This window comes from Sphaeramia orbicularis, chromosome 3 (assembly GCF_902148855.1).
Source record: "Sphaeramia orbicularis chromosome 3, fSphaOr1.1, whole genome shotgun sequence".
NCBI lineage: Eukaryota > Metazoa > Chordata > Actinopteri > Kurtiformes > Apogonidae > Sphaeramia > Sphaeramia orbicularis.
Window position 1 is genome coordinate 28,826,308 of NC_043959.1, and position 113,198 is coordinate 28,939,505.

The 113,198-nt window shown below is 38.2% G+C and overlaps 2 protein-coding genes and 1 long non-coding RNA gene across 3 annotated transcripts in view; 1 reads left to right on the forward strand and 2 right to left on the reverse strand.

Moving 5' to 3' along the window:
* Positions 1-442, forward strand: part of ano9b (anoctamin 9b) — a 34,878-nt gene extending 34,436 nt beyond the window's left edge. The window contains exon 24 of the mRNA XM_030163643.1: positions 1-442. This exon is cut by the window's left edge and continues 678 nt beyond it. The gene's annotated coding sequence lies outside the window, so the exon portion shown is untranslated.
* Positions 443-40,113: 39,671 nt separating this feature from the next.
* On the reverse strand, positions 40,114-42,648 carry LOC115410051 (uncharacterized). The gene is made up of 3 exons (XR_003934045.1): positions 42,589-42,648; positions 40,398-40,472; positions 40,114-40,186 (listed from the first exon to the last, which is right to left on the reverse strand). It is a non-coding gene; the product is annotated as an uncharacterized LOC115410051 (long non-coding RNA).
* Positions 42,649-44,840: 2,192 nt separating this feature from the next.
* pkp3b (plakophilin 3b) lies at positions 44,841-109,833 on the reverse strand. The gene is made up of 13 exons (XM_030163629.1): positions 109,508-109,833; positions 83,952-84,040; positions 79,879-80,489; positions 78,262-78,385; positions 77,937-78,141; positions 77,676-77,835; positions 74,864-74,972; positions 72,894-73,058; positions 65,888-66,070; positions 64,083-64,236; positions 61,993-62,188; positions 61,640-61,727; positions 44,841-46,090 (listed from the first exon to the last, which is right to left on the reverse strand). The coding sequence occupies exons 1-13, from the start codon at positions 109,710-109,712 to the stop codon at positions 46,049-46,051; spliced, it is 2,331 nt and encodes a 776-aa protein (XP_030019489.1). The 5' UTR covers positions 109,713-109,833; the 3' UTR covers positions 44,841-46,048.
* Positions 109,834-113,198: the final 3,365 nt, after the last annotated feature.

Consider the following 113,198-nt stretch of genomic DNA (forward strand, 5'->3'; position numbering starts at 1 on the left):
TCCTCAGATCCAGCTAATCTAGATGATTTAACCCTCTTTATTATCCTTAAATATCTTCACGTTTTCATTTAAGGTGTACTGTTAACATTGAAAACTTTAAGATTCTAAATGTGTTCTAAATCTGTTTTTTTTATTTATAGGCCTACAAGTAATGTACTAGACAGTGTTCATGGTGCTAAACACACCTAAAAATGTGACCTAGAAATGTATTATCTTAGCGCAGGTGTGAATGAGGCAACAGGGTACTTTACCTAGAGTTTAATATGAAATGCTGTAATATCCAGGCTACAACAGAGCAATGCTTTTATTACCTTCTGCCCTTGCCGCAGGGTAGTCATCAGTTCATCATCCATATGTGCAAAAACTTTGGTGTGGACTGGAGGCCGTGGGTTTTCAAGTGTGGGCACTTTATGTTTTCAAATTAAAACTCAAATAAATATAAAAGACTTGAATATTTTGATTGCATTTAAGTCCCCCCACACACACACACACATACAGGTATATGTGGTTTAGTCAGACAATTTCTCCAAACAGGCCCGGTGGTGGTTTAGGTGGACTACCCTTTCCCAGGGTCCTAGAGCTATAGGAGTTGCATTGAAACACTTTAAAAATTCTGAAAAAAATTTAGGTCACTTTAGCTTTCAGATACACCCTACAGAACTCGATACACACCACCCTAACTTTATTGTGGTTTAGGCAGACATTTCTCTTTTTGACAAATATGTGGTTTACACGGACTATAAAAAACCCTATCAGGACTTTAAAGGGACAATGATGTCACTTGTCAATCACCCCTCATTAACATAAACACACAATGACCTGACAAACATTATCAGGACTTTAAAGGGACAATGATGTCATTTTTAAATCACCCTTTATTAACATATAAAAACACACTGACCTGACGGCACCATGCATTAAAGGCACAGGACATTTATATTTATTTATGTACTATACAGATCTAAAACATCAGTAAAATGCAGTGGTGACACTGACCAACAGCCTAATACAGCAAAAAAAAAAGGAATTAAAAAGGCCCTTGTGTTTAACTCAAACATTTTATTACCTCCAGTATTTAAGGATGACTTTACATTTCTGCTGCTTCACAGCAAAACCAAGCAGCATTCTGCTATACAAACATAAGACTTCGTAACATGACAAAACAAAATAACTTAAAATGGCTCCATACAGTTGGTTTGGACTAATCTATCTCCAAGTGTTAAGAATAACACAAAAGGCTGACAGCGAATTTAAAGCTTTTTTTTCTCTGACTGCCTCTTTGCAGCTATAGGGGTTGGACAAAATAATGGAAACACCTTCACCTCAAGATGATAATGCCCCAATCCATACAGCTAGAATTGTTAAAGAATGGCATGAGGAACATTCTAATGAAGTTGAGCATCTCGTATGGCCGGCACAGTCCCCAGACCTCAACATTACTGAGCATTTATGGTCAGTTTTAGAGATTCAAGTAAGACGTCGATTTCCACCGCCATCGTCTCTAAAAGAGTTGGAGGGTATTCTAACTGAAGAATGGCTTAAAATTCCTTTGGAAACAATTCACAAGTTGTATGAATCAATACCTCAGAGAATTGAGGCTGTAATTGCCGCAAAAGGCGAACCTACACCATATTAAATTATATTTTGTTGATTTTTTAAGGTGTTTCCATTATTTTGTCCAACCCTTGTATTCCTCAGTTTCTAACAAAGTCCCTAATATTTTGCACTGTTCTTTGTGCTAGCACAGGGCCTTCTACCAGCTTGCATTGACTACATTCATTTTTGGTGGCCAGTTTTCCTTTTTGAATGTGATCTCTGAAATGTCGCAATACTGCGGCAACCTCAGCCTTCAACCACACTTTCTTTGGCACTCTTCTATGCTGGTCTTCACAAGCATCTTGTCCTAGAAGATATGCAAAATAGAAAAATAAATAACACACAAACCAAAAAAAATTGTGTTAGTTTGAGTCAATAAAGTTAAGTTAAACTATTGCTAAGGCTGACAAGAAATTGTCTCCTTGAGGAAACAATAATTCAGTTAAGGTTTCCAACTGATTGCTCACTTGATGTGATTCCAACAACTAGACAGGCTTTTTTTTTTTTTTTGCATTACATCAAAAATCTCCAATAACACAGTAGTAGTAGTGCTAAATTACTGATATGCATCACATTAATTATCATTGCTTATTCATAGACAAGGAAATTTAAGCTTGAGAGTTTTGTGCATCACTGCTCTTATCTGTCCTGGGTTCACCAACACTGGTCTGAACCTGGGACACTGATAAGTAACTGCAACACCCAGGCTTGAAAGTTACAACACCAGCAAGATAAACAAGATGAACTCAGAATGCCTGATTCGTATAAAAAGAAAAAAAGTTAGTGTATAGTGATGTGTGTCAAACCTGTGGTCGTGATCTATCTGTAGTAGTGAACCAAACTGAAGCAAAGTGAAGACAACGCACAAATACCAAAAACTGAAATTCCTTGAATGACACTTCAGCTTGTCTCCAAAAGAGAACAAACCCCCATAATAGCCAATGCTAAAATGCCCCACTTTACAACAGAAATAAAAATGTTCACAGCCTGGAAAAAAAAAATTTGTTTTGATCTCTATAGCTAATTTCCCTGCCCATGACAACGATACAGCGTTTAATTTTCACAAAAAATTTCACAATTCACTTTTTGCTTTATAGTCAACTTGGCTTACCTTCAGAGGGAGGAGCAGTCTCAGTTACTGTAGATGACACTGACAACACAGACCCTGCTGAACAGATAATTTGACAAGAGTATTTTTTTTGCACGGAAAATAACACATTTTATTGACAGAAACAAATATAATGTGAGGTAGCTTACCAAAATCTTCCATGTCATGAACTTGCTCTTTGATTGTAGCGTCAGTATCCATAGGCTCCACAGTTCCACATTTTGTTGCTGTGACTGCCGTGCTGCAGTCATCAGATTCGCTTGCACTGGCTTCAGCGTCAGTGAACACCATCTCATCTGGCAAGAGGCGTAAGTGAAACTCATATGAATAGATGGACATAAAAACAACTGAAAATGTGCAAAATAAATGAATTAACACAGCCACAGTAAAGTAAAAACTTTAAACTAGCCTGCTCTGAGATGCAGCAGTGATGTTTATATCAGGGGTGTAACGATACACATATTTGTATTGAACTGTTTGGTACATAGCTGTCAGTTTGGTACACATTACAAACCAAATGTTACATTAAACAAATCTTATAATATATGGAAAACAAAATATATAGCTCAAAGTGTATTTAAAATGAAGTTCTCACTGCACTCAACCTGCCAAACCACAACCAAAACACTATACCATGTTACTCCAGTAAGACACACTGGGATGCAGCTTTGCTAAGCTACTGCCAGCTAGCCGCAAGATAGTTAGTAACACTATTACCAGGCCAGAACAAGATCCTCTGATAACCTACAGATCTGGTGTTTGGTGCTACATCAGTGTCAGTTTGGTTGTAAATTATGAGGTCGATGGTGAGAGAGTGGTGGATAAAAACATTCCGAACTGAAGAACGAACCACTGCAAGGCTACAGACTTTCCTTAGTGGCTAACCTAGTATGAGCTGCTGCATGGTGAACGACTCATGTCAGGAGTCGGACCTAGAGCACACACGCATCCTGAACCAGGAAATGAAACCCACTTTGGGTGACAGCTTCTCGTTCAGCAGCTGACAGCAGTGAACATTATCCCAAAGCAGCAGTGTGTAGTAAATGCCAGCGCACCAATTTGGCCAGAACGACAGAGAGGTACGTTAGTGATGGCTGTTCAGCTTGTGTTTATATGATTGTAGCATTAAACACAGATGTTAATTCATGTATTTATCAGACTAAAAGAGCTCAGAGAGCTCAGGGGACATGACAAATTCACTGCTGACACACGGTGGGCAATAGAAACGACAAAAAGAAAAAAGGAGGCCAAATTACATTTTTTAAATGTAAATAATAAAGTCAAGGACATTTCTGTTTGGCTGTACCGAAAACATACCAAACGGTGACACCACTGAATCATACTGAACCAGCCCGTGAACTGTGTGTACCGTTATACCCTAGATCAGGGCTCTCAAACTCATTTACTTTCAGGTGCCACGTTCAGCCCAATTTCATCTCAAGTGGGTCAGACCAATAAAGTAACTGCATAATAACTTATAAATAATGACACCTCAAAATTTTTCATCTTTGTTTTAGTGCAAAAAAAACCCAATTCAATTGTGAAAATACTTTTATAAACTATCCAAACAAAAAAGAAGTAAAGAACCTGAAAAAACTGAAATTTCTTGAGAAAAATAAGTGTAATTTTAACAATATTCTGCCTCAACTTATCATTTACACATGTGCATTGTGGATCGGATCTACAAAGACACTGTTGTTCATCCATCAGTCTTAATGATGACCTTGACTTCAGTTTTGTGGGTCCTGGAGTGGCTTGTCAGCCCTGTTTTTGCCCTGAAGTATCTGCCACAAAGACCTGTCGACTTTGAGATGAGGGAAACTGAAGTGTAAAAATGCTAACTAATTTCCAGGTTTTAGGATTTATTTCTGTGGCACGATCCTTCACAGACATGTTACACTCTCTGGTTTGATCTTTGTGGAGTAGGACTGATACTGCAGCACGATCACTTTGCCCTAAAAATGAAACAATATCAATTTATAAAACAATATAAAAGCAGTTGCTCTCTCTCTCTCTCACCACCCAGTGCAAATATGAATCACCTCAAAATAATACTCATAACAGAGACTTCAAAAGGACAGAAATGTTTAAATTGCCTTAACCACATGTAATAGGCTAAACGCACTAAAGCGCAAAAGCAACAAATTTACCCCTGTAACTTGCTGACAAAACCATTGCGTTACAGTAGACTTGTCCAGTTAATTTGACATGTTTATCATGGAAGTAGTGGCTAAACGTAATCGGGAGGAGTCAAATCACCTGCTCCTTTGAGTTAGCACAAGACTGCCTGGGATTAAGAGCCTCTTTTATGGGTGAAAACATGACACCACTGTGTTTGAATTTCATGGGTATATAGTCTTTATTGTAGAGCTCAGGCTGTTGATGTGGGAATATGCATAAACAGCTATAGATTACAGATTTTTTGTCTTACCTCAATCATGCAGATAATTTGGAGATAAGTGTTTGATTATTAACTGTAATGTGATTATTGAATTTAAGAGCACTTAAGGCATTACACTACAGCATAACAGACAAATGTAATGTGATTACTTTAGTAAGTTTGTTTTTTAACCCCAACACTGTTTATCATTAGAGCATAACACATGCTATACATCCACTTACTGTCCTTTTACACACTGTATGAATTCACTAAATATCTCACCTTTGCATACATAGCCAAGCCACTTGTAGGAAGATATAAGTCCCAAACACTCAACACCTCCACGGAGGACACTGTTGCAGATACCAAGCGATAGTTTTGACACTGCCCGACAAACATTGCAAAACCTTGAATGTAACACTTACATGTACCACAGATTTACAAGTTAATATCTACCAGTGAAGAAAAAAAAATTCAAGTTAAATGTGACATTTAATTTACCTTTGTGTTGACAGCTGGATCCATTTGACCTGGACAGGAGAGCTGATTGCAGTGATCAGTGGCCGCCTGAAAAAAAGAAAGAATGAGAGCAAATGGGTGCTCTTTGTGCATGAGTTGGTATTGTTACAAAATTTTAAACCATGAAAAAAGAACAAAAATTGAGTGGCAAATCAGCAGTCTGAAAAACAAGAATTGACATTAAAAATATTATGCTGTGTTTATGCATGCTTAATGATTACTGTATTGCACTGTACACTTTGAAGAGCATGTTTTGAGAATAGCTTAACACACCATTGTCAATATAAATCAGGGATTAAAGCAAAAATTTTTCATCTGACTGAAAATTTTCTTCTGGTCAAAATCATTGGCCACTATTAAAAATGATGCAATACAATACTACTATAGCGTACAAGTTTATATAGTCAAATTTGGCAATACTGTAAAACCCACTGAATGGGAGAGTGTACAGGTGTGGAAGATTAGTAACATGGATAGAAAAAATGTCATGAGTGGTATTGGTGGGGGGTCTGGGGGTCCTCCCCCAGAAAATTTTTAGAGCTTCAGGTCAATTTTGGTGCTCTCTGGTTAATTTTAAAGGGTATGAAAACCTTTGAAGCAAGTGAAAATAATAACTAGAAGAAAACCTTACTACAAAAAATGAGTGAAAAACTTTTTATTTAACAATTTAGGAACTCCTAAAACATAACTCCAACAGCACATGAATTTTGGGGAAAATGTCTGTGTAAATGTAACCCTAACCAACTCATGCAGAATTTTCTTGTGGCAAACTCCGCACATGCACGCACCAGGCTGCTTCATTTTTTTTGCACCATGATCCAATTGGAGTTCCATCGTCTCCCTTCTCATCAAGCCACGCCCACCTCCATCTATTTTTCACGCATCTCTCAATAGTTACCACTTCAGCACCTTCCTCTACAAACGTGTCCATGATGTCGTATATGCTGGCCAAAATAATCTGTATGTCGTCAAACCTGCGTCCACAACCCCCTCCCGCCAATATCATGTTCTCTTCTGATTGGAAGAAATTACGTCAACTGAAACAGAAATTATATTCCGTTACAGATACTCTGAGGGTATTTAAAATACAGTGGCTTTGCAAATACCAAGGGTTACTCATTCATTTAATTTTATCTTCGTACTGTACCACACAGATAGAAATAAGATGCTAAACGGGTCAAAATAAAGCACTTATGCAGTCGGGCGCGTAACCGCTTAAGGCCGCGGCGTGCACAGCCGCACGCACAGGAAGGGCACATACACACAAACACAAACACTAGTCATATACCGGCAAGAGGAGATAAGCTATGAACCCAAACATGAAGGTCCATGCAGATCAGTTCTGTCTTCTTCCCTTTTCGCTGTGGTTCTTTCATAATGAAAGCTACTTGTTAGCACTAAACTAAAGTTAGCGTCTGGAGGCTGAACTTCAGTAAAGCTGAACTTGTCCATGTGTTTCTGAAGCACAGAATGAGCAGCGTTTCCTTCCAAAGAGAAATAGTCATCAATCTCTCCTCCCGACATAAAAATAAAGAAGTCATCTTATTATCATCACTGTTAAACCTATCAGCCCCCTGTGCGTGGCGTGCCTGTGTTAAACACCTGCAGACCCAGGACAGGATTGCGGTGCCAACTGGACTCCGCGAAACACGTGGGGAAGTTACTTCAATATGACTTTATTCCCCCCCTCAATTTTTCCATTTGATGGAAATCCGTCGTGGTGACGGAGAACTTTAATCCCTGTCTTAGACAGAAACCATCGATGGTATTCAACTGTGTATTCACTCATTTTTCCTAGAAGGGAAATTGGAGACAGTGGTCCCCTGAAGGTCAGCCTGAAAAGCTGTTGGTGAAATTGACCCATGGGTGTGACCAAGTGTCAAAGAGGGGATGGTTAAAGCACTAAAACCACACTGGTGCTCTGTAGGGTATGTGCATGTGAACCTGTGACAGACATAGCCTCAGCCCCTTTGACATTCGGTTTTCCACATCTCCTCGTTTGAGATTCTGCTCTGAATCTCCAAACCCTTTCCTACTTCTCATTTCAAACATGATATGCTCTCTTGTTGTGCTGCTTTCTCTCCCATCCTCAAACAGATTTGTCAACAGGTAGCAGTGGATCTGTCCATTCCAGCCTCAGGTCCACTTCACAGCCTTGAACCAGGTGACTTCATGCTGGTCACAGACTTCAGAAGGCCCAACAAGCCACCAGGGTTCACGTCAGTCACTGCAAAAAGGTCATCTCTGCATCAGCCGCCTAAAAGGTGCATGACCCAAGTCAACACCCAACGAGGTAGACCAGGACGAGAAGTGGCCGACATCAGTGGTAAAGCCAAAACCACCAACGAACAGATGGTGAATTCAAACGCTCTGTTCCACCTATGAAGCTGATGACATTCCTACGTGGGAGCGACCCCCTGAACGAGATCAAGAACGTAAACTTTTCTCTCACTTTCTGCTTTCACACATACAGCTAAAACAACCCTGAGTGCAAGCCTAGCGCTGCTCATGGGTCACATGGTTGACATCACACAACCACTGCACAGTCCATGTTTAGGCCTGTGTCTGACGAGGTCAAACAGAGGTGAGAACACAAACCTCTGGTTCATGGAAACCCTCCAGTGTCAACTAAAGCCAACCCTAGTAAGACATAGGGGTGGTTCACAAACGGACTGTATTCATGAACTCTGACGGACAGTTCAGAGACATCACTCCTTCTACGTCCTCGCCTGAAGAAAGGGCCTGGACTCAGCTGATGGTCATCACACACCAACCAACCATCTCAAGCAGCGTCCCTGACTGTACTGATCATTTTCTTGTCTCTCCTTGTTGTTGTTGTTGTAAAAGTTATCCTTGTATTCTGTAAGGTTCAATGCAAATATTAAGTGTTAATTATGATATAGACCTAGACCACGGCACCCGTTCAGGGGGCTTGGATTTAGTGACCTCAGAGCATCCTGTGGTGCCTTGTTCTCCTGTCTATTTTCATAGTCGTTCCATCTTTATTGTGCCCTTACTCCTACTTCTGAAAATGCCACTACAGTAGTGAAAACACATAGGAAGCCACAGTCAAAGAATTGGGTCAATCTTCCTCAACACAGGTCATCTGTCACTAACTCCTGTTGTAAAAAGGGTTTCCTCTACTAAAGTTCGTCTTCTCAGATTTATTTAACAAAATACAAAAAATAGAGAATAAAATACATATGAACTTAAGCACACAGTCCAAACACAGCCAGAAAAACTGTGAGCTCCTCTGGGCTCTAATGTCACATACCCCCTAGGCTCGCAGCACCCCCCAGCTCACCTGAGGATCTTAAAGCTACAAGGTCTTATATTTATCCTTAGCAACTTGTCTATACATTGACATGAAGTAACTAAAATGCCATGAGCATGCAAATTATAAAGCAAATATTATATTACAATCATTTAACACCTTTTTAAATGCAATTAAATGATGAACTTTCTAATCACTAATTAATAACAGAACTGAACTGAAAAATGAAAATCTATGAAAATCTTTATATTACAGCACTGTAACTCTTAAACCTTTGCTCTGAACACACCATAAGATCTAAGAAGGAAATAAAAAACAAACATATTACTTTAACATTCTATCCCGTTGAGACTTAAAATATTCCAATAACATTTGATCACGAAGGAATACATTTTACTGTTGAGGCTGAAGTCTGAAAATGAATTAACTTTACTATTCAAATAAAGTTATGAAATGAGCCTTTTTAACCGTTTTTAACAGTGACAATCTCCAGTAGAGTGCTATAATATGAGGCCTACAACATAACTCCCACAAAAATGTGCAAATTGTACATAAACTACAGGTTTGAAAGTTTTCGCTCACATTCAAATTTACTGCAGTTATTGCAAAAGAAATCTTACAGCTTAAACACAAATTTTCTCTATCTTACTTGCACCTCAGTTGGTCTGACAATGTGGCTAACCTACACATACAGGCCTACTTAAGACAAACTCTGCAGACTTCTAAAAGTAAATTCTAATGTGACTCAGTGTTGCACACAAATAACATAAACACTGACAATCCTTGTGCTTTTTCAACTAGGTGCAATGGGTAAAAGCAGAACTGGCTCTGACTTATATTTATTGCAGTGATTAAATACATTTTCTTTCGTTTAATAGGAACACTTATTGCACAACAATTTTAATTCTTACAGTTTGTTGAACAAAATATTCAATTCATTTTTCAAAATTCAAAACATATTGCAGCAGCAATGACATTTTTTTCCCCCTTTCCTCATACAGCCCCAGACAACCAGTGACCAGAACCATCTACTGATCTAACCTGTTTAACACCTGCTGATCCACTAATCCTATCAATAATAAAATACAGTTCTTCATCTTTACATGGTCATCAGATATCAGACCATATTTGGATGTTCGGATACTCCGTAGTTACTGTGGAAACATTTTCATCTTCTACACCATTAAGTTACCAGTAAAACCCATTGAGTTGGATCAATGACAGTAGATGGGAACACTGGGTTTATGTTCAGTTATTTATATCTTTTTCTTCTGTTTTCTGTTTAGATACAATAACCTTTGAATCTACTGTGAATATTCATGAAGATTTATATTAAAAATAGGGAATTAAATATAGGAAAATACATGATTTATGGTGAAACTGCAAAATATAGAGGATAATATGACAGTTAAAGCTGCTACATCACTTGAGGAAGGTTAAATGGAGAGAAACATTTATTTGGGAGCTTGGGCAATAATACTACTGGGTCTTTATGGGTTAAACAAAAGTGCATTTTGTGATTAACAATTACAGAGTCTGACAAAGTTTAAACACACAACTAAATACTCAAGAGTTACATAACTTTCCTTTATACAAAAATGTATAACGTCACTATAGACCTGTCGATAGACATATTAATTTTGATTATTTATGTTATTTGTTAGTTAGTCCTTTCAGCCCTAATTATTTTTCTTGATATACAGAACTTCAAGCCACTCCTTTGAACTAGATCAGACTACACTTGTCAAGATCTGTTTGTTTTTTACTGGCAGTCACAAAGGTTTAGTTGAAAAACCATCCTGAGTCTGAAATGCCACCTAATGATTTTCTTTTAACTCTTACAGAATGGACTTTGAACAATAATATATTCTTTTTTATGGATAAGGTTTTCAGACAGACAAAAGGATGTGCAATGGGTGCTTGCTATTCCCCATCTTATGCAGGACTCTACCTTGGTAAATGGGAAGAAGATTTTGTGTTTAATCAGGAAAAGAACAGCTTTTTAAAGCACATTGTCTGGTGGGGACGTTACATTGATGATGTACGCTTGTTTTGGTCAGAGGCAGAACTTAAAGCTTTCCATGGCTTCCTTAATAACATTAACCCAAACATTAAGTTGTCATTGGACTACAGTAAAGATAGCATTCATTTTCTGGACCTCACTATTTTTGAAGACAATTTAGTGATGTTACACACATCCATTTTCAGAAAACCCACAGACAGAAACATTGTTCTACATGCCAATAGCTTTCATCCCAAATGGCTTAAAGAAAACATCCCTTATGGCCAGTTTCAGAGGGTGCGACCAAGATGCAGATTTGGTGAGTAAATCAGGGGAGATGTTTGCACGGTTTCAGGCAAGGGGCTACAAGAATGCCACATTACAAGAAGCTTACATAAGAGCTAAACATCTGGACAGACACACCTTACTAGAAAGGAATCCCCCTAAACAAACACAAAACAGAACAGTATTTGTCACTATGTCTAGTACAGAAGTGGACCAAGTCAAAAGAATTATTAATAAAAACTGGGACATCATTCAGAGCGACAAACAACTCAGACGAATTTTTCCACAGCCTCCACTCATCACCTTTAGGAGATGTCCTACACTGCAGGACAAACTGGTCCACAGCCATCTCCAACCTAGCACTCACTCCATCATGGCTGGGTCAGAAACCTAAAGGGAGCTACAAATGCGGCCACTGGAATCACTGTACAAATGTCATACAGACCAAAACTTTCATGGACTCTGCATCACATAAACAATACACAATCAATCATTTTACTAACTGTAAAACAACATTCATCATTTGCAGACTGGAATGTCCGACCTGTAAAGTGTTCTACATCGGCCGGACAAAAAGGCGTTTACAGGACAGACTGTCAGAACACAAATATGCAATAAGAACTGGAAACACAAACTACCCGATGGCAAAACACTACCTGGAACTCCACAACAGCAACCCATCTACACTACAAGCTATTGGCATCGACCACATTCCATCCTCCTTAAGAAAGGGGGACAGGCAAAAGACATTAAACCAACGGGAAGCTTTCTGGATTTTTAAACTCCAAGCCACTGTACCCCCTGGACTGAATGAAGAGTTGGATTTTTCTGTTTTCTTATAATGTATTATCTGTTTCTTGTTTTAAAGACTTTACACTGGTTTCATCTTAATATGTAAATTTTGCACTGTTTTTTATCCATGTATACTTGTAAATATTTCTATTTGACCTGCAGTGACACCATCTGCTGGCCTTTTCCATGTGGACACCCTCTGCAGGCCATTCCCTTCATGCCCAGCTGGCAGGTTCCTATTGGTTAGACCCTACTATATAGGAACCTACATTTTTTCAGGCTCCTGTTTGACTTCCTGATGAAGGCTTGAAGCTGAAACGCGTTGAAGTTTTTTAGGTCTAGATATGACCATGCCATGATAATAAAGGCATTTGAATGTTGAAAGAGAGTGCCTTGGATTCTTCTTCCAGTGTGATAAATACTTTTTGAATCCCTTTTTCCAAAGAGCACCTCGAACAAACTCTTTTTGGTCCGAGAAGCATTCCTTCCCAAACATTTTCTGAATTAACATTCATTTATGCTGGATTTTTGGGTAAAATTATACCTTAATTGACGACATTGATCTTATACTTAATCAGAGTTCAATTAGTAGGATAACACCTATGGAACAGTTTTAAAGATACCTCTCTCACTTTATTGGAAATAAAAAACGTCCTTGGGTAATAACCATACCTTTTCCCATTCCACATCAGAATATGAATTACTCCAAAAAAAGATGGAAGGTGGCTTACAAATTGTATCCCTTTGAATCCCTTCTCTAATGCATTTATTATTAGTTTTTTTACTCAAGAATGGATCTAAATGTCCTGTGTATAATTCTGATTGTGCAATTTGAGGGGGTAATGGCAAAATTACTTATATCCATATATATTCATATATATTTTCACATATTTCATATATCATATAGGCTTCTAACTCTATTTCAGATATATTCATGTCACTGTGTATTATAGAGCAGTTTGGACCTCTTTTGTGTTGTGTCCACAGTAGAAGGCCAAACCAACATTTCTCACAGGGGTCTTATCTCTAAGTTCCTGACACTAACCAAAACACTTTCCACACATCATAATTTTCTCATGGGAGACAGAAGACTACAGGGTGATTTGTATTTTTGGGTGCAGACCGTCTCAGTCTTTGTCTGAGGGGTATCTCTTTCTATGGAGCTCCAAATAAAGGGATTTCTTTGACACTGAATGTTTGATCTTATCCTTCATTATTATAGATGAATTAGTGGAGTAATATTTTTTCCATAACAAGGGCTAATGGTTGTTGAAGGACTAATAGTAGAAGATAGCAAAGTTTTTAAACCTGAAGGGATAGCATCAAGCAACCCTGGTTCTACAGAGCCACTATCCTGCATGCTTTAGATGTTTCCCTGTTCCAGCACACCTGACGGTCGTTATCAGGCTTCTGCAGAGTTTGATGATAGGCTTATCATTTGAATCAGCTGTGTTGGAAGAGGGACATATCTAAAACATGCAGGATAGTGGCTCTCTTGGACCAGGTTTGCTGACCCCTGGTCTACATCACGGCACAGCGACCTAACCTCCGGAAAAACGGAGAATTAACCCACCAGCTCAACAGTAGGGACGAGACCTCACTGTGGCCTGTGGCTTACTTCCGGTGCCTGTGGTTCACTATTTCTGGCAGGGCCAGACTGAGACTCATTTTCAGCCCTGGAGTTTCATACCTCAGACCGGCCCACTTTAGATCACAACCAATTATTATTAAAATCATGTCATTCTAACCTTACATGTTAGGTCTACACACTGTTCTGCAAAGCCTGAGACAAACAGAGCAGTAGAGACACTGATTTTTTTCACAGTAAGTCAGCCACTTGCGGTTTGTTCCAACTTTGCTATTAAAAAACTTTTGGTACAGTGATATTAGGGGTTTGACGAGGATGATACGAAAAAAATGTATGTGTATCCTGTGACTGAGGGTGAGCAAAGTAATCAAAACTAACAGACTCATCTTCATCTGTCTCCTTTGTACCTAGTGGTTCAGGGTTGTGCTGCTGAGCTGCTCCTCTGTCATCAGTAGACTCTGCTCTCCCTTTCACACTTCCTCCAGTTTCTCTAGACTCTCCTGCACCTGTATCACAATAAAAAATTATATCGTCAGACATTTGGACTTACTTAACCAATTCAGATATTTACATTGGCAAAACATGCAGGCTTATTTAATATTTCTTTATGCTGTTGCCTATCAGTTGTGGGCTTTGTGTATTTACTGTCTCACTTTTAATGATAAAAAATAAAATTGGTCAGGATTATGGTTTGGGTATAGACAGTGGTTTTACTGGAACTAATGCTTGTTCACACAGTCTATTCTAACAGCTCACCTTTTCCTTCCATCCTGACAGGAACAATCCCCTCATCACTACTGGCTCCTGGCTCTGCTTCTGACACTAAAGCACAGTTTAAAAATGCTCAGAATTCTCAGCACAAATCTTCTATTGTGCAAAGCCTTGGTGTCAGTTTCATTCATGTAGTGCTGAATCCTGGAGCATCTCAGAGCACCTTTCATACTGAACAGGCCTACACCATACTCTTCATTGGAGCCTATTTATTCTAATAATCTTCCCTCTCTGAGCAGTCCTACCTGCCCACTCTGGACTTGTGGGCTCATGGCTGGTGTCTGCTGCTGGATCTGCTTTCTGATTCTGAGGAGCTACAAGACAAAGTTTCCCAGTTCTGTGGCGTCACATCATACTATTATTTAAAATGCATAACGTTATGTTCTACGCCACAATGCCACACAATTCACTGACTCAATAATTAACTAACTTGAAAGGTGGTTTACCCGGTTCATCGTCCTCATTAGTTGTTTCCAACCAGGAGGTCGTTTTTGTGAAAAAGTTGTCGATTTTGTCACATTTGGCTGCATTTGCTTCCAGAGCTTTCCTCTTTTTAATTCTTGTCTTCTCCACACCACCCTTGTTCTTTCTATTATCCATGTTTCAAACAGCAAACACAGCTGACCATCCACAGCCTACAGAGCACAAATGGTATATGCTCCACAGCTACAGTATAGAGCTACCAACCATATGCAAGGACAGATTACACTAGGTCACGGTACGTCTGCAAAAAAGAGGAAGAAAAAAACAACAGCAGTTTGCTAGTAGAGGGGGTGGCAGCCCAGGAACACCAGCAGCAGCTTACGTGATCAACCCAGTACTATGACTAACCCCCGCCCCCCAGAGTATGGAGTATGGTGCTGATCCATCCTGCTTATGTTATGCCAGTGCATACGTGAAGAATGTCACACGTCACTTTTTAAATCAACAGTTTACTAATAATAAGCATTTTTGTAAAGAAATAATTCTATATTGTTCTTTCCTCTTCAGTCTGATGATGAACTATCCAATAAATAATTGTGATCCTAGTTTTTGCACAGGGATCATTAGTGTAAACGGTGACATGGCTGCAGAGCATCAGTATGATGGGATCCACAACAACAATGTCACATCCGTCCACTGGCACATTTAGCGTTTTTGTGTCAGCTGGTATTGTTTTACATCCACAATACTAACATTTATGAAGAAGAGCACAATTAGCAATAGTAAGTCTATAAGTTTATTCCTAATAAAGTACTGGTACTGACCAGAGCGTCATGGGTAATGTCACGTCCGTCCACCAGCAAAAGTTTTCACATACACCTGCTATTAAAGTCCAATATTTATGAAAATATAGGTTGCACTGTCAAAGAATATCAGTAGTCTGTGCACAAATGGATTAGCATTATTTCAACACAGTTCTATGCATTTCTTACAACTTTCTTTTGACAAAAATGCAGTAGGGACGAGATCTCACTGTGGCACCACTGCCAGAGGTGCCGGTGCCTGTGGTTCACTGTTTCTGGTGCCACTGGTTTATTTCCAGTGGCTGTGGTACCGCTGCCACTGTTCTATTGGTAAAGAGCAGTTTACAATGGCAGGCGCATCATATGACTTTACAGACGTTCAAGCCAGGCATGAAGTAAATCTGTTTGTTGGTTATAGAATGGGAGTCAGGCTAATAATGCAGATGTAAGTTTGTTCGTGAATATAGACCAGATTTTGTTGAAACGAGTACTTTTGAGATTGAGTGACGCGGACATTTTTTCAACTGAAATTTCGTTAAATTAAGATTTTTTTATTTTTTTTTTAAGATGAGACTTTATTCCCTCAAAATTATGACTCTAATTCTCAATATTTCACTTTATTCTTGTAAAATTATGACTTTTTGTGTTCGGCTTTATTCTCATGAAAATACAGGTTTCATCTTGATATTTTACGACTTTATTCTCGTAGTGACAAGTGTTTTTATTTTCTTATGCGGCCCTAATATGCCGTTGTGTTTAACAGGTTCTTCCAGTGTGGAATATTTAGCTGATTTCTGGTTTTCCAGTGGAGAACAATTATTTTCTTTGCGACAGTCAGGGCTTTGAATAATCGACCGGCTCTATTTGTAAAGTGTCATGAGATAACTTTTGTTATGATTTGATGCTATATAAATAAAATTTGATTGGATTTGACCAGTATCAATTATTTCAAATTTATTGTGTTCCTTCTGTCTTCTTCTTCCTGTCATGCACTCAGCCATTGCTCATACCTTGTTCTTTTCATGACAAACTGCTCCTTTTTCCCCCTCAAACATTTTCCATTGCATATCTATGACATTGGATTGTATTCAAATTATACAGGCCCCAGTTTTCCCAAAAGGTTTTATTATTCATATTTTCGTTAAAGGGTTGCCAAAAAATAGTGGGAAGAATATGACAATTACCGTGCAAACACAACAACGAAGTCAGTGTTTACAATATGTGAATCTGTTTGCACAGGTACACTTTCTGCTGGTAGTGAGTTGGAACTCCTCTATGTAGCACTGACATGGTTCAGAACACCGCTCCGAACAAGGTGCTTCCTTAGCTCACAGTCCAATGCAATTGATAGGAACCCTTGGCACCACACCATGGCACCTGGTACCGAGCTGAGCTGTGGTACCGAGCCATGGTCCCATGGCGCCATGGCACCTGGCACCGAGCCCTGGTATCGCGGTGCCACGGCACCTGTCACCGAGCCGTGGCACCGCGGCACCTAGCGGCGGTACCGAGCCGCGGTACCGGAAGTGAGCCACCGGCGGTGTCGGTGCCTCAATATGCACTCGCTGTCTGTCCAAAAATGGCCACTCCTTTGACCCCCTAAGGCCATTTGAGCCGTAATGTAAATGTACAGAAGGATGTTTACCCAGAACCATCATGTTAGCTCTGCACCGCTTCCAACTACGTCTGCCCCACTAAACTAAGCTCAGTTGTCAACAGCCCTCTTGAAAGCACACACTTTAGGCTGAAGTCGACACAAAACATACGCTGTGTGTACATTTCAATAAATATGACCACATATAAAACACTACTGGCCAACAGTCGTGTAGCTAACGTAAGTGGTAGCTTAAGCTAAGCTTAGCATTGACACTGACAGGTTCATGTAGCTCGGTGCTAATAGCACAGAACAGCTTGGCTCTGTGAAAACAGTGCATAAAGTCATTCTGAATAACGTTGTATAAAATTAAATTCATCCTTACCTTGTACAGAGTGGTCCAAAGCAGCATTATTCTGAGTCCCAGCGAAAAACTGTCCGAGTGCAGCTGAGCTTTTCCTCCTGAAGCAGGAGTGTTTCAGAAGTCAACCTGACCGACATGTTAGGAGGAAGAACACAATTAAACTGTTGTATATGTTATGAATTAAACTGTGCTGTATATGCCAAGTACATATTTGAAAAGTGAAGCACCCTCCCTTTGCCCTTTTTTCAGTGTGTTTCCATTTGTTTCTGTTTCCTTCCTTCTGGAGGTTCAACTGACGGGAAAACCCGTCCGTTAACAGAAGACCAAATCACTCTATTCTTAAACTAATTCACTGGAACTGAATACTAAGTCCTGTTCCTAACAGAAGTTCAAAAACTCACAGTTGGAGTGAAAAAAGCAGAGTTGGGTCAGGCCGTCTTCAGCAGCTGTTCCATGGGTACACACAGTAAACACACAGACTGTTCTCCACAAGAGCCCACAAGCTTCTACACCCTTTTCCGTCCTTCTAGAAGGTTCGGCCCGTTTTTCCACCGGCAGAAATTATCTGCTGGTTTCTATCCCCTCCAGAAGCTCTTGTTTTCTTATTAAATGCTCTGTGGTCAGGCACATCTGTGTTGTTGACCTACTTCCACACACACTGGCTCATTTGGGCTCTTCTTATCCCTTCTTCTGTTTCTTCTTAGTTCGGTAGTTCTCAGCTGTGCGGACACCTGCCCAGACTGTCTCTGCCAACGGTTACATAAGCAGGGCCCGCTCCAGGAAGAAAACAAACAGAGGATCCCTCTACAAAACATGTACAAATGACTGAATATGGGAATCCCTGTGGCGGTGCATCCAGGAAGGCTAAAACTAGAGCTGCAATATTAATCAAACTTAAACTTACAAGAAATACTGCTTTGATATTCACCCTAAAAAGTACTGACAACTTGGCATTTATGTCAGTCACAACATGTCAAATAACAAAATGTTAAGTTCTACAAGCTGTAGATGTGTCCTGATATTTTTATGTCTATTTAAAAAAAAAAGGAAAAAGATAGAAAAGAATTATTTAATATAATTATAAATTTAATATATAATTATAAATGTAATATAATATAATTATAAATTTAATATAATATAATTACAAATTTAATATAATTATAAATAATATAATTTATTTGGTTTAAAATACCTCCCATGCATTCATCCATTCACCCCTATTAAGGCGTCTGTACAGCATAAAAAAAAAGAAAAAAGCATTCTCTCTATTCTATTCTAGAATGTGGATGACGTAAATTTGACGTCAGCCAAGCCACACCCAAAAGGGCAACACGCCAGCGCAGCGACCCTCACCCATGCTCACCCACTCACGCACGCACGCACAACCCCTACTTGGAGTCGACACGCCTCCAGGGGCGGGTGAGTTCTGTCTTCCTACCAACCAAGCCTCAACAGAACCCATTGGCCCCGCCCCCTTCGGCGTATGCTCCTGGGGACGTACTGGCACGCACCCACCACCGCCTCACTAGCAGCGCCAGCCAGCCCGGCCCGCACAGCACTGGACCAGGGATGATTACGTTCTTCCAGACGTGGGCGGAGCCTACCACCCTACCAGCCCCCTCGGTAAGTCCGTTGGCCCCACGCCCTTCCGCTCGCACCCTGAGCACCATGCCAACCAGGTGACCAGCGCTGCCCACTCCACAGCTCTGCCAGTACATCTGACCATAGGGGTTCCCACCTGGACTCGTACTCACAACATTCGCTTCGCGAGACATGAGCTTAGACCACTGAACCAACGTGCTGCCCCACCCATTGGAAGCTCGACACTGTATTTAACCCTTATACAAATTACGTCACGCCTCACCCCTCCCACCCCCAAAATGCGTTCTAAAAGAACGTTCTTATAAAAAAAAAAAAAAAAAAAAAAAAAAAAAAAAAAAAACTATTGACAGCCTGCCTTGGAAATGAGTAAACACCTCAAATCAAGTTAAATAAAGATAATAATAAATAAAAATAAATAAAATAAATAAAGATTGAAGTAGCCAATCGCGGAAGAGCCTTTCTAGCCAATCAGAGGCAAGGGTACGTGCAAATTCATGTCTTTGCAAACGGGAGGAAATACCGGATTTAGACCAAAGAAACTTTCTCATTTTCATCAACACTTACTTTTATGTTGGTCCTCCATAACTTTTCCCCTCACAAATCTTATACAGGGTGTCCCATAAGTCTCCATACATAGGAAAAATAAACGTTTCTTGACATAAACCACTTTGATTTCTACAATATGCTCTATATGACTGAAATTTTGTCGGGAACACATTTCAATGCGTGTCCTCCACTGCTGAAGAACTAGAAAGAAGAAATAGAAAGAAATACATGTTAGAACCATGGAATGGATTATGTCTCCTATGTATGGAGTCTTATGGGACACCCTGTATATGGAATAACCGGAATATATGTTTCAAACGTAAGTCGTTGTTTTTAAAGAATTGGGTTGATTACTGAACACTGCTTGTCTGTCAGTTATTTAACAGGGAAGGACACTTATTTACTTACAGTGAATTTTGGTTGGAATATAAAACTCCAGTACTCCCGAGAGAATATGCAGTTGTGTTTGATTCTATCCCTTCAGGTTTCAAACCTTTGCTATCTTCTACTATTAGTCCTTCAACAACCATTAGCCCTCAAACTGCACAATCAGAATTATACACAGGAAATTTACATCCATTCTTGAGTAAAAAAAAAAAAAAACAACTAATAATCAATGCATTAGAGAAGTGATTCAACGGGATACAATTTGTAAGCCAGCTTCCATCTTTTTTTTGGAGTAATTTATATTCTGATGTGGATTGGGAAAAGGTATGGTTATTCCCAAGGAAGTGTTTCATTTCCAGTAAAGTGACAGAGGCGTCTTTAAAACTGTTCCATAGATGTTATCCAACTAATTCAGCTCTGATTAAGTAGAAGATCAGTGTCGACCCTTTTTGCTCATTTTGTCATAATTCAGATGAAACATTAACTCATTTGTTTTGGGAATGTGCCTTTTCTTCAACTTTTTGGTGTGATATCAATCTTTTTTTTTTTTTTAATAGAAAGCTGGATATTTCTTTTAACTTCAAAATTGAAGATATTTTATTTGGTTTCTTTATTACTGATTTGCCTGTTCGGAAATCATTTATTCTTAATCTCATTTCCTTAGTAGCTAAATTTCATATACATACAAGCAAGTCTGCCAATCACAAACCCAGCTCTGTCTTTAAATCTTATTTGAAATCCTATCTAGACACACTTAACTTTTGCACTAACCCTAAAGCTGTGAAGACTAAAGCCTTATGTGAAGAGTTTAAGTTGTAATTTATTTTTATTTAATTTTTTTTCTGTTTTTGTTTATTCCTTTACTTTTATTTTATTTAATTTACTTACCTATTTATGTAATTGTATTTAATTTCTTCCTGCCTCACCTCGAGCAGTTTTTTTTCTTCATGCTATGTTTTGGCCTATGTGTATATGGTATTTTGTAAGTAAAGTATGAAAAAAAGGAGAAAAATGAAAAAAAAAAAAAAAAAAAAGGAAATAAAAATTTAAAAATTAAAAAAAATATATACAAAAGTGTCTTTCATTTTGAGGTCAACAATCAACTTATAACCCTACACCAAACCTAATGCCACTGGAATAAACCTACCTTTTACATGACTGTAACCGAATATTTCATATTAGTTTGGGCTTTGATCCAAGTTTGAAACCGGTGCGGTGCTTCTGTTTGGCTACAATAATGGTTTACGAGGGCCTTAAGCTCTCATTGCTGGCTCAAACGAGGCACAACATCAACTCTACATTTTCAGTATAAAAAAAAAAAATAATGGAAAAACAAATTTACAACAGCCTTGAACTAAATAATTCAGGCTTTTATGTACATTACAATAAACAGCATTTGATTTAAGTCCAAATTAGAAATATTACTGCATCTTTTTAAAACAAACATCTGATTGGATTTGAATTCATGTTTTGACACTTAAATCTAATGGTATGATTGTTCATTTCCATATTTTGAAATTTAACATGAGACTGAACTCCAGCATAATAATTAGTTAACTATTTCAACAAAAACTTCCAAAGGCAATAATTAAATCAGTGGTATCTGGTGGCAAATATTTGATCCACAAGCACCAGGCTCATTGATTCCAAAGTAATTAACTATACAATAAATATACAATAGATGTAAACAATGTGAAAAACCAAAAAAATAGGACATACCTCTGCAGAAAGTCATTTAATTCAATCAAAATCTTGCAATGAGAAAAAAAAAAAAAAAAAGTAGTATCCAATTTGTACATGTCTGCTCCAGAAACTACTGGGTTCATCCATGGCTGACGCTCTACGCTTCATCCAGGTTTCATGAATATATGTGCAGTGGATATTCAGAGAAATAAATTAACAAGCAAATGGAGGAGAGAAAATAACATCTTCAGACGACTTAAAAATATGGCAGACAAAAACAGATTTAACATGAACAAAACATTACGATGAGCAACTCTGTGGTGCAGTGGTTAGCACTGGTGCCTCACAGACAGAAGGTCCTGGGTTGGATTCCAACACCGTCGATGGGGGGTGGGACCTTTCTGTGTGGAGTTTACCTGTTCTCCCCGCGTCTGCGTGGGTTCTCTCCAGGCACTCCGGCTTCCTCCCACCATCCAAAGACATGCACCGATAGGTTAACTGGTTAATCTAAATTGCCCACAGGTGTGAATGTGACAGTGATTGTTTGTCTCTATATGTTCAGCCCTGAGATGAACTGGAGACTTGTCCAGGGTGTACCCTGCCTTCGCCCCCATGTAGCTGGGATAGGCTCCAGTGACCCTAGTGAGGATAAAGCAGGTTCAGAAAATGAATGAATGAAAACATTATGATGGGCAATGAAGGCCACAATTTCATCTCATGTATATTCAGGAATGAATGTCATTTTAGCAAAACTGTGTAAAAGTTATTCTTAAAGCAGCGAGCTAATAATTAAAAACCATTTCACGATACAGTCTGAAACCACAGACGTCAACAGGGTAACTGCTGATCCAACTAAATAATCTGCTACAGTGCTGTGTAAAAAGTTGGATATTAAATTGTATCACCAAAAGATATGACACAATTAAAGAAAAGCAGTTTCTGTGAATTACAGGCTTGTTATTTTGACCAGAATAAAAGCCAGGGATTGTAGTTTTGTCCTCCGTGAAGCTGTGGCAGCAGCTCAGTCAATGTGAAACCGCAGAGAAGTTGTTCATCTGTTTGACTTTTCCTTCAGTTCATCAGCATGAGCTTCTCCTCGCAGACAGATGGGAAAGCACCACATTCCTCTTTATACACCTTCGAGGGACTTTTAAAAACTCACTTTTATAAACAAGCATTTCATTAAATCAGGACAGTGTAGTGTGTGTGTTCATATATTTGTGTATGGAGGTTTGTTTCCATCTATATCGTGTCTGTGTGTTGCTGTATTCAGTGTTGGTTATGGGTCTGTCTTAGGGGTTGTTTGTGACATATGTGGCCATGGTGTTCATTCAGTGCATGTTGCTTGTGCCAGAAAGTTTGTATCTGCATGTTGAAACTGTTTTCTTATTCTTGTCTTTCCTATTTGTTCTTATCTATGTCTCCTTTATGTGAAGCACTTTGTAACATGTTGTTTTAAAAAGTGCTATATAAATAAAGCTTTACTTACTTACTACAGTGTTGACCATTCAAAAAAAAAAAACCAGACACTATTGTGGTTGCATGTCATGTCAGTTTAGCCAGTCCAGATCATAGTCTTCATCGTCGTCACTGAACGGGGCAGGTGGAGAATGACCCTTCAAGCTTTGAACACAAACAAGAGAGAAAAAAGAAATCAAATATGAGTGATGTATGAGGAAAGAAAAACCAGTCAGTGTATCTTTTGGTAATTGGATTTTCTTTTCAGAAACAAAAGGAAAACTAGAGGGTAATTGATTTTCATTTTAAAATTGACAAATTAAAATTGAATTTCACTGTGTTTTTCTTTTTCAGTGTCAAAACAGATAAACCAAATTTTAAAAAACGGATTGATTTTCATTTTCTTTCTAATAACAAAAAAGAAAGTCCATAAGTGTCTAATGATATTAATTTTCCTAATTTCATTGTACATACAACGACAATAAAGGCTACTCTATTATACTCAGTTCTATTCTATTTGTTCATTTGGCTGTTTCTAATCTGTCTGTCCATTTCAAAACCAGCAAAACATCAGTTTCACATCAGTTGCTCTACTGTACTGTATCTTGGTTGCTTCCCAGACAAACTGGATTCAGACAATGTTTATCTCCTAAAGATTCTGTTGACATCAGCTAAGAGTCACAACAAAATGTTGGCTACAGAAAGAGCCACCCACAACAGGCTTTTTTATTTCTATCGCAGAAAACATTTGACTGATGGAACAGCTGACTTTTACCCTGCAGCTCCAGGAGGAGCCCTGAAAAAGGCACTGGAGAAAATGGACAGACTTTACAAACAGTGACAGTACTAGTTAATAAAAGCATTTGATGTTGTATGCATGTTTGATGTTATAATCGCCATACCTAGACCTCAATTTCATGTTCTTGTTTTCATTCATTCATTTTCTGAACCCGCTTTATCCTCACTAGGGTCACTGGAGCCTATCCCAGCTACATAGGGGCGAAGGAGGGGTACACCCTGGACAAGTCTCCAGTTCATCACAGGGCTGAACATATAGAGACAAACAATCACTCTCACATTCACACCTATGGGTAATTTAGATGAACCAATTAACCTATTAGTGCATGTGTTTGGATGGTGGGAGGAAGCCGGTGTACCCGGAGAGAACCCACACAGACACGGGGAGAACACGCAAACTCCACACAGAAAGGTCCCACCCCCCGTCGACTGGTTTTGGAATCGAACCCAGGACCTTCTTGCTGTGAGGCACGAGCGCTAACCGCTGCCCATGTTCTTGTTTTGTAAAACTAAAATGTTTATAAATAAAGTGTCAAAAAACAAACAAACAAAAAAAAACATTTTTGGGTTTGTGCTCACCGTTAACATAAACCCTGGATGGATCTTGGCAGCGGTCACTTGTTTCTGATGGCTCAGATACAGAAGCAGTTTGTGCTGAAAAAAAGAAGAGATGCATTATTCATATAAATCAAAAGTTAATGTCAAACAAGTGACGGTGTAGCAAAGCTCCCACCTCACCTCTTTTGTTGTGTGGCTTCCCAGTCCGGCTGCTCCCAGCTTCCCTTGGTTCACATACTGTTGGTTAATGCTGCACCAGACAACAATCTTTTAACTGGACTTCATTATGAGATGGTTTGGTGGATTGTGACTTGATTGAAGTTAGAAAAAAGTGACATCAAAGCTCCTGACTGAAATGTAAAGTGGAGTACTCACTACCTGAAGGCTTGAACTTCTGTGGCAAACAATAGAGGGTCTGCACGTGACGTCACCGCGGTTCCCCCACTGAGTGGCAGAAAGAGGGAGATGAGTGACGGTGTTGGCTTCAATCCTGTCTAAACTGAAGAACAATATTTAATAAAAAATGGGGAAAGAGCTGTTGTGTGATTGATTGTATGAACAGGTTTGAAAAGCAGTCGGAGCTATCGTTTTACAGACACCGAAAGACAAAGAAAAGAGAAGTAGATGGATCCACAAACCCAGGAAACCAAACCCAGATCTGTGGATCCTGTTTGGTGTCAGCTAACATTAATTTATTCTGTATTTTTGGGTAAAATTATACCTTAAATGATCTATTGTTTTGGCTAATGTTCCTTCTTAGTGCAGCTCTTGGTTTCATGATCAGATCTTTCATGTTTTTTTTTCTTCATTTTGTGATTCTGAACCTTGTGCTCCTACATGATTAGTAAACTAACTGAAACTGAGGCTAACCCAGTTTTTCAAATACGGGGGAAGTGGAGAATAAAGCTACAACGGAGTATTAGGACCAGACAAGAATAATGTCGCAATTTAAAAACAGGTGGTTTAAATCTTTTAATTTCCCAGAATCCAGTGGTCCCCTGCTGGTCCACAGCAGTAGTATCTGTGTTGGATAAAGTACTGGATCTGAACTAGACTCAGTAAACCTCCTCAGTCCCAGTAGATCATGCATATATTCACTGGGGTCAGTCCACGCTCGACTGGAAATGCACTTTGGATCAGCTGGTTCTGGGCCCTAGTTTTGGACCCTGGTTGTCAGTCATGATGAAACCATGTATATTTGCTTCATGTAAAAATAGCGCTGATCCCCTCCACCCTGGATGTCCGGATCCTCCATTTCTGTCCACATGTCAGTGTTCATGGACCACTTGTTCTTTGGTAGCGCATACAGATCCATGTCCAGTCCAACTGTCCTTCATTTAATTTCAGATTTCACATTTTCCCTTTTCTCTGGCTGTGTTTACTGCTATACTCCGTCATGTTGAGCAGGTTGGTTTAAGACACTCAGTCTGACTTAGAGGGGCGTGGCCCGGGGGAGAAGTGATGTATGTGCATCCCCTCTATACTGTAGGAGCTCCAGGTGGTGGCGCTGGTGTCGTTGCTACAAAGAACTATAATGATGTTCATGTATTGTTACTTCTTTGATGTTCGTTTTCTCTTTCTAGTAACAAAAAAGAAAGTTATTACCTGACAGAAATGGAAAAATGGACCAAAAATGCCTGTCTTTTTCATTTTCTGAGACCAAATGTTGTCATTTTCAAGGAAAGAGGGCTAATACCTAGGTCACAAAGATTCTTCAAAACGATGGGTTTGTACAAAATCTGGACATCGTAGACATGCCCCCTCCATGAATGTCTACAAACTCCAGATTTCATATGACCTGGAAAATTTGTACATTGTGTAGCTGTGTTTACTCTCATTTTTGTACAGTGGAATGACTTTTGCTATTTTCATTTTATTTGGGAAATGACCTGAATGGAATGATAAGTTACAGATATGGGTTAGAGGTTTAGCAAAGTTATTTATGACTCTTTTAACAATCATGTCAATATCATGACAGTCAGTGGATAGCTTACTTTTGCACTTTAGAACAGTGTTTATCACCTCCTGCTCATTTGTTGCACACAGAAAAACTGAATATGGATTCCTTTTAATGCTTTCATTACATTGGTCATCACCTTGGTTGGGAATATCTGCAGCCAACTCCAGGCACACATTTACGAAAAAACTACTAAAACGGTTGACTATGTTATTCATGTTGTGATTTACACTATTTTTATCAATAAAGTAGTCAGAATATGCTGCTTTAGTAGGTCCTTGTTTAATTAAGTTGTTCAATATATCCCAAGTTCCTTTTATATTATTCTTACTTTCATATAATAATTTATTATAATATTGCTTTTTGGTAGTTCTGATTGTTTGTTAATTTATTTCAGTAAGTCTTATATCTTTGTTCTGCTTCTTTAGTTTTTGACTTAATGAACGATTTATAGAGATTATTTTTCTTTTTACAAGCATTTATTATTTCTTTAGTAAGCCATGGGTGTTTTTATTTTCTTTTTCTTTATGCAGAGTTCTTTGGCAGGGCAGCGTGTGTTATACAGAGAAATAAATACATCGAAGAAATTACCATATGCACTCTCCACGTCTGATTCCCTGTAGACTGTACTCCAATCCTGGAGCATTAGACTGTTGTTAAAGGCATTGATCGTTTCTTCAGTTCATATTGGTTTACAGATAATTTTCATGTCTTCTTTACTTTTCTTTATGTCACAGTCAAACAGAGTGATAGTGAGTGTAGATATTGTCTAGAATTGTGGCACTGTGTGATGTTATTCTGTTTGGTTTAGTTATTGATGGATAAAGGGACATACCGTACATTATGTCCAAGAAGTCATCTGTAGTTTTTAGTTTAGTTTAGTTTCTTTTACTGGAGAAAATTGTTTCTCCATCCATTCACTGAAAAGTTCAATACTTGAACCAGGTGATCGATATACACAGCTTAGAATTATATTTTTCTTCTTTTCATTGTGGATCTCTACAGTCACACGTTCCATTGTTTCATCTATTTCTAATGTCATCTCTGCTAAGACAATACATTTTACTGATTTATGAATATACAGTGCAACCCCACCCCCCATTCTCTTTTTTCTGTTCATATATCTTGATTCATAATCCTCCAGACAAAAGTCAATACCTTTATCAATGTTAAACCAGGTTTCTGAAATGACAATGAAACTGAATGGATGAGTGTTGTTTAAATATTCTTTGATGGAATTAAAATTTTTATACATACTTCTGCTGTTAAAATATATGACTGACAACTTACCTACTGACTTAATATCATATTCATACTGCTCTTGGGTGAAATAATTGCAATCCATTGCTATGGTAGAAAGAAAGTTATTATCAGGATCTGGATGTGGATCCATTGTAGTTTCAATGTAGTCCAGTGTTTTTTTGGTTTTGGCATTAGTTCTCTTTTTATCTAAACAGGTCCTCGTTGATATAGATTTTCGTAACCTCGGAGGCATTTGGCTGTCTGTAGTATCTCGGATTTATCCTTGAACTTCTGAAGTCGGACTACAATGGGCCTTGGTCTGTCTCCCTTTAGGTTTTCCAGCACGGTGAGCCCTCTCCATCTCAACATCCTTCTGGAACTGGAACTTCTCACTTCAAAGCTTTTTCACTTTTAGCTCTGTGTCGGTCCAGCTTTCTCCAGGTGACTCTGTAACGCCATCTATCATCAGGTTGTTTCTCCTGGACTGAGACTCCAGATACTCTATTTTATCAGACACGACCAGCATACTGTCACATACCTTGAACAAGTCTGTCTGGGTGGTGTTACTCTGCTGTTTTGGATTGCCCAACTGTGCCTCTGTATCATCCACATCCTTCTGTGTAAACTGCAGACTGATTTTTAGCTGACAGGCCGTAAGCTATTGCCGTCATGTGGCGTCTGTCATCTGGTACAAAAATTTCAATAGTCTTCTCCGAAACCACTGTAGTGCCCCTTTGCTCTTCATTACTTTGACAGGGGAAGCTAACCTGGGTTCTTGTTAAGTATGTAATCTCTTACAATATTAACGATTATTTAAACTATGGTTCTATTTTCTTTTTAATACTATTTTTAGCGCAATGTAACTTAATATACTTTAAAACATTTACCCTTGAAATGAACCCTTTTCTAAACACTGTGAGCACTTTAACCATACTGTATGCACTTGAAATCTTCCATTTACAATGCAAAAACACACACACAGTTTATAAGGGCTGTGCAGGCCTGAGCGCTGCAGCCTAAAACCAAATGGCCTCTTCACCTCATCGGGCAATAAAAAAAAAAAAAAAAAGGTACCTGTATCACCAGTTCCCGAGAAATGTTAATCCATACGTCCAGGGAAAAGGAAATCCAGAATCCGGTAATCGGCAGTCCTCCTGTCCGTCAGCTCCAGTGTTGCTGTGGGCTCAGTCTGGGTCCTCCGTACATTCTGCAGTTAGCGGTTAGCTAACCTGCTAGCTTAGTCCGTCCATAGCTAGCCACATGCAGCTAACTTACTGAGGTCGCAGTCTGTTTTTTTAACGTTGGACTTCTAGTCGAAGTGCTGTTACAACAGAGTCTCTCACCATTAAAGTCACGTTTGTGATCTGTCCGACCACTTTCCTGAACTAAACTGGTGTTCTTTTCTTCCTGAATACACTGTCTGTTATTCCATATTCTCATACACGCACGCGCCCGTCGTCTTCACCAGGTTCTCTCTCTTCTACTTCCTACTTCCTGTTACCCATGACCCCGAACTATTCTCCAAGCTCATAATACACATAACATAAAATATACATTTTCATTACTTTTTAACAAAACATAAGATATTTGCGCAACTTTCCCATATTATTAATATTATTTTTAATTAAGTATTTTAACAAACACTTTGCATTTAACATCCTGTAAACAATACAATGCATGAACTCAACAAAGTTACATACCTTTTCACAAATACATGATCTTTTTAATACTCCCACACTGAAATGGTTTTAATTTTTAACCCTTTGTATTCCACTTATGAACTTAGGTATTTATGTATTTACGCTATTTTTTTTTTTTTTTTTTAACTTTTTAACACACACCCATCCCCTTATTTCCATCGGGCTACACTACAATTCCAATTGACTTCAAACTTGGTATACAGCTTCTTTATGATGATGTCAACAAAAGTTAGTGAAATTATTTGGACCTGGATCTGATTCTGGATTTGGTTCCACTTTGAAAAATGTCCCCATTATCAGAGATAGGAAGTGGATGGATGCAGTAACTCAGTAAATCTAAATGATATCCAGTGTAAATTTCTCCAGTCCAGCCCTGTTGGGGAGATGACCCAAACATAATGTCCACATGCTGATCAGGATCTTCTTCTGGATCTGGAACTGACACAAAAGTTAACAGGGGCTCTTATGGGGAAAACATTTCAATCGTCTTTTTCTCTGAAACTGCAGTTCTGATTGACTTCAAACTTGGTATACAGCTTCTGTATGATGATGTCAACACAAGGGATTGAAATTATTTCGATCTGGATCTGATTCTGGATTTGGTGCCACTTTGAAAAATTTTCCCATTATAACAGATAGGAAGTGGATTGATCCAATAAATCAGTATCAATGATATCAAGTTGGAATTTGAATTTTTTACAGATCTGACTGGAATATGACCAAAACATGGGCTATTTCTGCAATAGAATAAACACACAGAACTGGATGAGAATAAATGGATCTGGATACATTTCCCAAAGCTTTGAGTAAAAAAACAAACAAACAAACAAAAAAAAACCAGTCCAATTCTGTAAAAATGAAAATGTTTACATGTACAGGGGTTGGACAAAATAATGGAAACACCTTCACCTCAAGATGATAATGCCCCAATCCATACAGCTAGAATTGTTAAAGAATGGCATGAGGAACATTCTAATGAAGTTGAGCATCTCGTATGGCCGGCACAGTCCCCAGACCTCAACATTATCGAGCATTTATGGTCAGTTTTAGAGATTCAAGTAAGACGTCGATTTCCACCGCCATCGTCTCTAAAAGAGTTGGAGGGTATTCTAACTGAAGAATGGCTTAAAATTCCTTTGGAAACAATTCACAAGTTGTATGAAACAATACCTCGGAGAATTGAGGCTGTAATTGCCGCAAAAGGCAGACCTACACCATATTAAATTATATTTTGTTGATTTTTTAAGGTGTTTCCATTATTTTGTTCAACCCTGTAATTATGGATTATAGCCAACTGTATTTATATGGGTTTCTATGTAGTGCACTGCAAAAATCTACATCTGTCCACATGTATTTGTCTCATTTCTAGTTCAAATATCTGATCCCACTGAAAATCAGGCAGAATCACCTGAAGAGGAACTTGTCAGTCAGACAGAAGAACTGATTCATAGACAATAGATCTGGAAAATATGACTTCAAGAAATCTGAACAAGATAATTTTCACTTGGTCCATTGGCAGATTTGTTTGCTTGAATTAAGCAAAAAAAAATTATGTGTGTAAGTACATATATATATATATATATATATATATATATATATATATATATATATATATATATATATATATATATACACATATGTTGTATTAAAGGGGGTGGGATAAACAGTTTGTTCCTGTGAGCTACCACTAACCCTGCAGTCAGTCATCTTTTGTGTAAGTGTATGAATATGTCTTTGGTTTTGGCCAGCTTAGTTTCTTTTACTTACGTGGACGCTGAGTTTTCTGCTGCTGTTTCTGTGTTCCAGGAACCAGGAAACCAGTTCAGCCTGAGAAGAGTTTCAGAGCCTCGATCTGGAGGAGAAACCACAGAGGATCAGGACCAGGTCACAGAGCACAGACTGGAACCCCACAACAGGACTACAGATCAGAACCAAAGGCCAGAACCACATACCAGAACCAGGTCCACAGACCAGGACCCACAATCACTTCAAAACAATCACTTTCCCGCTAGAGAATATTAATTATATATTAATTATCTCAGCCTTAAATTTAAAAGGAACACAAAGGAAGTAATTCTGTCGTCAATTTCATTTACATTTAACCTTTCCTCAGTGATTCATCACCATTTATTAAAACATTATCCTCTGCATTTTTCAGTGTAAAGCAAGTATTTTCCTACATTTAATTCATGTAGATGTTCATAAAAGCTCAGAGTAAATTCAAACCTTATTAGATGAAATCAGGAAAAAAAATACGGAAAATGTGACTTTTCCAGCAAAATATATCATGAACTGAACATAAACCAAATGTCTCCATCCACTGTCACTGATCCAACTACAGGGGTTGGACAAAATAATGGAAACACCTTCTATGATGCCACAATGTTAGGTGTTTCCATTATTTTGTCCAACCCCTGTATATGCATTGTTCTTTCTAATTTACACTATATATATGACTATTTCAATGATCTTTTTATATATCCCACAACTCTATTAGTTTATATAAAATATGATCTATACTACAACACTTCCATGCTCTGCTGTAATATTCACCGGTGTCATTAGATTTAACGTTAGTCTTTGTTTCACCCACGTTTCAACGCGCTGGTTTTCTGGCCCTCATCAGGTGGTTGGTTTCGGCGTGGAGGAGAACGACCCTTCAGACCAGAGCGTCCTCTGCCCCTCAGACGGCGCCGACAACCCCCCGTTGTCCGCGTACGGCGAAGTCAGCGAGCTGAGTTTCCTGCCGGCCTGGACGCCGCAGCTGCAGGATGCCGCGCTCATCACCGACATCAGAGCCTTCACAGCATCGCTGCCGCTCCACCCCTACCACAAGATCCTGCACTAGGTCGGCGTCAGCGGAGCCCCGCCTCCGTCTGGGATGATGCTGTAACTGTGGCGACCGCTGGCAACAACATCCACACTGTGTGATCAGAGAAGAGGCAATGTTTTGTTTTGGTTTTGTGACGCTGTGTTCACAACCTGTGGGAAAAAACTAGAAAAGACATGAAGATGAGGCTTCGATTCGGTTTTCTGCCCCTTTAACAAAATACTTGTGCATTTACGGTCGTATTTACAAAAAAAGGGAAAAAAAAAAAATTCTTCTCTAATTTCTCATTTTCTTTAACCTTACAGCCAAGCACTTAAAGAAGAAAAAGTCAGCAAAAAAGATTAAAATAAGTATAATAAACAAAAGTAACATTAAATCAGATTGTAAAAGCATGAAAAGAGACAGGATTGAAGCAGCGCTCTGACCTTAAGCCTAAAGCTGCAGGTTCAAGTTCAGCTCCACAGGTAACATCTGGAGAGGATGCTGCATAAAAACACATCTGCTAAAATCCTAGTTTTATACAGAAACTGATCGTAAAGTTACAGATTACAACTGAAGCTTTGGATCATCATCATCAAATCCTTCTGAAAACCACCATCACGACAGTTTGATCAGACTTTAACACGTAAAACCATATGTTCTGCATCTGTTGAATCTTATTTTTGTGTATTAACAATAAACTGATTCCTGCATAAAAAAAGTACAAACATACAGTTTTACTACACAAATACATACCAGATGAGGTTTCTCTAGTCAGGGATTTTTTTCCCAGGCGCAGTGAATGCAGCGTGCTGACTCAGGGCTCCAGTGTGTTCAAATAGAAAACCTGCGGAAAGGCAGAAAAATCATCTGTTCCTTCTGTGACACATCCATGTTCATACTGTAATATTTTGTGAAATATGAATGTATAGACTAACGGCGTCCGTTGGCCAGTGATGTGACCAGTGACTTTTAATGACAATAAATATAAACCTTTTAACTTTAGTGACCGTATTCTTATCTCTAGCAGACAGTTTTCTACGTGGTCCAGGTCAGCGTTGGTTCTCCTGCTCCATTTATCGTCTGTTTTATCTTTTAACAAATCCCATCTAACAGATGGTTCTCTCTTTGTTAGCATTAATAATGAATCCTCTCAGTGCGCTATAGTTAGTTATGGAGTACCTCAAGGCTCGGTTCTTGGACCAATACTGTTTATCATATACATGCTTCCTTTAGGTAACTTAATAAGAAAACATTCCATCAACTTTCATTGCAATGCTGATGATACCCAATTACATTTATCCATTAAACCTGATGAAGCCAATCAGCTAGCCAAACTACAGGAGTGCATTAAAGAGATTAAAGATTGGATGAACAACAACTTTCTGCTGTTAAACTCAAACTAAACTGAAGTCATTGTGTTTGGACCAAAAACTGTTAGGGATGTGGTGTCCAGCCAAGTAGTCACTGTGGATGGTGTTACCATGGAGACCAAAACCACTGAGGAATCTAGGTCTTATTTTCTGTCAGGATCTATCGTTTAACTCTCACATAAAACAGATTTCTAGAACTGCTTTCTTTCATCTGCGTAATATTACTAAAATTAGACAGATTTGAACACAGAACGATGTAGAAAAATTAGTCCATGCTTTTATTCCATCCAGACTAGATTATTGTAATTCACTTCTCTCAGGCTGTCCCAAAAAGTCCTTAAAGACCCTTTAGCTAATCCAAAAGTCCTTACAGACCCTTCAGCTAATCCAAAATGCTGCTGCCCGTGTACTCACTAGAACCAGTATCACAGACCATATTTGTCCTGTGTTGGCTTCTCTGCACTGGCTCCTGTTAAAGCTAGGATAGACTTTTTTTTTTTTTTAAGAATATATTTATTCAATTTTCATTTTTTCAAAACAACACAAAACAAACCCAAACAGCTCAGCACCACAGTCAAAACTGAAACAGGGATTCATAGTCAGCATGGAGACAGATACTCCTCACATTCATATCTATACCAACAAAAAGTTCATTCAAGAGCAGATGAAAACTCGAGATAGAATTGAGGACACATTTCCCTCAGTATAGTCCAGGAAGGGTTTCCAAATGTGATTGAATATGTCGATCCTAGAGTGTGTCAGGCATGTCAAAAAGTTAAGTGGAATGTGCTTCAGTATCAGCTTCCTCCTTCCAGAAACAGAAAGGGTTTATCAGAAGTCCAGTGCAGTAGTATGTTCTTTTGGGCACAAAAAGTTAAAATATTAAATAGTTTCCTGTTATGTTTGTTACTGATCCACCTGTTTGGTAAGCCAAGGAGAAGAGATAGAGGATCAAAATCAATGTGAGTTTTGAGAATTTTTCTAATTTCCAGTAGGACTCCCAGTCTCCTTGAATGTTAGGGCAGGACCACAGACAGTGTGTGAGGCTGCCTTCATATATTCTACATTTGAAACACTGTGGAGAAGAGCCCGGTTTACATTTAGATATACGGTTTGGCGCCAAGTGGGCTCTATGTAGCAGTTTAAGCTGTAAAGCCCAAGAACGATTGCAGATAGTAATTTTTTTGGCCGCATTCCAAATTTCCCTCCACACGTCTTCTGTGATATCAATATCCAGTTGATATGAATCAACTTGATTGCTCAAGTTCAATCAAGGATATTGGCTTCCCTACGAGAAGGGGGGAGGACACCAGTGCCCAACGAGTCATTGAGCATGTCTAAGTAGGGCTTTGACAATAAACCCCTAAATTCCTTATAGAATTCAGATGCGAATCCTGGTGCCTTCCCATTCTGAAGGGATCTGATAGCTGTCTCCACTTCCAGCTCTGGTATTTCTGCATTTAAACCTCTTTTTATCGTCTGGTAGGTTGGGTAGATTGTGAAAAAAAAAGGTTCCATTGAGGACAGAGTTGTCACATTGTTCAGACTGATATAGATTCCTGTAAAATTCTCGAAAAGCTGCATTAATTACCTCAGGATCTGTAGAGCAGGAGCCACTCCCAGTGGGAATTGAAGCAATTGTTTGGATAGCTATTCAAGTTTTTCTAAGATATGAAAGACATTTGCCTGGTTTATCCCCATGTTCGATCAATTTTTGTTTGGCAAATTTAATTTTGTCTGTAGCATTCTGTATCAGTAAAGTATTAAGTGAGTAGCAGATGGCATTAAGCTCCCTTAATTTGTATTGTGAAGGTTTTTTGAAATATTCTTTTCTACGAAAATAAGCCTTCTTTCTAATATGTTCTGTTGTTCTGCAATTCTACGCTTTTTGCTGGATGTGTAAGATATTATCAAACCCCTACTAAACGGTTTAGCAGTGTCCCAAAGAGGAGATGGGCTACCAGCTGTGGGTGAGTTGACCGTAAGAAAATGTTTGAATTCTGTTCTGAAATATTCTACAAAATTAGTGTCCTTCAGAATTAGGGAATTAAGTCTCCAGTGTTTTGGCTGAGCTCCTGCATGTTTAGGAGTAAAGTTTAAATAGACTGCTGCATGATCAGATATGACAATATGTCCTATTCTACATCAGACCACTTGTTTCAGAATGACTTTAGGAAGAAACAAATAATCGACATGTTTATGACATTTAGGTGGGTTACAGTAAAAAGTGTACTCTTTTCCTGCAGGGTGGAGTTTTCTCCACACATCCACAAAACCTGATTCCTCAATGAGGTCAAACACCTGATTAGCTTTTCTGGGAGTAGAGAGAGAGCCAATAGGCATCAATGGACTCATGAGACAATTAAAATCTCCTCCTACTGTAATGGCAAAATTACTTATATCCATATACATTCATATATTTCATATATCATATCGGCTTCTAACTCTATTTCAGATATATTCATGTCACTGTGTATTCTAGAGCAGTTTTGACCTCTTTTGTGTTGTGTCCACAGTAGAAGGCCAAACCAACATTTCTCACAGAGGTCTTATCTCTAAGTTCCTGACACTAACCAAAACACTTTCGACATATAATTTTCTCATGGGAGACAGAAGACTACATTGTGATTTGTATTTTTGGGTTCAGACCGTCTCAGTCTCTTGTCTGAGTGATATCGCTTTCTATGGACCTCCAAATAGAGTGATTTCTTTGACACTGAACGCTTGAACTGACCCTTCTTTTTTGAAGATGAATTAGAAGAGGATTAGTTTTCCATAACAGTTGGTGTCAGAAGTGGGATAGCTGAAGATCCGCCATGTGACACTCGAAGGCGTCGGACAGGTTAGCCACCAAGAATCCACAATCTAGGGGTTCTCCTCTACCTCACTGAAAACCTTCAGAGACCAGAGGGTCTGACGCCTGGTGTCAAACTGGTCCACTTCACGTCTGTTCAACGAACTCAATACTCGACTTCCTCGTCTGAAGGGTGAGATATATTTTTACCAATTATTCAATTGAAGTATTTGCTTATTAATTAAATTGGAAAAGGAAAAATTTGAATTAAAGTAAATTAAGTGTAGTACCACATATGTCATGTCTGTCTACTGGAGCTGACTGTCAGTAGGAGCCTGAGATGAGGAAGTCTGGTATTAAAGTCAGACTTAACGTGGTTAGATCCACAGGGTTTTTAATCCACTTGTACCTTAGAAACCAAGTGTGATAAGCACAGGGACGCCTGTGGTAAATATCGTTAAATCAGGAAACGTGGCAGTGCGGCGTCACGGCATTTCATGGTTAGGCTGGTTTAATGGATAAAAGGGAAAAGCGTTTGGAACGCAGTCAACCGGTTGACATCACAACTAACACTTTTAACCGTGCATTGGAGCACTCACTAGGGCCTTGGTGGGAGGTTAACTGGTTACTTGTTCAGTGATCTTTGTTTTGTGCCCAACCGCTGTGGCCGCGCTGGATAACATCCGTGGGATCTTCCTACGGAGGGTCAAGGGGTTCAGTCAAACCAGGATTTGGCTATGGGCAACGAGCCAAGCAAAGGAGTACAGGTTCTGACAGGGCCTTCAGTGGAGGACATGAGGAAAATATGGTTCTGAAAGCGTTCAGTGTCTGGCGGTCTGGACAAGCCCATTTGGCTTTCTTAAGGGGGGTTCTTTGAGTCAAAATCAGCTGAAACAATTAGACCAGGACTTACAAGAAAAGGAAATTAAAAAAAAAAAAAAAAAGAGCTCAATTTTCTACTTGTTTTTTCAAATTTTCTTATTATTCTATGGTTGATAATTTTGTGGGGGTAAAGCTCATGACATTGTGAATCTTGTTGTCGGTCAAAGTTGATGCCGACTGATTAATTTCTTTATCGTTGGGAATTCATTATTTTGTTGTAGTTACGCAGCAACGTAATGTAAGTTGGGGATGCCCAACGCCTGGTAAAGCACAGTATTTGACAATTTCGTCATCTTAAAGTTTTTGTGGCCCAGATCGTCGTGTCTGGAAGATTAATGTTCCACGGGGGACATTAATAAGTAGTTTAGGAAATGCGTGTTTTTGTGTTATTGAACATAACTTCAGCTGCAGTAACCCTGTTACCCCAGAGGTCTGTCCCTGTTAGATGGGAAATGCACATTTTAAGTCCTGCCACCGGATTGTGACGGGCCAAGATTCAAATGCATGGGTAATAATAAATACGGGCTAGATGTTTTAAAATTGATCTGTGAATGGGGTGAACATGATGACTTTTCTTCTGAAGGTACCTTGTCTTTACAAAATGTCAGAAAACTACATTTGAGAACTTTGCCAAACACAGACACAGATTGTTCTTTGTCACACACAGGAAACTGCATCTAGTGCGTCAACTTTTGCTCCTCCCCCGTTCTCCTCCTCCTTTCTCTGCTCCTCTCTATACTCCAACCTCACAGCTCTGAAGCTCCTCCCAGAAGATGATCACACCTGCCTGTGTCCACCACAGCCAATGGCACACCCACAGCCCAGCAGCAGGAAGCCACTGTCCGTCCCCCTGAGTATGAAGCTCCTCCTCCTCCTCATCAACCTCAACAGCGTCATACCAGAGCAACTGTCAACATCAGCAACGAACTCAGAGCCAAAGGAAAAACCAGCTGGGGTGAGACTGTGACTGGTTATAATCTGAGACAGACTGTTTGATCTGAATCCACCAGACTGTGAATATGAAGACACCAGCGGTGTCTCAGGTCCAGATGGTCCCGTTCTGCTTCATCGTCCATGGTCACCAAATGACATCAAGGCAAAGGTGGCTGAGGCCAAGGCAGGAGACGTGGACCAGACAGATACAACAGACAACAGCGTTTGGTCGCTGGCAGCAACGACCTGGAGGATACAGGCAACAACGGTTCCAAAGCAACTAAGAGGATACAGGCAACAATGGTTCCAAAGCAATTAAGAGGATAAAGGCAACAATGGTTCCAAAGCAACTAAGAGGATACAGGCAACAACGGCTCCAAAGCAACGAAGAGGATACAGGCAACAATGGTTCCAAAGCAACTAGGCTGTGAGACACCTACACCTGCACCTCTCTCCTCTCCTTCCCCTCCCCTGCAGCAGAAGTCATACACATGCTTACTAACCCAGATTCGTCGTCTGCATATCAGCTGTCTACACTGACGTCACACACCTACGCCAAGCACACACACACACACTCACATGTTTTAAACAGTTGTCAATGATATCTTTAGGAGTTTTTTTGGTAAACAACTTCTTGGTAGATTTAGAAACTACAAGTTTAGTTTTATTGGGAACGGGGGTTTTACTCTGATGAAAACTATCTGACAAACCCATCCTTTCTAAAGTAGCCAGTGGTGAAACAGTCCAAGTGTATTTCACTGAACCAATGTTGTGTTCACTGTCAGACTTTTTTTTTTTTTTACACATACATTTTTGTTTTCAACGGCATGTCACCCTTGAAAGAAAAAAAAAAAAAATCTCCTGGCCAGAGATCTTATGGTTAACCTGCATTACATTGCACCTCTCATGTTTCAACAGTTCATCCCCCCTCAGTTCAACCACTGTTCACAGAATCCACTCCTCACACGTCTCTTGTGTGTCCTCGTTCACAGAGCTCATAGGACTTAGATCCACAGCATGCCAAGCCTTTTGGATCACTGACTGGCAGCCCTCACCATCAGTTTCCATTCTTCCTTTATATTTCTGCCAGAGAGACAAAAAAAAAAAAAAAAAAACGGTTTCATTCAGTATTGTACACATTAATAGATCCATGCCATCCTTGGTGGTCATTCTGCGTACAACTGCATCCAGTACATAGGTACCATGTATGTCTGATTAAAAATTAATAATTGCCCTCCAATCCATATTGCCCCTAAAATCTGATTATCACCCAAAATGTTTGATCCTCTCAGACCAGGGATTAAAGCAAAAATTTTTCATCTGACTGAAAAATTTCTTCTGGTCAAAATCATTGGCCACTATTAAAAATGATGCAATACAATACTACTATAGCGTACAAGTTTATATAGTCAAATTTGGCAATACTGTAAAACACACTGAATGGGAGAGTGTACAGGTGTAGAAGATTAGTAACATGGATAGAAAAAATGTCATGAGTGGCATTGGTGGGGGGTCTGGGGGTCCTCCCCCAAAAAATTTTTAAAGCTTCAGGTCAATTTTGGTGCTCTCTGGTTAATTTTAAAGGGTATGAAAACCTTTGAAGCAAGTGAAAATAATAACTAGAAGAAAACCTTACTGCAAAAAAATGAGTGAAAAACTTTTTATTTAACAATTTAGGAACTCCTAAAACATAACTCCAACTCCAACAGCACATGAATTTTGGGGAAAATGTCTGTGTAAATGTAACCCTAACCAACTAATCTTCAGCTTCTCAGATTGATGGCGGATCAGGACTTTTTTACCAGTGGAATCATACAGAATTTTCTTGTGGCAAACGTCGTGAAATTTTGCCCCAGTTAAGCCATAAATCGGATTTAATTTACCTTTCTGACCATGTTAGGTGGACTGACCACTGGACTTGTCTGATTCTGGTCGCTCACAGCTCTGGTTGCTGTCGGTCAGCACCTGTAATGGATAAAACAAATAGGAGAGGGACAATAAAGAGACAGGTACTGGAAATGTACCACCAGAAAGGACATTTGAGGCTTTAATAAAAGAAACCATCCTCTTGTTGACAAGGACACAGAGGAAAACTTTGTTTTGAATCTCTAGATAGCTTTACAAGATACAATCAATGTAAGATACTGATTAAAATCTATCACTTATGAAGCTATACCTCATTAATATTTTTGACTGTGGATGGGGAATTTGAAGCTCCACAAACTGTTGAATGCATTTCCTCATCAAGACCCTGCAAAAAGAAGAAAAAAAGAGGGATATCTTAAATATGTGAAGATAGGATGTTGCTTATGTAACATTACAAGAAAGGTATTATGGCTGTGCTACTGAAAGTCTTTTGTCAGACACAAATCCACTCTGAAGCAGTTCTTAAGTCACTTATCCGATCACATGACTACAGTCTATAGATTCCAAAAACTACTATCTTCTAAGTCAGCAGTTCCCAACCTATTTAGGCTTTAAGCCACTTTCTACCTCCTACCTTATATACCATCGTCCACACAAACCATGTCCATATAAATCATACTAGTGTCCATACAAACCATGTCATACTCATGTCAGTACACACACACACACACACACACACATAGCACCACATTTGCAGTTATGATATTTTGCCCAAAGTTAAGCCATAAATTGGATTTATTTTACCTTTCTGACTGTGTTGGGCAGACTGACCACTGGACTTATCTGATTCTGGTTGCTGACAGCTGACTGGCTCTGGCTGCTGTCATATGCAACAGGAGGAATATGGCCCTTGTTACTCTTCAGATAAAATGTTGTTCAACAGTAGGTAAACAGGTTCACATTTGAAGAACCCATGAAGTTTCCTGGCTGTATAGTGCATGTGTCTCTCCCTAAGTGGAGAAACACCTTTTCACTATAGAAATGCACTGTTTGGAGTCTGCATGACATTAACAGGAGAAGGATGACCGTTGCTGTATGTGCAGCTGTTCTTGACTACATAAGGCTGAACTGCATTCTGCCACCCAATGCTTTAGTTGTTACATGTTTTGATAGTGCACACTGTCCCCCACAACATGAAACAGTTTCACTTATAGAACCAATTCCAGTGAACTTCCAAAAGAACCACACTGACAAGGCTATGGCAAGGGAAATATTTTAACTGGAGTCCACCAGCAGCCATGGTTTTCATATAAAAAAAAAAAAAAAAATTAAATGGTGTTCAATCTGACTGATTCTCTGCATCACCATCCTCAGTCTCTAAATCACATCTTCCTTCTTTCACTTTACTTCATTCACTATAGATTATTACTGCAATAATATTACACTAATAAAAATAAAAGCAGGTCAGCAGCATTTTGATTTTGTGATATGACAGTGATAGGAGCCACATTATGATTTTGGGTCCAAGAACCTTGTGAGATTAACACAAACCGGGGTTATCACTATAGTGATTTTGACAACAGATTAATTTCTGATTATTGGATTCTTATTTAAAAACATAACTACCAGAGACTAATTACTGAGAGAGTTCAGCTAGACGCATGCTTCAAAAAACTGTGAACCAACAACAGGAGAAAGACATTCAGATCCTCCTCTACCTGTTCAATCTGTCAGTCCCAAACTGATGAGTAATAAGAACTAGTGTAAAGGCCAACATTTAAAGCAGGCTCAGCTGTGTGTTGATTGCTCAGAACACCTGCCCCTGGCCTCCTCAGTTAACTACATGCACCAGGTACAGGTCAGGTTTGTTTCCCCCTCATGTGTTACACAAAGCAGGCCATGAACATTTTAAAGTGGTATCCTATCATCACATAATCGTTACAGTATAAAATATCCTGCTGTGGTTCATATTTTCCCCCAAAAGCCAAACCTGAGCTGTCCTACTGCTGTCTGTCCTCCTCTCCCCCTGCCCCGCATGCACACCGGAACGTTAACGAGGCTTAATCAACAACCACCGTAGCTTGCTGCACATACAGAAAACCAACAACGGTGTCATATTATATACAGTGCTGTAACTTTTCAATCATAAGGCCAAACCTGAGCTGTCAGACTGCTGTCTACTCTCTGTGTACACTTACAGTTAAAGACTGCACAACGTAATGTTAATTAGGCTTAATTAATGAGCAAGCTATAGCTTGCTGCAGGACACAAAACCAACAATGGTGCTATAACATATACTGGTTTATAACTATTGAATCCAAAAACCAAACCTGAGCTGTTGGCTGTCCTTGACCTCTTATTAGCAAAGCTTTTAGCCATAGCAGCGTTAGCTAATGAGCGTTAGCTCTCTCATCTAACTTTACCATGTGCAAAGAACACACACATCGATGGCTTGACACACAATCAGCAAAAAGAGGCTGAATTAGATTAAAAACCCTTACCTGTATGTGTTTACTCCGTTAGTTAGTCCACCAAGCAGCGACTTCCTCCTCCAGTATTTCATTTTTAAACGTCCTGAAGGTCTAGACACGGTGTGGGCGGACCTTGGAGTCGACGTATTGTAGGTACCGCCCACTGACAAAAACCAGCCAATCAGAAGAAAGCCCGCCAAATCGCCCACCAAATTTGACGTGTATCGAAAATGTGTGAGGAAGTGCAGTTCCACCACTGGCCAGTGGAGACGCTGTCCTATACACTGGGATACACTCAAAGTCAGGTCAAGTGGTACATAAGGACTTTCAAAGAAAAAGCGAAAAAGTGTTATTTAGACACTCAATAACACAGTAACACTCTTTGTTTTATGAGGACTCTGGCATGGTCCGGCTAAACCACATAGGTCCTCGGAGCCCAGGTGCGTAGTCAGGTGAAATGTCCCTCTAAACCACAAATACCAATGCACACACACACACACACACACACAAGATGTGTTCCCCATTGCAGGTAATTCAAAACTGCATTAATCTTAAAATCAGTAACAGAAATTATGTGAAGCTGCTTCTGAGAATTCATGTTTTAGCTTAAAACCTGCATTTTCAGATAAAATATATCAGTTTTATCAGTATTCACTGTGCATTGACATGGTCTTATTCGTATGTGACATTGCTACATTCATATATTTGTTGCATTCGAACTATTTTACAACATGTTCTACTCCAGAGTTGTAATGAATCTCCGTTTTAAGTCACATGAATTCTGATCTCTCTGATTCAGGACGATATTTGGAATTAGCCCAGATCAGGTTTGAAAAGATAAGATTCCATGTGATTTGGCGTGTTCACACCGTCATGAACTAAAAGAAATCTTAATCGCATGAGTGAAAAGATCAGATTCGGGCCATTTCTGCCCAGTGTGAACATAAGTTTATGGTTGAAATTCTTGGGAATGACACAAGCTTGGCTTTTGCAAAGTTTACTGCCATTTTTTAAAATTTCTGTGTATTTCTAAGTACATTGAAAGGCAATTAGAAGCATTATATAGGTTTTATTAAGAAAATTAATGACAAACAAGTGGTGCCAGGCATAACAAACCCCTCCCCTTTTACATATTGTAGCTTATTTTGACTTCGACTTTTGATTTTCGATGTCATGTCTATGCATGTAGTGATGTCAGCATATCAGTTACTTCTATATATGTGCCAAGTTTGAAGTAAACAAAATTGATGTTTTGATAGACGTGAAATTTTGCCCATTATAAGTAAATGGGAGAAGAAAAAAGATTTTAAAAATTCATAAAAAATTTGAAATGTAATCACATCTATTCTGGGTCACTGGTAATCTATAAACTCAATTTGGTATGAATTCAACCAACAGTTTTGCTGCTACAGAAATTTAAAATTTTGCCCATTTTAAGTAAATGGAAAAAAAAAAAATTCATTAAAAATTGAAACTTTGACCTACTATTCCCAAAATGTAATGACATCTATTCTGTGTCACTGGGAATCTATAAACCCAATTTGGTATGAATTCAACCAATAGTGTTGCTGCTACAGAAATTAAAATATTTGCCCATTATAAGTAAATGGAGAAAAAAAGCATTTTAAAATTCATAAAAAATTTAAACTTTGACCTACTTTTCCCAAAATGTAATGAGATCTATTCTGGGTCACTGGCAATCTATAAATCAAATTTGGTACAAATTCAACCAATAGTTTTGCTGCTAGTGTTAAACAGAACCAAAAACAATACCCCTTACCTCCGCTTTGGGGGGCGGGGTAATAAATCCACACGTAAGCAAAGAATCCATTTATGTCATTCCCAGACCTTCTTCCCTGCTAGTATAATTATCCTTGAAAATGAGGGGTATTCATCTTGTTGCAATATTCAACCTCACCACTAGATGTCACTAAAATCCCACACACTGGTGCTTTAAGTGTCAGCCCTGTTGTGTTTATGTTACACACCACATACACTTGACACTTACCCACTGCAGATCCAGGCTTTTCATTTTTCAGTGGTGGTCTATGTAAGAACCAGCCCCTCCTTTCCTCCAGATAAATGCTGTGGGAGTTCTTTTAGTCTTCACTGTCCTTATCTGTCAAACCCTGAAGGTTACAGATCTATCCTCCTACACATCCTCCCCGTTGGCTCTTTATCCTCAACACCGGAACCTCTTTCACTCCGTCCATCCTCCGTTCACCTATTACGCCCATCTGCTCCACAGTGTCTTCCTCCATTAACCATACATATGAGAATTGTCCTCTTCAGCCTTTTAATTAAACTTCATTTAACAGGGTTGATTTTACAGGTCAGAGTCAGACTTTTTGACGTTAACAACAGTATTTATAATCTCTGACTCACTTCCATTGCTCACTCAGTATAATTTCCAAGGCCATGATTTACATCTTTGTGATCACACAATGTTATTTTCCAAAGACAGACTGTCTTGTTTTGGTTATTCTGTGCCCGTATTTTATTATATTACGTACACTCTATCATTGTGGTGCAGTAGCTTCTCAAATCTGAACTGAAAACTGAACGTGGCAGATGCTTCGTGTAAGTAGTTTTAATTCAACTCAGAAGAAGACACGTCCATTTCTGATTTATTACTGTAGTAGTCAACATCGGTCCCTTTGTATCATTCCCCATGTTTATCACATCTTGCATTGAAACCACAAATATTAAATCTTTCGACAGTAACCAAGCTGTTAATGCAAAGAGTAGAGAAAGTTCTCATCCCAAATATTTCAACGTTACCTCTCATCAATCATTAAAAATATATGTCGACGGATGAAAAATGTTAATAACAGCTTGTTTTCAGGTAAATCTGACCCAAACACATCCTCACTTTCTTACTACAATCTTCGTCTTTCTTATTATTCTACTCTACATAAGCGTCTGCAGGTGTGTTTTAGTTCAAATAAGTCTAAGAGCTCAGTTGCTGTCTAAATTCAACACTTAAAGCCTCTGTACAAACAATATTGTATATTCAGACAGATAAAACAAACATTAATGTCGGATTGATACATTCATTTGCCAATCTATAAAGGGAATTTAAAAGTGATCATAAAAAGATCACTAATGACTCTAAATGTGCTAGGAAAACAATGAAAATGTGGGCAGCAGATATTAACATCAGTCCAAAATAATTTATCCAAGGGTGAATATGTTTATCCCCCAGCCCCCAGTTTTGGAGGGTAAAGTCCAATGTCTGTATGTGTGGATTCCAGTAAATTCATGTAATCAATGCCTACACTACATGTATTTGTTGTAAGTCAAGCAAACCAGAGGGAAGTTAAAGTTTGTCCATCGTTCATTTGGCTCCTTTTCCCTTTTTTTCTTTATTTTTTTAGTCCGTCGATTCAATTATCATCACATTGCAGCATATCCTCCCGTCGATCCTCTTCTATTCACTGCTACGTCCTTGGCCCGAAAGTCACATGATCAGAATGTAACACGCTGCTGTTTAGATGGTGATGTCTGTGAAGTCTCTTCTGGTAAATCCTTTCTGCAAGAGACAGAGAAACAATACAATCATTGTCACATAAGGTGAACAGTAGCATGTTGTTTCAGTGCATCTGCCAAAGAGGACACAGTCATTTGGAACTGATTTTTTACTGTTATAAGCTTTAGATCCACAAATGTTATAAATTTAGCAGACTGTGTTGCCTTGATTAGTCTGATTCATAGTTTAATTTGGCAAATAAATAAACAGAATACATCCATTTTCCTGTTTGGGTCAGTAACAGATAAGTATGCTACCGAAATTTAGCAACTGACCAAAGGAAGCATATAAATAAATGAATGAATGAATAAATATCTCCTGCAGAATTCATCCAATCTCTAGTGTCTTTCTACTCCTGCTCAGGGAAAATCTTGTATCCATACATGCACATTTTAAGATCATTTCATGCAAAGACAAAGACAGAGCTACATTGACATCTCCCATTAATTTGTGAGGTTAGTTTGTGTTTTTACAGTGACAATAATCAGACAAAATGGCAGAAATCCTGGAAAGAGAGACTGGTCATGAATGAGCTAATGCTACATGCTCGAATCAGAAATGGTTGAACTGTAGACCTCAAACATTTGTGTAAAAAAAAAAAAAAGTCATTGTAGTTATTAATAGTTATTAGAAGGTGCAAATTTTACAAATGCGAGCAGAATGATTCCTGAAAAACCAATAATTAGGAAGAAGTTCTATTTAAGTCAATGGGAGCCAGGCAAAAGACAATTTACAATCTGGAGCTTTTCACCATCAGTAGAAAAGTGCAAAAAAAAAAAAAAAAAAAGGTAAATGGACTGAACTTAAACAGTGCATTTTCTACACCTTCATGGTGCCCAAAATGCTTTACAAAGCCTCACATTCACCCTTTGACACACACTCATACACCAGTAAGCAGCTGCCGCTATGCGAGGCGCTGCCAGACCCTACTGGGAGCAATTTAGGGTTCAATGTCTTGCCCAAGGACACTTCAACATGTGAACAGTTGGAGCCAGGATTCGAACTGCCAACCCTTTGGTCATTGGACGACCCGCTCTACCAACTGAACCATAGCCGCCAAAAAGACTTTGAATGCTTTGAAATGAGCAGCAAAAAGGACCAGAAGATATCAGCTGGGTCCTGCCTTTTAGTATGTTTGTCTGAGTTCGCCTAAAACCCCATTTAACTCCATTTTAACAGTGACTCTATGGGCGGGGCTTGTGACACTGAAGCCAGTAATGATCCAGTGTTTAACTTTCACATGTGCAATGAGTAAACATGAGGCCACGACCACTCATAAACTGATAACTGACTTCTTTCGGGAAACATTTGTACACATCCAGAGATTCTGGATTTTTCATTGAGGGAGTTTATTTTAAGGTCACTGAACTGTTTTGTGGGGAAAAAAACATTATCTGACACTAATTATTATTCTACACAGAGTACTTTTATTATATTGTATGCCTTAAAGGGATCTTTAAGAATTTCTAATGAGGTAACTGAACATCACTGTACCAAAACAAAAAACATCTCAGACACAAATGTTAATTCACAGCAGCATATTTGCATATAAAATGTCAGAAGTGAACGTCATTAATCAACAAAACAAAGACAAACTGACAAATACCAAATGGTGCTTTTGTAATGACTTCTTTTAGTTTTCGTGGATTGGCCTCTACTTCTACTGGAAAATGTTGTAGATTAAGATTCTAAAATGGAAAAAAGCACGCAAACCATATGCTAATTATACCTTAAATTGAACATAAATGCAAATGGGTATTTGTTTACTGCATATTAATAATCCTATCTTAAAGGAGAGATATTTTGCTTTTTTTAATGGAATTATGCATTTTAAAACATTTCCCTGTGGTCTACGTACATAAACTGTAAATACTATGCTTGGGTCTGAATTCTTCATTAATTCAACTCCACAGGTCCATTTTTAACCCTATTTCTGACTAATAACGCCAGAAAGGTCATTTTGAGCGCTGGCCCTTTAAATGAACATGAGCCATTTCATGCCCCACCCCCTCCAGGTTGTTGGCTGTGCTGCTCTGTCCCGTTCAACCAACAACTGAACATTTTAGGTAATCGGCTTGAAGTTTGGACATATTTTCAGTATGGACTACAGCCGCTGCTGCTGACAAACAATAATGGCGTACTCAGAGAAATGTTTGTCGGAAGTCTTGACCTTATATGTGCAAATGTCATGATGTAACTAGTTATAAAACGTAATAAATTAAGCAGGAATTAAAACGGGTTGTGGAAATCCACCCGATTTTCGCCAAAATTAATATACAAATACACAAATAAATGAACCAAAGACTAATAAAAGTGGGTTTAGCAAAATATGACCCCTTTAACTCATTATAGGGCACTCATAGAAGTACTCTGAAATTCAAAACTTCAGCCTTAGCGTGTTATTGGAGGACTTTATTAATTTTGTAAAATATATATATTTTTTAAATTATGTAGAAAATCAAGGTTAATGAAGTTACCATATTTGGTTCCTTACCGTAAGTAGCAAAAAAAAAAAAAAAAAATCCAAGAGGTATGTGTAAAAAAACATGTAATGAGAAAGGAACATGTATTTTAGAACATTAGACCAACATCAGTGCTGATCCAGACCCCTGTCCACATCCACATTCTCCCTTTAAACATCATTCCTTAACATTAGTACCATTACTTCATGGTACCTGACAAAGCAGGTACACTCACTGTTCATGCAGAGGTGGACCTTACAGACCCTGTAGACCACATTGGACCTGAGATTGTTGACTCACTGTAACTGTTGCTGTCACTGTTTTGTAATGTGTCCGGAAATTACCAAAAACAGTCACTTGCCCAATAAAGGGTTAACAGTTGTCTTAAACTGAATTTACTACTGCAGTGTTCAAGTCCTTGTCTGCTTTTATTCCAGAATGCACTTTATTAATGTCAGTCAGTTAAGTAAAACACCAGAGTTGTTGTCCACATTGTGCAGAAAGTTTGTGTGAACTTCTTAAGACCTGAGCTGAGGACAAAGACATGACAGGCTATCTATCAAATGTAAAAACTTCACCACAGCCGGTCAGCAGACAGCCGGACAAACACGCAGCAGCTTTTGTTTGCTGTGTTGGAATCAGTGTGGTGGGGCGAGCAGAGGCGACGAGTTGGGGGGGGGGGGGGGCGCTGTACGGGAAGAACAGAGCAGAGCTTAGGGGCCTGCCAAGTCCACCTAACCAAACTCTGCTTTTATTCGTCCCAGAAGGCACAAAAGAGACAAACCCAAAATATCTCAGCCAGATTCTCTGCATTCCTGCTGGGCGCAATCACTCAAAAAACAAAAACTCAACAAAACCCTGCTGTGATGGACATAAGTGGAGGAGATATTCAGGAGATAACGCAGGGATACTCACTAAAAAGAAGTCGATGGGATATTTTGTGACATAGCTTTAAAGTATGAGTGTTAACCCCTTTTCCTGCAGGAGGAATGAGGCGTACCAGTGAAACATCCTTCTATAAAAGGCTCCGTCTGCCCCGTTCATGCCCAGGCTCCTCTAATCCTTTTAACCACTCACTTTGGATTTTTATCAGTGTCAGAAACTGGACTAAATGAGCTTGTTCTTTGATGTTTTCCTTGTGATTTCCCGTTCCTTTTTGGGTTCTTTCCCAGATTCACTAATTCCTGTGTGCTGTGTGGTGTGACTTCTTGAGTTACTTAAGGGCCGATATAATAAACAACTCTTCTTGTTCTGACCCTTTGGAAAACACCCAGCAACACCAAACCTTTTTTATTACACCGAGAAAAATTGATGTGATCTAACATTATTATGAGAACTAAATAGTTAAGGAGTTGCAGAAATAGTTGCTTCAAAACCACCATTTTTTTTTCTAACGTTTTCGCAGAAATCTTATTCAAATGTTTACAATTAAATTGCACCACTACTGATTTCCCAATGTGTGACATGACACAACAGAAGACTGAAAGTTACGCCAACGCAATGCAGAACTTGAGTAACACTATGATATAATTGCTATCAGCTACAAGGAAAATATTTGCATTTGCTGAGCCAAATATCCCCAGATAAGGCTGGGCCAGGGGCTAACAAGATCCAGGCTTTCAGGATGGAGAGAAAGGAGGGAGGACAAGGAGGCCAATGAGAAGAGAGGAGTGGAGGTCAAGTGGGATAAAAAAAAAAAAAGGATGTGTGCAGACATTAACTAGAAAACCATCTGGTGGAGACAAAGGTTGGAGGCACAGCGTCCGTCAACACCCACACATTTTACTCGATGTTTTCGCTCCGGACCTTTCGTTTTCTCACATAGCGCTGCAAAACATTACATTAACATTAACTATTTGCCTTTTGTGATGGAAATGACAGTTCTGGAGAATCGCCCACGGGTGCGGCCACAACAACGTGGGGCTAAACAGGCCTAGGATGGCATCCTGGTCCGACACAGACTGAACAGAGGATGTACTTCCTGTTCAGGGAGTTCACAGTGAAACAGAAGCTGCTGATACACACAAATCAGTGTGTCTGTCGCTCGCTCGTGAGTCACAGTCTGGCCACAACAAAACAACTGACAACAGAACACTGTGACGGCTGCAAATCATTAGAGCTACTCCTGCTGACCCCTGAGAATCTCAAATGTAGACCTCCACTCCTAAATATACAGTATGTACAGCTCTGATAAAAACTAGCACTGGTTTACAGGCAAATATTTGACTGAAATTAACACAATAAATTGATATTGAGAGCAATTATTTGCAGACAATGACAACAGGGGTCCATGTCACAAAGTAAAAATCACCAAGCATCACGAAGGGGGTTGTAATATTTAGTATTTCTACTTACAAATATAAAAATGACCTAAATTGATAGAATAAAGAGCTCTAAAGTTCTGCTGAAGACTCCAGTGTATTGGATTATAGAGACATGGACTGAATTTATTTCCAGCAATGGGCCGGGGAATTTATGTGACCACTAGAGGGAGTAGTGACTCACACCATGGGGGCTTTGATCAAAGCATCAGGAAGTGACCAGATGTGATGAGAAATGCTAAAAAACAACTTTTAGACTCAAAGAAAGTGATGAAAGTTTGAGGCACTATTGTTTTCACCACTGGACATGGCTCTAAATGAAAAAAATTGAGTTTGATGCTGAAATGGAGGCGTTTCTTCTACACAGCTGAGTTTGATTATGAGGCTTATGATGGTATTAACCCTTTATCGGGGAAGGGACTATTTTTGGTAATTTCCACATGCATTACAAGACAGTGCCAGCAGCAGTTACAGTGAGGACAGTGATTCAACAATCTCAGGTCCAATGTGGTCTACAGGGTCTGTAAGGTCCACCTCTGCATGAACAGTGAGTGTACCTGCTTTGTTAGGTACCATGAAGTAATGGTACTAATGTAAGGAATGATGTTCAAAGGGATAATGTGGATGTGGACAGATATCAGTAGTTCTGTTGGGCTAATGCTCTAAAAGTGATATTCTAATGTTCGAAAATACATGTTCCTCTCACCTTACATGTGTTTTTGTTGTATTTTTATATATACTTTAATTTTTTTAATTTTTTGCTACTTATGGGTAAGGAACCAAATATGGTAACTTCATTAACCTTGATTTTGAAAATTTCACGAAAGTAATCGAGTCTTTAGTGTCCTCAAATAACACTCTAAGGTTGAAATTTAGAATTTCAGAGTATTTCTGAGTGAACTATAAAGGGTTAAGTTATTATGTGATGTTATTATTGTTACTAAGTTTGCTATTTGTTGATCCATGGCTCAGACTGAGGAAGAGTTCAGGATTCAATATTTGGTGAAATGAAGGTTGTGTTTTTCTGTTGCTACACTAAGCCAATTCCTGGAGGAAGAATGCAAGCAGCTTGGCTTTGTTTGACATCTTGTGCCCGTCCATCTTGGTTTTCATGAGCGTTCAGCTCTGGAAATTGGGAGCTGTCTCTTTATTTTTTCCATAACTGTTTTTTACTGCGCAATATCCATTCATCTGCCGTCTGATTTATGTAGTGCCTTTCTGAAACTGTACAAGGGTATTTCTATATAATCCAGTTCTTTAAATCAAATATTTTTTATTGATTTTCTGGTGTGAAAGAAAAGATACAGTACATGTTGAACTAAAGAAAATTCTTTTCAATACCGAAGACAAACATCAAACGCCCAGCAAAAAAAAAAAAAAATCTATTTCTGTTTAAAATAGTTGCATCATTTTTACTTATTTTCGTCTTTTTGTGTTTTTGTTCACTGACATCAAGAATGCCTACAATCCTTTGTAATTCTGTGGGAGCACCCTTACTCTATAAAAGGGATTTTGATAAGTCTGATTTTGATAAGTAAGTAATCTTACTTTCAATGAACCAAAAGAGTTGCTGGAAAATTCTGCTGAGTAAATCCTGGAAGCCCCCTTCCAGTCTGCAGTAATCCATCTTCATGAGACACAAACTCGGCCTCTGATGTGGAAAGTTTATCAAAATAATCGAGACACAAAACCCAAAGAAAGAGCTCCTTACAAAAACAAAACGGAAAGGCTGTGATTTCCTGTTGAGTGAGGTAAGTATTACCTCTTCATTTAACTTTGAGCTGGAGCCCTCAGACCACAATGAGTGTGTGAAATGGGGTTAACAACACATCCTATCACATTCCTTCAGGAGGCAGGAGGGGGAGATGGGAAGCCAAGCACAATGGACTGAAGGGAAACCAGGCTCATGACCCTATGGCAGGACCAGAGCCCAACACTGAGTCAGAGAGACCCCCAACCACGCAAAATCACCAAACCACAAACAGATGACCAGTGTTAGGAGTAATGCCTTACAAAAGTAATGCATTACAGTAACAGATTACTTTTTGCTATACTGCAGTAATGTAAGGCATTACTAATCAATTTTCAGTAATATTTTACTCGGTACATGTTCAATAGCACTTGAGTAACAACACACTTTTTGGCCATAATTTAATTGCTCAAATGAAAAAAAAAAACAAACAAAAAAACAATGTGCTGCACACTTATAATACTCCTTGGCCAAATACGGTGTAAGAGTCTGTTGAAAGTTACTGCCTTATAATTTAGGTTAGACTGACTTACATACATATTTATATTTGAAAGTACTCAGATATAACTGCACAAGGCCATTTGACCTTGAAAAAGTAGGTCAAGGTTACCTATTTTCAATAGGCTTCAGCTCCATGCCAAGATGCATCCACAGTATAAATCTGGTGCAGATGCATTCTTCAGGTAATACGATTATGTCATTGAAAAGACAGACAGATGAACAGAGAAACGACAAAATGATTACTATACAATTATATAAACCATTAAAATAGAACTGTAATACCCCTTCGGTCAGAAGTTGGCCGAGGGGTAAATAAAAAACAGCAAGACCATGAGACCTTCAGGAATCAAAAATGTGTCTGTAAAGTTCTATCTCCTGTTGGTGTTCAGCCAGTGGGTGAAGACAGCAGAAGACAGTCCATTGTCCACTGGGGGTGTAAGAAAATATTGGTTCTGCAAAATATCGCTGTATCCATATTAAAAAGTACTGTATCGATATTTTTAGGTATTTATTCAAATGCAGATATTGTGGAGGTTCATTTTTCTTTTTTTGTTTTTCTTTTTTGTTTGTTTTACTTATTATTATTTAACACTCTTTTATTACATAATGTTAGTTCCTTTGTTGGGATCGCACCAAAATAATGTTCTGATGTTAGTTCTGAACTAACAGAATATGAACATTTGAAAAGGATCTTAAAATCTAACGTCTGTAAAATAGAATTTCAGTTTGAGCACAGGAACATTTTGTGATATAGCATTAGATCCTGTTGTGATCAAATAAAAATGTGTTTAGTATTTGTGCATATTTCTGGTGCATTCTTCCAGGAAATAATCTTTTATTTTGGGTTTCTGTAAATTGGCTTAAAATTTGATTTGATTTGATCTATCTCCCCTTTATGTGAAGCACTTTGTAACACATTGTTTTAAAAAGTGCTACATAAATAAAGCTTTACTTACATACTTAAAAAAGAAACAAAACCAATAAAAAAAAAAACTGGCTTTTTAAAAGTAAGATATATCGTGATGTATCATATCGTGATCCTTGTATTGTGGTTTGTAACGTATCACCAGATTCTTGCCAATACACAGTCCATTGTCCACATGGACGTATGCTCATTACTAACCCTAACTCTGCTTTACAGAAGCTAGTTAGCATTAGCATGATCCCTGTGATCAGCAATGATAAGTTAAGCTAACATTTCTATGACTAGTTAGAATTCTTTATAGATTGCGGATTTATCTACCAGCGTCCTCGGCACCATGCCTCTTGTTTGAACACGTAAAATGTTGAAAAAAATGTATGTGTTCCTGCTGGGATTCAAACATCGTGGACTGTAGTGTTACTCACTGAGCTATCCATCCACATGTACTTCGGGGCACAAATACTGTACTTTCCGGACTATAAGCCGCTACTTTTTTCTCGTTTTGAACCCCGCAGCTTATACAGCGATGCAGCTCGAGTATAGATTTATACAGGCTAACGGCCACCAGGGGGCGCTCTAGCAGGAAGCGCAAAAGTGAGAGACAGGTGGAAGAGGTGATGAAGAGGAGAAGTTTTAATCTTAACTTTTAACAATTATTTTGCGTGTCATGCACAAACCCTCATCATGGAAAACACACAAAGAAATGCATATTTTGAAGCTTTTAAGGTAAAAGCAATCGATGTGTCTGTCTAAGAAGGAAATAGAGCTGCTGCACGGAAGTGCCACTGAGCAACAACGGAGGAGAGACTGAGAAGGAGTGTGACGGAGAATTTGAGGCTGTTCAACTCCAACACTGAAGAAGACTGCAGTGGTTTCAGTGAGCAGAAGGAAGATGAAGATAGAGATCAATGTCTTATCTGGGTTTTTTAACCAGCTGTGTTACTGTCGTTTTACTGCCGTTGTTACAGACACTGTTTGGAAAAAAGCAGTTAAGGTATGGAAATAAATACTTAAAAAATCTTTCTGTTTACCATCTTTCTCTGTAAATATCTCATGTCACAACGTGGACACCTGCGCCTTATAGTCAGGTGCGACTTAAAGTCAGGTGCACCTTATAGCCCGGAAAGTACGGTATATGCATCCCAGGGCTCTCCTGTCTCTGGTATTGGAGGTATGTGGGGGGCTGTTGGGCTCTACTGTGTATGCACTATTTATGACAAGAGTCTGTATGTAACTCAAAAGTAATACAGGAGTCCTTACAATTCTGAGACAGTAATATTGTAAGGTATGGAATTACTTTTAAATAACAGTAACAAGTAATCTGTAATGGATTACAGTTTGGAAGTAACTTACAAAACACTACAGATGACAGACCAAAACCCTAACCCAGCAGGGCTCTACTGTGTGAAGTTCTGGGTGAAAACCACAGGGTTTTACAAAGTGGTGTATTCAGACGGACACAGTGAGGTGCTGACGATAGTGTGGACATGAGTGATGTTCTGGCAGCTTCTGATCCTCACAGAACAGCCAAAGGAGTTCTGGTGACTGTGGCCAAAGCCTCTATTGTCCTGATGGGCGTTAAAACCTTAGGTCCTTCTGTCTAAACGCTGTAAAAAAAAAAGAGGCCCTGGCCCTTAACTGTCACCATAAAATCACAGCGTAAAATGAAAAAAGGGATCTACCTTCATTCCTTTGGCTGCACAAACCATGACGTCTGGTTCTTTTATACACATGTTTGGTTGAAGCCAGACTTTTTTGTTAAATCTGCAGATGGAAACACTGGTTCCATTGTCGACTAATGCTAGTGTGAGGCAGAGAAAAGCCGTTAACAGTACAATTTCAAAATTTAAACACTGAAAACACGTGATGCAAGTCTGAAATTAGCCATCTTAACTGTTATAAGGAGGAGGAAAACAAATTTACCTAAATAAATACAGCAAATATAGACCATCAAGCATCAAACTCAAAGAATACAAAAATTTAGAACAATTAATAACTAATTGTTTTCCCTCAAAATCATCCATTGGCCAAGTTCATCTTACACCGGTAATTTCTAACAATGTTTTATTGTCGTGGTAATTTGACCAAAAAATAAACCAGTGCGTGTTTACCTGTTAAGAAGTGGTCTGTAACAATGGCTTTGTCAATGGCCAAGCCAATACACAATGCCAATATCATGTTATTGATTCCTATATACAGTATTTTAAAGGTTCTCCATGTAAATTTGCTTATGTGAAGAACAGAAGTTATTGTTATAGCTGCAGGTGAGAGGCTCTGAAGAACCCAAAAGCAAGTGTTAGTAAAGTTTGTGGTTCAGATTCTTCTCAAAAATTCCATTGTTGCTAAAAATCTTGACATGAATTTAGTTTTTGTTAAATTTGCCGATTCAGCTCTTTTGGATTTTTTTCCTCTTGTTTCTCATGACATAACAATATACAAAATAGTAACAAACAAAAAACATATATGCAACGAGTGAATTTGTGTCACCAAGAAAACATTTGGTCAAGACTTTTACATAGAAATCACTGTATTGTGACTGTTCTCATGATAGTTTTTCACAGAGAAATTGTCTTAATGTTAGCAAAGAGCGACAACAACACAAAACAGTCTCCAACGCAAATGTCACAAAAGCACGAGCTTTTGTGACATGGTGATACTTCAATAGACTACCGTGAACTTATATAAATTTTAAAAAACTGTGAACTACATTAACCTCCACAGGTGATAAAAATAGTGTAAGAAATTAAGAATGGAAAAAACAGTTTGTGTTGCTCAGAACAGCCTTTAGCAGTATCTGTTACTGAAAAAAAACCCAAATGTGACAGATTTTGTGTAGTAGTCTTGCGTAATAAACACTAGCTTATGCTAATTAAATACCATCTCAATTGTCGTCTCAATGCACCAGTGCTATTTTTTAAAAATGCATTTAAAGGTGGGGTCTGAGATGTTTTTCTGGAGCCTTTTTTATTATATTCCTTAAAATCCCCTTCATACCCCGGTTACAACTAATTAATTCAATGCTCTAACACAAAATTTAAAAAAAAAAAAAAAAATCAGTCACCTGTGGAACGGGCAGGACTGAAAAAACACCATCCAATCATTTTGAGTGCCCACTCGAAATGATTGAACGGTGATATGTCTATCAAACTCAACTGCCATTCACCCCTCCCCTTGTCACGTTCCCCGAAGCTGGAGCCTTGTACAGGAAGCGTAGCCAGAGCTTGGCTATATTAGTTATATTAGGATGGAAAGTTCACCTGCAAACTGTTTTGTCACTAACATAAACCACTAGGAAATGTAACGTTAATCACATAGGTCTGAACTGGGGCTGTTCTGTAAGAGTGGGGGGGTTAGAGGAAACTGAATGAGGGATATGTGAGTTGGAGCCTCAGCCAGGGCCGTAGTCGGGGTAGGAGCCCGAGGCGTATGGGACCGGAGCCTCAGCCGGTGTCGGAGACGGTTCGGCCGGAACGGACCGCAGACGGCGTCGGAGCCCAACCCGGGTACGGAGCAGAGCAGTGCCAGCGAATTGTTACTGTGCAGTGCTCGTGAACCTTCGGGAACAAGCATTGCACGTGCCACCACTCTGGAGGAGTGGCTTCAGAGGGATGTCTGAAGAAAGGAGTTTGGACTTTTGAACTGAGTATTTTCAAAATGTAGCTTGCTCGAACCATTTTTCTAAGATCTCAGACCCCACCTTTAACCTTTATTTAACAAGGAAAAAGCTCATTGAGATTAAATGTGTCTTTTTCAAGAGTGTCCTGGCAAAGTCAGCAGCAGAAGAAGTTACACAAAGTAGAAATCACAGCCATACATTAAATCTTACATACATCATACATCCACACTAAAAATATAGCTACATTGTGAAAAATGTAATCAAATGAATGCTGACTTGCTACATAGCTATGTACTATGCCCAAGATTAGAGGAATACTGGGATGCAATGTTTTCATTCTTTTCAAATGTCTATAAGGTTCAGCTAAGACCAGATCCCCTACTGATTGTACTGGGTGCTTCAGAAAGCTCCAGAAATCTGCAGAAGGTACAGCATCACCTCCTGTCCTATGGCCTTCTCTGTGCAAAGAAGCTTATTCTCCTGTTGTGGAAGTCAAAAGAGACACCAACTTTTAAAGCCTGGATAACAACAATGATGGACACCCTTCACTTAGAAAGGATTAGATACACACTTAATGACAAGCTGGGAGAATTGAAAAAATTTGGAAACCAGGGATGTCATATATGGAAGGGCCAAATAGTTAAGATCCACTACATAAGCAGTAGCCCACAGTGGAGCACTACACCAGTGTTTCTCAAACTGTGGGGCGGGCCCCCCAGGGGCCCAGAAGGTTTGCCAGGGGGGTCATGGGATCACTCCTGGGTTTTTGTTTTTTTTCTTTTCTTCTTCGGGTTAGAACATGTAGCAGGTGGAACTAATGTTTTAGTGTTGGAGCACCCTGGACTCATTTTAGGGACGTACAACAGACAAATCTACTGCCATGGTGATCTGTCACTAGATTATACAAAGAGTTTAGGTTTTTAGAACGGACAAGGATTTAACTGAAAAAGACTAATGTGCAATGTCTCTGTTTTTGCACAGTTTGTACATTTTGCACTTTAATGTTCCAAGATGTGCAATGGAAACTGGCACATTGCAGCCACTGATATTGTTAAAATGTTCATCTTTGTTACCAAAATTTGTTTGTTGTTCTAAAAAAAAGTAACTTTATTGTCATAGTTGTAAGATAATTGCACATTTCCTATTTATATTTGGAAAAATATCATCTCAGGGAGCAATCTTGTTGAGTTAAGTTTTATTTTTCAAGCAAAAATCTAAAATATTTTTAATTTGCACAACAAATTATTTAAGGAAAAGCAAAAAGTGTTGTTAAGATATTAATGTTTCTTTCAGTAAAAGTTAGAATTGTACCACTGTTACAATGTTATTGGGGTTGAGGGGGGCCTGCAGATGTTTCATCCTCCATAGGGGGGCCAGACAGAAAAAGACTGAGAACCACTGCACTACACCAACCTATTTTAATGGCTCTGGGGACAGGGGTTGGGGGGGTGAATGATATGTTTATTTTTTTATTTTCTATTTTATTTTATTAATTTATTTTTGTTTTGTTTTTTTCTTTTTCTTTTCTTCTTCTTTTCTCACTCTATCAATGCCGTTTATTTCTGAATGTGTGTTTGTTGTATTGTGTTGATATTAAAAATGGAGCATGATGTGCCAACTGGGGGATTTCATATCTGTAACTGTGATGAAGCTTCAAAATAAAAATATTTGAAAGAGTAAAAATATAGCTACTTAAAACACAATAAAAGTCAGTTCTAAAACCATACATAAATCACTGAACTAAGAACATACATATAAAGCACCATCAGTGATTTAAAAGGTACTAAAAGTATAACAACAATGTTCCTTAAAAGCATCTCAAAGTTATGAGGGGCCATACGAGACATAATGCATTCTTACTCTCCTACGGACATATATTCTCCTCTCACATACATATATTCTCAAGTCAAGTATTATAATGTAAGAGAAGAATAAATGTGTGTGAGAGTGACATTATGTGTGTGTGCGTGTGTGAGAATGAGAGTATATGTATGCAAGATTGACAATATATGTATGTGAGAGGAGAATATGTGTGTGTGAGTGAGATATATGAGTGTGAGAGGTGAATATATGTATGTAAGAGTGAGAATATATGTATGTGAGAGGAGAATATGTGTGTGTGAGTGAGATATATGAGTGTGAGAGGTGAATATATGTATGTAAGAGTGAGAATATATGTATGTGAGAGGAGAATATGTGTGTGTGAGTGAGAATATATGTACAGGGTGGGGAAGCAAAATTTACAATATTTTGAGGCAGGGATTGAAAGACAGTGTATGATCAATTAGTTTATTGAAAGTCATGAGCATTTATTTGCCACAAGAAAACTTACATAATAGAAAATGTTTTTATTCTATGTGTCCTCCTTCTTTCTCAATAACTGCCTTCACACACTTCCTGAAACTTGCGCAAGTGTTCCTCAAATATTCGGGTGACAACTTCTCCCATTCTTCTTTAACTCTTTAAGTGCCAGACAGTTAAGGGGCTAATAAGCCTTAAAAGTGCCACAGAATTTGGCCGTTTTTCAGTATTTCGCGTCGTTTTTATAATATTTGAAGAATCCTGCAGGAAACCGCTCGGTAACATCCGACCGATTGCTGATTAGATCCAAAACGCACCGGACGCAGCCGATTCATTATTGATCGTAATTTGCATAATTTATAATAATAATAATAATAATAATCTTTATTTATATAGCACTTTTCATACATTAAAAACTGTAGCACAAAGTGCTTTACATATCAGTTTAAAAATCAGTACCGCCCCCCACCCACCCACTCACCCGCGCACACACACACACACACACACACACACACACACACACACACACACACACACACACACACACACACATATATATACATGCAAACCCACAAGCTCACACATACTTAAGAAGACTGACTGAGCACGGGTAGACCAGAACAAAAATGTACAAGTAAAAGTAAAACATCAATTTAGGAGGCGCTGTCTCAGGGAGCCATCCGCACCAGGAGGCAGCCGCCGACCCCGGTGACCAGGCACCAGCAACACAGCCCCGCATCCCAACTAGTGGGAGAGGGCCAACTGGGACCCCCACCCACCAGAAAGGAGCGGACCCCAGTGAGAGAAGGCGCCACAGCCCCCGGAGTCCACAGCCGCCCCCCGGCATGGAGGGCTCCCTCTGATGAAACACCAGAGAATAAGAAACATTAAAAAGATATAAAAATATTATTCGGTCGCGTGACCTCAAATTCCCGTCTGCTTGGTCTCAAAAGGGGGACACAGAAAGAACGTCATCGAAATGTGAGAAAGAAATGGGGGTGGATGGTTTGTTTGTACACAAATGTGGCGTGTTCTCCAAAGCCGATCTGATCGGCCCGTGGCACTGAAAGTGTTAATAGTATCTTCCAGACTTTCTCGTAATAGTTTTGCTCATAGTCATTCTCTTCTTTCCATTATAAACAGTCTTTATGGACACTCCAACTATTTTTGAAATCTCCTTTGGTGTGACGAGTGCATTCAGCAAATCACACACTCTTTGATGTTTGCTTTCCTGATTACTCATATGGGCAAAAGTTTCTGAAAAGGTATGGATAATAGTGTTAGGTATGATTATGACATCAATATATGTTTGGTTTCAAAACAATTGACGTAGTGCCTGCTGAGAAAAAAACAACTAAATGTTCATTGTAAATTTTGCTTCCCCACCCTGTATGTGAGAGAATAAGAATTCATTATGTCTTGTACAGTCCCTCATACAAAGCAGAACCTGATTCAATCAATTAGAACAACATCTACATCCAGATTCATCCTCTTCCCATTATTTAGAATGAATGTATTTAAAGAGGCCAGTTCCTTCAGTTTCATCCCCTCTGTAAGTTATTCCAGGCAGTGGGAGCAGAACATTTCAAAACTTTATTTCCCAGTTCTGTTCTGACTTTTGGAACTGCTACGTATGAGCTGTGGTCTATCTGAATGCATGTGTGTGTGATGACTTGTACCTGTTTGTAGTCTTTGTGTAGTTTGCTGTAGTGAAACATGTTGCAGAGGACAGTTGAGGCCGCTCTGGCAGCTTTCAGACTCCCAGAGCTAAAACAAATACGCAAAAACAGTTGGGAATGTCAATGATGAACAAGGAGGAAATACCACAGTCAAACATGACAAACAACACAATGACAATGTCCTGGAAATAAGCAAAAGGTTATGTTTCAGAATGAAAAGTGCAAATAACAACTGCAGATGCAACCGGTCCAGTCCTGAATGTGAAACAGAGGTCACAGAAGGACACGGGTAATGAGACGTTCACTAAACTGGACTGTTGGAATGGTTGTGGGTCAGCTGAAGTCAGTCCCACCTGTTGTCGTGGGAGGTTTTGATTCCCACCAGTTTGGACAGGCCGTTAAAGTATGAGATGTCGCGGGCGGCCAAGGAGCTGCCGGTGACCAGGTGGTTGAGGGCGCCGCAGATGTTGACCACCACTTCGCTGGACGGTACTTTCTGAAGGCCGTCACTGGGCAGCTTGGACACCAGCATGTTCACCGTGTTTTTGGCTACAAAGACACAGAATGATATTTAATGAAAACTGAGAATATGAGGAATTTTACTTGTGTTTACTGATGTTATTAGTGGAGACACACAAACAAAAACTAAAATGAAAAGTAAATCTAATAGGATATAAGTATTGTAAACAAAAATAATCTGAGAAATAATCATGTTTGCAACACACATTTTTTTTGTGAATCTGCGTCTTCAAAGATTAAGAGTAACTAAATACTTTCTGTGGTATCCATACTTTACTTCCATTTACTGCTACATCATACTTGTAGTCCATTACATATCAAAGACAAATACTGTACTTTTTACTCCACTACACTCGAGGCCAAACGTTTTGGGAATGACACAAATGGATTCTTTGCTTAAATGTGATTTATTTGTAATTCAATTTCTTTCAAATCTATATAATACTTCTAGTTGGTCTTCAGTGTATCTCAGCAATACGGAAGAGGATTAGGGCCACTGGGAAAAAAAAAAGGTCCAGTAGGTTTTTTTTATTATTATTTTTTTGAGAAAACAGAATTCTGAGATTAAAGTCAAGTTATTCTGAGAATAACTTTTTCACAGAATGATAATAGAAGTAAAATATTGGACCTTTTTTTCTTCCAGTGGCCCTAATCCTCTTCCGTACAGAAATATATCGAAACTTGTAAGAAAAAAAAGGTTTTCTATCATTTCAGTGTATTTTTAAAACTTCTGACGTTAGGACTCTTGTGAAAGTGTTAAAGATTAACACTAGTAATTCTGAAGACATGTCTTATCAATAAGCAATAATCATCATCATCATCAGTTGCAGCCAAATTCATAAATAGTTCAAATGCTGCACCTCAAACAACTACTTTAAATCCTGCTTTCATATTTATACTATTTCTGAATTATGACTGAACCTTGGAGAAGCAGCTTGTAACTGAAGGGTCGCTGGTTCAATTCCCAGACAGGAAGAGAAATTGTTGGTTGGTGTGTCCATGAGCAAGGCACTTAATCCCCCCCATTTACTCCCTGGGTGCCTGACATGACAACCCACTGCTCCTAGTCTGCAGTGTGTGGTGTGTTCCTGCATGTTCCGCTAGTGATGGGTTAAATACAGAGGCCAGCGTGTGTTGTATGTATAATATATACTGATATAGATTCTTAATAATAAGACACATGGTATTCACACTAGTGGCTTTTCCATTGGACATCTTCGCAAAACTTTACCAATATTTACTAGATGTTGAAAAAACAGAAGTGTGTAATGTTGGTTTTTCCATTAAATCACAAATGTGATGATTTGTTTATTTATTGCAAGAAGACATGAGAAGTCATTCCATAAATATGGCGACAAACATAAATATCGTGTTGATTTACAGATATATTCATTATTATTATATATTACCCCTCTATCTTGTACTAAATTAAAAAATGATTCGGTTTCCTGGTGTGTCCACACATACACATGTTTCTTTTAAAACTCTTCTTTTTCGCTTGTAACATCCATCAACATCTGTTTTTTTTTTTTTATTCACATAACTCTAGTTACAGAAAAAGGTCTTACCATTGCGGTTTTGTGTGATAGAACAATTGCGCTACACCTGAAAAACCACCTCTTGCCAGTGCAAAAACTTTAAATCGACAAGAGTTTTGGCGTTATTGTCCATTAAGTAAATTTTTATGTGCAATTTATAGTTGCACAATTTAAGGGTCAATGGAAAAGCAACTACTGTGAATACATTTTGCTGATAATACTAAGGTTTTGAAAGCAGTGATTTTTCTTGCTGTTGCAGTATTGTATGTGCACAGCTGCAACACATAATGTTTCCAACCACACCCTGCTGCCTCTTAGTGTAGTTAACATCTTTGTCACACATGCACATTCATCATGGCTGCTGTGCTTCTCTGCCTGTTTCTTACCCATGTGGTCCTTGTTGGTGGAGTGTCTGGCCAGATTTCTCAGCAGACCGGTCAGAGGTCTGAGCTCTGTGTCGACGTCGGTGTCCAGCAGGTCCATCAGGATGGGCAGCATCCTCTCCTGCTCCAACACCACGTTACTGAGCACTGACGACCACTGAGAGACAACAAATGGACGTCAACGTTAGCCTTAAAGGGACTCGGTTCAGTCTAATGCCTGGATCTACTGGTTCCTATTGAAGAAAAGGGTGTGAACTACAGTCGCGGAAAAAATTATTAGACCACCTTTGTTTTCGTCAGTTTCTTGTTCATTTAAATGCCTGGTACAATTAAAGGTACATTTGTTTGGACAAATATAATGATAACAAAAATAGCTCATAAGAGTTTAATTTCAGAGCTGATATCTGGCCATTTTCCACATTTTCTTGATAATAACCAAAATCACTTCAGTTCTTACATCAATATCTATGGCATTGTACTGACAAAAACAGTGCTTTTAGGCATTCCATGTTTTCTCTTCTGTCTGTTTTTGTCACATGATACACACAGGAGTTAGTACTTGCATAACCATTGTTTTTGATGACTTTTGATGGTCTAATATTTTTTTCCCACAACTGTAGTATAGACTTCTTTTTGATTTGAAATATGTTTTTTGGATGAGCTAATAGTCTGATTTTAATAATGAACACACTTCACACATCATGCAAAAACTAAGTGCTGAATTAATTGGATATAATGCAATGTTGTTTATAACAGTGGTTGTATGATTTCATCCTTATTTCTCTTCTTTGTGAATAGCGTAATAATGTAATAATGATATTTATTGCATGGACCTACAGTTCTATGAGTAGGAATAAACTCTAATGGGACAAAGGCTGTTAGAGAAAAATATTCCCTATTTGTAAAATATCCAAGCAGTTACGACCGATTAATTGGTCAACGTCTAATTTATTCATTTCATTTATTAAGTTGCTTTGTTTTGACTAATTCAATACCTGCTTTAGTTGCTATATTTTCTCATACTCGTACTTGATTGTATAACCTTTCCTTTTGATGGTCAAATAATTTTTTCCATGACTGTATAGTGAAGTCCTCAACAAGACATGACCCCTCTAAAAAATATTCACAATATGATATTCTCATATGACACATTTACGTTGTCACAATAACTTCATGAGGTGAGGTAAAAATATTTTATTCCATTATTGTAGATAACAGTGTATAATCCCTGCCTGACTTTTACTAATAACAATAATAACAACACAAATACTAAATCATGTACTTTGTGCGTGTATTTGTCTTTTCCCTGGTCAGAAATGACAGACACAACATTCAGTTACCTTTATTCTGCAGCAAAACAGAAAAAAAATATTAATTGAATATATTTTCTACAAGCAATAAAATGAAATACTATTACTTTTTTGATCTCCTTGCCAGTGCTGAAAGACAAAAAGTATACACCAGTTTGTTCTTTTCTGATTCTATTCATATTGTTATTAATGATAAATTAAAGCTAAATAAAGAATTAAAGACTTTTGTGTCATCTACAAAAAAGCAAAAAAAGAGAGCACCTCCAAAACAATCTAGTGTCCATGCACATCTATAGAACAGAACAGAAAAGGAAAGAACAGAAAAGAACAGAAAAGAACAGAAAAGAAAAATAATAGAATAGAATAGAATAGACTTTATTGTCACTATATCAGTTGTGCAACTAAAGTGCAGGTGTTCTCTACCAGTGACAGTGACTATAGTGGACAGTTTAGGATGTCAGATTAAATAGACATGCACCGTTAACGTTTCCTTCCTACCCTAGCTTCTCCTGCGGTGATATTCTGCAGAGCTCCCAGACAGGCTTCACGGCTGGTGAAGCTGCAGTCGTTATTCTGCAGGACGAGCTTGTACAGCGCCACAATCTTTGGGTGCCACAGCCACTCTGCGCCCTTCGGCTGCCGGGACACCTCGGACAGGATGGACAAGGTCTGGTTCCGCTGCTGTGGACGAGGACCAACAGGAGAAAGATGTCTAAATCAGGGGTGTCAAGACTCATCTCAGTTCAGGGGGTCACATACAGCTCAATTTGATCTCAAACAGGCCAGACCAGTAAAATAATCGCATTATAACTTATAAATAATGACAACACCTGATTGTTCTTTGTTTTAGTGCAATTACAGTATGAAAATGTTAATATTTACAAACTATCCTTTCACAAAAATGTCCATGCACAACCTGAAATAAGAAAAATAGGTGACATTTTAACAATATTCTGCCTCAATTTGTCATTTATACATGTGCATTAAAACTTACAAGACCACAGTGGATCTACAAAGGCACAAAACATTTAGGAACAGGCTTCTGGAACTGAAAAACAGAGCATTTAACTTTATGATCAAAACAACTAGTCAAGACTCAATGACACCCATAACTGTCAGTGTTTTCTGTGTGATTTCCGCACTTTACAAATTCATCCCACGTACCAGATTGAAACCTTTGGCGGTCTGGTTTTGGCTTGTGGGCCATATGTTTGACACCCCTGGTCTACATTATAGAGGTTAACAGTTATGGTGAGGAAAATAAAGGTAAGAAATATCAATGTCAAGGTCAAAGTTATTTCAATAGCACATTTACAACAACGCAAAGTGTCCGAAGTGCTGTATAAGGATATAGGTAAAAATACAAAATATTAAAAAAATAAAATACAATTATATAGAAGATATACTAAAACTGATAAAATAGGTACACAATAATAAGAGAAATAGTATCTTTAACCCTTTCATGCATAGTGGTCACTACAGTGGACAGCTTTTCTCCAGCTGTTCTCTTATATATTCATGTATTTTGTTGTTTTACTTCCATATCAGCCAAAACAGTGGACACTTATGCATCATCCTAAACAATGAAATTCATACCATTACTGTAAATTTGCTGTTCTAGATAAACTTGATCTGCAGTTAACATGTTTGAGTGTAAATTAATTGCTTGTTATTGTTATTAAACTGCAATTAAAACTTTTTTTTTAATTATTATTTTGCATAATATCTCCATGAAGTGAGTAATGACTAGTATTGGAGTATGTTAAAATGTGAGAAAACAACAGATTAGCAGCATTAAAAATGTTTTTATTTCATAGTTTTCACAAAATATATCAGTAAATACATGTTTCTTTGCTTCCAAAATTAAATGCATGGTGTCCAGCTGAGTGGACATTTTTGGAACTGCATGAAAAATAGGTTCATAAAAATTTTTTTTTTCAATTGCATTCTTTTTTTCATGTCTAAAGAATAAAAACACTCAGGAAAAAAATCTTGATTAAGGTTCTCATAATTCATGCATGAAAGGGTTAAATAAAACCAGAAGATAAAACAAATAAAAGTCCAACACTTTTGTTAAAAGCCAGTGCAAATAGGTGCATCTTTAAAAGAGATTTTAAATGCCCAATGGACTGTGCGCTTGTTGGGTTTTTTATATATACAGGGTGGGGAAGCAAAATTTACAATATTTTGAGGCAGGGATTGAAAGACAGTGTATGACCAATTAGTTTATTGAAAGTCATGAGCATTTATTTGCCACAAGAAAACTTACATAATAGAAAATGTTTTTATTCTATGTGTCCTCCTTCTTTCTCAATAACTGCCTTCACACGCTTCCTGAAACTTGCGCAAGTGTTCCTCAAATATTCGGGTGACAACTTCTCCCATTCTTCTTTAATAGTATCTTCCAGACTTTCTCGTAATAGTTTTGCTCATAGTCATTCTCTTCTTTCCATTATAAACAGTCTTTATGGACACTCCAACTATTTTTGAAATCTCCCTTGGTGTGACGAGTGCATTCAGCAAATCACACACGCTTTGATGTTTGCTTTCCTGATTACTCATATGGGCAAAAGTTTCTGAAAAGGTATGGATAATAGTGTTAGGTATGATTATGACATCAATATATGTTTGGTTTCAAAACAATTGACATAGTGCCTGCTGAGAAAAAAACAACTAAATGTTCATTGTAAATTTTGCTTCCCCACCCTGTATATATATATTTTGTTAATGAACTGTGATGAACTAAATCTTTTTTTTTCTTTTTTTGTTCTGAGAGGCTGTTGAAAACCCGGAGTGGAATTTTTAGTTGAAAATGAACTGAACTGTTTTTTTTTCTTCTGAGAAACTAGTACAAAAACCAGAGTGGAAATTTGGAGTTTGATTTTGCCTTGGTTGGTGGAATTTTTTTGAGTTTGGACTTCTTTTTGGCGGGGGGGGGGGGGGGTGCATTTCAATTTGTGTGTTTTCTGCAGAAAGTGTTACAATACATGATTTTGGATTTGAATTGGTTTAAATGTGTGATTTCTTTTCTTGTCATTTAACGTGCAGGGTGTTTTTTTAATTAGACTTGCATCCTTTGTGTGGGTTTGAGGTATAACAAACAAACAAACACTAAAAAAACAAAAACAAAAACCCAAGCATATACAAAACACTGAATTAAACGGACTAACCGACTTAACATCATAAATGCCAGGAGAGAGACCTGGTTGCCACCCCTTAAAAAACAAAATAATACAAAATAAATAAATTAAACCTTCAAACTCAAACTGTCACAACATGTAATATGTTCATTCAGAGTATTTTGAGGGTGTTTCGGTTCCTCCAACATAAACTTGATAACAGTAAGGTCTTGTCTCCTCACTTTAAATGTAACATATACTTGTAACCAGGGGCTGATGTTCTGCCAGTAGCCGTCACTACCTGCTATTGTAATGAGTAATGTGATCGTCCGGTTTCTCCGTGTTGTATTGAAATCTGATCCTCCCTGTGGATCTGAGGCCTCTTCTAGGGTTTCTATCTGCCGGGCTGTTTATTATCAGGCTATCGGCTCTGACTGAGGTACCTGGGAGAAAACCCCGGCCTGCCTGATGTCACCAACTTCACCCAGATCCTCTTATCTGAGTTTGAGGAGTGAAACATTTAGTGTGGGAGCGTAAAATAACAAAATATCTGAAAAGTAGCTCGAACTACTCGACCGATGAGGAGAACAGAAGTTGCACAGTCCACAAAAGTCTTTTTTTTGTTGTGGATTGAAGACATTCTTTGTTTCTTTCACTTGTGTTGTGTCTTTATTGTTGTGAGATTTGGGGTTTGTGTAGCAGGTAGGTGTGGTTTTCCTGTCACACACACAATAGACAGCACTCCAACAAGGTCAATGCATGTCCCAGAGTCACACAAATATTAATCCTCCAGCTTACAAAAAGCAGTGCCTATGGTTCACAAACTGTCACTTATCTAATACTGGGTGGAAAAAAAATATTTTAAAAAATGAGTCCAATTTTTTACATATTTTTTCGACAGTTCTTTGCCATTATCCTGTGGAATTATTTTCTTATTTAGAACTTTTTCATACCGTTTTAAACCAATAATGTTTATTATTCTTACAGTAAAAAGCATGTTCTTATATTATGGACTTAAGCACATTGGGTTTGGAGTTTCAGAAAATATGCAATTTCAATAAATAACATACATAACAACTGGAAAAATTGGAATGAGCTTCAAAAATGACTGATATTGACATTTATTTCAATTTCTGCTTTTAGGAACAGTATCATATTATTTTAACAGACAGATGCTGCTTTTATGTCTTATATCCGTTTTATTTTTAGTTTATTCACCTTGTAATTTTTGGTATCTCATTTGTCATGTCATTTTAATGTTGTTATTGTTGATACCAATTAAAATAAACCCTAATACAGTGACTTTTAAACCTTGGGGTCACCTGGAATTCAAATGGGGTCACTTGAAATTTCTAGTAACTGACAAAAAGTGTTGAAAAATTACAAAAAAATATATTTTTTAAAGATTCAACATGTATTTCATTATAATTAAAACACCACACACTTTTCCTAATAAAAATCAAGTTCAAATAAAATATAGGATATAATATCTGAGAGGGCATATCTTGATTGACCTGATCATGTGACCGCATGCGTTACTATGCTTCAACCTGCTCAGACACAGTCGCAGTCAGAAAACCAGACAGAACAGAGAATGGAAAGATTTCTTCGCCCACCTGGCCCCGATAAGACATCTTCGAGAGAAAGCAGACACCAAAAAGGTACATTATATAGCCTAAATGTCATATAAAATTAACGTTTATTTGCAACATAGTATAGCAAACTATTACATGATCACAAACAAATTAATTTTTCATTTTTCTGTTTTGAATGTCTGGGGTCACCAGAAATTTGTGATTTTAAAATGGGGTCACGAACCAAAAAAGGTTGGGAATCACTGCCCTAATACAAAACTTGCTGAAAAAAACCCCAACCAAACAAAAAAAAAACCCCACTAAGAACAAAAACCATCAATACCAGAACAAGAAAACAACTAAACCATCAACATCAAACCACTAGGAACCATTAAATCTTGTAAGTCAGTCAGTTTTGCTGCTGTCTGAACTCATGTTGTGTAGGTGATGTCCAGAATGCAACGGGTGCTGCAAATAAGACTTTTAATGTAAATGCAATTAGAGCCCAAGGATATAGAACCCTCCTGAACTCTCTGCATACAACATCTGCTGATGGTAAAGGTGAGGTGAAGTGAGGTGCATGGTGATGAATACTGTTAATCAGCTAATATCAATGTTTCACCGGTAGTGGATATATGACCTGGATGCACACAGAGCCTTTATACAATACAGTCACATCCCCGGTGACAAAAGGAGGTGGCACGACAACAATGAGGACGTTATGGAGCCAGATGGACAGATAGTGTTGTTCCTGACGTTGGTGTCTGTGTGATAGAGTCGGATGGGAATCATGCTACTATGACTGACTGATCAGAGGGTTCCTCCTGTTGCCTGACCTTTGGGCCGCTGCCGACCTGAATTCCCCTTTGTCTAAATCAGGTTAGAGGTAATCTGATGTCGGGGCGGCCCATAAAACCCCCTGGGAAGTCAAGCCACGGGTGAATGAGATGCAGGAGAACTGACGAGGAATGAGACGTGGCGGTTTTCAACTGAGGCTGGGTGTTATAAAACAGCATGGGTTGCACTTTGCAGTTCTGCAGTGCAAACACAGCCTTTGTCAATCATGATATTTGTATAATAAATAATCTGATTTACCTATATATGAACTGAATTTGATGAAAATATTGACTGATTCTTTGCTGAAGAACAAAGATGCACCATAACGAATATCTGCATGAATGTGATTTAGGTGTTTACTGTACCAACGACACATAAGAGCAAAACTAATAAACTTTCATCAAAAATTTCTCTTTTTAAAGCATTTTCAAAGGGCAACATGTAAATAGTAGCAAAAAACTTGTTTTGTTGTTCTGGAAAAAAATCAGAAGTTCCTTCAGTTAAATTATGGCTGGAAGAAACAGTTAAACTCTCTCACCTGGAGAGAATCCGGTTCTCATTATTAAATAAACTACACCAGTTTAATCAGATTTGGCATCCCCTTCAACAATATACTGATAACTCAACCTGAATATAATTAGAATTTATGTGGCCTCCCTTGGTGTGATACGTCATAAGTCCTAGGATGGGGGGTGGATGAGGGTTGTAAAAACGTGTTTGTTATGTTTGCTTTCCTCTGTTGTATTTTTAGTTTGTTCACTCGGTTTATTTTTCAAAATGTGGACAAATTGTAATAATGGATGTTTTTGTGACTAATTCTTGAATGAAAAGATTGACATGTAAATAGTGCAGCTGCAGAGTGCAACAGGGTTTATTATCTTGAGTAAAATCATTTCTGGAAGAAAAATAACAAAACTCATGCTGTGATGTACTTGCTTTAATTTTTTGGCACATCCTGTAACTGTGCCAAGTATCAACAATAAAGTACAGCATTTAACATAAATCACAGTTCAGCTGATTCATACCGACTGGTTTCTTTTGTATTTTGTTGTCCATTGTGTGTTAAGTTCATTAACTTGGCATTGTTTGATGATTGTTGCCTGTTTTTCTTATTGTATAAGTGTTAGAGTATGTCTAAACTGATTTGAACAGCATGTGTTCAAACAAATGACATATATGTTTATGTAGTGTCTTACACCCAGTTCCATCTGTGTTGCCATGGTAACATTACACAACACTTGTAGCAATATACACATGCTATACATCCACATAACAAGAGGAATGTCAGCTAAGAGCTCAATAAAACCAACTGTCGGAAAACAGAACACAATCCAAACAAGCAGCACTAAAATGGGCAAATATCTAAAATAATACAATCACTGAAATGATTCTGAGTAGAAACCAACGGCCCAGGATTTAACAGGTTAAAGTAGCTTTTGGTCATTTGTTGTTTTTTAGATTGTGGGACTATAGAGAATCAATAACAGACTGCGTCTCATTATAAAGTTGGTGTACTATCATATGATTACTTTAATACTTTACACCCTCATGTATCAACAGTAGTTTTTGTACATAATTATGAGCTAACATGCACCAAATCCAGTGTCTGGGTTATACTACAGTCGCGGAAAAAAAACTTATCAGACCATCAAAAGTCATCAAAAACAATGGTTATGCAATCAAGTACTAACTCCTGTGTGTATCGTGACAAAAACAGACATCAAGAAAACATGGAAAATGGCTAGATATCAGCTCTGAAATGAAACTCTTATGAGCTATTTTTGTTATCATTATATTTGTTCAAACAAATGTACCTGTAGTTGTACCAGGCATTAACATGAACAAGAAATTGAAGAAAACAAAGGTGGTCTAATAATTTTTTCCATGACTGTAGATATTGGTCTGGACATTTGACACATATTGAATTACTGGTTAGTGCAGCTTTAAAACCAGTGTAAATGTGATGTGTTTTACCTCTGTGTTTTTTTTGTTATACAGGGTGAAGCAGCCGATGGGCTCAATCTCTTTGGAGGCGGAGGCTCTCGTCGGACCTTCCAGACGGTGTCGGACTGACAGAGGAAGCTCCGTGTACAGCTGGTAGGAGAGATTCCTCAACACACACAGGGAATTTTCCACCCCCTGCAAATGAAGACGGAGAGACGGAGGAGAGTTATGTGGATTTTATGTTTTTCACTGGTTTATAATGTCCTGTTTTACTGTCAGGTTGTCTGTTATCTAGAACAGTGGTTCTCAAATTTTTTTTACAGAAGAGTACCCCTGAAATATACTTTTTTTTAGCAAAGTACCCCCAACTCTCGCCTCAGCATTTTTGATTGAAAAAAATTAATTCAAATTTGTTTCTGTACCAAAGGTGTCTGTTTATATTACCAAAACTTTGTAAACAAACAACATATATTTAACTGTATTCAAAAAAAAAAAAAAAAAAAAAAGTAAATTTTGTGTGCGAAATATAAACTGAAAAATGCCCTCTTTCATTGCTAAGAAAAATAAATTGGTCATTAATGAATAAAGGAACCTTTCAACAACAAAAAATAATTACTTAGCAACTCAAACAATCTCATTTTGAATAATAGGAAATAGAAAATTTCTTAAAATGTTACCAAAGCTTTAACAAGATAATTACCTCCGCCAGGAGGTATTGTGATCACTTTGCTTTGTGTGTTTGCGTGCGTGTTTACGTGTTTGTTTGCTTGTTTGTTATCAAGATAACTCAAAAAGTTATGGATGGATTTTCATGAAATTTTCAGGAAATGTTAATACTGGCACAAGGAAGAAATGATTAAATTTTGGTGGTGATCGCGGGGGGGCAGATCTGTCTTCACGGAGGTCTGCGCTCTCCGAGTGCTTTTCTTGTTGAATTATTGTGTTTTATATTTTGTCATTAAAGCTCATTATTTATTTTGTATTTGGTACATGATGACTCTTTTAATGTATTTTTCCCAAAAAAATTTTAGTACCCCCTAGGCTTCTTCCCTGGGGAACTTTGGGAACCCCTAACCTAGAAAGTACTTGCTCTAAACTACATTAAATCAACACCATCAAAAACGTATTAGAATATTTACATCATCGGAAATATGTTATAAACATGTTTCTTCTATGCACTTAATTGATATGTATCCACCTCCACCTTACTGTAAAATTACATGTTACTTTGCACATTACAGTTTATTTTTGCACCTTGATCCTTTTTGTCCAGATTTGCTACAGTTTTTTTTTTTTTTAAATTCTTCTAATTTATTATCTATAGTGTATTTGCTCTTGTATTCTATTTTTATTCTTATATTCTATTTTTAATGTTTGTCATGCTGCTGTTGCACTACAATTCCCCAGTTTGGGGTCAATAAAGTCTGTCTGTCTGTCCGTCTGTCCGTCCGTCTGTCCGTCCGTCTGTCCGTCCGTCTGTCCGTCCGTCCATCCATCCATCTATCTCAAACCAAGCTGAACTTTGAGATCAGCCTGTTCACATTTATCCAATAGGATCCAGTCGACGAATCACCAGGAGACACCACACTCTGTCAATCATCTGCATCTGGTTAAAGGTTTATCCACATGTGTGCAAAGTATTTTTGGCGTGTTGCATGTTGACAGCGTTCTAACCTAAATCAGCCCCCTGCTCAAACGTGCCAGACCGCAATGAGTAAAGAAGAATGCAATCTGGCTTCACAAGGATAAGATTTTATCATCGACATGTCATTTATGGCTTTGGAGCAAAACATTTTTTGCAGCAGTGTCTGTCGTGCTGCTGAATAGCTAGCATTGTGCTACATTTTTTTCATCTTCTTACATCTACCAAGGGTCAGTTCAATTCTTGCAAGTATGTTTTTTTGTATCAGATGACAACATTGACGATTGGCCTTCATAACAGTTATGTTCATTGCATCAAAAATGTCACACACACTGTCCACAGTGCAGACCAGGGTTACCTTGTCATCTGCTCTCTCTTCTTGTTGTATGTATGACACCAGAGAATCCACCAGGCCTCGCATGTCTCTCATCTTCTGCCTCGTTCTCTCATTCACGGAGCTCAGGTTCCTGCATGAACACATAAACACATATATTAACACACAACATGTAGAGACAGTGACAGACACAGTAGGCTGATGCAGAAGAAAAGTCAGCAACATTTCATCTAAACTTAAATCTAAATTTAAAAAGTTACATAATGGAAATGTTTACATCTAAAAAACTATACTCTAAAAATGTGAATAACATGAACCACCCATAAATCTGAAGACATATCTGGGCAATTTTAACAGTATTGTCTCAGTTTAAAATTGACATATGTGCATTATAATTTACAGATTACAGTGGATCTACTAATACACAAAACATCTAATAATAGGCATAATATAGTTAAAACTGCACTTACTTCTCAAATTGATTGTATTTTTTCAGGTTATTTACTTTTTTTGTGAAAGGATAGTTTGTAAATGTAACTATTTTCATGTAATTTTACTTATTTAAAATAAAAAACAAAAGAGAAAAATTTGAAGTTGTTTTATTTGTAGGTTATAATGATAGTATTTTACTAGTCTGACCCACTTGAGACCAGTTTGGATTGTGGTTCCTGAACTAAAATGACTTTGACATCCTGGATTGTTAATAGTGTAATTTCTACATTTCACAAGTGCATCCCATGGGCTGGATATGAGCCTTCGGCGGGCTGGTTCTGACTCGTGGGCCATTTGTTTGACACCGCTGATCTAAATGTATTTTAGCACAGACAACTATACTCCTATGTTCCTCTTTGAGATTCTTTGGAAGTTTATATGTGCATACATATGGCTGAAACATGCCCTAAAAGGTGCAATCTCAGAGTAAATCCTGCTCAAAACACATCATAGTGAGAAAATCTCAAAGTTCGTGATGAGGTGACAGTGATGTGGTAACACTCATGGTTTCATGCTACACATGCATAAAAGGTGCATTATTAAAGACAGCCTAAGGAGTGCAGAGTCAGATGTCCATGCTGTGTTTCGCCGACAGTTAATATCATCCATATTGTTGTTCACCTGTTTGTTTAAACTGAGAATAATCTGCTGGTAAAAGTAAAACACCACAGTATATTACAATGAACGCTTTCATGTGGGCGATAGGTTTCAGATTATTTTAAAGCTAGTTTGTACAAATACCAAAACATTCGGTACTGCGATGTCTCAGTCCACTGAACATGGCCAGGAGTTTACTTTATGAAATGCCTCACTGTACATTCTTTTTCAACTAAGTGCTCACTGTGTGCTAAACTATTGTGGATGTCTAAACCACTGCAGTAGCAAATGTCTTGATTCATGTTTTTTTCTGATTTAAGTACATGAATATATTAACACTGACAATTACAGCAAAATTCAGTGCACTATGGCATTGTCTCAGTTGCACAGTAGAAGCCTGGTGGTCAACAAACTTCACCGAAATGCAACAAATTTATCATTAGCACCATTTCCACAAAGGTGCTTTAGCACTGAAAATGATTCCTCTCACTTTTAATCTGCTAATTCTATTAATATATTGAATAATTCCTGTAAAATGCAGTTTTTCATCTTTTCATCATCATTAGATATGACCCATTTGGACGCTCAGAGGCTCCGTAGTGAACATGGAAACACCATCATCTTCTGTAACATTCACTAATAAAACCAATGTAGTTTAACAAATGACAGTGGTTGCAGATGCTATTTATGTTCAGTTACATATATATATTTTTTGTTGGAAAAAGTCACTTTTTCTAGGACAGTTTTCTCTGTTTTGATATAATAACCTTTGACTTTTGTCTGAGCTTTTATGAACATTGACATGATGAGTAAATCAAATGTAGGAAAATAACTGGTTTTCACTGAGAAATGCAAAATGCAGATGAAAATATTGCAATAAATGGTGAAAAATCATTTTGGAAAAGGTTAGATGTCACTTGGATGTCGCCACAAAAATAGTGCATAATGACTGTGGTCCACAGACCCATGCATACCTCATTCATTCTCCTCCAACAGCCCCCCGCTTTCCCCCCATCCTCGTGGTTCCATGCAAACCTCTGAATTCAGGTCTGTATATCAGTATGTAAGATTAGAAGTTGGACTTTTCACTTATTGTTTTGATACATGTTCTAGGTAATCTTGGGCTAGTAGCAACAGCTGATTGTAGTAAGACTGATGTCAGGCTAGCAGCCCACTACAGTTTGCTTTGAACGCTGTAATCTGTGCATTTCACCATTATGTTTGTCGGCAGAACAGCCCCAATTCATACCTACCTGGCTAACGTTACATTCCCAAGTGATTTATGTGAGTGACAAAACAATTTGCCGGCGAACTTAACATTCTAATATAGCTAATATACCCAAGCTCTGGCTTTGTTTCCTGTACAAGTGCTCCAAGCCTCTGAGAACGCATGATTCGTGCACGAAGAGGGGTTCGCGTGGGTGTGTGTGTGTGTGTGTGTAAATGTCAGCTGAGTTTGACAGACACATCACCATTCAATCATTTCGATGGGCCGGTTAAAATGATTGGATGGTGTTTTTTCAGCCTGTCCATTTCACAGGTGACTAAAAATTTTTATTTTTATGTTAGAGCATTTTATTACTTGGTTGCAGTTAGGGTGTGAAGGGGATTTTAAGCAATATAGTAAAAAAAAAATGCTCCAGGAAAACATCTCCTTCTCCACCTTTAATGCATACTGTACACAGTGCACTACCTGGATGTGTCCAAACAGAAAACTCAGACTGAGACCCATGTGTTGAATTGTTACCTGAGGCAGCCGGTGGTGTTGTAGAAGATATCTCTTTCCGATGGGCTGAGTGGGATACTACTGCACAGAGGAATCATGACCTTCTCTGTCAGCTCTGATAAAGCTTCCTTGGACAGCTTCTCTTTCAGGTTATCTCTGGACGACAGATTCCACAGGACACCTGCAGCCGAAGCCACAGTTTGGTGTTAACTTTTCAGCTCGTCGTCCATGTTGTATTGTTAAATGTTCTCGATTCTGATCGGTACGGAAGCTCATTTCTACCTGTGATGTTCTTTCGAAGCTCCTCGTCTGGTTCGCCCAGGATGCTGACGAGACGGGCCACTCCACCGGCGTCTATCAGCGCCACCTTGTTGTCAATGTTCTCATAGATGAGGTTTCGTGTGGCGCCGGTGGCAAAACGCTGAACTTCCTGGTTGTCGCTGGAGAAAAGCTGAACCAGAGCTGGAATGCCATGCAGAACACGAACCTGAGGAGGAAGAAGACGAGGAGGAGGAGGTCATATTATCAGCACAAAGCACATGATTGTGCATGTTTAAGTATTGACAAAGTAACTTATTAAGCAATTCAATACTCAGCTATGTATTACCTGGTTTTTAGCGTCGTTGCTATGGTAACATTGATGCTGTACATATGCTGCTCCCAAAACTTGCAAGGCGGTGTCTGATTCAGAGAGATATCTCACAGCTGTAGCCATGTCCAGACCCTGCATCCTGCACACATTCACATACATAAACACTGTAGTCATATAGAGCTGATTTGTTTTTTTTGTTTTGTTTATTTTTTGTTTATTTTTATTATTACGTTTATATTATTATTATTATTATACTATTTTATATTATTATTTTATATTTTATTTTTTCTTCATCATTAAATGTTTAACTGCTAAATTCTCACTTTACCGTATATGATAAAAAATATTCTTGTTTTTCAGGGTTCCTATCTGCATATGTATCTGTATCTATTACAGAATTCCATACCTGTCCACTTAAATGCAAGACATACTACGAACAATACTTACATTTTAATTTGCAACCTTGATTTTGTTGCAAGAGAAAAGTAATTCCCTCATTGACTGATCTGGGAGTTTTTTTACTTTTCCTAAGTGAGCATGAGGTGGTTTGGTTGGATGGTGGATGTATAGAATTTGAGTTCACATCCAAACTCCTGGACATTTTTAGTTTTAAGCACTAAAAGCACTTTGGTTTAGGAAAAGTTTCTGGTTTGTTTTCTATATTATTAAAAACATCATGGGTAATAAAACCAAGCCCCCATATATCCTTTCCTCAACCTAACTATCAAAAACTTAATAATGTTGTCATCAAACCAGGCTGATATTGTAAATTAAAATGACAACTTTTTTAGTAAAATAAAATATGGGATCTGTGACATTCAACAGTAACATGCCCGCCGCTTCAGATATACATCAATAAATAACATTTCAATATCAATTATGTGCTTTAAAAGTTTAGTTGTACAAATAGTATAAGAACATTTGGTATATTTAATAGGTTTCATCTGTTTATTTATGTATTTTTTAAATTGGCTGTTAAAATAGTCATCATTATGTTCTATAAACCATAGAATACAGCCATCATGAGGAGATTTAGGTAATTTTCCTACAAAAAAAACATGCTTGGCCTATTTCAGAATCAACAGTCATGTTCCTATCCTGCTCTGAAAAGAAATACCGTACTTTCCGGACTATTGACCGCACCGGACTATAAACCGCATCCACCCCTTCTCCAACATCTCACCATTGATTCATTGATGTCAAGCTTACGCGCAGCAGCTCTATTTCCTTCTTCGAGAGCCAGATCGATTGTTAGCCCATAAAACAAAGCATGTGGAAAAAAGTAGCAGTTTATAGACTGGAAATTATGGTATTAAAGTTAATAATTGGATAAAAACAGCAGGACTCACTTCATCTGATATCTGTTGTGTTCAGATTAACCATCTGTATTTTTCATTATGAAATGAATTCTTGTTGAGGAGGAAAAACATGTCAATATTTTCAGATCTGTCAAGTGTTCTAAGAATTTTATCCTCCCCTGCATATGAACACAATTTCTGTCCTGGAAGTTACTTGAATTAAAGTCCATTTGGTTCCATTCAACACAACTCTCCTCAGTGCTGCTGTGTCTTGTCTTACACATAACTCATCAGATAAAGGCAGTTCTGTTGTTGTGAGGGGCTGGTATCTCACCCTCCCAGGGGGTCGTTGCTGTGTATCGATGCTCCGTCTAACACATCCACTCCTTTGCCCACGCTCCTCACACTGCGGACCGAAGCCGCCCGGTGCAGGTGGCCTTGGTACTGCCCGGTCCCGTATCCCTGGCTCCCCCTGGACACATGCTGCTGCCACTGCGACCCCCACCCATCCCCGGCTATCGGGACGCCCCTGCCCGTGCCCACCCAGCCGTCCTGGCCAAAGCTCTGCTGGTAATGCTGCTGGCGGTTGGTGATTCGGCTGATGGTGCGGTGAGACGGACCTTTGTACGTGTACTGACTGGGCAGCTCCTCGTCCTGCCAGTGCCCCCGGCCCTGAGCCAGGGTCCCGCTGAGGCTGCGCCTTAAGGTGCCCGGAGCTGGCACAGGCAGCGAATGGTGGACGTTCTCTGGAGGAACAAACACAGTGAGCGGAAAGCCCTCCTGGTCGGACTGGCAAAACGACTTAGACCGTGTGCTCCTGCTGTGTGACTGGGTGGCCTGGTAGTTAGTGTGGACCACACTGGTGCCGACGTGGTTCACCTTGGAGTTGGTTTCAGTGGCAGAGCGAGATGAGAACCCAGAGGAGTGGAGAGGTGCTGTGGGCATCTGCAGGAGGGACAGAGGTTAGAAAACGCAAATGTCTCAGGATATGTTTAGACAATAACAATCTGAACTGAAAACATAAAAGTGGCATTGCATTCTCACTTTTAATTCAGTGTTTAGACGTGAGTTTTGGGGGAAGATCTGCATGCAAAGTGATTGGGTAGATACATAGTGGAACCCTTGAATTTCTTTTTTTTTTTTTTGTTTTATTTTGTGGTGTCTTATACCTCTGCTATATGTCTCAGTGTTGGTCTTACTTTTTGTATGTTTGAAAGACTTAATAAAAATACACTGATCAAAACAAAAAAAAAGGAAAATCTGCATGCAAGTGTGTAAAATGACCTATTTATCGATGTAGTATGCATGCAAGGGGGCTTGGTGGCATCACCACCACCAAGACCAAGCGCCTGTGTAGAACCTTTCTACTTCTCTTCCTGTTCTCTCCTAGGACGAAATACAATCACAAAAAAGGAAACAGAACATCTTCCTTCTCTGCTCTCTACTACTCTCCATAAAGATTCGTGACAATTGCTGAAATCTCCCTTAGATGTAACTTTGACCGACTAGGGCAACTTGAAGGTCCATAGCAGGGAAATAATCCAACATGTTTTCCTGTGCTGGTGTGTGTCTGTCATGTAAACTCTACGCGATGAGAAAATGCAGTTTTGTGTTTTCAACCCTTTATACAGTGACGTGAATGGAGCACTGTTAAGATTTACACTCTGGAAGGTGGTTTCACTTTTTTTGCATTTTCAACCCCCAATAAACACTGTTGCTGTCTAAACGAAAGGCACGTCTATTAAAATATTCAGTTGTTTTCACCTTAGACCATTGTCGTGTAAACTGGGCCTTAAACTTTCAATGTGTAATATTTAGTGACATCTAGTGGTGGTGCTGTAGATTGCGCCAGTCTGCCCTCACCTCACCCTTACCCAGTGGTTCTCAAACCTTTTCTATTGGGCCCCCCTATGGAGGAAGAAAAAATACTGCCTTCCCAACTCCAATAAAATTGTAACAGTGGTTATTTTACTGTGTTATAATATTGTATTTTGTGTGTTATTACAACTTCTATTAAAAGAAACATCACATTGTGTAACTTGTCTTTGAATATTTTGTGCAAATTAAAAACATCTTCAAGTTTTGCTCAAATTCAACAAGACTGATCCCAATGACCATATTTTATTTAATGCAAATACAAAATGTGTAATTATCTTGTTATAACTACAACAATACATCAAGTTTTTAGGACAACCAACAGATTTTTTTTTGTAAGAAACATGAATATTTTAACAATATCAGTGGCTGTAATGAACCCCTCAGATACTCTCAGATCAATAAAGCTATATTAACTGTGAAAAAACAGAAATGTTGCACATTTTTCTTTCCGCCACAGTAAAATACTTATCCATTCTCCAAACCTAGACTCTTTGTTCTAACGGGTGATGTTTTAGGAGATTAAATATACAAAGCAAGAATTTAATCAATCAGTCAACGTAATCAGTATAAGCAATTTATTCAATCTATATGAACTGTTTCCACTGTATGTAAAAAACACTTTGTAAAGTCACTATTGTTGATGTATGTTGAGGTCCATGACTACAAGAAGCAGAGTAAGAGCTTGACATTCACTCCAACAGTTCCTCTTACTACTAAAAGCTGCAGGAAGCGCTCTGTAGCCTTTGCATTGTTGCGTTGGCCAGATGAAAGAAACACAGAAGCGTCCTGTTTATATTTTCCTTCTTTCTTTGCATTGTTCTAAATCTGATCAGCTTCCATTTTCCTTTTCACAGACACCAGGCCAAACAAACTTGGAGGTTACAAGGAGGAAACATTATTCATACACTGTGCTGGCTTTGTGATTTTAAGTGTATGTGTAATTATTGTAATAGTCACAGAATATGCACCCAAAGAGTCTCCTAATGTGATGTTTTAAATTGTAATAAAGAAAGATTAATTCTAGCTTATCACAACTTTGGTTTTAATTTAAATTTCATGCTTTTGATGCTTAAGAATCAGACCTACCGTGGTAAGTACTGATCAGACCAGATAAATAATCTGAAGTTGCATTTACGAAACTTTTCTTCTTGGGACACACTTGATCACTGTTCAGTGAGGAACTAGGATGTCACCCATGGGTTTCTGACCTGGTTTCTGGTAGGAGTTTGCATTTCTGCACAATGTTCATCATTTTAGAGCCAGAAATTACCATATTTGGACAAAAGGGGCAAAACTCAGAGGTCAGAGGTGAGATGCAGGTAAGAGTTAGCTTAGAGACTTGATAAAACTGTAAATTTCATCAAGCATTGCAAATCAGAACAATAAATTAGCCCAGGGTTTTTCAACCCTTTTTGAACCACGCCACACTAACAGCATCATGAGAATTACTGGCACCCCCCCCCCCCCCCCCCCCCCCATGCCCCAAAAAAATTTGTGGGACCCTGGTAGGCAATTCTACAAGGAATGTGACGGATGTGGTGGGTTATATAGCTCTGTAGATAAAAGCTGTGAGAAAGTGAGTTAGCTCCTCCTGCCCCCCTGAAAACAAATTTGCAATCGGGGGTGGGGGGGGGTGATGTGTCCCTGCGCTCACGGATCTCAATACAATCCGTGACCGGGGGGTGGGGGAGTATATGCCGAGTGATTTATAATGTTGTGATGTACAACAGTAGTTACTAACGCACGCGCACACAGGCATGATGATGTTACTCACGACCCCCACCCCCCTGTGCCCACGCCCCCCCAGGAGAGTGTCCACACCCCCTGGTTGAGAACCACTGAATTTGCCAATGACAGGAGATTCATGCATATAAAAGTATAAAAGTTATGATCAGGAAACAGTAATGGTAAGACAAAATTAGTAACCATTGCTTCATAATGTAGCCTTTATTTTTGCTCTTCTTTGTCTTATTTGTCTCAGAGGGTCTGTTTTGGTGAGTGTTGCATTTCTGCATGTATAATATGCCGACAAATAAAGATTCTTCTTCTGAAATGTGTTAATTCTGTATATTTGTGATAAACTGACGACTACTGTGTTGAGCAAATCGGTGTTTTAAAGGCAGAACTTTCACTTTTCATGGAGTATTTTTACTCAAGTAAAGGATCTGAATACTTGTTCCACAACTGTGTTTAAAGCAGGATTTGTAAAATAATAGATGGTAAAAAAAAATCTTGTCATACTTGTTGTCCATATATGCCTTCCCTGGTCTATTACAGACAAACTGAAATGTACTGTTTGGTTAGTTTCTACCATCTCCAAACCAGGCAACCTTTGTACTGTATCTGCAAAAGGCTGCAAAAGTAAACTCAACAGAAAAAACATCAATCAGTGCCTCAACTGTCTGGTTCCGAGACCACAGTAAAGTCTGACGGACAAAGCTAAATACACGGCATGTAAATATCACGACCGACCGCCAGAGATGTGACTCGTCCACAGGTCTTTGATAGTGTAATGCAAGCAGGACTCACAGCCAAGACCCGGGTGGGCGTGTGTATCATAGATCTGGAACTGAAGCCATGGGTGTGGGTGAAGCTCTTTGGTCCAGGAAAACTGTAATCTGAACAAAGAGAGAGATATGAAACATTAGCAGAGGAGACAAACTAAAACACAAATAAATACAGGACATTATGATAAAGAGGACAAATCCTAAGGAGAAAGGTGTCATAGGTTTCTGGAAAATCAATCAAACATAGTGCTACTGTTGCATTGTTCAGTGAGTTGAGTACTGTGGCTCATAGGAAGTAATCTCTTGGAATAAACCTGCCTATTTCAGTTGCCAATCTGTTCTTCTGCCTCCATTTCATTACTTTTCACCACGACAAACCAAAACAATGTGAAGTCCCAACTACACACTCATAGATTTGGATAAAATTACTATTTACATTACATTCTTTGTAGTGTTTTGGTTAACGTAGATGTATCCAGTTTAATGCCAGGTTCCAGCTAAACAAGTCACTCCAGTCATTCTTTAAAAAAGCATTGTTGCTACCCCTTCCGTACATAAGACACACATGTGAAATGACTGATTCATGCTTTGCAAAATAAAACATGCAATGGATTTCAAATAATGAACGTGATCTGTTTTACTGGTGAAGAAACATGATTCCATATTAAATAACTATGTTTTTCTTTTGTAAAGAGTGTCTATTATGGTTCATGTGTAATAACATAACATTATATTTTCTCAAGTCACAAGTGTTTTCTCTTATCAAATTCCCCTCAATGTGAATGAACTGATAAGCTATGGTTGCTCACCAGCTAATGTTAACCCTATAGCCCCGTGTTTGGTAAATGGTAAATGGACTGAACTTATATAGCGCATTTTCTACACCTTCATGGTGCCCAAAGTGCTTTACAAATCCTCACATTCACCCATTCACACACACACTCATACACCAGCGGGTGGCTGCTGCCATGCAAGGTGCTGCCAGACCCTACTGGGAGCAATTTAGGGTTCTTGCCCAAGGACACTTCGACATGTGGACAGTCGGAGCCGGGATTTGAACCGCTGACCCTTTGGTCATTGGACGACCCGCTCAACCAACTGAGCCACAGCTGTGTTTTTCAGCCTTGGGGTCACCTGGAATTCAAATGGGGTCGCCTGAAATTTCTAGTAATTGATAAAAATAAAAATTACTAATAAAAAATATATTATTTGGTGAGTTGAGAGAAACAACCACAATCCATAAAAGACATGACAAACTGTGAAGCTGAAACTGAAGCACTGTGGTACTGTTCATCTTTCAAATGTTCATTGTGGTCAGTTTCAGATGCTGCAGCTCTTTCATAATTCATAGTTTGAGTTCTTGTTTGTTCAGTATTAATTGTCAGCCTTGGAAATCCAAGCTGGACTGACTGTACATATCCTGACCACGGAAAATAAAATTCTCACTTTGTGCAGTAATCTACACCTGGCTTTTCTGCCTCCGTCCAGAATAATATACATTATATAGATTAAATGTCATCTAAAATTAACCTTTATTTGCAACATAGTACAGCAAACTATTACATGATCAAAAACAAATAAATGTTAGCAAAAAAAAAAAAGTCTCCGTTTTAAATGACTGGGGTCGCCAGAAATGTATGATGTTTAAATGGGGTCACGAACCAAAAAAGGTTGGGAACCGCTGTTATAGCCTATGCATTTTATATAGTTGCATTTCTGTACAGAAGTGCATCACTGCTATGTTAGAAAAATTTAAAAATGAGCACTATCACATTATGAGAAGCATTACAAATCTTAACATGGAACTGCTCAATTACTATTTTTCCGATGCTTCTGTACAAATCAGCCACCTGATGCTCTTTCTCCAAGTATATTCCAGAGATCCCTGAATAATTTATCAGATATTTTAGTAATATTAATGTTGTGACATTACTGTTGAACTATTTGTACAACTATACATGTTCTTCTGTTTTAATTTATTTAACTAATCCTGTTATTTCTTTAAATGTTATTTATTGCAAATGTCCTTGTTCTTATTTTAAGTTTAGCTTATTTTTTTTCTCTCGTCTTAGATTTGCACTCTCGATATTGTGTCGACCAAATATTAGTGTTTAGTCTATTTAACAGAACTGTGGGAGAAAAAAAAAATGTATGCAAGATATTATACAAGTAAACTGTAATCAGCTCAGTGGAGAAAGACTAACGGGGTGGGGGCTTCCACACTGAGTGGAGTACTACGGAAGGAAGGAGGGAGGGAGGAGACGCTGCTGGGAGGGGAGCTGGCCTGGCTGCATGCCTGAACATAAGCATCACAAGGTCAAAGGTCATGGAAGGTATGCCCATACAGGACCACCGTAGTATATGTATACAGCACATATCCAGTAATTCAGTGCACATTAACTGGGATCCGTCATCGTACTGATACGGTACTGAACGGAGACGTCGGCGCTGAGCTACTGTTGACTTACCAAACACTAAAAAGTCTGTAAATCAGTCTTTAAAGATCTTCAAGACAGGTTTCAGTATCAAAGGAATGCCCTACATTTGTACCTCCATCACATTCATAATAAGAGTAATGATTAATAAATAAATCAATCTAGCATCTATTGTTAAAAAATGGAATCCAGAACCATAATGGTGATGACCAACTGACACAGTGAGAGGGTCGGCTGCTTATCTAAGACCAGCGACAGGTCCAGACTTGGAAGATGTTGGGCTGTTGAGGTCAAAGTTCAGAGCTTCGGAGAGCTTCTTGTTGAAACACCTAAACACGAGCAACAATAATACCCTGGATCACTGCTATACAAATCAGCTGCACAACAGAGCAGATGAGACAAGCATATTGATCATCAGTCTGTTTCTGGTTTTGTTGAGGTTTCTTGATTGCGATTCACCTTCAAAACAATATTCCTCCTCCTCCCCACTTCATCGTCTTCCTCACACACAGATCATCTCATATTTAAAGGTGAATAACTTAACAAAACCAGTTTATTTCTTTTGCATTATCATGTTTTAATAGTTATTTTCTCTCTAACGGCAGTTTTTGTGTTTTAAAACCCCTAAAAATTATTTTAGGGTGGTTTTGGTGGGCTGGAAGACTTATTATATATCAACTGATTTTGTAAAATGAGTAAGTCGCAAAATGAGATCGGTCATGGCATTAATTAAACTCATACTGTGAGGGTCTACTGTACTCAAGTAACAATGCTTAACCCCTTATTGGGCAAGTGACTATTTTTGGTCATTTCTGCATACATTACAAGACAGTGACAGAAACAGTTACAGTGAGTCAACAATCTCAGGTCCAATGTGGTCTACAGGGTCTGTAAGGTCCACCTCTGCATGAACAGTGAGTGTACCTGCTTTGTTAGGTACCATGAAGTAATGGTACTAATGTAAGGAATGATGTTTAAAGGGAGAATGTGGATGTGGACAGGGGTCTGGATCAGCACTTATGTTGGTCTAATGTTCTAAAAGTGATCTTCTTTTCACCTTACATGTGTTTTTCTTGTATCTTTTTAAAAATATACTAGTTCTTGGATTTTTTTTTGCCACTTACAGCTAAGGAACAAAGTATGGTAAGTTCACTGACCTTGATTTTCTACATAATAAAAATTTTTCAAACATTTCACAAAAGTACACTGAATTGTTTTTGCTCCCATTTTTCATGAGCTGACTCAAAGATCTCAGATTTTTCTATGTATGTATGTATGTATGTTATTCTATGTTACTGTGTCCAGCCTAAGGCACACCTGTGCAGTACTCATGCTGTCTAATCAGCATCTTGATATGCCACATCTATGAGGTTAATGGATTATCTTGGCAAAGGAGAAGTGCTCACTAATACAGATTTAGACAGATTTGTGAACAATATATGAAAGAAATAGGCCTATTGTGTACATAGAAAAAGTCTTAGATCTTTCAGTTCAGCTCATGAAAAATGGGAGCAAAAACAAAACTATTGCGTTTAAATTTATTAAGTATAATAAATTCTTTTTATGTCCTCCAATAACACACTAAGTTAGAAATTTTGAATTTCAGAGTATTTTTATGAGTCCCCTATAAAGGGATAATGTATGTTTTGTTTTTTTTTAAAAGCTAAATTTCACCACTAATGAACATGTCGCTATGGATTTATCTTCCCCCACTAATACACACTGCAGACTCATGGTTCATGGAGATGTTATCTTCGGTGTGTCCTTCAGTTCCCTGCACTGTCTTACTCATCTGGTTAACATCAGTACCAGTAGCTGTGACGACAGATGCTTTCTGTGTAACAAAATGATGCTGCTGGGAGAAAAAAACAAACACTAAGCGAATTCAGCCATTTTTGTCTTTCATACTTCCATGATTCAAGACTGATGTGGGAAAAGTTCTTTAAAGATAACACTAACAGCAGATGAACTAGCTATCTGTTCTGGTCAAGATCCAGGGGTGTGGGAGGATCTGCAGCCGTGGGTCTGTTGAAACCCTCCTTCCTTGAACCCACGGCCTTGCAAACATCCAGACCTCTATATCATAGTGTCTGATGCATTCTCTGCCCTACTTGGGGGCCTGTAAATCACATGTTCTGTTGTCTGGAGGCTTCGAACGCTGCATGGAGGGCGACATACGAAGCAAGCGAAGACATACAGCGAATTTATTAAAAGTACAGTTCAGAATAAAAGCATGTTTTCAGGCCGTGAAGAATCTCAAGTATGGGAATGTTTCTATCTAAACATACAGTGTGTTTTCAATCAACTCCTCTCAGACTTTTACGACTATAATTAAGCCTGTCTCCCAAGATGAGGCTGTTTCTCTGTGGCTTCGGCAAAACCAGGCAGCAGTGACTTATGTCTTAGAACAGCTTCGTTCATTTACCAGGAGCCATTACGGGGTCATATTATCCAAGCCAAGCCTTTCTCAACAACCCAAACCTTTCTTCTGTATTGAGGCTCCAGCTTTTGTTCAACAATAAGAGCTGCACCTTTTCAAAATCTAAGAAATACCCAGCATCCAAAGTTATTACACCCAAACAATACAAAATGAAGGACGAAACAAACATTACTGTGACAAATTTTGCTAATCTTTAGGCTAAAGATATCTCAGAAAATGCAATGCATAAATGTTGCACAGCTGTGCTAAAAAAAACTTTACTGCGAGTGCAAATGTATTTTATGATGAATATGCAGGGAGTTAAACCATCTGCCGTCTGCGTCACAAGAACATTTTGACCTGGAAAAACAAAAATCTGGAAAACCTTAATTTTTCAAGCAAGACAACATCTGCTAATTTATTAAAGTCGGTTCAGGTTTCACTTTTCCATCATAGAAAAATGAAAATATCAGTGCAGAACGGTCAGGTTCTTTTGAGAGAAGCTTGTCTTCCATTCAAACACTGCTCTATTTGGTCAAAACCCTGTCTACTGTCTATTCAGTCATTTTCTGAACCCTTTAATCCTCGTGAGGGTCATGGGGATGTCAGAGCCCATCTCAGCTACCATTAGGTGAAGGCGGGACACATCCTGCATATGTCGCCAATTCATCACAGCGCTGACATATACAGACGAACAACTATTCACACCTATGGGCGATTAAATTGACCAGTTAATCTGTTAAAGTGGATGTCACTAGCTGGTTGGAGGAAGCTCTAACCCAGGATGTTCTTGCTGTAAGGTGACAGTATTAAGTGTGTGACTGAAGTAGAGCTGCACAATATATCGTTTGAGCATCGTCATCGCAATGTACATGTGCGCAATAGTCACATCGCAGGTTCTGCAATGTAGGAGGCAAATGAACTCAACATGTTCTCATCTAATTTCAACCTGGGTACCTGACACACACTGCGCACAGCGATCCACCAATCACAATTGTTTTAAATCAGTTTGCTGAAGCAGACCACACCCCTGGAGTGAGTCGCTGGTAACAACATTGAGCAACGAACAAGAGAAAAATCCCCAAAAACAAAGATTTGGTGCCAAAAAGAAAAGCAATGTCAGTTGTCTGGAATTATTTCAGCTACAATATACGTATATTATATATATACGTATATTATATATATATATATATATATATATATATATATATATATATATATATATATATATATATATATATATATATATACATACACATACATATATACATACATATTTATTTATTTATTTAGATCAATTTTGTATTTATTTTCATTGTACATCTCCAGAACTACAATACAAAAAAAAGAAAAAAAAAAAAAAAAAAAAATCACACTTTATAAGACTTTGTGACACACATAGTATAAACCCCACCCCCCTTGAGCCAATGGTGACCCCCATACCAACCCAACCTGGATCTCAAAATACAAAAACCACTAATAAAATGAAATACACATATATAGATGAAAGACAATATAATTTACAGATGTAAACAGATAGTGATCAGGATAGTCATAGACAATTATGTTGCACTCTTTCTTTAACCATAATATAAACAGCATCCCACATACACTGTTTTTGTTCTTTGATTACCATTTAGTATTAACTTCGTATCTGTTTACCCGTTGGATGTATGTTTTGTCCCTTGGTTGTTTATTGTAAAGCGTCTTTGAGTACTTAGAAAAGCGCTATATAAAACCAATGTATTATTATTATTATTATTATTATTGTTATTACAAAGGAATTATTTCGGTTACAATATTGAAACATGTTCTGTGTCGACAGTGTCTAGCACCTGTTGCCACAACAGGAAACACAACTAATTTGTTTGACCATTTACGTCGGCGCCATACAGCTATTATATTCTCCTGAGTATTTTTTCATATCGCAATGTATATCGTAGGGTTTAAAAAAAAAAAAAAGAATCGCAATGTCAGTTTTTTCCAATACTGTGCAGCCCTAGACTAAAATGTGTTTTAGATGCCTCTTATCCTATTACTGTGTATCCTTTTTTTTTTATCAGTTTCAGTGCATTTTGTATTTATTCTTATTTTACTAGTTATAGCACATCTTGCATTTATATCTGCAGATTTTTACAGCACTTTACATTGTTTTAACTGTGCTATATAAATAAACTTGACCTTGAACTAACCACTGCACAGCCATTATTCTCCTGTCTAATATGATGTTTTTCTTGATTTCACATCCAATCATTTCCTTTAATATACAAAAAAATGATTAATCAAGCTAAATAAGCAACAAGCACAGGTGAGTTCTATTCAGAATTAAACACTTCCACTATGTTGCATCTTTTAGAGAAATAGAAAGTTTTGCTAATATATGCACAAACTGGAAATCATACCAAAGGGAAATCAACCAAACATTACATACATTATGGTCTGTTTCCATCTCCTGATCTCATGACCTAAAGCATACCTTTAATGGTTATTGTTAAAGCTACAGATTCCAAGTATATGAAGCAGAAAGAAAAATGTGAAAGGCCTTTGTTAGAAGCTGTGATGTGAGGAGCATACACCAAAACACAGTAGGTGATGAATGACGGTAATGCGTCTTAATGCTGGATCTTACCCACTGAACAATGTAAAGAAAACAAAAAAAAAGAAAGAGAGAAAAAGGAAGTCCATTCTGAGCTTCTGTAGAAACATGACAAAGAAACATATGGACTCCATTGAAGTGACCCCTGCTTTTGTAGATATTAATAGCTCAGTCTGGGGGTAACAAAAACACAACAATTCCAACACCACAAATGCACTAATGATAGGACCATTATTCATAAATATGGGTATCATATTAAGTTACATTTCTGCACTAAATCTCTGACTCACTGGACTTTCAAGTGTAGAAGCAGAACTGACCCCATTATGTTGAAATGAACTTGTGACCTTGTCATACATTCCTCACCTACGTCTGTCCACAAGCCCTCTGCCTCTTATCTCACTTTATTGGAAGTCTGTGTCTTTTTTCACAATCAGGTAGATGTTTTAATAACCTTTGAAACTTTCTCATTTTCGTAACCTCTAGTAGGTAGAAAAACTTAAAGGAGTGATATTTTGCTTTTTTTTTCATCCTTTGTTTATTCAGAAAAGCAGATTATACAGAACTTCCCTTTCGGGTACAATTCAATGTCCACATCTCAAATGTGAATGAAGAGTGTGTTGCTAATTCAAGTTTTTTAGTGAATATAGAACAAATAAAGTGGGCGGGAGGACAGGCCTTGCTCCATTTCTTCATTAACAAGATAAGACACACTAACCCTTTCATGCATGAATTATGAGAACCTTAATCAGGATTTTTTTCCTGAGTGTTTTTATTCGTCTTTAGGCATGAAAAAAAAACATGCCTAAAGAAAATTTTCTTATAAACCTTTTTTTCATGGAGTTGCAAAAATCTTCACTCAGCTGGATACCATGCATTTCATTGTTGAAGCAAAGAAACGTGTATTTACTGACATACCGTGTGAAAACTATGAAATAAAAACATTTTGAATGCTTATTCTAGGTAATTCATTTCTCAGACAGGGGTAGTTGTTTGTTTACCTGCTTTACTAGTTTGTCTGATAAATGAATTATCTACAAAAATTACAGGGTGTCCCATAAGTCTCCATACATAGGAAAAATAAACGTTTCTTGACATAAACCATTTTTATTTATACAATATGCTCTATATGACTGCCATTTTGTCGGGAACACATTTCAATGCGTGTCCTCCACTGCTGAAGAACTATAAAGAAGAAATATAAAGAAATACATGTTAGAACCATGTATGTATGGAATGTATTATGTCTCCTATGTATGGAGACTTATGGGACACCCTGTATATGTGGAAGACAATATGAACCTTCAGCAGACATTTTTAATGCTACTAATCTGAAGTTTTCTCACATCTGAACATGCCAATACCAGTCAGTACTCACTTCATGGAGATAATATGCCCAAAAAAAAGGGGGTTTTGACTAATTTTAGGTGGTTTTGGGGTCATTTTGGAGTGATTTTTAGGTGGTTTTTGGGTCATTTTTGGGGTGATTTTTAGGTGGTTTATTGCATGATTTTTAGGTGGTGTTTACATGGTTTTTAGGTGTTTTTTGGGTAATTTTTGGGTGGTTTTTAGGTGTTTTTTTGAGTAATTTTTAGATGGTTTGGGGTCATTTTGGGGTGATTTATAGGTGGTTTTTGAGTCATTTTTAGTTGGTTTTAGGGTAATTTTTGGGTGAATTTGGTGATTTTTGAGTAGTAACTTATCATTTCTACATTAATTTAAAAAAAATAATAATAAAATTAAAAAAAAAACTTAACCCCCCCCCCCCCCCAAACTGTTAATTACAGCCTTATAACAATAACAAGCACTTGATTTACACTTAAACATGTTACTCTAGATCAGGTTCATCAAGAGCAGCAAAGTTACAGTAATAGTATGAATGTCAGTGTATGGGATGGTGCATAAGTGTCCACAAACAACAAAACAAACAACAAAATCCATGACTATACAAGAGAACAGCTGGAGAAGAACTGTCCACTGGAGTGACCACTGTGCATGAAAGGGTTAAGGTGTGTATGTTTACACTAATCTTAACAGAAATGTATATCATGTAAAATGATTTCACATAACCGATATATTCAATTCACATCAATTACAGGTTTCACACAGTTGGTCCATTTTGATCAAATAATGAAAAAAAGATTTCCTTTGACCATTAAAAAAAGATATTTTGCTTTTTTTTTTTTTTTTTTTAAATGGAATTATGCATTTTCAAACACCTCCCTGTGGACTACATAAACTGGAAATCCTATGCTTGGGTCTTAGTTCTTCATTAATTAAATTCCACAGGTCCATCAACCCTATTTCTGAGGCATGACACCAGAAAGGTCATTTTGAGCACTGGCCCTTTAAATGCAAATGAGCCACTTCATGCTCCACCCCCTCCAGGTTGTTGGCTGTGCTACTCTGTCCTGTTTAGCCACTTGTGTTTGTCAGTACACTCAACAACTGAACATTTTAGATAATCTGCTTGAAGTTTGGACATATCTTCAGTATGGACTACAACCGCTGCTGCTGACAAACAATTATGTTGTACTCAGAGAAATGTTTGTCGGAAGTCGTGACCTTATATGCGCAAATGTAACTAGTTATAGATGTAACAAATTAAGCAGGAATTAACATGGTTTGTAGAAATCCACTTGATTTTTCCAAAATGAATATAAAGATAGCTTTGCAGCACCTGGAGGGTTCAAATTCAAACTTTATGAACTATTAGGGTCCAAATACACAAATAAATGAACCAAAGACTAATAAAAGTGGGTTTAGCAAAATATGACCCCTTTAAGGTTAAACACATTTAAGGTTATAACTGGTTTAATAACTGGTTTATAGTCAGTTGTATTTTATCTGAGGTTCCAGGAAAGTAAAATCAGATTATTTCTTTTAAAAACACCTTTTTTACTGCTATCAAATCTCAAACACGATATGAGCCCTGTGAGTTTTTATGGTCTGGGACAAACACCCAACCAACTCCACAGAGGCTGAGGTGGGGACCTGTCAAAAATAGACTCTGATAACATGCTGTGAAGAGACCATTGGAAAGGAATGTGCCACACAAGGTGGTGTTCACTGAGCTTAAGGGGTTATTAACCAGGACGTGATATTTGTCTTTTGGCATATTTTTTTTAAACATCAAATATCAGTGTTCAAAGTCAGTCTAATAGCCGTTACAGACCTCCTGTGGCTGAAATCATTTCCGTCCAAGTTTGCATTATTTTGTCCAGCCCTCTCCATCTGTTTCCTTTTTCAACCAGGAGGGACTACATCCAGTGTACGCTGAATTCAGTGTGTGAACTTCAATAATTTATACCAAACCTCTGCCATTTTCCACTTCAAATGATACACAAAACAGAATATGTTTTGGATCCTTTATGTAATCTTTATGTTTCTGGAATTTCCCCTTGTGGGACTAATAAAGGCATATCTTATCTTATGTAAGTAGTAGTTGCTGCTCAATGTGAAAATCGTCTGCTACAGGTTTATGTTCCACATTCAGAACTTTAGGGGAAAAATACATAATATTGAGGTGAATCAGGAACCACAAAAAAAAAAAAAAAAAAAAATCAGCCACGGTGGACTAAACATGGGAGAAAACCATGAGCGCACACCAAACTCCACCCTCGCTTCTGAAACTGTTTAACACCTTTATTTCTATTTCACAATTCAGAAGCTCCAATTAGTTACAGGCGTTCATGCAAAGATAATAAAGGCAAAATAATATACTGTTGCCTAGTGTAGCATAGCAGTCAACAGAAAATTTCACTCCTGACGCTCATGCCACGCCATGTTCAAAAGGCCAGCCCAGGAGAACAGGTGAGTGCAATTACAAATAACCACTGATGACACACCCACAGTGACACACCCCTAACCTGAGCCCTAATGCCGTGCACACACACAAACCAAACCTACAAATACAAGAAGAAAACTTACACGTCTCCAACACTTAACGATTATCTCCTTAATGTGCTTATAGTATCCAACTATTCAGTTCGCAGTAGAATGCCATTACCAGTGCATTTGTTTGACTCATTTTAACACCTGTATGTATATAGTGCATATTTACTTCCATTTTCCTGTTTGTACAAATGCAAAGCTTGTATTTTTTTTCTCCTTTATTAGTATATTTATTGCTCTCATCTCTTCACACTTACTTTCCTTTTTTGCTAGTGTTTTTTTCAAGAGTGTTTTTGTATGCAACTGAGCTATTGTGACCAAGTAATTCCCCTTGTGGATCAGTAAAGTTTGTCTAAGGCCCTGTCCACATGAAGACGGCTTCGGTCGTATCCGCAAAAGTTTTGTATTGGATAGGCCTTTCGTCCACATGAAAACCAGTGTTTTCAGTCACTGAAACCTCAACTTTTTTTTTTCTTTTTTTAACCTGCCACCCCCCTTTCAGAAGACAACTTTATTCTTAATCACAGGTTGTGTTTAAGTAACAGTCTCAAGCTTTATATTCACATGTTCATCCGCATATTCAAACTGCAACTTTTTGAAACCAGGTCCCAGAGTGGATAAATTTGAAAATGCCGGTTTCACGTCTTTGCCTGTACAACCAAACCGCAATTTTTCTAAAATGATGATGTCATAGCCCCACCTCTCTAACCTTTCACCCTCCTCTTGGATCTACTGCGGAGAAGGGCAACCTGGAGGAAATATTGGATCAGACGCAGTAGAACCAAGCAAGCTTTATGCGCATGCTCCACGTCATCTTCTCCGTTTTTTTGCAAGAACATTACACCACCACATACAGGACAGGCATTTGTACTACATCATTTCAGTGGTTTCATGTGGACATAGATATTTCCTAAAACGACTCAGTGTTTACGGAGCACTTTTTTGACAATGACAAAAAAAAGATCGGATAGGAAAAGATGCAGTTTCGTGTGGACATGACCTAAGTATAATATACTGCTAGCTGTATCTACAGCAATGCTATGGCTATACGTTTGTAGCATCACTGTCCTCTCAAAATCATGTATGCTGAACTGAGGTGTGAAGGTAGTAAACAGACAAAAAAAAAAAAAAAAACTGTTTCATTGATGAAAACACACACACACACACACACACACACACAGTAAAGTTAATCAGTAGTAAAAAAGATTGTCATTTTCCAGAAGCAGCAAATATTGCACATAATAATACATGAGGTTTAGAGTGAAGTAGTGAGGGGTTAGTGCACAGATTGTTTTGTTTTTGTTACTAATCTCACCGTGGCAGAGAAAAAGTATTGTAAATAATCTCAAATAAACACAGATTTTCATTGTAAAGGACAGACTTGACAATATCAGGAAAGTAACACAGTAAAATGTACCTTGAGTTGGTATTTAAATACAGCACTTGAGTTACAATCCACCCTGATGAAAGGGGTCAAAATTTATTAAACCTACTTTTATTAGTCATTTATTTCATTTATTTGTGTATTTGGACCCTAATAGTTCATAAACTTTGAATTTGAACCCTCCAGGTGCTGCAAAGCTATTTTTATATTCATTTTGGCAAAAATTGAGTGGATTTCTTCAACTCGTTTCAATTCCTTCTTAATTTGTTACGTTTTGTAACTAGTTACATCACAACATTTGCACATATAAGGTCAAGACTTCTGATGAACATTACTCCGAGTACGCCATAATTATTTGTCAGCAGCAGCAGTTGTAGTCCATACTAGGGCTGTGCAATTAATCAAAATTCGATTACGATTTCGATTATTACACGCAACGATTACAAAAATTATGTGATCGAGAAAAAACGATTATTAATTTTGAGTTGTTTTAATTCACGCGCACGCAAGCTCCCATGAGCTGCTCTGCCCCGCCCCCCTCTAAGCTACTGCTGCCTGCTAGCCGGCAGGTCCACCCCAAGAGGACAGTTGTACCAGCGGTCTGGAAAAACGGCAAGAGAATCACAGCAGAAGAGCTTGGTAAACAAAAAAGGCAAGTCAAATTCAATTGTATGGAATCACTTTGGGTTTGATGAAGAAGACAGAGAGCAAAAACACATCACGTGCAAAAAGTGTTTCGTAGTTGTGTCCGCACTGACCGGTAACACAACAAACCTTTGAACCATCTAAAGTTGAACCACCGCCACCTTTATTGTAATCTTATGAAAAACTAAAACACATAAAAACAACTCCGTTTACAACTTCGTCCGCAATGCAATCTTCAGTCTCCGAATCTCTTTACGCTGCAACTCCTATAACCCTAACGTACGTATTCTAGATGGCTGATGTATACAGAAGGCCTGAACTGAAACCTCACGGCACGCCACTGAATTTATTATGTTTCATACTACATTGAACATACTTGAATTTATAATTTGCACTTTACGTGAGTTTTTTTTATTGCTACAGTTCTATGGCAAGTCTATAGCAGTTTAATTACAGTGCACTATTTATTTACAAAAGGAAACACTTGAATTTACAGTATACTTATTTGCATTCAAAGATTTTTTTGTTTCGTACAAAAGTGAACATACTTTGTTTTAGTGGTTAAAAGCTTTATTTATGTTTAAAGAGTATATTTTACATTATTTTGCAAGAAAAAAGTAAACAACTTTAAGGTTAACAAATAATCGTTTTTAATAATCGTGATTTCAATTATTGTTAAAATAATTGTGATTTTTTTTTTTTCCTATAATCGAGCAGCCCTAGTCCATACTGAAAATATGTCCAAAATTTGAGCCGATTACCTAAAATGTTCAGTTGTTGGTTTTATAAACCAACACAAGTGGTTGAACGGGACAGAGCACACAGTCAACAACCCAGAAGGGGGTGGGGTCATGTGCATTTAAAGGGCCAGCACTCAAAACAACCATTTTCGTGTCGTTACTCAAAAATAGTGTTGAAGATGGACCTGTGGAGTTTAATTAACAAAGAATTCAGACCCAAGCATAGCATTTACAGTTTATGTAGAGCACAGGGAAACGTTTGAAAATGCACAATTCCATTTAAAAAATCTAAATATCACTCCTTTAAAGGATACTTCAGAAGAATTACTACAAATCACCTTCAGTACAGCTAACATCAAACATGTCAGTTAACCATTTTATCAACACCCTGATATTTATGTAAGATGTTGCATATTTGGAAATGGGACTACTAACAAGGAATGTGTTGGCAAAGGAAGCACGAAGCGAGTTATTTTACAAACGACACAAGATCTCTCACAAGCCGACATTCAGCTTTCAGAAAACATCCTGACTCCCTCGTGGGTCAAACACTGAAGTCCTGTTCTCTTATCAGACAGAAGGAGGAGGAACAGTAGTAAGGAGGGGTCTCTCCTTCCTCTCCTGTTCATTCCTATTGAAAGCACTAATAGAGGGTCGGTATGAGACAGATGAGAGATGACAGCTGTTGAACAGGCCAAAATAATTACTGCAGCGTCCCAGGATGACCCGTCTTGAGACATCATGATCAACGTTAGGCCTGGGTGATATGAACGATAATGATCCTGAGACAAATATATTTCAGCGGATATCTGCAATTATCATGATGAATAGCCGGTTATTATTTGAAATGAAAGTTGAACAAGCGAGATAGTTCTTTGTGTGTGTTGTAGTTATTTGGAAAAGCATTGAAAAGATCCAACAATAAGACGGAAATGACATAAAATGTAAGGTTTAACATAAAAACATAGAAAGAGATGAAACAAGATGAAAACTGTTAAATTAAAGAAAAAAAGTGAAATCTACGCCAAAGCTACAACATGACGGAGATAATGTCAGAAAATACAAAAAGTTGAAAGTAATGTAAAGGGTACAACATAGTGGAAAGTTGCAACAAGGCCAAAGCAGCATAAATCATGAAATCAAAAAACTTGAAAACAACATAAAAGAGGCAACATAATGGAAATGATGGAAAAGATGGCAAAAGAAAAAATACATGAGGAAAAAATTTAATGCAAATGATGGAAAAGATGTGACTTGATGATAAAAGGTAACAGATGCAACAAGACAGAAACACAAAAGATAAAAAAGGAAAAAAGTAACTAGTTTAAAAGTTCTATATAGATGAGATGTAAATGGAAAAACAAGACAAAAATGACAAGATGTAGGTTTTTGTTCATTGGATTTTTGGGTTTTTTGCTGAGTACAATGTGAGTTTTAGCTAAAAATGTTAATAAAACAAATCCTAAAAACAAAAGAAACTGTCTTGATTAGGGGTGTATGAAAGTATCAGTTCTGTGATATATTGCAATATTTCATTTCGCAACACTATATCAATATTTAAAAGTACCGTACTGATATTTTTAGGCAAGGCAAGTTCATTTACATAGCACATTTCATGTTCAAGACAATTCAAAGTGCTTTACTTAAAACATTAAAAGCATTACAGCAGAAGCAATAAAAAGTATAGGCATGAGAAAAACAAACAAACAAACAAAACAAAACACAATCAGATAAATAGATGAAACAGATAAGCAGATAAAACAGGTAAAAACTTTAAGTTTAAAAGAATAAAAACTCTATTCAAATGCAACTGAGAACAGGTGGGTCTTTAACCTGGATTTAAATAAACTGAGTGTTTCAGCTGATCTGAGGTTTTCTGGGAATTTGTTCCAGACATGTGGAGCATAGAAGCTGAATGCAGCTTCCCCATGTCTGGGAACTGACAACAGACCGGATCCAGATGACCTGAGGCACAGGTGTCAAACATAAGGCCCGGGGCCCAAAACCGGCCCGCCAAAGGTTCCAATCCGGCCCGCGGGATGGCTTTGCAAAGTGAAGAAGATATGAACAGTCAAGGGCATCAAACTTGAAAATAATAGCATAATAACCAAGAAATAATGACTCCAAATTTTCTTCTTGGTTTTAATGTAAAAAAAAAAAAGTAATGACATCATGCCTATAAATAATGGCAACACCAATTTTTTTCTCTTTGATTTACTGCAAAGAACATCAAATTCTGATATCCTTTAATAATAAAATGTCAATAATCTGAACAAATATGAACAACCTGAAATGTCTGAAGAAAAATAAGTGCAATTTTAACAATATTCTGCCTGTTTTGTGTCTTGGTAGATCTGATCTGTAATGCACATGTAGATATCATGAGTTGAGGCAGAATACTGATCAAATTTTTCTTATTTTGCTTCAGAATTTTCTGTTTTTTCACGTTATTCACATCTTTTTTTTTTGGATAGTTTGTAAAATGTAAATGTTTTCATAATTTAATGTTATTTTTTGCATTAAAAAAAAAAAATTGGAATTGTCATTATTTATATGTTATTATGCTATTATTTTACTGGTGTGGCCCACGGGAGATCAAATTGGGCTGAATGTGGCCCCTGAAAGAAAATGAGTTTGACACCCCTGACCTAAGGGGTCTGGTGGGTTCATACTGGGTCAGGAGGTCACTGATGTATTTTGGTCCTAAACCATTCAGAGCTTTATAGACCAGCAACAGAACTTTAAAGTCTATCCTCTGACGAACAGGTAGCCAGTGGAAGGACCTCAGAGTTGAACTAATGTGGTCCACTTTTCTGGTCTTAGTGAGGACTCTAGCAGCAGAGTTCTGAATGAGCTGCAGCTGTCTAATGGATTTTTTAGGTAGACCTGTGAAGACACTGTTACAATACTCAAGCTGACTGAAGATGAACGCATGGACTAGTTTTTCCAGGTCCTGCTGAGACATCAGATCTTTTATCCTTCAGATTTTCTTAAGGTGACAGTAGGCTGATTTTGTGACTGCCTTGATGTGTTTAGGTATTTATTCAAATACCTACTAGACTATTTGTGACCCACAGATCACAACTAGTCTAACATAGACTATTATACAGCATTTTAAAGTTGTGTAAATTATCTTTGTAAGATAAACAAAGATGCAACTGTTAATTCATAGGTCCAAAATTATCTAATATAAGACTATCACATCATGTGCATCTACAGGGTGTCCCATAAGTCTCCATACATAGGAGACATAATACATATGGTTCTAACATGTATTTCTTTATATTTCTTTTTTATAGTTCTTCAGCAGTGGAGGACACGCATTGAAATGTTTTCCCGACAAAATGGCAGTCATATAGAGCATATTATATAAATAAAAATGGTTTATGTCAAGAAACGTTTATTTTTCCTATGTATGGAGACTTATGGGACACCCTGTATATCTGTGTTCTTATTTCATTTATCGGACAATATATATCGGATATCGGGTTTTTTGAGCTCCCAATATCGGCATCGGCACCAAAAATCCCATATCAGTTGGGCTCTAATCCAGGTATTGTGATTTGTATCGTATCGCCAGATTCTTGCTGATACACACCCCAAGTTATGATGATAATCATATTCATTGCAACATTTTTCTATGTGTATCATTACTTTCATGGCCCATCCTAACTGTTCTATGTGTTTCCATTTGCTACTGTTGTAATAGTTTAAGACCCCTGTTTCTGCTTCTATTTATGGGATGTAGGACTCATTCTCTTATAAGTAGTAGATAATCCGTTGGCAGTTTTGAAACAATGCCAGTTTGTCAAAGACATTTCCAAGGCGTGTGGTTCTACACAATCACCATGGGTTACAGAGGAGTTAATGCTTAAAACATGCTCTATGGAATGTTCTAGGATGAAGTATCTTGACATTCTTTTGTTGTTTGCTGTTATTTATGACGGATCAATACACATCCTGTTCCAATTCAAGTCCGACATGGCAGCTCACAGAGATGCATCATTTTCCACATAACGCTGAGTGGAGGGGATCCCCCTGCCAACCAGCTGCAACCAAGCGTAGATGAGCAGCTACACCGACATGAATAACTCAACACATGCTCAGTGGAACCTGTGATATCATACAGTAAATGCAAGTTTCCATAGAAGGTAAAAAAAAAAAAAAAAAAAAAAAAAAATGGGAAATGACCAGGAAATAACACTGTAGGTTCCCATAATAGACAAAGCAGGTAGGTGGGTTATCAGAAGTGGACAATACACACATGAGCAGCTCCTGGAATTTTTTATATGGGTCATACATTTAACAGACTCCAGCATAGTTTTTACCCACAAGCTGTTAAATGTGCCCCCTCCCACTGACTGAACAACCACCACCCCCAGTGTAATGGACAGTGCAATAGCCACAACACATGCACCTTGTTTTTTCTTAACCCATAAAGACCCAAACATCCACCGGAGACCAAATCTAATTTACTGATATAAACTGTTTAATACCTGTTGATCCACTAATCCTATCAATACATGTAAATAATTGGTGTAAAATACAGTTTGTCATCTTTTCATGGTCATCAGATATGACCTATTTGGACGTCCAGAGGCTCCGTAGTGAATGTGGAAACACCGTCATCTTCAACAACATTGATTCACCAGTAAAACCCATGAAGTTGGATCAATGACAGTGGATGAAGACGCTTGGTATATGTTCAATTAATGTTACATTTTACTGAAACAGTCTCTTTTTATTCGGTTTTCTCTGTTTTTGATATAACCCTCAACTTTAATCTGAACTTTTGCGAACATCTACATGATCACTAAATTAAATATTGGAAAATACCCGATTTTCATGTAAAAATGCAAAGTACACAGTGTAATAATTTAATAAATGGTGATAAATCTCTGAAGAAATGTTAAAAATAGAGAAAAATCTATATGGGAACTGCCACAAAAGTAACACTGGATCTTCATGGGTTAATCTACCTTGTATATATCCTATATTATTTTTTATTTATTTTATTAGTTTATTTAATAGGGACTATGCACATTTATGAATATTGCTGTACAAAAAAATACACCCACGTAAATATGCCAGAATTAGTAAAAATAACTACTTTTCATCTGCAGTCCCTGGGCAGGTGACAGAAACAAGACACAAAACAGCCAATATTAGTACATCAGTAGTTCGCTATAAATTAAAAAAAAATTAAAACTACACATAATGATGACATAGGCATCATTAAAACAAGCAAATAAACAAAAAACAAATAGACACAGATCACAGGGGTTACCTGTATGTACCCTTATTCGTTGTTCTCTCAGCTATAGTATAGCGTTAGCTTTTGTATATTTCAGTAGTTCTAGTAGTACTTTAGTTGCATATGTGTATTTATTATTTTATTCTGGAGGATTTGCACATGCCTACATTTTCTTTAGTTTTTTGAGTGATATTTTTCTACAGTCTTTTTTGCTGCTAAACATATTTTCACTGTTCCTGTGACAGTAGTCGCTTTTCCATTGGACATCTGCGCAAAACTTTACCGATATTTACTAAATGTCGAAAAACAGAAGTGCGTAACGTCGGTTTTTCCATTAAATCTCAAATGCGATGACTTGTTTATTTATTATTGCGAGATGACACGAGAAGTCATTCCATAAACATGGCGACGAATGTAAATATGGTGTTGATTTACAAATATATTCATTATTATTATTATTATTATTATATATAACCCTTCTATCTTGTACTAAATTTAAAAAAATGATCGGATTTCCTGGTGTGTCCACACGTACGTTTCTTCTTTTTCTTCACTTGTTTGTAACGTACGTCAACATCCGTTTTCTTAATTCACCTGACTCTAGTTGCGAAAAAAGGTCTTTCCATTGCAGTTTTGCGCGATATACCATTTGCGCTATGCCTGAAAAACCACCTTTTGCCAGCGCAAAAACTTTTAATTGAAAAATGAGACTTCTGCCGAAATTGTGGTTTTTCCAATAGGTAAAAATGTGCACCTAAAAATTTATACATTTTTAGGTGAAAGTTATATTTGCGCAATTTGAGGGTCAATGGAAAAGCGACTAGTGACAATAAAGACCTATTCTATTCTATTCTATTCTGTTCTATTCTATTCTATTCTATTCTATTCTATTCTATTCCATTCCATCATATTTCTGTCATTTACCATCAGAAAACACCAACTGGAAGTGTCCCAGTAATCATCCAGGAATACGCTGAAATGACTTAATGTTCTGGCCACTGCAGTCTGCTGATATCAGCCCCTCTGAACACAACAATAAAAGCCCCCGCCCTACTGCACGCTTACATTCAACACCGACACGTTACAGCTTCCACCGCTGCGTCACTGCCTGTGGCACATTTTATCAGGGCTATAGTTAACCCAGCACTCCAGAGTGTACTCACTGCTGGACATGATGGAGAACGGCAAAGGCAACGTCATGTTTGAGTGGAATTTGGTTTCAGGATTTGACATCATCTGTTTCCTGCGTGTAGTCTTGGTTGCGTAACGTAACACATCTGGTTTGTGTTGAGATTTTGATGGAATTGTCTGTCATGGAAAGCAGATTTCTCTAAAATTGTCCTATACTGGGTGTGAAGCTTAGGTTGTGGAATTAATTCAAGGAGTGAAACTTCTACGTAAAATCAAATTAAGATGCTGACAATTTAAATCACTGAATGTATGGAAGATTCAATAAACAATAATAAATTAAATACAGAAACCAGTATGATTGTTTGTCTTAGAGTATAGGGGCCTCACAGTCTTGTATAACCACACTCTGCCAAATCCTCAACATATGTTCCAATATAAAAATCTAATATAATGTATGTGCGCTCATGGACATTACATATGGCTATTAAGTTGAAAACATATATGTACAAACTATGGCTGGACAACATAACGAGTGGTAAGAGTAAAGATGATATCATATATTATATATTGCTGCCAATATTTATCACAACATTAATTTTTCCTTTGTCTTCAGGATTTATTATGTTTACATTGTCAGACAAAACAGTTGAAAATGTTTCAGTGTTTTGCTCTTCCACTTACTTTCACTCATGCATATTTTAAAACTGAAAAAAACATTTTAGCATTACAATTGCTCTGCCTGTTTGATGGCAATTTTTCTGAAATCTATGGCAAGTCATTGTCTACATTCACACTACAGTCAAAAGTCATCCAAATCGGACTCTTTTGCTCATTTGTGGCCCTTATCTGACTTTTTTTAATGACAGTATGAACAGCAGAAATTAGACACTTTCATATATGGTCCTAAATCAGACACATATCTGATGTTTTGCAATGTGACTTCAGTCTGAACGGATCAGACGTCACAATTCTGCAGTGGAGAAGGGGGAACATGGCAAGATCCATATTTACGTCCATAAACACAGTGTGCTGCATATGCGTATATGGGTCACTTCAGGACCGTAGACTGCTGACACATTTGAATTGCTGTATAATGAGAACAACTACGCAAAAAAAATCTGATTTCAGCAAAAAAATCAGAATTGAGCATTAAGGCTACGTTCAGACAGCAGATCTTAATGCACAATTCAGATTTTTGGGTGAAATCCGATTTTTTGTGTGCTCATTCATATTACACAATAAATGCGACTTTCATCAGTTTTGAGTATGAACTGAATGCGACCCTGAAGTGACTCGTATGCGCAAAAGAGGTCCTGATGTAATGCATGACCACACAGGCACGCACTGTGTTTATGGAAGTAAATATATTTTTCCCACCGCTCCTCCTCCTGGGATGCAGAACTGTGACATTTGTCGTATTTCAATGACGTAAAGGTAGATAAATGCAACCTGGTCGTTCAGACTGAAGTCGCATTGCAAAATATCAGATACGTATTGGATTTAGGACCACATATGAAAGTGGCCTGGGTCGAATTTGAAAAAAATCAGATTTGTGCTGTTTAGGGATGCACAAGTATCGGCATCAGCTCCGATACTCAGTGTGTGTACTCATTCTCGTAAAAGACATCCGATACAAATGCACCGATACCACTTACGGCCGTGTGACATTCACAGTTCAGTGCAGCAGGTACGCGGCGGTGGAATAATGTGTGGGGCGTGTGAAGAGTGTGGAGATTTTTCAAAATAAATGACAGTGATAAAAGTAACGCTGACTGCAAGTAACGTTAAAGACAGACAGATACGGACGCAGCGTTCTGTCCGTCCTCTGCGTACATTCCATCCGTTTACCAGGTGCTGGCAGATGCGTACCCAGAATGAGAATACCAGCGGGAGTACTGAGTGGTGCGGACCACCATCAGCGGAAGTGAAGACTAAACTTATCACTCATTTGTCTTTTCTCTTCCTGCTGAAGCTTCGCTTTTAAACCTTACCAACGAAAACGCAGCAATATTAGTATCACAGTAGTGTTACCTCTGTCGTCTCCATGTTTGTTATTACTGACTTTCTTCTTCTTCTTCTCAAAAAACTTTACTCTTCTTCATGGTATTTGTCCAGTATGATTAATTCAGAGCGGCGCCCCCTGGTAGATTAATTGAGAAACGCTCATTCCAACACATTAAATGTCAGTAGCAGCACTTTGTTCCAGTCAGACTAATGACAACGACAATAAAGCACATTTACAAAAGGAACTAACAACTGGAATGGGATTATTAAGTACTCGTGTCGGTACTCGGTATCGGCAAGTACTCAAATGCAAGTACTTGTACTCGTACTTGGTCTGGAAAAAACTTTAACAGATCGGATACAGGTCACATATGAAAAAAAAAAAAAATCCGATTTGGGCCACATTTGTTTGCAGTGTGAACGTACCCTTCGTCATGTGCCAACCATAAAGAAGTTTACCATCTCAAGTTACTATCCTGTTGCTTCAAATTTCATTCAAAACCATAATCCCTCATTTAAATTGAAAGAAATAATAATGGGATCATCTGATATAATAACGATAACCCTAACATTTTGGTTTACGGAACAAACTACTGTATGAAACAATAACAAAAATAAACATTTAATTATCTCACAGGTAACGTGCAGAAACATCACTCTTGATATGAGAATATTTACGCTACATGTAATGTTTTATATTAAGTTAGAAAATACAGACGGAATGTTTGCTTTTTTTCTGACTAAACACATGCATAACTTTCAGTGATTTTCATCTTAGATATAATCATCGTTATTGAGCAGCAGTTAAAATGGCAAAACATGTCACTTCCTGTATTTCTTCTGGTGCTAAAAACATTTCCAACCCTGATCTGCAGGTCACACAAAGGTGGGTTTTCTACGCTGCTCTGTGTCCCACGAAACACATGATTGATTCCTTCAGGATTCATCTGGACATAAGTGACGGGAACTGCCTGAGGGCTTTTTTCCGGCTCATGTTTTGAGTCTGTCAATACGAAGCCCCTCTGTGTTCACTCAGCGTACAGTTACATTAGGTAAGCGCAGAAACATGACAACAAATGTGGTCATGGTTACAACTGACAAAAAACTGATTAAATATTGCCTGATACCTGCTGTTCTCTCCATGATTTGGTCACCATGTCATGTCGAGCTGTTAATGTTCAACAAGTTGTTTGGTAAATGACTGTCAAAGTTACAAGAAGACCCAGCAAAAATAGATGTAAGAACTTCATGTCATAAGATGAGGATACTTTATATTTTTCCTCATGTATGATGCATAAATTCAGTGTACTATGAGGATGTTCTTGGTACTATTATATGATTTACAGTGGTTTGCCATAACCACAGCATAGTTTTTGACTTCCACTTATTGAAAAACCAGTGATAAATGTTTATTAGTACATTTCTGGCACACAGTTCTGTTATTCACTGAAACATACATATGTTAAAGCTGCAGTAATTCCCTACAGTTCAAGTCCAGAGGGCTTTTTATCATTTTCTAACTCATTCTTTTAGTGTTACACCCTAACTTTCTACTCCGTTTACATCATTGCCACAGCTGTCAGATAATTTCAACAAAACCCTTCTAATAAACTCCTTGTTCCTGTCACTGCTCTGCATTAAACAAGTCATAAAAAAGTGAATAAATTGCAAAAAAAAAAAAAAAAAAAAAAAAGCAGATATTCCCCTAAATACTGATGTGGATATTTGATTCCTAATTTTCATACATTAAAACCCCCAAGGAATTACAACTTTGCATTTTTGCTGAAGGCGGTCTACAGCTTGCACTTGAGTCATTTAAAGCTGAATTCACTGCCTCCAAGCGGCCAAATCTTTAACCAACGCAGCTTTAACCTTCGATTCTACCGGCAACCATTTCTTCACTTCAACAAACAATTAAGTCCAACCTCCGTTCTCTTATTATAAATTCAACTGAAGTGTTAAAACCAGAAGCAAACTTTAAAACAGTGAGAAACGTGGTGTTAAAATGTGGTTTATAGGAAGCCAATTACTGATAATATAGTGTTTGTCCAGAAGTCTGATAGTAAGTGCTTGAACCTGCAGAGTTTATCAACTGGAAAACAACATGTAATGGACTATCAGCTTGTGCACACATGAGCACATCACACACAGATACACTTCAACTCCATTTCAGTACCTTCAGGGGACGATACACTGACTTACATTCATTTACTGGAAACTTAACATAAATGCAACACGACTAATATGGCCTTCAACTAAACTAAATCCTAATTTCTAATCCTAAAACCAACCTGAACTCTCAGATTTAATGACTTATAAGATGGGGAAGTGGAGCTTGTTTGTAAAAGTCCCCATAAGTGTTTAACCCTTAAAGACCCAAGAAGATCTATCTATCTATCTATCTATGAGGTGACTTGCATATGAATTTGCCTCTACATGTGATTTATCGCCATTTTTTATAACATTATCCTCAACATTTTACATTTTTAAGTAAAAATCAGGTATTTTCCTATATTTAATTTCCTGATCAGAAGGATATTCATAAAGGTTATTCCAAATGTTATTATGTAAAACAAAAAAAAAAAAGTGAAGAAAAAGTGACTATATCTGCAGAATATACCATTACCTTAACAAAACAAGCGTCTACACCCACTGTCATTTATCAAAACTACATGAGTTTTAGTGGTGCATCAAGTTACAGAAGATGAGTGTTTCCATGTTACTATGGAGTGTCTAAAAGTCCAAATGGGTCATATCTGATGCTCCTGAAAAACTAAGAAACTGCATATTACCTGAAATATTTACATGTAATTATAGGATTAATGGTTGCAAAGTTGTTAAACATTTTAGATCAGTAGATTATTTTTGGTTTTCAGTTATTTGAAAGAAATCTAGACGATGCAAATGTTATTAGTACACTTTAAACGCTTCTACTGAAAGCTGTAGAAGACGCACAAAGACGCACCAAATGCGTGCGCACCTGTGGATCATTCGGACCAGTTCTGCGTAAATTCTTGCCTTAAACCAGATTATTACGCACCAGCTGAAGCTTTTAGACACCCTGTATGTTGCTCACCTACTGAACCCAGCATGGAGTCGTCCAGTCGGGGCAGGGAGGAGGACTTCTTCTCAGCCAAACGCATCCGGACCTGCTCCCGGACCCTCCTGGCCTTGGCCACCGGGTCCGGAGACGGGCCGTCCGAGGGAACCACATATGCGGTGCAGGAGGAGTTGGGCTGCAGGGCGGACAGAAAACAACCCTCCGCCACCGCCACACTCATCCTCACAGCGGCACAAACACAACCGGGTCCGGGCTCAAACTACAACAAAGTCTGGGAAGCGGTGCGTCCTGGGGCGGGCGAGGTTTATCCGGTGCCTGGGTCCGTGTGTCTCCGACTGGGAGTCCGCGACGAAATGGAGCCCCGTCTGTCCGTCCAGGGGCGGGACCTGCGGGGCCTGGGGGGGGGGGGGGGGGGGGGGGTGACCACAGATCCACCTGCTGCAAAATATACCCACCATGAAGTATTTTAACAACAAACAAAAACTGGAAAGGAACAGATATAAAAGTGAGAAGTTCATCTGTTCTGTATTATTCTCAGTAGTGGGATGTGTTCCATACTTTTATAAAGTTGAACTAGGGGAGACCGGGTGTGGTTGGAACATTCATACCCACTACTTTGAGATAAAACAAAAGTCCATATCCATAAAAGCCATTTAAGTATTTACCCATTTATCTCAGGTTCCACATAACAACTTGCATGAAAATTCTACAGAGGAATAAAAGATGATGATGATGTTAAAAAAAAAAAAAAAAAAAGTACATTTTCTACCCTACTTAATTTTTGTGATAGTAGCTAAAAATCATATTCTTTACAGAGATGGGCAATATTTTTAGACACCCCATGCATTTGTGACATATTACTTTAACCATAAAGACCCAGTGCTACTTTTGTGGCAGTTCCAAAACAAATTTTTCCCTCTGTTTAACCTTTCTTCAGTGATTTACCACCAATGTCAAAGAACGTCAGCCAATGAGAGCGCAGCGTCACAGAGCGCCAGCCAATGAGAGCACAGCGTCAAAAAACGTCAGCCAATAAGAGCGCAGCATCACATAGCGTCAGCCAATCACAGCGAAGCGTCACAGAACGTCAGCCAATCAGAGCGAAGCGTCACAGAACGTCAGCCAATCAGAGCGCAGTGTCACAGAAAGCCAGCCAATCACAGCACAGCGTCACAGAACGCCAGCCAATGAAAGCGCAGCGTCACAGAACATCAGCCAATGAGAGCACAGCGTCACAGAACATCAGCCAATCACAGCGAAGCGTCACAGTACGTCAGCCAATGAGAGCGCAGCGTCACAGAACGTCAGCCAATCAGAGCACAGCGTCACAGAACGTAAGCCAATGAGAGCGCAGCGTCACAGAACGCCAGCCAATCACAGCAAAGCGTCACAGAATGTCAGCCAGTCAGAGTGCAGCGTCACAGAACGCCAGCCAATGAGAGCGCAGCATCACAGAACGCCAGCCAATGAGAGCGCAGCATCACACAACATCAGCCAATCAGAGCGCAGCATCACAGAACATCAGCCAATCACAGCGCAGCGTCACAGAACGTCAGCCAATCAGAGCGAAGCATCACAGAACGCTAGCCAATCACAGCGCAGCGTCACAGAACGTCAGCCAATCACAGCGAAGCGTCACAGAACGCCAGCCAATGAGAGCGCAGCATCACAGAACGTCAGCCAATGAGAGCGCAGTGTCACAGAACGTCAGCCAATCACAGCGAAGCGTCTCCGAACGTCAGCCAATGAGAGCGCAGCGTCACAGAACATCAGCCAATGAGAGCGCAGCGTTACAGAACGTCAGCCAATCACAGCAAAGCGTCTCAGAACGTCAGCCAATGAGAGCGCAGCGTCACAGAACGCCAGCCAATGAGAGCGCAGCGTCACAGAACGTCAACCAATCAGAGCGCAGCGTCACAGAACGTCAGCCAATCACAGCGCAGCATCACAGAAAATCAGCCAATCAGAGCGCAGCGTCACAGAACGTCAGCCAATCACAGCGCAGCGTCACAGAACGGCAGCCAATGAGAGCGCAGCGTCACAGAACGCCAGCCAATCAGAGCGCAGCGTCACAGAACGTCAGCCAATGAGAGTGAAGCCCTTTATTAGTTTTATCCCTGTTGTAGCAGTTTTTTTGTGTAATAAGTAACTTACACACACAAATGCAATGTAGAACAACATAATATTCATCCACATAAATGCAGTACTTTATTTATAAACAGTCGTTTTCTACTATTTCATGCTTTTACATCACACTTAACCACAAGTCCACAAATCTGGTAAGAGGCAAGCACATGGATTACATTTCATTCGAGACGTGTGCATGTCTAGTTCTCATTATTATTCATCATTTATGTTCACAAAGGGTCAAGATCTGAAAAATGAACACATTCTCTTCTTCGAGACCTAAATGATGACTGGAGTCAAGAGGAGTGACGGGGAGGGAGGGTGGGGTCAGTGTCAAACAGACGTAATGACATTTAAGATAAACAACCAGGAGAGTGATGTCATCCAACAGCCTTCCCTGTGATCACAGAGGTGAACCGAAAGGTGAATACCAGCTCAGGTTTCTTCCACTTCTACCTTTAACACCCTCTTAGTGTTATTTCACCATTGTTTCAAGTGAAAATAAACAGCAGTAAAGAAGTTCTGCTGTTTGTAGTATGGTTGTTTAAAACTCCAGGAATGTGGAAATTACTTCATCGCCCAAAGCTAACTTGAGAAATCCTTTGGGGGGAGGTCTGGGAATCTAAGAGGCTGAGGAGCAGTCATATGTCAGGAACAGTGAGGCTCAGGGAGGGATTACTGCAGCCCAGCTCAGAAACAGACACAAACCGACAAGAAACCACGTAAGTCACAGTTTGGGTGTGGAAAAGGAGAGGACGGCGTCTAACGAGTGTTTTTAGAAGCATCTCACAGATTTACTGGTTGACACCCAGAGGTCATGACCTGTACTGTCACTACTACACTCAAGCACTGTTGGGAGTCACGTGTTACAAAAGTAATACATTCCAGTAACAGATTACTTTTTGCTGTAACACAGTAGTGTAAGGCATTTCTAATCAGTTTTCAGTAATATTTTACTCGGTACATGTTCAAATAATACTTGCGTTACAACACATTTTTCACCCATAATTTAATTGCTCAAAAGAAAAAAATACAAATAAAAACAGCAAGACTGTGAGAGAGGCAGTGTTTTTGGAATTCAGATGTGGTCACCTGATATTTTTGTAATTGATAAAAAAAATAAAAATAAAAAAAAAAAGATTCAGCGTATATTTCAGTATAATTAAAACACAGTGTACTTTTCCTATTAAAAACCAAATTCAAATAAAATGCAGGATATAATATCTGAGAGGGCATATCTTGATTGACCCGATCATGTGACCATGTGCGTTACTACACTTCAACCTGCCCGGACACAGTCGCAGTCAGAAAACCGGACAGAACAGAGAATGGGAAGATTTTTTCACTAAAGGCCAGCACAAACTGTCTAAAAAACTGTTTTTATTCCAGGGCCATTAATTAATTGTGTGGAATGCTGAATGTTGTCCAGGATATATGATGATGTTTTATGTTTTATGTGTCTTTCATACTTCTAGTGACACTTTTTTTATGCTGCTTTTTTTTATATATTCATGCCGTCTGGGTTTTTCTTTTATATTTTAGTTTTTATATTCTTTTATATACATTATTTATACTTTTT

What these genes read in the sequence shown, in the direction of transcription:
- pkp3b (XM_030163629.1), bottom strand. Translation starts at nt 109,712, where the DNA reads ATGAGTGTGGCGGTGGCGGAGGGTTGTTTTCTGTCCGCCCTGCAGCCC. An exon ending in ATAACAAAAAAAACACAGAG is followed by an intron (nt 66,071 to 72,893) that starts GTAAAACACATC and finishes CCTCGTCCACAG; the next exon opens with CAGCGGAACCAGACCTTGTC. An exon ending in TCACCGCAGGAGAAGCTAGG is followed by an intron (nt 64,237 to 65,887) that starts GTAGGAAGGAAA and finishes GTTGTCTCTCAG; the next exon opens with TGGTCGTCAGTGCTCAGTAA.